The sequence below is a fragment of the Macaca mulatta genome, chromosome 5 (assembly GCF_049350105.2).
Source record: "Macaca mulatta isolate MMU2019108-1 chromosome 5, T2T-MMU8v2.0, whole genome shotgun sequence".
Taxonomy (NCBI): domain Eukaryota; kingdom Metazoa; phylum Chordata; class Mammalia; order Primates; family Cercopithecidae; genus Macaca; species Macaca mulatta.
In genome coordinates, this window is record NC_133410.1 from 152,407,400 (window position 1) to 152,551,578 (window position 144,179).

Below are 144,179 nucleotides of genomic sequence, written 5' to 3' on the forward strand. Positions count from 1 at the left end.
CTGGAAAACACTGAAAGAATGGAAATAATTTCGAGTTCAAAACAGATTCCTCCATAACGCTGACAATGTGTATTTCCCCTGGGCACACACGTACTCAGCAGGAAATTCAATTGTGGCTTCCTCTGGGGCCCGAACCAGGGCATCTGTGGGGTCTCTTAGGTATATCTGAGAGTTATCTTGGTCCATGTGTAGTTTTTCTATTACTTTTTTTCTAACGCATGTGAAGGGGACTTATCTCTTTGACCTGAAGAAGCAGCCCAATAACTATTTGTTGAATTTGAGTTTAAAAGATTTTTGACTCTGGGAGTTGGGCAAATTGCAAGGTGAGGGAGGGTGATTTTCTGTTGGTGGATATGCACTCAGACAGGAATCAGACAGAACTGGAAGAGATCTTAACAGAAATTGAGTCCAAATTTCTCATTTTACAGAGCGAGAAGTGAGGTCAAGAGTTATAAGGTAGTTTAGAAAAATATTTTCTCTGATTGGGAAAATGAAAGTCTAGCAAAGAAGCAAAACCTGGGCTAACAGTAGACAAGGGCTTCTTGGCCTATATATGCAGACTATGTTACAGTCAAGAGCCTTGTCATCCCCATTCAACATTTGGAAAACGTGCATCTGGGAATGGTTTCTATCATACACTATGTTGGCTTGAGAATAAGTTAATGTCTGAAACACAAATTTTAAAAAAAGACTTGCACAAGAAATACCTAAAAAGTAATGATGGGGCACAAAGATGTGGTTTCAAAATAATTTGGGAACTTTGGTTTATGTGGTATTAGCCATATCTATATATATTGTCAATTTAACATTAGTTAAGAACTAACTGGGCAGTTTGTGAACTACGCAAATCTTCAACTCTTCTTTCTTCTCCTTTCTACTACTTACATTTTCATCACTTTACTGTTTATTATCCTTTTTTTTTTTTTTTTTTTGCAAAAGAGTGCAAAGGAATAAAGAGTTGAAAAATATTCCTACCAAGTAGTTCTGATAAAGAGTTGTGAAGAAAAATTGAAGAATTCACTAAAAGAACTTTATATATGGAGAGACAGTTGAAAAGTGTTTCATATGCGGCATCAATCAGTAAAGAGAGGTTAATCTTTTGATTTTAACTTTTGATTTAATTGATCACAGTGGATTTCTTGCTTGCCTCAGAAACAAAGTAAAACAAAATAGAAAAAGAACATGAATACGGTCTAATTCTTCATGGGCTCAATGTTTTCTATGTATATATATTTCTATTTCCATGCAGTCACATAAATTACATTTCCACATATCACCAGAATATAACACCAATGATGGTACAATATCACTGATATCCCAGAATTGCTAAGATCTATAAACAGTAGAGTTTCATTCTATTGTTAGGAGACATATCTTGACTCTTTTTTTTCCCTCTTAAAGTCTTTCAATCAAAGGAACTACAAGCACTCTGCTTACAGTCAGTGATGGTATCCTTGATGAAAACAGTAGTTTTATTTGGTTCTCCAAGCACTGCACCGATAGGCATCTGAAGAACTAACTCAAACTTCTCTGGGCCTTCCAAGGTGGGCTGTCCCAGGTCATCAAGGATGGTCACGCGGAATGTCTGCATGCGCACGCCTGGAGCAAAGTCCAGATTTCGGCTGATGCCAACATAATCTGTTCCAGCTAGTGGAAGAGGAAAAGGCACTAGTGAGACAGCAGAATTTGTCATAAGTTTTCCTTCAGAGAAAAATGATCATCATCAACTCTGCGGCATTCTCCTTTGTACCCAGCACTCTCAGGATCATATATTTTGGGTTTGATCCCCAGTAGCGGGAACTTCCATATTCTGCCAAATGCCTTGTAGGCCCTTGTGCCATGCCCACCTGCCATCCTCACCAGGGCTTTACACGTCTAGACCAGGCACATCACCTTCCAACTACTTCCACCAAGATTCTGCCAATTGATGGAAGGATCTCTGAAGGTAGCTTCAATTTGAAATGAAAGGATGTGCCTTTTTAATTTTTAATCTTGAAGATAAATATGATACATTTTATTTTCATTAGGTTTCACTCATTCGCTTTTGCCAGACATCTGTTTTAATCTCACAACATTCTGCTCAATGTTATGAAGCCGTGAAGTTCTGCCATTCTCTGCGTTGTTATTAATCATTTTTTCAAGCTGGTCCACCTCACCATACAGCTTCTTTGAGACTTATTTGGAAAGCCATTAAATGTAATGATTGTAACATATGATAATCAATGGAATTAAATAGAAACCCCTGAGTGATATAAATATAAAAATAAATAGAGGAACAGAATATTTATATTGTCTCAAGGTACTCCTCCATAAAATATTAATTGCAAAGGAAAAAAGGGAATATAATGAGGAACCCTGGCAGATACTACCTTCCCCAAGTGACCAAAGTTAACACCACCATAATGGGACAAATGGAAACTGTGTGCCATTTGACAGAATACAATGAAAGGATAGTATCATCTTTGTGATATTCCTGCTGAAAATGCATTACCTGAATCTAATGATGAAAAACCATCAGACAAACCCAAATTTGGAAGACATTCTATATAGTATAATAACTGGGTTATAATCTTCAAAAACATCAAGGTGTTGAGAGGACTGTTGTAGACTGAAGAAAACAAAAGCAGACATGACAGTTAAATATAATGCGTGATTTAGAACTGGATTCTTTTGCTGTAAAGAATGATTTGAGGACAACTGTTGAAATTTGAATGAGGTCTGAGTAGATTATGGAAGTGTATCAAGTTAATTTCTCAGTTTATGCTTGTTTTGTGGTTATACAAGAGAACGTCTTTGAAGGAATTACATTGTAAGTTTTTGGAGACATGGTTCCAAACTTACTCTCAATAGTTGATGAAAAAGAAAAGTATCTCATTCTACTTGTTACTCTTCTGTAAGTTTGAGATTACTCCAAAAATTTTTCTAAAAGGCACCAAATAGTGACATTAAGAAAACAAAACAGAGCCGGGCCCGGTGGATCATTCCTGTAATCCCAGCACTTTGGGAGGCCGAGGCGAGCAGATCACTTGAGGTCAGGAGTTCCAGACCAGCCTGGCCAAAATGGTGAAACCCATTTCTACTAAAAGTACAAAAATTAGCAGGGCATGGTGGTGAGTGCCTGTAGTTACAGCTACTTAGGAGGCTGAGGCTCAAGAATCAATTGAACCTGGGAAGCAGAGGTTTCAGTAAACTGAGATCACGTCACTGTACTCCAGCCTGGGTGACAGAGCGAGAGCCTGTCTCAGAAACAAAAACAAAAGCAAGGTTATAGTGAAAATTACTAAGGCAGGAGAGTAATGGATAAGGTTTTGTAACTCATGGACTTTGACTCAAATCTTGGTTTATTGCTTACTTATACTAATTCTTTAACTTCTTTGAGTCTCAGTTTCTTTTCTTCAACTGCAAAATGGGGATAATGATAGCTACCTTATAAGGTTTATTGTGAAGATTATAGATAGTAGAGCAAGGATGCTAACACAATATCTGGCAAATAGTAGGCATTAAGAACACAGAAGTTATAATTATTAATGTAACAAGGTATATCTTATACATTTATACATAAGATTAATATAGTTAACTAACCTGAGCAGATATCAAATATTTTCTAGGTTCAATAGATTATCAAGTATAAACCTTACTTCTACAACTGTACTTGTTAAACCCATGAATCACCACCCCAAGCATGAACATTACTTCTATTAGTTCATCCCTACCAGAGAGCTAGCAGAGGCATCATTACTTTTATGCAAAGAGGTTTATCTAAAGGAATCTAAATTTCTCTTTCAAACCACAAGCAAAGAAGTCCACCTAACCAAATTGGTTTCTTCACTCTTGTTTTCATGGATACACACAGAGTGATAAATGACCCTGTCTGAAAACTTAAAAAAGAATGAAAGAAAGGGGAGAGGAGTGGCAAGATGGCTAACTAGAAGCAGCTAGTGTGTGCCGCTCTCATGGAGAGGACAGAGAGTGGTGAATAAACACACAAGCTCTGCAGCTGGATTATCCAGGTGGACAGGTTGAGACTCATCAAGGAAGCAACATGACCCACAGAGAACAGAGAAGAGTGAGACAGGACAGCTGCCACCTAGGACTGGGGCGAAGCCAGGGGAGGATCCCCACCGTGGGTAAATGGTGAGTGAGAGCTTCCTGGGACCCACAGTTCTTCCATGAGCTTTTGCAACCCTGGGCTCTGGAAATCCCCCATGACCACCCCCACCACTGGCGCCTGCAGACAGACACAGGGAACCATGCGCAGACTGGGCAGAGCTAAGGCTCAGACATGCATGGAGTCCCAGGGCCCCTGGGAACCCTAAGCTCCTGCTGCCTCACATGCCCCCAGGATAGGGGCTGAATCCACAGAGCTGAAGAGCAGATGGACTATACACCTTGCCTCCACTGAACTCACTAAACAAAGCCCACTGGCTTGGGACCCCAGTGTGGCCACTTGAGCTTACAGGCTGGTAGCAGCCCTGTATTTCCTTGGGATGGAGATCCCAGTGGTAGCAGGCAGGCCTGTTGGTTTTGCCGGTTTGCAGCTCTGGCCCCTGCAGTCTTCAGGCTCTGGAGAGAGCAAAAAGATTGAGAACTAATGTAACCCCCAGCACAGCACAGCTGCCTTATGGAGAAATAGACTGTTTTCCCCATGAGTCCTGCCTCTGCTACCTCTTACTGGGCAGGGCCTCCCGACCTGGGACGCCGGCCACCCCAGCCCCACCTAGGCTCTTGGCTGGTAGCAGCTCTGCACTTCCTTGGGACAGAGCTCCCAGAAGTAGCAGTGCCACCATTTTTGCTGCTCCACAACCCCCACTCCTGCTGAGCTCAGGCTTGGGAGGGAGCAAAGAGATTCAGGACTAACTCAGGCCTCCAGCCCAATGCAGCAGCCTTACAGAAAAGTGCCCAGGCTGTTCTCCATGTGAGTCCCTGCCACTGTTACTCCTCACTGGGCAGGGCCTCTCGACCTGGGAATCCAGCACAGCCACCTTGTCCCCACCTGAACACTTTAATCATTGGTGGCTCTGCATTTCTCTGGGGAGGAAATCCCAAAGACAATGCAAAACCTCTCTGCCATTGCAGCTGTAGTCGTACTGCCCTTACTGCCCTCAGGCTGGGGAAGGAACAAAGGGCTGGTCAAGTTACCAGCACCTCCAGCATGCCACAAACACCATACGGAGAGGAGCTCAGTTTCTCTTTCCTGGGAGCCTCTACTGTTCACCAGGCAGGGCCCTCAGCTCAGGACTGGCTGAGCGGCTGCCCTGCCCCTGGCTGAGCATTCCCACTGGTAGTGGCTCTGTGTCTTCCTGGGCTGGAGCTCCCAGTGGCAACTCACAGCCCCTCTGCCTCTGCCACTGCCACTGCAGTGGTTCTGCCAGTGCTGCCCTCAGACTGGGGAAGGAACAAAGAGTCTGAGGGCTTTACTCCCACCTCTACCTTTCCAGTTGCCATATGGAGAGGAGCCAAGTCTGTTTTCCCTGTGAGCCGCCGACCTTCTGCTCTTCACTAAACAGGTCTCCTGGCTCAAGCCCACAGCACAGCTGCACTACCTCCTGACTGAACATTTCCATTGGCAGTGGCTCTGCATTTCTCTGGGGTGGAGCTCCCAGAGGCAACTGAAAGTTCTTCTGTTACTGCCACTGTAGTGGTACTGCCCTTGCTGCCCCCAGACAGACAAGAAAAGGAACAAAGATTCTGAGTGCTTTACTCACACCTCCAGCTCTTAACTGCCCTAAGGAGAAGAGGCCAGTCTGTCCTCCCTGTGAGCCTCCTGCATCCCCTGCTCATCACCAGGCAGGCCCTCCCCAGTCCCCCAAGCTTGGGCTCAGAATGCAGTCACTCTGATTGTAGTAGCTCTGTGTTTCTCTGGGGTGGAGCTCCAAGAGACAAGTGGAAAACCCTCCGCCATTACCACGGCTAAAGGTCCCTGTCCTCATCGCCCCCAAGCAGGAGAGGACATGTAAAACCTGAGCTTGCCTCAGGGCTGTGGTATATAGCTTAGGAATGCAAAGTCAGGATCTGCAGCCAGCACTCAAGTAAGAGAGGAGCCCACACTGTTAGAGTGCTGAGAGGGAACATGGCTGCAAATGCACAAAGGAGCCATTTGGCTGACAGCCTGCCTACCAGCCATTACACTTACACACCATCTTCTAGATCACAGCCCAAATTTCAAAACCAACAATACTGTGCATATAACACCCTGTGAAACCAAGGACAAGAATTCAGCTACAAATGAAGACCCTGAACAAAGCCTTGGCCCTCTGAAAACATCCAGAAACAAAGTCAACTGATTATACTAAAATTACATCACAGTTAAAGGAATATAAGCTCACACAGATGAGAAAGAACCAGCATAATAACTCTGGCAACTCAAAAAGCCATAGGGTCTTCCTTCCTCCAAATGACTGCACTAGTTCCCTGGCAATGGTTCTTAACCAGGCTGAAATGACTGAAATGACAGATATAGAATTCAGAATATGGTTAGGAATAACGATAATTGACATTCAGGTGAAAATCAAAACCAATCCAAGGAATCTAGGGATAACAATAAAATGATGTAATAACTGAAAGATGAAATGAAGAAAGAACCAACAAATTTGATAAAGCTGAAAATACACTACAAGAATTTCATAATACAATTGAAAATATTTATTATTTTTAAATTAATTAATTTAATTTTTTTTTTTTTTTTTTTTTGAGACAGGGTCGAACTCTGTTACCCAGACTGGAATGTATGGCTCACCACAGCCTCAACTTCCTGGGCTCAGGGGCTCAGGTGATCTTCCCACTTCAGCCTTCCAAGTAGCTTGGACTACAGGTGCATGCCGCCATGCCTGGCTAATTTTTTTGTATTTTTTGAAGAGATGGGGTTTTGCCATGTTGCCCAGGTTGGTCTTGAACTCCTGGGCTCAAGCAATCCCCCTGCCTAGGCCTCCAAAAGTGCTAGGATTAGAGATGAGAGCTACTGTGCTGGGCCAATTGCAAGTATTATCAACAGAATTGACCAAGCTGAGGAAGGAACCTCATAGCAAAAAGGTTCTCTGAATGAACACAATCAAAAAGAGAAAATAATAAAAAAGAATGTGCAAAACTTCTTAGAAATATGGGATTATGTAAAGAGACAAAATCTATGACTCATTGGCATCCCTAAAAGAGAGGAAGAGAAACCAAACAACTTGGAAAATATATTTGAAGATATTGTCCATGCAAATTTCCCCAACTTAACTAGAGAGGCCAATATTCAAATTCAGGAAATGCAGAGAACCCTGCAAGATACTGTATAAGACAACTATCCCCAAGACACATAGTCATCAGATTTTCCAAGGTTGACATGAAAGACAAAAATATTAAAGGCAGCTAAAGAGAAGAGAAAGGCAGCAAAGAGAACCTCATCAGGCTAATGGCAGACCTTTCAGCAGAAACTCTACAGGCCAGAAGAGATTGGGGGCCTATATTCAGCATTATTAAAAAAAAAAGAAACTCAGCCAAGAATTTTATATCCAGCTTCATCAAAAAAGGAGAAATAAGATCTTTACAGACAAGAAAATATTAAGGGAATTCATTACCATCAGACCTGCCTTACAGGAGGTTTTAAAGGAGCACTAAATATGGAAACATAAGACCGTTATGGCCACCACAAAAACATACTTAAGTACGTAGACCATTGATACTATAAAGCAACTACACAACTGAGTCTGCATAATAAACCAGCTAACAACAAGACGACAGCATTAAATCCTCACATATCAATATTAACCTTGAATGTAAACAGGCTAAATGACCCAATTAAAAGACCATAGAGTTGCAAGTTAGATAAAGAAGAAAGATCCAACCATATGCTGTCTTCAAAAGACCCATCTCACATGCAATGACAGTCATAGGTTCAAAATAAAAGGATGGAGAAAAATCTACCAAACAAATGGAAAACAAAAAAAGCAGGGGTTGCTATTCTAATTTCAGACAAAACAGACTTTAAGCCAACAGTGATTAAAAAAAAAAAAGACAAAGACAGGCATTATATAATGGTAAAGGGTTTAATTCAACAAGAAGACTTAACTATCCTGAATAATATTTATGTGCCCAACAGAGGAGTATCCTGATTCATAAAACAAGTCCTTAAAGATCTATGAAGAGACTATAACCATACAATAATATTGGAACCATACAATAATAGAGGGAGACTTCAACACCCTATTGACAGCATTAGACAGACCATCAAGGCAGAAAAGTAACAAAGGTATTTGGGACCTGAATTTGACACTTGACCAAATGGACCTAATAGACATTTATGGAACTCTGCACCCGGAACTAACAGAATATACATTCTTCTCTTCTGCACATAGCACATACTCTAAAATCGACTACACCATTGGCCATAAAAATTATTAGCAAATTCAAAAAATTCAGAAGTATACCAACCACATTCTCAGACTATATAACAATAAAAATAGAAACCAATACCATGAACATCACTCAAAACCATACAATTACATGGAAATTAAACAGCCTGCTACTGAATGACTTCTTGGTAAACAATGTAATTAAGGCAGAAATCAAGAAATTTTTTGAAACCAATGAGAACAAAGATACAACATACCAGAACTTCTGGGACACAGCTAAAGCAGTAGTAAGAGGAAAGTTTATAGTGCTAAATGCTCACATCAAAAAGTTAGAAAGATGTAAAAGTAACAACCTAACACCACACCAAAAGGTCACAACTGGAAATGAGAAAATGTGGGCATCAATGTACATAGAAGTGTCCTTTTCTTTTCCTGTTGGGTCCTGTTCTTTTTCTGATAAAGCACCTGACAGGTACTCTACAGGAAATGGTATCTAGAATTGTGCCATGCTGTCAGCTAGGCCTTGGTCATCCATGTCAGGAAATGCAAAGGTGAGCAGGGCATGAACACATGCTGTTTGAAGCTAAGGCAAATGCCTGAGTCTGAAGTGGAAACCTCCTACCCTTCAAAGGTCTAATATGTGATGGGATTCTTCCAGGAGCTTGGACTTGCTTGGCCATTATGGGGGTAATTTCATCTGAAATATTATTTATGAGCAGCTTAAGTATCTATAAATATTCTGAACTTTGGAAAAATTAATTTGAGCCCATGACAAGCAAGTGGGTAATAAATGAATCATAAAGGCTGCTGTTTGAATAACGTATTTATTTCATAACTAGCAGAAGTCATTACATATACAAACCACCTACGTGCTGAAACCAGAGAAACTTTCATTCAGAGTCCATCAACAAAGACTAAGCGTGCTTACACTTAACAGACTAGATCCCACCATAAACATGTATCCTGATAATGATATGTTCTTTGTGTGGCCCTCTCACCTTCTGCTGACTCCTGCTCTGACTTTCTGGAGCGCACGATGATGGATGATGGTTGGGAAAGATCAGTGCCTCTTCTCCAAACACAAACCTCCACATAGCCAGCACTTTCATTGACGTGATATTCAGCATCCCCAAAGTGCAGGACAGGTTCTAGAGAGGCAAAAAAAGATAAACTAAGAACGCTTCAGCTTGCCTGGTGTACTGTCTCCTTTGGCCCTGTGTGAGCCTGGGCATTTGTCATAATTGTCAGACATGACGGATCCCATAGGTCTTGTTTTTTTATATAGCTCAGGGAGAACAAAAACAAAAACACACAAAAAAACCACATCAGAGTCACATGCCATGACTTTGACTCCAGGAAATGCCATGAGATGAAGTCAGTTGGGATGCTATTCATTTTTCTAAGAACTTTCCATTACATAGAAGAGATTTTCCTACTAGGGAAAATTGGCCAATCAGCTGTAACTCTGGCAAGTGTGCTATTGTTTGGGAAAAGATGGTGGAGAAGTTAGAGAGGCTTTTTTGGCAGGGAGAAAATTGCTCTTCTTGTGGAAGGACAGTTGAGCCAGAATTTTGAGTTTGATCACGATGGCTATGGCTTTTCTTAGGGCATTTGCTGATTACAGGGACAGATGGAAATCCTGGGGCAGTGAATGAGGGGGAGGAGAGATCCTGTTAGCTGAGATGCCAGAAGCACTTCCCCAAGAGGCCAAGAAGTGGCTTCATAGAAAAAGAAGGCTGAAGCAGACCAACCAGCACAGACACCAGGCTTCAGCGGTGGGTAGAAGGGAATTGTACATCTTGTAAAAGGAGGAAGAGGTTGACAATGCGAATGTTGCTTTGGCCAAGCAAATACACCTATCCATACCCCGTTTGCTCTGTTCTAAAAAGTAGCTATGAACTTAGGTGATTATTTAAAGCATATACAAGACTTAGCTGTAACAGTACCTACTATATGTACTGTCATGAAAAAGGTTTTGAGATGAATGCTTTTGTTGGTTGTGACATCTGGAGGCAAAAAATGTAAATATTAGGAAGCAGATTCATCATGGAGGGACGACCCCTTGAGCTTGTCGAATGGAAAATTAGTTATGGAGATGACACCTTTGCAAACATATTGCAATGCATCAGGAGCATATCTGAATTTAAATTCAAATTTTGGAGGCTAGAAATCAGATTTAGTAAATATTTGCTTCAAGGTGTATTTTAGTAGATCTCTTAACTGCTGAGGGAGTAGTAGTAGTAAAACTGCTGAAAGTTTTCCCATGGCATACAAGACCTCTCCCAATCTGATTTGAGTCCATTTTTTCTGGAATCATCTGGTGCCGTACCCCACTCTGTGGCTTGTGTCCTGGTTATGCCAAAGAGCTCCCAATACACTGAACACAGCATGCATTTATGAGCCTCCATCTTTGTTGGTGATGTTCTCTGAGCTGGAATGTGCCAATTTGGCAAATGCCTACTCATTTTTTTAAGGCTTTGATAAAGAGTTGCCTTCTCTGGGAAGCCATATTTATTTCCTCAAGAAATAATCATTCTTCACTCTGTGCTTCCCTAACATTTCAAATAGTTCTATAACTGTAGTAATGGAACACACTTGCAATTTGCTCACCTCAGGCATACAGCAGGCAGATGGCCTGCACTCAGAAAAGGGTGGTGGAGTCATTCTTTCTTTTCTTTTTAATGAACATGTAGTAATTGTACATATTTATGGGGTACATAGTGGTGTTTTGATATATTTATGGCATAGTGATCAGGTCAGGGTAATGTGCATATCCCCTTCTTTCTTCTCTTACCAATAACTTTCTCCTCATTATTGCTAACGGGTGTTTCTGATGCCTCCACGGTTGGGACAGGACAGAAGGCGGAGAGGCAGGAGTAGCAGAAAAGTTATTTCTTGAACACTTTCATGGATGTCAGTACTCTTTGGTCTCAGAAGATGGAAGAAAAGCTGATTCTGTTTATCATGGACACTTTTGCAGGTTCTTTGGCGATCTCTCACTCCCACAGTTGGGTATCTCTTATCTGCAGTTCTCTTGATCAGGATGAAACAGCTATATTCTGGCTGGTGACTTAATCATTCCTCAACCTATTTAGCATTTGGCAGTACCTCTGTTCAGCCTCTAGATGGCACCTTTGGACGCGACCTAAGACAAGTTCATTCCGGCTCACTCTTGTATGCATGGCTAACATATGGTCCATGCCAACCTTCCTGCATCCTCTGCCTTGATAAACTCTAGGAATACTGCTTAACCCCAATGCAGTCCCTCTCTTTTGTTCATCCACCAAAGCAGCCAACCAGTTTATCTCCCACATTGAGATTTTCCAGGCAGAGCCAGATCCCAGTTCACTGGGTTCTCCACATTGCAGGTGGCACGCATACCTCCCAAATGGTCTCCTTCGAGCCCCCTCTCTTGATTTAGCATCTCTTTAAAGTGCAAAAATGTTAAATACATTCTAACATGCTGTCCTGTGTTTTTATCAGAGCCTTATGAACTGTTCTCAAGGTCAGGGACCATATTCTATATGCCCTTGTATTTTTAGTGATGCAGTGGCTAGCATATTGACAAAGTCTCAAAAATTCGTCAAATGGACAGTTTTAACTCTCTTCTGATATATTTTGAACTTATTAAAAAGTTTTTTGAAAAAAAAGTCTGGACAAAGTTACCTGCATTTTTAGCAGAGGAATTATATTGTGTGGCATTGGGGAAGGGCAAGAAGTGAGAAAAGTAAAAAAACATTTGCATCAGTTATACTGTTGTTCAGAGAAAAAAATGTCAGAACTCAAGCCTCTGAATACACTAAGATATAAGACATAAGAGGAGGATAGTGACACTTGGAAAAAATGTCATGAAATTATTTCTAGATGCTCTAGGTATTGAGTATCAGGAGATCTGTCAGAATAGAGAAAATAGCTCCTCCATGTAGCACAGAAGAGTTTCCAAGTACTCTTTACCTTAGCTCTGTCTGAGAAACTGAGATGCTAGCAGTGATTCTAAAGGATGGGCAATTAGGAGAGTATGATGCTTTGACCACACCATATTTATGTTAAATGGATTCCACAGCCATAGATGAGTTTTAATCTCCTTTAAGAGAGAATGTCCTTTACATGAGAATAGGAAAAATAAATACGATGTCAGAAATTAAGCTCTCAGAGAGATAAGATTATCATTTAAAATGAGTTCAGTGTTCATATTCAGAGACATTTAATGCCAAGTTTTGCAGGTGAGGTAACAGAAACAATGTTGGTAAACTGAGAAACCATACAGAACAGAATGGATACCAACAGATGGAAGATAGAAAAATATTTTTCCAGTTGCCTCAGGATAGAAAACAGGTTCTAGAAACAGACTGGTAGGCTTAATCTTTAGAAAAATTCTAGAACTGCTTATTTAAACAGGTTTTGAATTCTGAGAAAAGAAATATAATGCCCATTGGTTAGTATTGGTTCTTAATATCAGATTTGGCAAAGTCAATTCAATGTTTTTTCAAAAAAATATTTTTTAGTTCAGTTCAATAAACATCTATTGAGCATCCCCTATGTGCTGTAAGCATGGTGCTAGTTACTGGGAATGTAAAGAGATATACAGTCTTGTTTTCGAGATATTTTTGGTATAACAGGGCCTCCACACCAGTTCCTTCTTTAGCAGAAGGGGGCCAGGCACGGTGGCTCATGCCTGTAATCCTAGCACTTTGGGAGGCCGAGGCAGGTGATCACGAGATCAGGAGATCGAGACCATCCTGGCTAACACGGTGAAACCCCGTCTCTACTAAAAATACAAAAAAATTAGCCAGGCGAGGTGGCGGGCGCCTGTAGTCCCAGCTACTCGGAAGGCTGAGGCAGAAGAATGGCGTGAACCCGGGAGGCGGAGCTTGCAGTGAGCTGAGATCGCACCACTGCTCCAGCCTGGGCAACAGAGCGACACTCCGTCTCAAAAAAAAAAAAAAAAAAAAAAAAAAGAAAAGAAAAAAGAAAAAAGAAACTGCCTTTGAGGCTCAGGAGTCCTGGAGAAAATAAGGTGCTATGTCTTTAAAAACTAATGAGAATTGACCAATGAGAGAGGTGGGAAAAATAGGTAGAGTGGCTAGTAAGAACAAAGACACATAAGCATGAAAAACATCTAGCATTTAGGAAGGGATGCAAGAACTCGTTTATTGGTAGTGTGTAAGGTGAGAACAGAGGAATGGTTGGAATGAATTTAGAGAGAAAGAGAATCATTTTAGGTAGATGGCACTTGACATTTTAGATTGGATAGAATGTGGAAACCAATTTTAGGCAGTGAAAAGGTGTTTGGGTTTTTGTTTTCTGTATATCTGTCCAGTGTCAGTGTGGGCCATGAATTTAGGAGGAATTAGTGTAACCCATTAGAAAGGTATTGCAATTATTCATGTGAGACATGATGATGATACTACTAGTAGGCAGTAGTATTAGTGATGGAGTGGAAGAGGTGAATGTAAGAAGTGCCCCGAACAGCACACAGTGACTAATGCAGCGGCTTCTAGGATGCCCTGCAAATTTCTAGTGTTTGTGGGTGGGAGTGGGAGGCACTAGCTCAGCTGGGAATAAAGCAGGTGGAACAGTGTTGACTGAGGGTAAGAGAAAGAAAGATGATGAGTTTGATTATAGGTGTGTTGAATTTGAGTGGCCTGTGGTGCATTTAAGTAGATATTTCGGAAAAACCCTTTCATGCATGAATCTAGAGTTCAAAAATCAAGCCTCACAGTGGCTCATGCCTGTAATTCCGGCACTTTGGGAGGCTGAGGAGGGGGGATCACTTGAGACCAGGAGTTCGAGACCAGCCTGGGAAACATAGCGAGATCCCATCTCTACAAAAGAATAAATAATTAGCTGGGTGTGGTGCACATGCCTGTAGTCCCAGCTTTGTGGGAGGCTGAGGTGGGAGGATCACTTGAGCCCAGGAGATTGAGGCTGCAGTGAGCCATGATTGTACCATTGCACAGCAGTCTGAGCAAAAGAGCGAGACTCTGTTTCAAAAAATAAAAAATCAAGCTAGGGCCGGAGATAAGATTTGGAAGTCTTAAGCATACAGATTGGGGTTAATCCTATATTAGATGGTATGATCGTCTACTATGGCTGAATAAAAAGAGGATCATAGCGGAGAGCATCAACCCTTGGGGAGAAAGACCGAGTGACAGGAGCCCCAAAAAGAGACCAAAAACAAACAGATGGAAAAATAAGCAAACAAGCAAAAACAAACAAGCAAAAAATAGTTGGCAAGATGCAGAGAGAGGAATTTGAAACAGGAAAATTAAGAGAGTAAAGAATTTTGAGAAGAACGAGTGGTCACAATGTCAAACGCAGCAAGCATATCCAGAAAGATACATGTAAGCCAACAGTGGATGTCAATGGCAAAATCCCAAAACACATCATATGAAACTTTCAGCTGCATAAAGGAAATTAACTAGAGTGCCCATATGAAAGAAGATAGAAAATCTACTCAGGAAGACCTGCTTAGATAAGCACAGTTTTTATGCCAGTATCTTATAATTTTGACTACTGTTGCTTTGTAAATATTTTGAAATCAGGAAATGTGATGCTTCCAGTTCTGCTCTTCTTTCTCAGAACTGTTTTGGCTTTTAAAATCAATAAATAAATTCAGTACAGATGGAAAATACAAATCAACATACAAAAATCACTAGCATTTCTTTACACTAATAACAAACTCTCTGAAAAGAAAATTAGGAAAACAACCCCATTTACATTCAAATACTATCAGAATAAAACACTTAGGCATAAACTTAACTAAGGCAGGGAAAGACTTGTACACTGCACTGAAAACTACAAAACATTGATAAAATAATTAAGAAGACATACATATGGAAAGACATCCTGTGTTCATTAAAATATCCATTCTACTGAAGGCCATCTATAGATTCAAATACCATAAACTGAGTAACTTATAAACAACAGAAATTTATCACAGCTCTGGAGACTTGGAAGTCTAAGATCAAAGCATTGGCAGATTCAGCATCTGGTAATGGTCCACCTTCTAATTCATAGATGTTGCCTTCTTGCTATACACTTACACGACAAAAGAGGTGAGGAGTCTCTTTTAGGTCTCTTACATAAGGGAACTAGTACTGTTCGTGAGGGCTCTGCCCTCATAATCTAATCACCTTCCAGAGTCCACACCTCCTAATGCTATCATCTTGGAGGTTAGAATTTCAGCATATAAATTTGGGGGAGACACAAACATTCCGTACACTGCAGTGGCCCTCAGCATCTAGAGTATGGTGGGTTACATCAGTGGTCTGAGGCAGGTAGACAGAAGCCAGTGACTTGGGAAGGCCTCAGTAAAAATCAGAACATTTATGTGTGGTCACATCCTTTTCTTCCCTGCCCAGGTACAAGCTGTAATACCAGCTTGGAGCTGTTTTCTTTTCCCCTGCCCACTCACTTTGCACTGAGCTGGAGGCTGCAGCTGTGGCATGTGCTAGCTTGCTATTACGAACTCTAGTTTTGTTCTCAGTAGTAGCTTCTGGCCATCTATGGTATGTGAGGTTGTTAGTGCTCAGTGAGAGGTGACACAGAAGCCAGTGTTTTGTGCATGCCCCAGAAAAGTCAAGGCATTAGAGGTATGGTGCTTCTCTTCTCCTCCTTCCTCAAAGAAAAGCTTGGAGCTCCCAATTGTATGGCACTGTGCTTATCTTGCCCTTGATATAGGACTATGGGCTCAGAAGCACCTTATCTGAAGAGAGAAATATAACTTGGGGAACTACTTAAAAATCTAGTGGTTAGTCTTCACATTTTCTGAGTCATGCTGGCATCCAGCATGAGCTGGAGAATAGTCTGTGCCCTGGAGCAGAGGCATCAGAATTTTTAAAGAAGCCCTTAAATCTTTCCAACTGGTTGTAGTGGTCTTATTAAATCTGACAGTGGCTAGCATAAAAAGGAACAAAGTAATGGCATTTGCAGCAACCTGGATGGAATTGGAGACCATTATTCTAAGTGAAGTAACTCAGGAATGGAAAAGTAAACATCATTTTGTTCTCACTTATAAGTGGGAGCTAAGCTATGAGGACTTTAAGGATACAATGGACTTTGGGGACTCAGGAAAAAGGGTGGGAGGTGGGTGAGGGATAAAAGAATACTCATTGGGTACAGTGTACACTGTTTGGGCGATGGGTGCACCAAAATCTCAAAAATCACCTCTAAAGATCTTATTTATGTAACCAAACACCACCTGTTCCCCAAAACCCTATTGATATAATAAAAGAAATGACAAATGCATTAGTTTAGACCTTAACCTTGTGTGCTTTCTATATAAAAAATAAAAAAGTTGTTTTGAACTTTGCAGTTGCCATTTAAACTATAATATGCTGTCAGCATAATGAGTCTAACAGTCAAATAATCCTAGGTCTACTTCTCCCAAGGTTACCTTCAAATATAAAAGTTGCGAAACTTCATAAAAAGATCTGACAATGGTTAGGAGAATATAATCCATTTTCTTTAAGATTCAGCATAAAACCTAAAATAAATGTAACATAACTAACAAATATGAACTGTATCTGATTAAATATCTTGTTTACTAAATACTAAATGCAGAAGAGCTTAAGATATCACAGAGGCTGAAAAGACCACGCACAGCCAACATCTCTGCCTGATAACTACTTTTTATCAGTGCTATCATTTCTATCTCAAGCAGGGGTGGTCACTGGTCACTTCATTCTGGGAATGCTCTTTTCTCCTTTCTGTTTCTAAAGTCTTTTTTTGTTTGTTTGTTTGAGATGTTGGGTAATGGCCTCTAAAATATTTTCTTTCATTAACTTTAAACTAAAAAATAAGGTCCAAAATTAAAATTATGATATTTTAAAAACCTGTAGCAATTGTTTTATTATACAACTAGCCCTAGAAAGCATAATGGTTCTATTTCTTCTGAACAGTTTCCTGGGTTTTTACAGCATAGCAATATATGCCTTTCACATTTTAAAAACTTTTATGTGTTGAAGTTTATCTTGGTCTATAACCATATTTTCAAAAAGTTGAATGTGCTGATATCACCAAAATGACACTTCGTTTATGCACAATTTTTTCCTTACAATGTTTTCTTAAATCTGTCAACATTCTGTTAGATGCCAAGACACTAAACTAGCTGGTAATATTTGTAGGCAAATTTTATGCAAGTTTTCCAAATCCTACTGCCTCAGGACAAAATATATAACCCTCTGTGAAACTGGACGATTCTTTTTGTGGCAGGTTACTAGAGTTTTCAAATCACGTACTAAAAATTGAAAGAAAGTCTTTAGTAGTTGAGCGGAGATAGTATAAAGTGCTTATACATAGGACAGACACATTTTTCAATTTTATCTTGCCCTTGATACAGGTCCAGTGGAAGTTAGGTTCTAAAGCCAGGTGAATAAATGTGAAGTTGCCATTCATTCAGTCAGCAAACATTTATTAGGCGGATACCATGGCCTCCACTCTCATGGAGCTGATGCTTTTATAATGGCTATCTTGGCAGTGTGGGCCAGGGAGTCTGTTGTCCCTGGCCTGGGGTAATGTTAGTCTGTGGTTGCTCCTATACTTTTTCTTTTCTTTGTCTTACTCCATGATAGTTGTCCTTATAAAAGTATTTCTTCAGGTGATCCATTTGACAGGGGATATTCAATCTCTGCTTAAGGAAGCTAACATTTCCTGGAGTCCAGCAAAATAGAATAAAATTCCCCAGCTCCATCTGGAAAAAAAAAAACTTGCCCTTGAACAACTTGGGTACATCTTCAGGTTGCTAGATATTGTGTCATCACTTGGCCTAAATGAAAACATGCTTTCGTTACAAGATGATGTATTTGACTCTCCTCAAAAGGAAGCATTATTGGTATCTAACATGTGCCTAGACTGGTAAACTGTATGTAAAATCCTAAACCTGGGAAATGAACGTGTGCTTTTCCCAGTATTTTCTCAAATAGTCACTGTTGAAGGACACATGTTTTATTTCTGACTGAAATGACAACTAAACTACTGCTGGAGACACACCACACACAGGAATTTGACAGGTGGCTAATGCTTAGAAACTCAAATTAACAGAATTATCATTTTATGTCATTATTCTTTAAAAATTATAATTATGTGGGGAGTGCACTAATAACGCTTGTGGTTGCTTCCTCAAGGCCAAAATAAAATGATACCATTCAAAGGGATCATTAGACTCACGAGTGGCAAAATCTGAATATCTCTAGGGTAGGGACTAAAGCAGAAGTATCTCCCACAAAAGTCATACACTGACAGCTGCCAAATGAGTGCCCCATGGGGGACTTGAAGATGGGAGGAAGTCACACCTCAGAATGTTACAAACCAATACCTGCTCAAAATATCATTAACTCTGACAGGAGATTCTGTCAGAGTTAAATATCATTAACCCTGGAGATTGAGCTGTTTTAGGGCACTCAGTAGACTCAAGCTTGGGCTTAAAGGAATGTGACCAAGTGTAACTTCAGTAGAGTCAGGCTGGGTTAGCATGGTTACATCTGCAGCATGGCCGACTGTTTTGTGCTGTATTTAAAGGAAAATGGCTTTAGCTGAAGTTAGCTCTGCATGAAACCTAGAAAAGAGCAAGCAGCCAAAAGAAGGAAAAATGGGTTACCTGTTTCTAGCCATCTTAAGACGAAAGGTACTCTGACCTTGGATGTTTACTCTTCAGGACCCTCAGCATTTATTTGCCCAGGATGGAGATGGCTGTATTGGCTTGATGGGGTTTCTCAGATCCCATCATCATCAGTTTCCTGCTTATGAAGTGGTTGCCCCGTAGAGCCTCCTTTAAGGAGAGAATCTATTAACCAGGGGACTCTGCTTTTCAGTTTTCTTTGACTTTGGTTTTCACTGTAATTTATAATTTGTCATTTTGGCACATACATCATGTCTCTTGTGGGTCTGCATCCTGTCTCTGTGCCCACAGACAAAATTGAGCTTCTAGACCTCTGACTCTGTCAGGCCATGGACTGCAGTGACGAACCAAGGAACTGCTTCTACATGGCTGGGAGACATCTAGGTAGTTTTAGAAATCTGAAAAGAGTGTTACATCACTTTGCTTTGTAAAGAGATTGTGCAATGTACATCATCTTATGAATATCTAACCTTAAAATGATTTTGATATGTTTTCTCAGATTTCTAGGATAAAAATCAGTGGCAATCAGCTGTTATTGTTTGTCTCATTTCTTTTCTCCCAGTTGTCTCTGACTGTGATGACCTCATATGTGAAATGCCAAATGCAGTCTGCACTTTAGACATAGTTGATCAATTTAATACATTCTGTAGCCTCAGTAGAATGACATATTTCTGAATGAGGAATGCCAGATAAAGGAACAACTTAATGAGAATATGTTGATTCAGAAATAATTTGTATATTATCTATATGAGAAAGAAAAAAAACCTTTTTATCTGAGAAATGTTAGTCCCTTTAAGTTATCCAGCCCAGAGGGGCATTTAAAATGTAACACCTGTCACATCCCACTCCCCCTTGAGCTAAATAATATACTTCTTGAAGTCACTTGCTATGGGGACTCTAAGCAGCCATAAAATGTCATACACCCTATAATTCAACAGTGTATAGCCAACCACCAACCAATGTTATTTCTGTAAACCAATGAGAATTCCTGACAAACAACTTTTTGTAATTGCCTTCTGATACAGTTTGGATATTTTTTCCTTCCAAATCTCTTGCTGAAATGTGATCCTCAGTGTTGGAGGTGAGGCCAGGTGGAAAGTGTTTGGGTCGGGGGTTGGCTCTCTCATGAACATCTTGGTGCCATCCTCAAAGTAATGGGTGAGTTCTTGCTGTATGAGTACCCACATGATCTGATTGTTTAAAGAGCCTGGCACCTCCTCCCCTCTCTCTGTTGCTTCTCTCTTGCCATGTGATCTGCACATGCCAGCGCCCCTTCCCCTTCTGCCAGGAGTGGACCTTCCTAAGGCCTTCACCAGAAGCAGATGTTGGCACCATGTTTCCTACAGTCCACAGAACCGTGGCCCAAATAAACCTTTTTTCTTTATAAATTACCCAGCCTCAGGACTCCTTTATAGCAACACAAATGGACTAAGACACTCCATCTCCTGATTTGCTCCTTTTTCTCTAAAAACTTGAGCCTCTTCTTCACTCTCTGGAACACTCTCCAGGGCAACCTGGACGTTGTCCCGGGCTGCAGTCCTTAACCTTGGCTCGGATAAACTCTATATTAATTTTGCCTCAACTTCTTCCTTTTAGGTGAACATATTCAGGATACTAATAAAATACTTAAAAGTTATCTATTTTTCATTAATTATTAATATCTTAAGTGATAAAAATAAGGGCAGATCTCAAATCTCAGGGGTGCTGAGAACTCAAGAGCACAACCAAAATCACTTAGGAAGCTCCTGAAAGGTAACTGGAAGCCAAAACTTGAGAACTTGCCTCCTTTTAAAATTAAATAATATTAATAATTTTAATTAATAATATTATCAATATTTTAATTTTAATAATTATTAATAAATAATTATTAAATAATTAATCATTAATTAATTAATATGTAATATTAATATATAATATATATGATTAATATATAATGTTAATTAATATATAATATATATGATTACTCTATAATATTAATTAATATATAATATATAATATATAATATTAATAATATTAAATAATATTTAGTGTGACTTCATGAACAAATCACACAGATGACCATGTATGTGGATTCTAGCATTACATTTTAAGCTTTGCAATGTGCTTGATCCTCAATAAATGTTACAGAATCTGAATGCAAGTTCCCACAATCCAGTAATTATAAATAATGATTTGCTCAGATAAGTATATAGCAATTCAGATTGTGAATTCACTGAACTATGAATCTTCCATCATTATTTCTGTGCATATTTTTTTCCTCCATTAAGAAGGCTTAATTCATTCAAGGATAATCTAATTAAAGATCGAATTGGGTAGGATAGAAGGCAGAGATAGACTTCGTAGTCCTGTACTAAGCAAGTGGCAGGTCACTACGAATGTCTCTTGAATGAATTATCTACCTGTTAAGAGTCTACTAAAACCATTTCAAATAACATTGTAAATTAATCATTGGATCATATACTGGATTTTGTGTAATTTTCTTCCTTTCTCTGTTTTTTCCTTCTTTTTTATATTTAATACTGGAAATTTTCTCAAGTTCTCTTCTGAACATTGGAGGTTTTAAAACTACCAAGTTTTAAGTAAAAATTAAGTAGGAATATGGCAGGGCGCAAGGGTATAATATTTCTTCAAGAAATAGATATTAAGACTTCTACTTGTTTTTACATATCCCTGTATAAATAACTACTCTCACAGTTAAGTACAATGTAGCTCATCTTATTAACTTTATTGTTCACCTGATGGCTTTGTTATTCATACAATGCTGTGGCACTAACAAAATTCAAGTGTTTTGGTTTCATTTTTGGAATTTAATTAGTGTTACTCTATTGTTTCAGTGGCCACTATGATTCGCAGATGTAACTTTACTATTTGAAATATAAACAACAGAGTCAAAGAGAGAGAAAAATGTAGCCAAAGTGGTTTGCCAGGATATGCACTGGATTAATTAAGAAAGTGGTGATTACAAAGAAAGCCATTTACATTCTTTATTCTCTTCCTTCATCTGACTTTCATGTGCAGCCAATAAAGACACTATCATTTCAAATTCCTACCACTTAACTCCAAATACTGAGAGGCAAATAATTTACTACTTTATAAGTGAGCAAAAAGTCTCCTTTTATTATCTTACAATGTTTATTTACTTGCTACTTCATAAACAAAGTGGTAATTTAATGCCATTTCTATTTTTCTGAAAAGTCAAGCATACCCAAATGTGTTCTTGGGTAAGTTACTTATACTGGCTCATGGTTCTTTTTTCCCTTATGGCCATTTTTCATTTCTACACAGACATTTGCTCAGCCTATGAGATGACTGGCAGAATGTGCCAGCCCCTTTTATTTCAGATTTTTGTTCACTTATTAAGTAGCACGTTGTTTGCATCTCTTTCTTCAAAATTTTTACCGATGAACAATTGGATTCTTTGTTCAGTTGTACACACACAGCCAGCAGGTCTCCACATAAAATGAGACAATGCTACAGAGCCCACAGTATTTAAACAGGATCAAGGTACATTACAAAATCCTGTTGTTCACCTGTGTGGAGACAGCCAACATCAAAGGGCTGGCATCTGCTCCAAAGTATCTACTTTTTGACTATGTGCATATGAAAACATGTTCTTCAAGGGTTTGCTTGCTAAATGGTACCTGTGAAATTACTATATTATGGAATATAGTAACTTTTTTTTTTTTTTTTTTTGCAAACACTTGAAAAAAGCTGCAACCCTTTTAAACTAACAATGGGGTCAAACTTTGGTGACTGGTGATTTCCTGTGGGTTTTGAACATGAAGGTAGCTTTTCGTTATCAGAAACACTAGATGGCCACCAGTATCACTGCAGTTAGTAACTTTAAAAGGAAGAAAATATTATTTGTGGAAGATTTGGCCATTTCTTAGGGGTAAATGCATCCTACAACCATATCACTGAAGGATCATAGTAGAGTGCAAAAGAGTTATGGACTCAGAGGCAGAAATCTGGGCTTTAACTGACTGGGCAAATTGGAAAAACCACTTAGTGCATTTAGCCTCAACAATGAGGAGGCTGAACCACATGATCTCTAGGTCCTTTTTTATTTCTAAGATTTCATGCTTCTATGAATCTAGAAGGATTTTTATCTATTTCTTGTCCTTAGCAAGATTTACATACAAACAACTTAGGTAATATTATATTGTATATTCTCTTCTTAGAAGTATTCCAAAAATTATCTCTCCACTGTATATTTTGATAGCTATAACTTTACCAGAAAAATTTTCTTAAGTTTGAACCTGAGTTGCAATGGCTGAAAGTTATTATTAATATCCTTTATTTAGTCTCTAGGAAAACTCCAGAATAGTGTTCCCCCCTCGATTATATAATGGTTGTATTCTTCACTGCTGCATCCTCTGTGCCTAGCAGAGTTCCTGACACATGGTAGGGGCTCAACAAATGCTTTTGGAACTATATACATTAATAAACAAGTAGTTCTTCATAAATGTAAAGCATGAGGATTATTATTAATCCTATTGAATAAAAGAATTGGCCTATGGCATTCCTGCACAGTCTTGAATTGCATTCTTGATATCTCCTCATTTATGACTTTGCTCAAGCTGTTTCCTCCACCTGAAATGCTATTGTCCTTCCTTTCTCTATCCTCAAGTTCCACCTACCCATCCAGACACAGCACAAATGGTACTTTTTTTCTTGAGTTCTTCCAGCTAGAAGAAATCTCTGCTTTTTCTTGATTCCCTTTGTCCTTCATCTGAGCCTTCCTTGCCTTAATCACTTTTTACCTTGCTCTGCAGTTGGTTCACAGTGTTGCTAGAAGAGGAATTGAAGATTTAGGAAAAGGACATGCAGTCAGAAGGGGGAACTCAACGATTAAGAGTTAGGTTGAGCATCCTTGACTTACACTCAAATGTTCAATACTCTTGCAGGATTATGAGTGTAGAAGAGAAGGCTGTATTTGCTTAATGACAAGAAGAGATCATCTTTTCATTTCATTTCCACACCAGTCACTAAATTTTCTAATTATAAACTGGTTTCTTATATAGATGTTTCCTCCAGAAACAATACTGATGGCATTAATTTCCTTTTGTTGCTGTAATAAATTACCACAAATTTAGTGGCTTAAAACAACACAAATTTATTCTACTACAGTTCTGCAAGTCAGAAGTCTAACTAAAATAAAGGGTGTTGACAGGGCTGTGTTCTAACTGGAGGCTTCAGGAGGAAATCCATCTCCTTGCCTTTTCTAGCTTCTACAGGCTGCCTGCATTCCTCAGCTTGTCATCCTTTCCTCCAGCTTCAAAGTGCATCACTCCAACCTCTGGTTTCAGTCATCAGCTTCCCTTTTTCTCTGTGATTCTCTTGCCTCTCTCTTATAAGGACCCTGCTGATTACTCTGGGATCACTTGGGTAACTCAGGAAAATCTCTCCATCTCAACAGCCTTAACTTAATCAGATATGCAAAGTCCCTTTTGCCATGTAAGGTAACACATTCACACTTTTGGTGGTTAGAATGTGGATATCTTTGGGGTCCATTATGCAGCCTATATTAATGACCAAAGAGTTTGGATGTCTGCTCTTTTGACAGCCATTCACTTGTTATTATATAAACACTAATATTTTGGTTAAGGAGCTCTCTCATTCTTTTGTAAGGTGGTCCCCAGAGTCACTTCAGTTCTGAGCATACCAACAAAGTCATATAATGTCACCTCACCTGAATCCCATTAAATTGCTTGTTTAGATCTCATATATGTTGGGTGCTTTATGCCTGTCTCTAGTTTTTGTAGTTTTCAAGTAAGCTCTGGTGTTTGAGCCTATTCTAATTGTTAGGTAAAGAGCTTGCAGAAAACATACTTCTTTTTTTTTTTTTTTTTTTTTTGAGATGGAGTCTTACTCTGTCGCCCAGGCTGGGGTGCAGTGGCTGGATCTCAGCTCACTGCAAGCTCCACCTCCCGGGTTTACGCCATTCTCCTGCCTCAGCCTCCTGAGTAGCTGGGACTACAGGCGCCCGCCACCTTGCCCGGCTAGTTTTTTGTATTTTTTAGTAGAGATGGGGTTTCACCGTGTTAGCCAGGATGGTCTCGATCTCCTGACCTCGTGATCCACCCGTCTCGGCCTCCCAAAGTGCTGGGATTACAGGCTTGAGCCACCGTGCCCGGCCAAAAACATACTTCTTATTGAGGAAGAAGAGATAGAATAATTGAAGGTCAGACAACCTCATCGTGTTTGCTTAAAATTTTCAGGATAGTTTTAAAAGAAATTTCCTTCTAATTATCTGGGTAAAATCATATAATACACTTGCTTATCAAAATGTAACTCAATATGTGCTTGCAAAATGTTAGAGCATGTCCAGCGTATAGACATATCACTTCAGTTATATGTCTTCTGGCACTTAGCTTGGAAAGAATAGCATGAATCAAACAGGGGTAGGCCTTGGAAAAATAAAAGTCAAAATGGATAGCTTAAAACGCGAGACCATTCAAGTTCTTGCTTCACTAATTAACTCCCTTTTTTACTTGTTTAGAGCAAAACTTTGACATATATTTTTCTAAGTTCATGACAAAATTTTAATGGAAAAACTCAGCCTACAGGATGCATCATTTTTGTGTATTGGTGGTGTTTATTAACTAATGCCTTCTTCTTAGAATGACTTAAGAATCATAGAATTATGGAGTGAAAGGGTTCCTAGAGACAACCTAATCAATCCCCTTATTTCATGATTGGGAAACAGAGCCCCAGATAGCTTGACGTAGCCAAGGTTACCCAGAGAGAGTGTGTCTCAGGCTTAGAATCCAAGTCTCCAGGCCCCCAGCACAAGCTTTTCTGACTCTGTTGTTCCACTTTTGATTCTCTTCCTTTTCTCTACCATTTCCTTCATTGTGTACCTTGACCTATTACTAGCTCCAGTAGAGAAGAATAACGGAGACTGTTCTGACGCCAATCTTTCTGGCTAAGAAAAGGTGTGGTAGTGAAGGGAAAAGGGATTTGAAGCTATGTGTTTACAAATTTCAACTTTTCATGTTAATTCTTCATCATCATGGAAAAGCAAGCATTGATTATAAAAAGAAGGATATACTGTGAAGTAGACTATGTAGAAAAATGTTAAATAACTTTCCCTTTCTCCCTTCTCACTCTGCCTGGCTAACACCTTCTTGGTCTGTAGTACTCGGTGTAGGTAAATCTTTCCTAACGGCTTGGTAAGAGATAGTCGCTTTAGCAATATCCTAATCGTAGCCCTGTAATTAAAAAAAAATTCTAATCTTTTAAGCAGGCTTCAGAAACCACATAATGCCATGTCATCATTTTTTTTCTTTCAGAGTGTCCTCATTTCTCAATTTGTTTTCCATATTAATCAACTAGACTTGACCATGTAGGGATTTTTCAGATGTCTCAACCAGACAAATTTACTCAGATTCTACTTCTCTTCTGTTGGCAAATCAGCAGATACTTTTTATAAGATAATGTGAGTAGCGTTTCTCTTTCCAAAACAACTTCTTTCTAATGAAACTGGAAAATCAAGGCTAATTTTCCTATTGGACACTTCTTCCTATCTCTTTGGTTTAACAGAAAATATATACAATTATACATTTCCATAAAGGAATATATTGAAAATTTATTCAAATTATTTTAAGAAAAACAATCTTTGTTTTAATTCCAATGAAGAAACTTTTGAAAAGTACATGATGAAGAAAGCATGGATCTCAGGGCCTATCCTTATCCTTAGCTCTTGATACTTGTAAAGATGTGTTTCAGAACTGAAATTAGTCCTTGAAAATTCTTTTTTCTTTATAATGGAGCAAAACTAGTCTACTGAAAATTTCAGAGATCTGGTCCACAGGGTGAAATATTCCCAAGCAAAGCCATTTAGGAGATTAAACAACAAACAAACAAACAAAAGGCCACTTTCAATCTTGCTCATATTTTCCCTTGTTCTATGGTTGTTATGAAGACATAATTTTAAACAGAACACAATAGTACATGATAAATTTACCGTACCTACCTGGAGAGTATAAACTGTTCAAACTTTACAAATCTGTGTTTATCTCTTGGCACAGCTCTCAGTTTAATGGAAGCTTTGTGATGCATCCATAAAGCAGTCACATTAATTTTGGGTCTGTAATAACAGCCCAGCCTAACCCTTCTTAGATCTGAGCTCAGCAGCTCACAGCCACTCAAATCCTGACAGAAGCATGGTTGAGAGATGAAGCAGTCAAACTAATTTGAGAGTAGTAATAAAACAGTCTGATCCTGGCCCTGTCTTTATTACCATTTTCTGTTAAAAGTGCTCCTTATAGAAAGGGCAGGTGAGACCTAGGAAAATCATACTGGGCTTGATACTTTATGTCGTGTCTGGGAGGGGAGGGTTGGTGTTTAGGAATGAGGTGCCCCTCTCTTCTCTGGCTAAATTTCAGCTGGAATCCCCAGGGACTGGAGCAAACGCCCTGCTAGGTAACCATAAAAAGAGGTCCAGATGCTGACACACTGGGCTCCATCTTATCCTTGTGCTGCTTAACAACTCATGCACTTGCTGTGAGGGATGATCCTTGTGCTGCTAAGATGAAGGTCCTCTTGGGGTAGTCCTGGTTGGGTAATTAGACACTTGACTTAGGTCCTCTCCCTGGCTTCCTTCTAAGTCTTAGGTCACCTCCTTGGGCTGTGCTTTTTCTTTTGTCAAGTTAAGTCATACCCAAATATTTAATCTTCCTGCATGGCTGTTTTGTCATTGGTGTTGGTGATGTCTATGTATTTGAAGAGCTACTCACAGTTTTTGGAGATAAAAGAACATCGAATATTCTTTTAAAAGATAATTTAAGCTACATTGGCCTTTCAACTGTTGGGGGAAAGTGTGAGAAGGCAGCCACTGCCAAAGGTTGGGAAGCAAGAAATGGACTTACCATCATAACGATCAGCCAGAATAGTGACCTTAGTGGTGGGGAATCTGGCTCCCAGCTGTCCTCCCACTGGCAGCCTCAGTGAAACACTGAAGGATTCCTCCTCTTCATAAAGGGAGTCATCAATGATCAGGATCCGGCAGGTCTTCTGTGTCTCGTTCTTGTCAAAGTGGAGGATGCTGGTGTGGTCTTCTGGACGTGAGATGTAATCAGAGAATAACACTGTGGAAGAAATCGTACCTGTGGCAGAACCTACAGCAATGTGAGAAGGAACAGGGAAGTTGAGAAGAAATGGAATTCCAAACAAGAAGCCTGTTTGTTTTCTTTAACGCATTTTTAGATAATAGCTATCTGAATGATCCAACACACTTACCTCTTATGCTCACAAATATTAATATTGTAAGAAGAAAGCTTTTGGAATAGACTGTGGTATTTTGACATGATCTAGATTTAGCAATTTTTAAATAGAGTATATTGAATAAGGTTTGTTTATATTAGGGGCTAAACAAACAGGATCACAGGATGCTAGGGCTGGCTTAGCTCAATTGTTTCATATTACAGATGAGAAAACTGAGGTGTAGTGAAATTAGGACTAGAGAATCCACAGCATGAAAATAGTATAGATTTTTTTCCTGCTGTGCTCTACCCACAGCGGCATAGCTGTGAGCAGCATCTATGTAATCTGATCATCACACACCCTAACTAGAGTTCTTTGTATCACACCATAATACAGCCAGAAAATTATATCTTATTTTACAAGGAGTGCAAGATTGATTAGAGGATTTCAGTTTAGAATCAGTGTGTTTTAAATGTTATTTTAATAATTTACTTACATTAAGATTCATCAACGTAAATGCACAGTTTGAAGAGTTTTGACAAATGCATATAATCATGTGACCACCACCACAATCATAAAACGTTTTTATCCATCCACAAAAGTTGACTTGTGTTTCTTGCAATCCATCTCCTTCTCTGTCTCTCAGGCCTTGGAAATCACAAATCTGCTTTGTGTCATTATAGATTTATTTGCCTTTATGAGAAATTTCATACAAATGAAGCATATGTTTTGATTCTTTCATTTAGCACAATGCTTTTGAGATTCATCCATGTACCGTGACATGTTTTCCCTTTTATTGCTGACTACTGTTTCCCACTGTGTGGCTATACCACAGTTTGGTTATCCATTTACTGGTTGATAATTTGGGTTATTTCTAGTTCTTGGCAATTGTGAGTAATGCTTCTATGAATATTCAAGTACGAGTCTTTGAGTGGGTATATATGGGTTGGTGCAAAAGCAATTGCGGTTTTCCCATTACTTTTAATAGCAATAACCACAATTACTTTTGCACAACCCCCCAATTTTTTTTCCTAGAATACTTAGGAGTAGGATTCCTAGGTTTTGATGCATTTTTGCAGTTTTAAAACAGTAACACATAGGCTTAGGGCTAAAAGACTGAAAAGTATTCTTTGTAATTTAAATGATTTAGGCAGACCAGATTTAGGCAGAACAAAGACTACGAAATAGTAACCTATTATACCAGATAGGAAGTTTTTGAAAAGTATAAATATTTCCCACCATACCTCACTTTAATAAGAAGCAATAAGGAGATGATAGTGAGATTCTGGACTGGATGCTCCAGTCTTTTAAGAGTCTTTCTTGCTTATAGCTATGGTACATGCATATATGCATGATGACCCCAATGCCCACTGTCATCTAAACATCAGTACAAGTTGGTGTCCATCACTGCATGTTGCCTGTATAGATCTAAGTTGCTAAAACATGACAGTGGTCTCCAACTGACTTCAGATGCTTTGCTCGAAAGGGCACTGACTCACAAAGTATTTCAGAATGGTTTTTTATTTGAAAGAACAAAAATTTTAGAATTATTCGGAAGTAACAAATGGACTGTTTTGTTATTCTGGAATCATAAAAATTGTTAGAGCCGGCGAGTTGATGAGAATAAAATGTGTTTGCTAGGTCAGAGGGCAGAAACTGATCAAAATGGACAGGCACAAGGGGGACTATCACTTGGTGGGGAGGCTAGCTGAGTTTCAGTGGTAGTCTATGCTTTGAAACCTTATTATTTCATGAGATTCCTTCTCTGGGGAAACCTATGCATGAAAACGTTCTCCACACTCAAGTCAACCAGGATAGGCTGGCTCTTGGGATGTGAGACATAGCGCTATCACTGAATGCCTAAGACAGGCGCTCTCCAGTTAAATGGGGAAAGAGATAAGTGGCTAGCAATATAGAAAGGCTCTCAAGATGAGATGATACACTGTCAGGGAGACTTTCTGTGTTCTCCGGCACACAGACAAAGGGAAAAGGTCTTAAGCTCTTACAACAATCTGATTAAATAGCAAACAACTTTTGGAATGTCTTTTTAAAGAGCCAGATGTTTAAAAAGAACTATACCTTGGAGAACACAGTTCTCAATTTTGCCTAGCCATCAAGTGTGCATTATGCTGGTTGACAGGCAATATGACAAAGAACCTTGTCAGAAACTGCATGTTAACTCCTCGAGAAAAATGTCAAAAGCAGATACTGTACACACTAGACTTGCATGGTAACTAACACTGTCTTCACCGAATACAACTATCTGTATTAAACCTCTTTCTCAATATATACCACCTAACGAATATTCAAATAATGATTTATTTGTAGTTCATGAAACAAAAGCAATTGAGATTTTTTCTTTTTCTGTTAAATTTTTTTTTATATTTGACCAATCCACTGGTCAACATAGATATGACATTTAAGTAGGTTGATTTCTGGGTTAAATGAAAGACTGAAATATAATAATTCTTGAAAATCATTTGGCAATTGAACTTTTCTAAAGCAGAAATCAAGACAATATGTTTTAGCAAGATTTTTAAACAAGAGCTGGTGAAAAAAGTTGTCTAAGTAAATTGTATTTAATAAAAAAATTCAGTTGATCTAAGTGGAACATTCCTTTTAGGATTCTAGAAAATTTACTTTGGGCAACTCTTTCAGCAGTTATATTCAATAGTTAAGAATGTGAATACTGACATTCATTTACGTAAAAAACAAACAATATTTTATCTGTAGCAAGTTAAGAATCCTCAGGACTGGAAAAATTCTGTTCTGAAAACATCAAGTATATTCTGAGATAAAAGATAAGGTCCCTGGCGATGGTCTGTATATATCCCATATTTAACAGTGAAGAGGCTTCAAGGGGTATAAATGTATGATTTCCAGGTTGGTATCAAAGACACTTATTGGGTCTCAAGCCTTGTTTGGGTGGCTTGACCAGTGGTAGTGCATAGCATCTTTGTGAGAAATATTACAGAAGATTCATTTTTTTGCAGGGGTAGATTATGAGGCATGATGGATGACAGTTTTAATGGGTATGGGTTTAGTTCTCCAAAATTAAGGGTTAGAACCAAAGACTCATTTCATGTTAACCTAGGAGTTCCCTCCCTTAGCATGGCGATGTGCTCTCCAAACAAGGCACATGAAAGCTGATTTGCAATAATTGCTGATTTTTGTTGTATTAATATTCCCACCATAGCCAACTTCAACTATCAATGTGAAGTCACTGAGCACAGAGTAGGGAAGAGGTACACAGATTCAGCTTTTAGGAGCAGTTACTGGCTGGATCCAGCATACCACTCTATCCATGATGATGATGGCATCGATTTTCTCTGTCCAGGCCTCCCTCACCTCACTGGCAGCCTGAGAATTTGTGAAGTTACTTTACAAATTAATTATTTATTTACAAAAGAGTATTTATGGCTCAGTCTCTGTGGCTACATATTACACTTGCTTTACAAAAATCATAAATGTTAAAATCAGAGAGAAAGTCCTATTAATGCACTACACTAAAGGGTAATTAAATCATTATATTATGCTGTTTGATTATGAGGTGGCCAGGGCATTTTATCAATGAGAAAATTGAGGCAGAGAATGCCCCATGATAGCCAAGGAGTCAAAGACCCATCTCCTGACAGTCAGCCTGGGGCATTTTTTACTTTCTCACATTGTCTTAGTTATTTGATGACTTGATTATAAATTCTTTTAAACACACGATTTTCTTTTAATATGTACATTTTAATAGGACAGCAAGACAAGCAATCACCCTCTTTAAAGTGCAGCAGCTAACAGCTGGTTGGAGCAGGAGGCTTTTGGAGCCCCAGGCACAAGTAACTTCATGCCCCAGGAGTGCTGATGATTCAAGGGAGATGGGAGAACCAGAGGAGAGAGGAGGAGGGTAGCAAAGGCTTGACTGGAGCATCCTGGGAGCATCTATCTAGAGGGGACTTTGGGACTTTTGTTTCCAGCAGACTGGCCAGTCAGGTACTCTGGGATGCCTGTACATTAAAAAACAACTAGAAAAAATAATGATTCTGGCTTTTCTGTTCTCATAGGAAGTAGGGAATATCGTCGAGTGTAAAAAAAAAACAAAACCCACAAACAAAACAAAATTGAAATTAAAAATACCTAAAACGAACCGTAAAAACCCTCCCCCAACCTGAAATCCCATAACCCCACAGAAGGGATTCTCATTCAGAAGGTGGTATCCCCCCAAGAGCAAGTGCACTATCACCATTGCAGGTGGAGACAGGGCTTAGGCACAGGGCACCTCACAGAGCTGACCCGGAAGCTATGGTTACGCCTGAGGATACAGGGCTGCAGGAGTGTGTCTGGAGCAGTAGTACCCTCTGAATCCTGGAAAGCGAAGCAAACTTTTCTTGGAGGAAAACATTTTCAAGCGAAGCCCTCAGATCTTTCACAGATTCAGATCAAATACATGTAAGATTTTAGATGCATAGAAAAAAAAATCTCTACAAAGACGACTTTTAGATGAAAAACAAACTTCTTAACAATGGAAGCCAGAATATGCTGGAATAATAACTTTAAAATGCTGGGAGAGAATTACTGCCAACCTAGAATTTCGAGACTGGAGTTGAAATAAAGACAGGTTCTGATAAACAGAAAATGGTGAGAGTTTACCCCCAGAAAACCTGCAGTAAGGGAACTTTTAAACCATGTGATTTGTACTTCAGGAACAGAAAATGATAATCCCCGCAAACTGTCTGAGATGCAAAGTATAACCTCTATAACCTATGAACACACCTACAACTAAATAAATCAACACAGAGAATCTTTTTTAAAAGGAAAGAAAGAAGAAAGTCTTTCACCTGGACATGCTTGGAACCCTTTAAGAATTAGCCGCTTTTGGCCGGGCATGGTGGCTCACGCCTGTAATCCCAGAACTCTGGGAGGCTGAGGCGGACGGATCATGAGATCAGGAGATCGAGACCATCCTGGCTAACACGGTCAAACCCCGTCTTTACTAAAAAAAAAAAAAAAAAAAAAAAATAGCCGGGCGTGGTGGCGGGCGCCTGTAGCCCCAGTTACATGGGAGGCTGAGGCCGGAGAACGGTATGAACCCAGGAGGCGGAGCTTGCAGTGAACTGAGATTGCACCACTGCACTCCAGCCGGGGCAACAGAACGCGACTCCGTCTCAAAAAAAAAAAAAAAAAAAAAAGAATTATCTGCTTTCTACCTCCATCTTAGGAGATGACCCAGAGAAAAAGTCCAATCAGAGAAGTGGGGCGGGGTCCATGGCTTGTGGTTTACTACGCAGTTCTTTTTTAACTGGGTAGAGTAGTTGAAAACCTCAACATATTTGACTTGGGCCTGACCAAAAACCACAGGATGATTCAATGCTGTTCCTACTCATTTGGTTTTCGGTTCTGTGGTTTGCTCTTCATTGGCTGTTCCTTCCAAGAAGGCAATTTTTTAACAAGAGAGTGACTAATGAGAAGAAAAAGATGAATGAGATTTTTCTTAAGAATGAAACAGGGCCAAGAAATGTCTAATTTGCAAGTCTTTACTTAAAGAATCTTTGTGCTTAAAACATTTCATTATAGAGCAATAGTTTTGAGTTGGGCTGATTTTACCTGCTGGGGACACTTGGCAATGTCTGGTGACATTTTTGGGGGTCACAGATGGAAGTGGGGGATGCATCTAGATGCTAGATACTTGCGTCTAGTATATAGAGAGCAGGGATGCTGCTTAACATTTTACAAAGCACAGGACAGCCCCCACAATAAATACTTATTCAGAACATTAATGGTGCCAAGGTTGAGAAGAGGAACAAGAATAAATTCTCCTCTGCCCTGGAAGACAGAGGATTTGGCAGTAAACAGATTATTTTAAGATATTTAAAACCACTACAAGGACAAACCTTTGTAATGCATCTTCAAGATCTTCATGTTTGTTGCATTTGGCTATATATCCAGAGACAGCCTTATTGCCTGTTCTTTAACTAAGATTTCCTCTTGAAAGCACCAGATATAGCCAGCTCCATATAATGTTAGCAACTCTTGTGTTTAAGCTAGTTTTCCTCTGTTTGGGAAGGAAAAAGTGAAGAGGAGAAAAAACAAGCTAGGTGAGGTACTCCTTGAGGCCTTTCTCCTTAGCTAGCTGATCACTGAAAGGATGTGCCAAATTCTTTCTTCCACTGGTGCACTGGGGCTCTAGTTTGGGTTTTGCAATAATGGGCAAGTGCGTGGGAGCTAGGGGGTGTGGTTGAGGCTGGACAGACTAGCTATTATAGAAAGTGTACTCATGCTTTGCTCTGGGCTTCAAGCTGGGCTTCTTCTTGTATTAGTGGCATATTCTCTGTCTACAACCAAAGTGTCCAGCAGACAATGGTGCTAAGGTCTCTTAGATGTGAATGAAAGAGATGAGATGGTGAACAGCCCAGTTGGATAGATCATATGTCATTGCTAAGCTGGAAGAATTCACTGAGGGTCTGTCTGTTCTTCCCTCGGGAAGAGCTATGCTGCAGAAGGACCATCCAAATGAATAGGGAGGCTCAGAGTGTCTGGCAGGGAGTCAGCTATGATGAGGCGGTGCCGCTTCCCCACGTGGGAGGGCTACACCTAACTTTAGCTTCTCATAGGATTCCCTTATGTAATCCAACTTCCCACATGATTTCCAGATGTGAAAGCTGGCATGCCTGGAAAACTCCCTGCATGGCTGGTGCACAACTCAGACTGCTTGACACCTGAGCCTTGACCCCCAGATCCCCACATAAGAAGGTATTTTCATGTTTGTGGTTAAAAAAAAGAAAGGAAAAAGAAAAAATAGGATATTACAGGGTCGGGGCCCTTCCTGGAACACTAAGCCACTGTATGCATGGTAGCATCTTGACTCTTGCATACCTCTTGCTGGAACTGAAACTGAGGGCTAAGCTGATTAAGTTTGCCAAATTTAACCTGCCTTGCTTGCTTTTAACAGCTTACTTATCGCTTATCTTAAAACTCCCTTTAGCAGCCAAGTAGGGTGGCACACACCTGTAGTCCCAGCACCTTAGGAAGCCAAATCAGGAGAATCGCTTGAGGCCAGGAGTTTGAGACCAGCCTGGGCAACATAGCGAGAACTTCGTCTCTACAAAAAAATTTAAAAATTAGCCATGCATATTGGTTGGTGCCTGTAGTCCCAGCTACTCCAGAGGCTGAGGTGGAAGGATGGCTTGAGCCTAGGAGTTTGATCCTGCAGTGAGCTGTGATGGAGTCACTGCACTCCAGCCTGGGTGATAGAGTGAGACCCTGTCTCAAAATCCTCCCTCCACCTACCAAGAAACCAACAACAAAAAGCTCCCACTTGCAAATCACTTAGCCAAACAATACATAACTAAACTCCCACTAGCATCCTTATAGATAACATCTCTGACTGGGGCACTAGAGTAATGTTGCTTAAATTGTTTTTCAGGAACTAGGGGGCAGCTCTTGTCCATTTCAAGCTGTTGAGACCACTGACCCTTTAACTGGGCCTGCTCCAGTGCCCAAAGAGTGATCTTCTTATGTCAGAGGGTCAAAAGCTGTAACCTCAGATTATGCTAACACTGCCATTTTGTGCATACGTGTCCTATGAAGAACCATGTAGCTTGATTAGTTTTGCACAGAAGCCCCAATTGCCTCACTTTTCCTACTTGCCAATCACCTTTCCCCATGCTTTAGAAGACCCTGCTTTCTATTCCATAAGTACTCCCAAACCCTCTTTTCAAAGAGATGAATTTGATTCGTTCTCTTGTATCTTTGTATGGTGGCCTTGTGAAGGAAATTGTTTTCTCTTTTGCAAAACTTGTCACCACAGTGATTGGCTTGCTATGCACAAGCAGAATGAACCTGGCCAGTAACAGAATTACAAACATGAATGTTGTAAATCTTCTTATACTCATATCGTGTGCCATTGTGGTATTTGTCCTCACCTACTCACCATGTATAGGATGAAAGTTCAATTCGGTTACTTAAACTCTCTGGAAGTCATGTTAAGGTAAATGTTTAACAATTACTTATTTTCACAAATAAAATGAACATGAGCTACATACACAGTGCAATGGAAAGCAGACTCATGCTTTGTATGTTACTAATAATTCACAAATACTAAACATGGCTACAGGTAAGTGAAGGAGGCAACTAGTTTTACGCTGTGTTTTGCTGGGGATCTCAAGGTCCTACCATTAAAGTTTCCATCTACCAAGGTACTGCCTGCCCCTGCTAAATGATTAGCGCCCCATCAGTGTTTACAAACAGTGTTGTGGGGGTATTACTTAAAAAACAAAAAAACAAAAAACAAAAAACAAAAACATTGTTTGGGAGAGGAAGAAAAGCTGGAGGAATAAATTCTCTCTTACTGACATATCAACAAGTAGGAGCATTGATTTTGAGAGACTGAATATACAGAGGGACAATGGCCATACCATACATAAAAAGAGAACTCCGACCCACAGCTGCAGCAATGAGTCCAGGAAGCCAAGCCACCACCTCTGTAGCAATCAGCAATCAAATGGTCAAGACTTACTCAATAACTGCCAGTTTCCCTGATTTCTGCTCCCACTTCTAATTTAAGACCAAGCAGAGAGAGCCAAATATGCCCTCCTAACCAATCATATAGGATGCCTGCTTCTACTGGGCCAGTCTCCAGATTCCCAGGCCAACAGCTTCCAATCAGGGCATACCTGATACCTTTCCTTTTTCCACTATAAAGCTTTCTCATGCTTCTGCCTGCTGGCGAGTCTCTGCCACATGCAAGTGATGGTGGCTGACATACTACAGCAAGCTCTAAATAAATAGCCTTTTCTTGTTGTCATTTGAGTGGTCTTCATTTATTTCCGCAATTTTAGTTTTCTACATAGTTACTAATGAGATGTTAGAGAATATGATCCTGAGGGGATGAGACATGAGACAGCTAAATCTGGCTGTATAGAGGTGGTCAAAAAGAATGGAACCTTGTTTTGGTTGCAAAGATGCCTGAATTCATGGTTGGGGGTTATCTGTGGTTGTGAGATAGGGAGAGAGGAGGAGAAGAGAAACTGAGTAGTATATACAGACTATTTTATAATATTGCCCAGAGGCAATACTATTACAAATAAGAATCTTTAATTTATAATTTTTTGACCAGCATATATAAACTCTTTTGACACAAGATGTCTCATCTGACTTTCACAAATGTCTCATTTGACTAGCCCCTTTGTGGGTTAGTTAAAATAGTTATTTTAATCCCAATTTTGAATAAAGTGTTATCCCTGGTTGAGGAGACCGGCTAAGAACAGTAGGGCACCTGCACAGAGTCAGCAAAGGGGGTTCGCAGCAGGGCGTGCATGATGAGGGGCCCACACATCCAGCATCTTAACTCTGCTTTGCTCACCCCCTGTGCTACTCCCAGCATTACCACAGTCCTGTTCTCATCATCTTATTCCTGCAAACAGGACCCCACAGAGCCTCATACCTTGACGTGTGGAGCAAATGACGATTAGTTCCTGGCTTGCATCTCCAGATCGTCTTACTGGAATCAAAAGTTCCCCAACGTCCTCTTCTATTTTGTATTCTGCCTCTGGAATATAAACTGTTGATTCTAGAAAAGACAGCAGAAGACTTTTCACCAAGATTTAGATTTGATCGGTGATATTTGAACACACCTGAGCAGAAATGTACAAAGTCTTTGACCCTTATATTTTCCAACAAGATTAACTGCATTAAATGTAGTGAGAATGGGAAACATTATTTATTATTGAGTGGAGCTGGAGAGGCAGTGGAATTGGGTTTAGGAGACCTCTTTTGAAAGGTTAAAAAGGATAGCCAGCATTAAAAAGGAAAACAAAAATCCTGCAGCAATTTCATGTCTTTTTTTTCTTCTGAGATCAAAGTTTAAGTCTTCTCAGTGGAGATCACATATTTCTGTCCTTGCTTTACTTTTACTGTTTATTTTAAAATATTTTAACAATGAAGTAATCTAATTCATTAATGAAGAAAACTGTTTTCATGCTTCATTCAACAAACTGCTTATTTAATATTTATTAAGCAGACACTGTGCTGGTCATTTAATAGGCTGAGAAAAATAAACTACAGGTCCTTCCCTCAATTTTAAAGATCATATTACTGCTGAAATTTACTGAGTTGTGTATATGTGCACACACGTTTGTGTGTGTGTATGTGTGTGTGTGCATACACCTAGACATCATCGAAACATTCACTGAAATATCCATATGAATATAGGTCATGTCTTGTTGATGGGATTATGTGTATTATTTTGGTGGGGAGAGATTTTAGATGTTTTCTAAGGCTTTTTATTAAGCATGCATTGTGTAATTAAAATATAGGTGTTTGTTTACAAATAAAATTTTAGAGGAGGTTGTTCCAACTCATAGTGTGAAGTGGATAACTGCAGTAACTATCTATGAAACCACATTTTATTTCCTCAGTTCTTTTCCTTATGTTATATATACACCTAGATTCTTCCTTTTAGTGATGCAAGCTAAAAGGGAAAAGATTGTAGGCAATCATATATGCATACGTATTTTTTTGAGACAGGATCTTGTTCTGTCACCCAGGCTGGAGGAGTGCAATTTCGTGATCTCAGCTCACTGAAACCTTTGCCTCCTGAGTTCAAGCAATTCTCATGCCTCAGCCTCTTGAGTAGCTGGGATTACAGGCATGCGCTACCAGGTCTGGCTAAATTTTGTATTTTTAATTGAGACGGGGTTTCACCACGTTGGCCAGGCTGGTCTCGAACTCCTGGACTCAAGTGATCTGCCTGTCTCAGCCTCCCAAAGTGCTGAGATTACAGGAATGAGCCACTGCACCCAGCTGGCAATCACCATTTTTTTTTTCATTTTGGAACTATTACTAAATGATAATTCAGAATTCAATGTTAAATTATCTAGCTATTATATATTAATTTTTTTCTTTTTTACTTTTCTGCCTACATTAGCTTCAACAGATACAAGTATCAACCTCCAGGAAGACACTGGCCCTGAGGCACAGGGAGAAAAGACCAGTGATAATTTTCTTTCCTCCATTTTACCTATATGGTAGTCTACTATCTTGACATCTTTCAATTCAAAACGTTGGCATCATGGAAGAAGCTAAAAGTAAATTAAAGTTATCAATGTCGTATGAAAAAAATTGATACAATAGGACTAAGTTATTCAGTCATGCCCTCTGTTTTTTCCAATCTGGAAAGCCTGTTTCTATCTGCTCTTCTAATCAAAATCCCATTTATTTTTCAAGATTCAGCTCAAACCCTGCCTCTTTCATAAGCCTTAATTACTTGGGACCATGATGACCTATATTCTTCTCCTTGAACTCTTAGTGTTTCTCCCATGTGTCTTACATTTACTTCATAACTGATTCATGTATCGAAGTGTTGTTCTCAACAAAACTGGTCTGATACCTTGTTCATTAGGTGGTGGGGGCAATGTTTTCTACTTCTTTTGTACCTGCCAAAGTGCAGAGCATATGAACACTACTTCTCAAATTATGTTTTAAGAAAACTGGAACTTAGAGATTTTAAAAGACATTCCTTGGAGATGATGAAAAAAAAAAATCCACAGTTCAAACTAACAAAACTAAACTAAACTAAATCGGTTTCCTTATAGGAGAGTTTCTCAGAATCTTAAATATGCTAACATGAATTATGATGCCTCAAAAGAGGGATGAAGTTTGAAATAGTTCCTAGACTTGTTTGACCATGGAAAGCTTTCCATCCCCTGTAGATGTCTATTACACTAACGTTCTCTTATGTAGTTCAGAGCATGTTAATGCAGGGATTCTTCACTGCGTCTTGTGGAACTTAAGGCCTGCTCCCTGGTTGTAAGCTACGCACTTCCAGGTGCTACATGACCTCTTTTAACTACTGTGTGTAATCAATGTACTTAATTAAAATTCAAAGATGAACACTAATCCCCACCCCCCTTTAGGGAATATTCTTCTACTTCCAAAAAAGGGGCAGCAAGCAGTATAATTACTGCTTAGATTTTTTTTTCCTTTTAATTTATCTGGGGAGATATTTGCTGAAAGAATGAATCCATAAAATGAACCAATGAATTCAAGGACATTATGTACAATAATAACAGAACTTCAGGGAACACATGTTGAAACAAATGAGTTGGCTCCAGGAGCCACATCTAGGACAATGGATATCTAAGTTCTCATTTAATCTGGCTGTGAAAAGATGGTGGCCCTGGAATGAACCCTGAGGATTAGCCATCTGGGAGCAGAGCTGCTTGGTACCTATGGTGTGTAGAAAGCCTGCAGTAAGATCTTGTATATATATTACAGGAATGCTGGTACAGATCCTCCTCATTTTAATCCTCCTGTATTCTCTTTCAAAAATCCTGAGAGCAAACGAAAAATTATTGTCTATAAAGTAACTTACTTCACTTTAAATCCTAAATGGATATGAACACATCTAGTGGCTTACAGAGCCTGAGGGAAGTGTGAATGCTGGAAATGGAGCCAAGAACCTGTACTGGTTAATAAAGCAAATCAATCAGTATCACATACCATCTCCAGGGTCCACAATTTCAACCGTTGCCATTTCAGGAAACTCCAGTACAGCCATGAGAGGTTCCGACAGAATGATCTGGAAGGTCTCTGAAGTCTCATATTCATTGTCAGGTATGATTCTCACCCTCCATGTGGCTGTAGTCTGTCCAGGATTGAATTGGACCTGTTTATTGGTCTTCCATTTGAAATCTTTGTCTCTTTTTGCAGTTTCATCTTTGGTACCAATGCCTGAATAAAAATAAAAAAACCTATAAATATAAAGTCAAGTGACTGAAGGCATAGTCTCCTTTCAAAGTGGTTTCTATTGTTAACAAAAGTAGATAACATAGAAATTGTTTCTTTTAATGCTCCCAAAAGACACCTGTAAATGATCTTTCTTGGCTAAGAGAGTATAAGTAAGCAGAATTGAATAGAATTGAGAAGAAAACATGGAAAGGGGATTGACAGAAAGAACAGAGAACAGTCTTATTTAACTTATTTATTCTAGCACATGCTTATGGAGATCCTCTGATGTGCCAAACTCTACCAGATGCTGGGGATTCAGAGATGAATAAAAAATTGTCCCAGCCCCCAGAAAGTTCATAGTCTCAAGAGAAAGATAGTAGAATATGAGCTCTATGGAGGTAGAGATCTTTGACCTTGTGTTCACTGATGAATTCCTGGGAATTAGGACAGTACATGGCATGTAGTAGGTATTCAATAAAAAATTTTTGAGTGAACATTTTGTATCTGATAATTTCAATTTCTGCAGTCTTTGGAAGAATGACCCCAAAGGTTGTTTTCTCTTGCTGATTCTTACTCATGGTGTCTTGTTTCCTCATATGTTTAGTGATTTTTTGATTGTAAGAGAATGCTTAGGAATTTTTCAGGCAATTAGTGCAATGTTGGTGAAAATGGAGAGAGGTGAGAGATTTGAGCTCTGTTAGGAAATAGTAATTAGTAACTTACTGAAGATACTAAACAACAACAACAACAACAAAAAAATAGTGTTAAAATATCCAATGTGAGATACAATGATGAAAGATGCTATCCCATCAAGACTAAACAGACCTTCTTCTTAACCCAAAGTGTTCAAGCAGCATTCTAATATTGTTTGGTCTTGATTTTAACACACCAAGAAAACAATACCCCTGCCTCACCACTGTAGGTCTCAATATAAGGGTTAGTTACATTCTGCAGTTGTGTGGATGTGTGAAATCAAATACGGTAACTTGACACCAGCTCTGGTGAAAACTTGATATAAAATAAGATTAATAGCCCCCTCATGCAATTCCTTGGCCTCATTCTCAAATAATCTGAAACCTTGTAAAAGATACATGAAGCTATAGAGCCTGAAAATAATTTCAAAGGTAGGATAGCTCGTGTTGCCTTTGCAAATCTGCTGAAGAAAGCCTGCATTAATATCAATTTTGTGACCGAGAGTGAATGTTCAGTATTTAGGAAGAGCCTCCTTTGGCCACATGTTGGAAGTGGAGAACATAAAGAAGAGTGAATGGTATCCTCAGCCAAAGCTTAGATAGAGCTAAGTGGCGCTGCTATAGGAATGAAGCAGGCACATGGCGTTTACTTAATGTTTGGTGAACATTGTCTCTGTGTGAAGTGCTGAGGATGTCACACAGAATTAGGCACAGCCACCACTACCCTCAAGAGGTTTTCAATTTTGGAAGAGGCAAACAGATAAACAGGTGATTTTAATTGTGTTTGATGAGTGCCACGGAATGGTATTTATCACTTATTGAGCATTGGCGGTATGCCAAGAACCGTGCTAGATTGATTTATAATCATTATTACAAATTCCCCTTAAACACATCGTGAGGTGGATAATTTACTTACACGTAAGGAAACTGAACTCTTTTGAAAGTCACAAAAAAGAGTAAGTGACAGAGCAGGAGGTCAAACTCTACCATTTTGTTTTTTTCTTCTGGATCTTGTGGTTCGACTATTAGCCTGGGGTGGAGTAAGCGGGGGCATCAGGAGGACTTTCTGGATTGTCTGAGTGAGATGCTTTAGAGGTTCCTGTCTGTGATGTTGAGTAGTATTGTGCTTTTAAAGAGTATTTACCAAACAAAAGGCCTGGCTGTAGTTTACTTAACAACAAATATTGGTGACTACCATATGCCCCATGCTGTTCTTGAGGTTGGACATAACCCAAGATGTAGTTCCTGACCTTATAAAGCTGAAATCTACTTGGGAAGACAAATAGACACATGATCCATGCCAATTATGGTAAGTGCTATGAAGAACCATACAGCAGTGCATGGAGATAGAGTATGGCAGGGGTGCTGCTTTGGACAGGGTGGCCAGAAGGATTTCCAAAGGGTTCAGTTAGGGCAAACATTGAAATGGTTCTGAGCAGATGAACTTTTTTTTCTTGGGTCAGGATATAAAAATGCTTCTTGACATTTTAACCCAAACTCACAAGAAGGCCTTGAGATAAAGAATTGTGGAAGTAGGGCCTGACAAGAGGAGGGAGGCATATTTCAGCTGACATTCCTGGCAGCGAGTTCTACCATGTGTTGATGTAGTAACCTGGAATGTAGGCCGAGGCTGAGGGCCACCCAGAAATCAGGGTGCTCTTTGGCTGACCCCTTCTCCTAGGAGAACAGTCCTATTTTAGGAGCTCTGGGCCTGGAGCGGAGACTAGGGAAAGTCTGCCTTTTCTTGATTGCTTGTTTTCTCCCCAGCTCATTTCTTCCCTGGCTTCTCTCCAACAGTTTTGATATACTGCCTGAGCTCTGGGGTCCTGCATGTCAGAGAAACTCAATGCTTATTTATAAAATGAAGACAATATACTCCTATCTGTCTTCTTAATAGATTATGTAAATAAAGGCAAAATGATCTCTGAAAGTTCTGGCAGCTAAAGATGTTATGAAAATGCAATGCCTTATTAGAACAACTACTGTTAATTATTAATGATGATAATGAGATATATTATGCACGCACTATGTATGTGTTTACTCCAAGAAGACATATTTCTGTACTAGGTCCTTGTAGAACATAAAGAAATTCGACATAGTACATGTCCTCAAGGAATTTATAACCTACTAGCAAGGTTAAAACAATTATACATAATCAAAAGAAATATATAGAACTAAACACAGTAATGGATCATGTACTCATAAATAATTTTTCAAAAGAAATAGCTAGAACTAAGGCTAAAAATATATGCTTAAAACAACTTTGAAGGAAATTGAGTGACTTGAAGATTGTGGGATGGCTATGAACTGTCTTAATTTTCCTGGGGACTGGTGAGTTATAAAAGAGAGAAAGATGTAACTTGCTAGAAAGAGAAAAACAGGGAAAGGATGATAAAAATTGATATATATCTAAGCCCCATAACTCACATGGAGCAAAAACCAATGCATAATTTCACAGACACTTTTTTAGAGATTTCTCCAAACCAGTTATTTATTCTCTTTCAGTATACTTTCTTATAATTAGGTTTAGTCCTAGATTTCATGTTTCCATGACGTTTTACCAACAACCAATCCAAAGTTACTTACTGATAAATGATGTTTCTCCAAGGTATCCTCTGCGTGTAAGTGTCACTTCTAAGAATGTGGAGTCTTCATCCACAATATAGTACTCTTTCTCCAAACAAATCCAAGCCCAGTTTAGATGGAAAGGTTGATTTGTTAGTTTATTTCCTCCTGTAATTGATAGGGGCAAAGGAAAAGTCAGCTGGAGTATTTGATGGCAAAAGTCAATGATCAAGGTGTGCATTTTGCTTCTGAAATCAGGGGTTTCAAAACATACTCTTGTTTTATTTTATTTTATTTTTTTGGTGGAGAGAGGAAATGTTCTTTGCTTTGCTAGAGGATGTCATGAGCGTCATCTTAACCCCTATTCCCCCTGCTTAATCTAGAGGGAGCCAGATGCCTCCTGTTCCCAAAGGGTCTTGTGCATCAGGGTTCCAAAGAGCCAGAGCTTGGTAGTTTTAAATTCAGGTCATACTCAACACCTCTATCCTTTTCTCCCTGCCTGTCTTGTTCACTTCCACTCTCTCTGCCTCCTCAATTTTTTCTCTGCCCTTAACTTACTCGTTTGTATTATTTGAGCATCCATTTGATCTCATATTAGTCTGGAAGTTCCTTGAAGATAATACCGACATTATATTTACTTATTTTATCACTTTCAGGACATAGTATGATGCATTGAACCTATACACTCTAACGTTTAAAAACTACCCATGAAGAGGACAATAGACAAGGGATATAAGAGCTCTATCTTATTTCCTCTTGTCCACACCAAGTCACTGGCCTCTTTCTGAAAGATCAACCCAGCCCCTTATTGTGGCTGTGTAAGGTTTGTGTATTGGTAGCAAGAGAAGGTCTCCCTCATCTGTGGAGTGGTTGCTGCAAATAATCACCTCTGAAAAGATGTTGAAGTAGAAATCTTTATGACTGAGTTTCAACTGATGGGCCAGTATGATAGATATCAGATACCAAAGTGACTGTGTATGAACTTTATCAAATAGAGCTTTACTAACCAGTGCCACAGTTACTGGACCCCTTAATCAGATCAAGCATATCAAAATGGGGCAGCGTGTGGAAAAGAAAAAGAATTTGTGAAGAGAATACTTTAGAAAAAGCTGATGCTCTGGTGGAAATCCCTATTATGACCAAAAAGGATATGGGTATGAGATGGGGCTACAGCCTTGACCTTCAGCCTACAGGGCTTCAGGGAACCTCCTGGAGGGCTTGACATCTCCTTCTACAGTTGGAGTCTATGTGACTTACTCATTTCCAAAAAAGATTGGCAGGGTAAAGGAGTGAGTGGAGAACGCTGCATTGGGAAGCAATAGAGTAGCTGTGAAGAGCAGGACAAAGAAAGCAGGTGTATGGACTAGAGGTGGGTCATCCGCCCAATAGGGCCAGTTAAGGAGGCAACAGGATTTCCGCAGAAAGGAAGCTGGGAGCCAACCACCAGATTCCCATGGGTTGCACAGGTGGTAAGAGACAAGGAGGCTCCAAAGATAGGAATCTTCAAGGAACCCATGAAAACACTAAGTAAAGGGGTCCCCCTTTAAAGGGCTGCTACCCAGGGACCTCCAAGAGCAGATGGCAGTGATACTCTCTATACTAGACTGTGCTCTGCCTACCTTATCTCCTCTCTCTCTAGAGTCAACCTGGGAAGAGCAAGGCCTTGGTAGTAAGGGAGGGGAACCATGAGCATGGAAAGAGGGAAGCTGGCCTCAGCCCTCCTTCGCACTGCAGGTTCTGATCTATAGTTGCAAAGAAGGATCAGTAGAAAACAAGCACTGAGATTTAATCCTACTTGGGCTTACAGGAACTCACTGATGTGTAACTGCAAGATAAATGTGTATGTTGATTTTCATGTTTACTCTCTGTAGTTTTCTCTCTCTTTAAAAAATAACATTATTGATACTATTGTGGATATTCTGATAAATACAGAAAAATGTAAGACAAATAAGACAAATAAACGTGCCCCAAATCCTACTGCTATTTTTTAAAAAACCATATTGTTTACAGTTAGAAAACACTTTAACTATTTATGTATGTAGTCCTTTAGATTTTGAAATCCTGTGTCTTGGTAATAGTTTATATTTACTTTTTTTGTGTCTTTTTCAAAGTTCTTTTATATACTGTCACATGTTTTATTCTACAAACCCATTACAGAGTATGGCAAATATTAGTCTCAATTTATAACTGGACAAACAGTTTCAGGAGGATGAGGCAATTTGACCAGGTCCCCACAGGTGAGTGGTGAGGCCAGTTTTGCAGTCTGCTACTCCAGTGCTCTGTCTTTCACTCTGAGCTGCCATTCCTATGGGTTAGGGATCAATGCAATGCAAACACTTCAAAAGCAAAGTAGGAAAAATCGATTGCAGATCAGACCCTCTGAATAAAAACATGCACAGTGAGAAGGGTTTAACAATTAGAGACAGAAACGTTTCCAGATTCCAAACAGCTAATTTGTAGTCTTGTGATGAAGAGCACAGGCTCCTGAGTCACATGGACCCAGGTTCTAAGCCTGCTACTTATGAGCCATTTGATCATGAGCAAATTATGGGTCTTCAGTTTCTTCATCAGTAAATGTGATAATAGCATTATGTGCTCGATCGGATTGTTGTGAGAATCAAAGAAAATAATGCTACCAAATGCCTGGCACAAACGAGGTGCTCAATAAATGTGGGTTCTAATCATCATGGTTTTAAAACAGCAGAGGATTGATTTACGCCAGGCTATATTGCTTCTTTTGACTTTGCTTTCACTGCTGACTGGTTAATACATCTTTTAACAAGTGGCTAGTTTCATTGGAACAGCCTGTGTTAGAACTTGAAACTCTTCTTTTATTATAACATTTTTCTTTTTAAAGCACTTTCCTGTCACATTTCATATTCCTTTGCAATCTGCCTATATTTTGCCTGCCCCCATACCAAACAACACTATTGTTACATTTTGTTGAAATTTTAGTATGCCTTGGGCAAGTTAAGAAAATATGAAAGCATCATCCTCTTCAAGCATGAGCTCCTTAGTCACTGTAACCTGATATCACTGGCTAATCAATGCTTTCTGTGACCACATGCTTGCTGTTAGGCACCATATCAATTCACTTCCTAGAGAAATGAGAAATATAAACATGGTCTGGGATAAATAAGAAATATTCTGTGTTTCAAAACATTTTAGGGGAACCTACTTTAAACCAAGTATGTTAGGAGAAAGAGGCTGGTAGGAATTGTTTCTAGTTCTAGATGGATCCAAGAAGGTGAAGACCATCTACAGATGTTTTAAAGCTCTATTTATTATTATTCCTTAATAACATTAACCTTAGAAATAGAGAAATTAATAGCTAAGGAACAACTCAATGGGGTTTTGACCTAAAGATACCAGTGGCTAAAATGTAGTAAGTACATGTATTGGCCAGAAAAAAGACTGTCTATCAGAAGTCAAAATAATTAATGGTGATGCTAGAGCAGAAGAGAGTTTTCATTAAAGTATTTTCTCTTTCCCCTTCTCTATAAAGCAACACAAATCAGAGATAAATGGCTCCCTGATGTATTGGTCATATCCTATAAATTGATCCCAAATACTAACTTCTTGCTCTCTGCTAAAAATGTTATTTTATTCCAATTAAATGCAAATTTGTGCCAAAGACAATACTATTTGATTCTGGGGCTGGCTTAGTTCCTAATGCTTAAATCTTGAAGGAGCTACCATTGCAATTGCCGGTTTACTACAGAAATAAACATCTGGAAAAGCTGTGTTATTGTAATGCTGTATTTATTTATTTAGACAGAGTCTTGCTCTGTCACCCAGGCTGGAGTGCAGTAACGCCGTCTCAGCTCACTGCAACCTCCACCTCCCAGGTTCAAGTGATTCTTCTGCCTCAGCCTCCTGAGTAACTGAGATTACGGGCAAACATTACCACGCCTGGCTAATTCTAAATAGTAGAGATAATATTTATACATTTTTATTTCCCTAGTGTGGGCATTGACCTTCAGGAGTCTCTAATCCAACTAGAAAATAAGACGTGTATATGAAACTGTTAAATTACAACACAAGGGCAATATGATTGTGGATAGAAATGAATGGAGCAAAATAAGTAGAAAGGAAGACTTCCTGGGATGACTGGGCTAGGAGAGATGGGTAGAATTCTTTCTGCAGAGAAAGAGGGGCCATTTTAATATGGAGGGAGAAGAAGGTAGACTTAGGGGAAGCAGAATGAAGGAAACTTACACGGGGCATGGTACGTTCTTGAAAATTTGTAACAGTATTCTTTAGTAAAATGTACTGTTTCTAAGGCATGACAAGACCACTTCAGAATAGATTCAGGAAGATTTCTGATTGTCAAAATACATACATACATTTACCACAAAAAGAGTAATTCTGGTAACCTAAAAACATTTCAGGCATCCTTTCAGTTTGTTTGGCTTGATAATTAATAAAAAATGTGTTAATGCACTCCAGAATTCTCTTGTAGGTCTAAGTTATAGTCTAGGTTTCTGAAGGAGGATTGATGAAAAGTTATAATTAATTAATTAAATCATCCATTCAGTTATTCCACCAATATTTATTGAATACCTGTTATATGCTATTGACTCTTGTAAGTGTTGAGGATAGAACAGTGAAATCAAAAAAATCCTTGTTCTTGTGTAGCTTACTTTCCAGTGGGCCAATAAGCAAATAATGTATAATATAGTTGATGGTGAAAGTGCTATGCAAAAATCAGGATAGCTGGATAAAGCATAACTGGGAGAATCAGAAGGTGATATTTTATATAGAGTGGTTAGAAAAGGCTTTTCTAAAGGGGTAGTATTTGATTAGAGAATGGGAGAAAGAATATTTCAGTCAGAGGGAAAACAAACACAACAATAAATATTTCCATATTTTAAAACTAATCAATATTCTGTCATGACCAAAGGCTACTTGGTCTCCATTCCCTTCTGGTGCCCTTTTTATTCCTATGAATCAGTACCTATTAATCAGTACTTAAGAAGGTGGACTGGCTTTTTCTGGCCAGCAGTATTCATTAGGTCACATGATTTTGTTTTGTAACTATTCTGCAGCTTTTGAACTCCCTGTCCATAATTGGAGGATTTAGGATTTGATGAGTCCCATCTCCTATAGCAGGGGTGTCCAATCTTTTGGCTTCCCTGGGCCACATTGGAAGAAGAAGAATTATCTTAGGTCACACATAAAATACACTACACTAATGATAGTTGATGAGCTAAAAAAGTGACAAAAAAACTCATGTTTTGAGAAAGTTTACGAATTTGTGTTGGACCACATTCAAATCCATCCTGGACTGCATGTAGCCCATAGGCCATGGGTTGGACAAGCCTGATCTACTGGAAAGAATTAGAAAATATCATTATGCAGCCTCTCTAACAGCTAGGGCATAAGCTTGTCACTTAGGCTCTGCCAATGTAGCTTGAGACTTTGATTTAAAAGTGTACAATATGAGGAGGCTGCAGGTCAACTGCATAGAGCCCATATTGGTGAGGGTTGCAGTGGAGGCACTTGGTTTTCATGGACATTGGGAGCAGAGATCTAGTGTCCAGGGACAACTGTACCTAGTGGCAATGGTCATCCACAGAGTGCTGTTGGCATTCTTTCTTGCTGCATGTCCTGTCATTCTGTCTCTCTGGCCTCCTAGAGATACTACTAAACCTTATTACTATGCCATAATAAGTTTCTTTATTGAAATAGCAACGGTATTTAATAGGACTTAAATAGCAATTGTAGGTTTGCAACTAGGAAAATTCTCTTGTAGATCTAAGTTATATTCTAGGTTTCTGAAGGATGATTGATGAAATATTATAATTGACTAAGCCATCCATTCAATTATTGCATAAATATTTATTGATCATCTGGCATATGCTGTTCCCTCTTCTAAGTGTTGAGGACAGAACAATGAAAACAACAAAATCCCACAGCAATGAACTTATTTTTGTCTTAGTTGGGTTTGTAAAGGAATAAGAAGACATTGAATAGTGAAGGTGAAAATGATTAGCATAATGCCTGGCATGCACTAGGCACTCAAGACACTGGGCCCATTAAGGTTATACTGATATCAATGCAATGCATACATTTTAATGGACACACAGGAGAAAATAAGTACAAATTGCTGTTTTGGAATGCATAAATCAATTATTCACAGAGAACTGTTTATTTGCTCATTTACACAATATGCAATTACTTTGAAGTCAAACCATACATCAGGCACAGTGCTAAGGGTTTTAGATAAAAAGACATGTCAGGTAGGAGCTCTTCAGAGAGGATGTTGACAGGCTTCATGAAATAATAAGAGCTTAAGTATTAAACAGTGACAGTGGAAAGGGAAAAGATGGGTTAAAGAAAAATGAAGTAAGAACCATCAGGCTGTAGGAGATGACCAGCTCTGAGAGTTACGGGGACTGTAAAAAATGACTCATAGAGCCCAAACAGGGCAGCTGGAGGAGTTGTGTAGGTACAGTAGTATGGCAGTATAGATATAGCAATAGCCGATTTAGAGAAGCCAGGAAGGAAGATAGCTTGGGAGTTTGGTTTTAATTTGGCTTTGATGTGATGGTAAGAAGTCCAAGTGCAAAAAGCTCATCAGATATTTGGATATATGGGACAAAGTTTTGGGGACAGCCAAAGGCAAGACATGTAAATTCAGGAGTAGTTATTATGCAGGAAGTTTCTGTGAGAGAGGCTGAAAGTCGGGTTTCTGAAAGTTTAACAATAGAGAGCTAAATATATATTGTACAATCTTTGTATTTTGTTAGGCATTACTCTCAAAGGATCTAGGCAATTGTGGAGTTGCATAAGAAGATTTATAGCTAGTGGGACCCCAGCTGCGTATCTGTCATAAGATACCCCGGGGACTCTGAATTAGCTGATTCAGCCACCACCCTTTTCCACCCTCTCTCAGACCTGCTACTGGGGTCTTGATGGACAGCTGGCCACCCCTGGACTTTGATACTCCAAGCCAGAAGCAAGCTGGAGGAAAGGGCTGTGTCTTCATGACACATCCTGCCTCCTCATGTGTGGCTCTGACTGAGAGTCCCCTTCTGGCTGTGCATAATCACTTGCTGGAGAAAGGGTGTGAGGGGAAGGAAATGAAATATTAGAAAGGGAGAAGGTGGCCTGGGCCAGGGAAACCCTGCTAAGACGGAGACTCCTCGTGTGAGGGTCAGTTACAGGCTCCCTGAATTCTGAAGTCAGGGAATTGTGAGGGGGTATGGAGTGGGGGATGTCACTGTGGTCCTTCCAAATGGAGGCCAGAGAGATCATTGCCTAGACCTTAGCTATGCCCCCACAGGCTTCAGTTGGGAGCACTCATCGTCCTCCCTCAGACCCAGCAGCAGGCCGTCAGCCAGATGATGCATTAACAATTGTATTCTGTGTATGAGAGGTGGTTTAATGTGTAATAAATAAGAGTGCAGATTCTGGAGTGTATGAAAACCCAATTTATGTAAGTCAGGGACTTTGTGTAGCTGACACTATGCAAAAATCATGAGGGAGATGCTGTAGAAAAAGAGAACCAAGAACTAAACTTTGAGGACAGTTGCATTTGGAAACCAGTGAAGAAAAAGAAATCAGTTACAGAATAGAAAATAAGAAATATTTGAATTAGTTTTATCACAATGTGGAAGTCTGGTATAAAATGATCACCTAGAAGTAAAAAAGAACAGCTTGAAGCGTAAGTATAATTTTCACATCAAAGCATGACACTTTGTTATTTGCTAAATTAAGCTGTTGTAGCTATGTATCTAGTTATACTCTAGTGCGTGATTTTCCATCTCAGTACTACTGACATTATGGGCTGGATAATTCCCTTGTGACGGCAGCCCTGTGCATTGCAGAATGCTCAGCAACATCCCTGGCCTTTACCTCCTAGATACCAACAGCATTCCCTCCCTGCTCCTCCTCATCCTCAATTGTGACAATCAAAACTATCTTTAGACATTGCCAAATGTCCCCTGGGGGGGAAATCACCATTGATTCAGAACTACTGGTGTAGGTGAAATGAAATAATTTTACTAAATCTGATACAAATCTTCATATATCTCACACACCTGTGTTTTACAAGAATGATAAAACATTTTAGATTTGAATTTGGCATAGAAAATCAAACACTCTCTGTTGAATTCAGAAGGTAGTCTTAGCATTGCCTAAATTAATCCAAGGAAAATCATAATATAAAACTATTTTCCATGTGAGAATATTAGAGTTTACAAGTCATGAAGAAGAGCCATTTAGTGGGGTTTGATTTACCATCATACTTTTTTCAGACAGTATTTTAAAGTGGAAGCATCAGGTTGCCAAGTTCAGTTGGCGAGACCTGACAATCTGTTCACTCACATAGTAGCTCTCTGGCCTTAGGCAACTTCTCATCTGCTCCCTCATCTGTAAAGTGGGAGTAAAAGAGGTGCAAAGAAGTACTGTGTGTGAGAGACCTCAGAGGCAGGGGAGTGCAGGACAAATATCATCTTTATAACTTAAGCTTTTATTATTAAATTCCTTTCTTCACATCAAAAAACAGTAGAAAAAATTGTTGTTGTTGTTGTTTTTTTTTTTAAAAACTACATAGAATAAAATTGATGCCCTAATGTTCTAAAAAAAATAAAGAAAGGAAAACATATAACCTCATACTGGGAAATGAGAGTAAAGAGGGACCAACATGCACCAAATGCCCATTATGAGGCAAACATTAGACTGGACACTGGGCAGCCTGACCAAAAAAAAAAAAAAAAAAAAAAAAAAAAAGATGGAGAGATGGTCAAGCTGAAGGAGACAGGAGTCAATAGACAGGCTCTGATAGGACCAGCCAGGATGAGAAAATGATTTGAGTGTACAGTAAAGTGAAGAAAAATAGAAATTTGAGGAATAGAAATGGCTTAGAAAGTGACTATTAAAGTAATACTAGAGCAAAACACCCAACTGCAGATTTTATAACTTACCAAAATGTGAAGAGTATAATGACATTTATGTTTTCACAATTATTTCCCATTGGGTTAAAAAATATGGGAAAAAGACATCAAGTATTTTACCTAAATACTATATTTAGGAAGACTTAATTTTGATATAACTTAATTACTAATTCTGATTTCTAATATAATCTCCTCTTTTAAAAATGCAATAATTTAAAAAATAAACACAAAAATAAAAACAAAATAAAAAATATGATATACCACTAAAGAAATTTTGAAAATCCATTTAATAAATGCTGACTCTCAAATAGGTAAAGTCATTTACCAAATGATAAAGTGGCAGTCATTGTCAAATGTTAAATGTTTATAACTTGAAGTTGGAAAAAATTTTAGTTGACTAGGATATTCTATCTTAGGTGCTTAAAAAATTAAAAGAAAAATTAACATTATATATACTTATGTTTTCTAATACTTCATAGATTTTTGAATAGCTTCATTGTCATAAGCATTTAGCTTCTACAGCTCACATGTAATATCATTTTAAAGTGTATTTGAATTCCATAAGAACCCACTCATCATGCATTTGGAAACAATACCTTTACTTAGCAATTGTCACATAGTGTCAGTTAGTATCATTGTCATTTGGAAAATGCTTTACAGTGAGAAATGTGTTACTCTGACTTGTGACTTCACATGCACAGGTCCAGTTACATGTCTATAGATAATAAATAAAATGGTCTTTTTTTTTTCCAGTAGAGCTATACATTTAAGGAAAAGAAAGTAACCTGGAATAGAAGAATTGGCAAATTAGGTAACAGAAAAAGCCAAATTGTATATCAGCTAGGTCTCCATTTTCTTCCTCTGGCTATCTCCCATGTTCCTGGAGCTGTTGGTAGCAATTTAAAAAATGTGTGTTTTTGGTTGAAATTTGCTCTATGCCCTTCCCAAATAAGGGTATTATTCCACTTGATTGTCTACTTCCATTTCTCAGGCTTTTGCTTAATTCAATTCTATTTATTCAACTGTTTCCCAGGTCTCCCTGATTGTGCCCTCTTAGTGCTTCAGGGTGCCACCACCCACATCCTGGAGCTTAGAGGGATAGGTGGCCCTCTTTTTGGAGTCTCCAACATTACAGGCTCATATCCATTCTCTTGTTGAGGAACAATAGACTATTTCGTGAAACCATACAAAATAGCCCATAGGTTTTTCAGAAAAGAGGGAAAAACCAAAAGAACAGCAAAGAGATGAGATTTCTGTGGTCCTTTTCCTAGTTGTATTCTCCTAAGCTGCAGAGATGCTACTCACAGACAATGCTCTTAAATCCACCCCTGCAATCTTTGGACATGTAGGACAGGTGGTAGAGGGAGAGGTGTTTGTGCTCACGTGGTTGGTGGGTGGGGAGAGCAGAAGGTGGCAGGTGTCAAGGCTGCTAGCTCTAATTCTGTTCACTGAGAGGTGTTTGGTGTATTCTTTTTGGAGATGTCCCCAAACTGTCTTGATAATATATTTGGCTCTCCGTTTTGGAGAATAAAAACCCAACATGTAGTGCTATGTATAACAATACAAGTTTTTCGTGCCCTTTTTCTCCTTCTTAAAATAGTGCTCTTCAATATAAGAACAGTAGAAACAGTGTGAAATAATAAAGACCCCAATCTTTTCTTAGATTCTTTTGCACGCCTCAATAGGGACACCACATTCTGCTTTTGACACAAAATAGAACTACTCAAAGAAGTCTCAAAGCAAGACATTAGTTTTTAAAAACAGTTGTATTAGCAGAAGCTTTCAATTAGTAGCAAAGTAGAAATACGCTGCATGCCCACATGGGCCATCTCTTTTTGGGAGTTGAGGCTCCACATGGCTTAACTGGAAGGCAGAAGACATTGTACCTTCTTCTCAGGAGGATACAGGATTTAAGGAGGAGGTTGAAACAAACTCTTTCTTCCAGAAATGTAATATGATATAGTTAGTATAACAACTTATTTAGAGATCAAAAAATCATGCTAATTTTCGGATACAATTTTGAGTCCAGAGCAAGTGACTGTGTACTTTCATGTACTGAACTAGAGGGTCCTCTTCTCCTTTTGAATCTCACTCTGTTTTCTTGTCCTTCCCTATTCGTGGTAAAGACTATGTTTGATCCCTATGCTCTAGGGCCAGGGACACCAGGGTTTGCTGTGTCCTTAGCAATCTAGCAATTAAACATACTGTCCAGAACATAGTCTTGATTTATCTTTATTGAGAAGACACAGATACAGCGTATTGCGACTCTGCTTGTAGACTAAATAGGGCTCTGAGGCAGTGAAAGGAAATGTGGCCATCAGCATCACAGAGAGCTCATGACTGCCCAGGTGAGTGCCACACCCAAGTACGTCATCTGTCCTTGGTATCACTTATTTCATAGTTGATCTTGTGATTGTTGTGTGAAATAATTTACGTTTGCTTTCAAAATATTAATTTGGTGGTATCTTAAATTTTTTCTTCCAGTGATTCTTACCTTTTGTGCTATATAAGGATCCTTCTGTGCCATTACAAGGATCAAATATGAAGATAGATGTGGAAGTTTTAGAAAACAGAATTTTCCTAAACCTAAGTTTGCAGAGTTCTCGGTAAGAAGAGAACAGTTCTTCACCCGCAGAAATCATAGAAAGAGATAGCATTTGGGAGGGAATCAGTAATGAGTCCTTCTATTAGATTGATCCAGAGGAAATTGTTATTTTCTTCAGGTCAAAAATGGGTGAATGTTCAGCAATTTCAAATAGTTCAACTTGACATATGAGTGGTGCAAGGTGTCGTGGGAACAAAATTGGACTGAGTGAGGAGATCTGGGCTGGAGTCTTGGCAACACCACTAACTAAAGGTGTGGTCCTGGATGAATCGCTTACTTCTCAGGGCGACCTTTCCCCACCTCTCAGATGAGGGAGTGAAATTAGAACCTTTCTGAGTTCCTTTTCAGGTTTAACATTCTGTGACTCTTTCTGTACCCCTCAGCATGTGGCACCATTACAGAAATCCAGAAAACAGATTAACTTATTATGTCCCATTTTGGACAAACAATAATATTACTCAGCAAAAGTTGTTGTAACTTGATATATTAAGTGAGCTTTAAGCTTCCTGGAGGTCTAAGCAGTGTGAGGAGGGTGAACTCCCCAGAAGGCATACAAATGGTCTGGGTACAGAAGTGCACTGGCAAATTTAGAGGTGTAATCTTAACATTGACTGCATATTATCACCAAGTCTTTTCATATCCATTATCTCATGTGCAAATCCAATCCTTACAACAACTTTCAAGAGTGGGAACAGTCATACTCGACATTTGACAAATGGAGTACCTGCAGTTCAGTAACTGTGCCTTTCCTGAGGTCACAATGCTAGTAAAAAAATGTAAAAATAGGCAAAACTCTCTACAGCCTGGATCCTTTCTACCTTTCCATTGTCTCCTACCTCTCTTACTGACTTTGGAGCACACAGGCCAGCGATACCAAGTTCTCATGCTGTTTCACAGCTCTGAAAACTCTTATTCATCCTTGAAGGCCCCGTTTGAATGTTGCTCCTCAATGAAGCTTCCCTGGGTAATGGTTTATCTCAGCTACCCTTGCACATACTTCCTTTTTGCAGTTCTCAGGCTTCTGTAGTTAATTGTCTACATATCGGTCTCTTTCCAGATTTGGAGCTGATTGCTCCAAATTACTCCAAGTGTCTTTTCACTTTGGAGTTCCTAGTACACAAGCACAGTTCTTGGCAATTGACAGGGGCTTAATCAATATCTGTTGAATGACAATGCTTTCTGGAGAAAAAAATGACCTAAATGTAGACTTAAAGAAGAATAGAATGAGCACTGCTAATAATTTAACCTATGTATAGTTTGTAAATGTATTACTTTTATTATCTTGTTACATAACTATGTAGATAATGGGTTAAAAATTTCTGGTAACCAGCCTGACCAACATGGAGAAACCCTGTCTCTACTAAAAATACAAAATTAGCTGGGCATGGTGGCACATGCCTGTAATCCCAGCTACTTGGGAGTCTGAGGCAGGAGAATCACTTGAACCCAGGAGGTGGAGGTTGTGGTGAGCCGAGATTGTGCCATTGCACTCCAGCCTGGGCAACAAGAGTAAAACTTGGTCTCAAAAAAAAAAAAAAATTCTGGTAATATAGTATAAAACCATTTTTTTTCTAGTTAGCAAGAGCCAGTACCTTTACTCAGGCTTTTAGATTCTTAGCTTAGAGTTTCTACAAAATACTGTATGTACAGCCAGGCTGTGAACCAATCTTTAAGTATAAGGGTCTTATTCTAGAACAATCTTTAAAAAAAATGATAAAAATGATTTACATGTCCATAGTATATATTATTTAACTTTTTATTCTAAATCTAGCATTCTCATGTTCTATAAATTGATCATGTCACATTGGTCATATAGAGTTGTATTTGATTGGCATTGAAATTAGATAGTATAATAAATAAAAACAAATATTTCCTGAAAGCCATAATGCACTGCACATCTTAGAAACACCTGGTCCCAATCAAACCAAGCCCCTTTACTTCCTTATACACACAGGAGACAGCCCAAGTGTGTTTTTGCTAATGTCAGTAAAATAGGAAGTGTAAAAGCCAGAAATACTTATTTTTCTAAGAACACAAAGATAAATGTTACATCCCTACACGGCTTATGTACACAGTGTACTCAAAGGAGAAATAAGATGATTCCAAGAGCAATTTGATTCATAGATGTGAGGAAAAGGGAAGCCACCTGAAGGTCTACATGAAAAAAAGGAGATAAAAAAGAAGCCTTGTAGAGGCATAAAAATGAAGTTCTACTGATCACAGACTAAGTTTTAGAACCAAATGTATTCACTAACAATTGTGAGTTTGGCTGAACCTTGGATCTATCTAACAAATCCTTAAGTGAATGGGGGATGGATGACCTCTGGTTGAGACTTCTTTTTGAGGTTTGATAAAACAATAATCAGGGAGGAAAGGTTGGAAGTTAAGTAAACCACAGCACAGCTCTGTAATCATAATCTCCATCGTTAGTCTACACATTGCAAAAATAGCCAAACCAGAGATGTAACAGATGTCATTAGCCAAGTTCTTGGCCAACACTTATCAGGCTAAGAATACAAGCTGAGCTTTTCTTTTCAGGGGAAGCATTCCATTTGCCAGAAATTCCTTCCTGCCAGACCACAAATCAACAATTGTCAGATAAATAAAAAGCTTCCACTTAACTTACAAACTCTTGGGTAAAATATTCCTTTTTCTAGAAATAAAAATGCCCCTTACACAGCATAAGCCATAAATGATCCCAAAGTGTTCCACTAAAGCAATAAACTGTCAAATTCATAAATCTTATATACCCTTAAGGAAAACAGAACTGAGTCTGTTAGGCATCATTTTGAATTATGCTACAGAGAGAGGCAAACATTTTAAAGATGGCAGAATAGTCATAGATGGCAGACTAAACTTGGATACTACCTTCAGTCATGTTAAACAGAAATTCAGTTCAAAAACCATTTATAATACCTAGAAAGAAGCTTACCCCAAAAGGTGTAAGACCTCTACACTGAAAACTATAAAACATTGTTGAAGAAATTGAAGAAGACACAAACAAATGGAAATATATCCTGTGTTTCTGGATTGTAAGTATTAGTATTGTTAAAATGGCCATACTACCCAAAGCAATTTACAGATTTAATACAATCCCTGTCAAAATGCCAATGACATTCTTCACAGAAGAGATAACAATAATATAATTTATATAGTGAGTAGCCGAATAATCCTGAGCTTAAATAACAAATTTGGAGGCACCGCACTACCTGATCTCAAAATACACTACAAAGCTATAGTAACCAAAACAGCATAGTACTGGCATAAAAACAGACACATAGACCAATTAAACAGAATAGAGATCCAAGAAATAAATTCGTGCACCTGCAGCCAACTTATTTTTAGCAAAGGTAACAAGAACACACATCGAGGAAAAGGGCCTCTTCCATAAATGGTGCTGGGAAAATTGGATAGCCAAATGCAGAAGAATGAGGCTAGACCTCTATTTCTTATCATGTACAAAAGCAACTCAAAATGGATTAAAGAATTAAGTGTAAAACTCAAAACTATGCAACTACTGGGAGAAAACATAGGGGATAAACTTCGTAATATTGGGCTGGGAAAGGATTTTTTAAAATGAGGCCTTAAAAGTACAGGCAATGAAAGCAAAAATAGACAAACGGAATGATACCAAACTAACATGCTTTTGCACAGCAAAGGAAACAATCTACACAATGGTAGGAAGTGTTTGCAAACTACACATCTGACAAGGAGTTAATATATAGAATATATAAGGAATCTAACAGCAAAAAAACACAAACAAGCAAACAAACAAAATAATCCAGAAAACAATGGGCAAAAGACCGTAATAAACATTTCTCAAAAGAAGATACACAAATGGCCAACAGGTATATGAAAAAGTGTTTAACATCACTAATTATCAGGGAAATGCAAATCAAAATCACAATGGGATAACACGTCACTCCAGTTAGGATGGCTATTATCAAAAAGACAAAAGTCAACAAGTGTTGGTGAGGATACAGAGAAAAGGGAACACTTACACACTGCTGGTAGGAATATAAAGTAGTACAGCAATGATGGGAAACAGTATTTTGGAAGTTCCTCAGAAAATTAACAATAGAACTACCAAAGAATCCAGTAATCCCACTGCTGGGTATATATCCAAAGGAAATAAAATCAATATGCTGAAGAGGTATCTGCACTCCAGTGTTTATTGCAACACTATTTACAATAGCCAAGATATTGGATCAGTGTAAGTGTCCAACAACAGGTGAACGGATAAAGAAAATGTGGTATAGGAACACAATGTTTATATTATATAATATATAAAGTATATAAATATAAACACAATCATAGAAAAGAGGAAAAATGTTGTCATTTACAACAATATGAATGAATCTGGAGTACATCATGTTAAATGAAATAAGCCAGACACAGAAATGCAAATACTGCACAGTCTCATTCATGGGATTTTTTTTTAAAAAAGTTCATGTCGTAGAAACAGAGAGCAGAACAGTGGTTACCAGAGATTGGGGAAGACAGTTGGGACGGGAGGATGAGGAGAGGCTGGTCAACAGGTAGAAAGTTACAATAAGGTAGGATAAATAAGTTCTGGTATTCTGTTGCACAGTAGGGTGACTATGGTAAATGGTAAGGTATTGCATGCTACCAAATAACTAGAAGAGAGGCTTTTGAATGTTCTCACCACAAAGAAATGAGAAACTCATGAGGTGATGGATATGCTAATCACCTTGATTCGATCAGTATTTAACCCATACATTATGGAATTATCAAATTGTACCCTATAAATATGTACAAGTACAGCATATCAATTACAAATTATTTAAAATATATTTTATTAAAATGAAAATAGTTTTGGGGACTTCGGATTGTATATACTGTTTTATGAATTATGCTGCTGCATAATTTAACATAGGATACTGTTAAATGATGATCAGGAGCATCCAAACACAGACAGAAATTGACAAGAGAACAATCCAGGCACTTGGTCTCTGTAACTTTCTGTTAATCTTATTCCCCTCCTGCTCTGCATGTGTGTGTGTGTGTGTGTGTGTGTGCATTTGCACTCGTATTTCTTTTCCCAAGGCCCCTTTCTCTTTATTTTATCTTGCCCTTCTCCGTATATCTGCATCATCATCTTCTTTTTTTTTTTCTGAGACGGAGTCTCGCTCTGTTGCCCAGGCTGCAGTGCAGTGGCGTGATCTCCCCTCACTGCAAGCTCCGCCCCCCAGGTTCACGCCATTCTCCTGCCTCAGCCTCCCGAGTAGCTGGGACTACAGGTGCCGCCCAGGCGCGGCTAATTTTTTTGTATTTTTAGTAGAGATGGGGTTTCACCGTGTTAGCCAGGTTGGTCTCAATCTCCTGACATCGTCATCCACCCGCCTCGGCCTCCCAAAGTGATAATCTTATTTCTACTTCTTTGTCTTTATGCATACGTGAGCTCTTTCCAGTTTCCAGAAGGTCATTTAGTTTTTGTATATACTATCTTTAAAAAATCTAAAATATAGAGAATGAGTACCTAATAATCAGCATCCACAAAGAGATATCTCAATGTATCTGTTTCCTTTACCATGTCTCTAGAGTCAAACCTTGTAGATCCCTGGAAATTTGTGATAAAATCTCAAGGTAATGCTTCACTTCCACATCTTTAATTGAACACAGACACAAAAATGGGCATGATCTCTGAGGTTGTTTCCAGTCTTTAGATCTATAACTTTGAGTATAGTAATAATTATAATAATAGTTTCTATAATTTTACCTTTTTGAAAAATAAAAAAAGGCAAGTTCAACCTACAAAGCATGTAACTTTTTACTTAGAGTTTATAAGGAAAATAAATATTTTCTCACTAAGAACATATAAGCTTTACAGTACAAGCTATACAACAAAAATATGACTGCCCTGGCAAGCCAAGGTCCTCTGCCCAGCCATAGAGGTTCCATAGTTATATTAGAGTAGGTGGCCTTTTGGTTTCCCAAGGAAAGTCCAGGCAGAAGTTATAGGTTGAGGATTAAAATGCACTATTTCTCCTCAAATCTATCCTTTCCAAAATTGTTACTATCATAATTTTTGATTCTGGCCTTCTTTCTATGTATTAATAACGGGTGATAAATCAAACTGGGGATAAGCATCACTAATGAAAAGATAACTATTTCTTAAGTGAAGACATATGAATCTTCTTTACTCATGCAGCTTGTACATGTGAGAGTCCAGCGGGTTTGTGGCCCACCTTAACAGAAGAGGAACTGTGTCCTCTGTGAGGATGGTGAGATAATCAGTGAAAGCCTAGGGGCTTTGCTAGTGCAGGGCGAAGACATTCATGGTCTGTAGAACTGTTTCGTAGCTCTTGCAAACTCTCTACTTGTGCCTGAGAAAAAGAGGCACCAATTTACTCTGATTGAATTTTCATTCAGGGTATCTCTACTTGCTTCAAGAATGGTGGCAACTTTTTGATGGAATAGTCACTGGGATAGTTAATTTCATGTGTCAATGCAGCTAGGCTATGGTGCTCAGTCTAGATGTTGCTGTGACGGTATTTGGATATGCGATTAACATTTATAATTAGTTAACTTTAAGTAAAGTAGATTATCCTCCATAATGTTGGTGGGCCTCATTCAATCAGTAACTTTAAGTAAAGTAGATTATCCTCCATAATGTTGGTGGGCCTCATTCAATCAGTTAAGAGCCTTATGAGCAAAGACTAAGGTTTCCCCAGTAAGCAATCATACCTCATGACTGAAACATAGAAACCTTGCCTTACTTTCCTTCCTGCTGGCTTGTCCTGCAGATTTCAGACTCAAGACTGTAACATCAACTCTTAACTGAATTTCTAGCCTTTCCTATAGATTTTGTATCTGCTAGCCCCCACAACTGTGTCAGCCAGTAAATATCTATGTTTTATCTGTCTATCTATCAATGTATCTACTTATCTATCAATATATTGGTTCTTTTTCTGATTCTCTGGAGAATCCCAGCTAATATAGCTACTATGATATTCACCCCTTGCCGTTTTCTCTTCCTCTGTGAAAGTGCTAGATACAGGCATCTTATGAAATCTCGTATCTTAATTGCTTTTAATTTTTATTTACATGTTTGGACCCTGTCTTCATGTTTTGTTTGTTTGTTTTAATTCAGTAAGGAGCATTTTGTATGTAGCCTTTGCAACAAAAACGCTTTGTAGGGGGAGATTTGCCCCTTCCTCAGTGAGAGAGATGAAGTATTTTAATGTTAGCTAATTTGCCTAAAGCACTTTCATGAAGATTTAAACTCAGATCCTTCACTGCAGAATACAGAATAATAACAAAAAAAGAAATCCTCTACATTTATAAAAGTTGCCCAACATTTAAAATTGTTGGAAAATATGAGGAAGAATAAGACATACAACATGAAAGCTTAAGAATGTTTTACATAAAATACACCAAACATTCATTCAAAGATCCTTCAGAGGAAAACCTGAGTTGCAAAATTGATGCATTAGCAAACATACTTAAGGTATTAGGACATGCTGTATTTTCATGTACTAAGGATTAGTTGGTTTTCTTTTTTTTACAGACAGAGTCTGATATGATTTCGTTCTGTGTCCCCATCCAATCTCATCTTGGATTGTAATAACCCCACGTGTCAAGGGCAGGACAAGGGGGAGATAATTGAATCATGGGGGCAATTTCTGCCATGCTGGTCTTGTGATAATGAATGAGTTCTCACAAGATCTGATGGTTTTACAAGGGGCTTCCCCTTTCTCTCAGCACTCACTTCTCCTTCATGCCACCAAGTGAAGAAGGACATGTTTGCTTCCCCTTCCACCATAATTGTAAATTTCTTGAGGCCTCCCCAGCCCTGCAGAACTGTGAATCAATTAAACCTCTATCAGTTATAAATTATCCAGTCTCAGGCAGTTCTTCGTAGAAGCATGAGAACAGACTAATACAGTAAATTTGATACTACAGAGAGTGGGATGCTTCTACAAAGATACCCAAAAATGCAGAAGTGACTTTGGAACTGGGCAACTGGCAGAGGTTGGAAGTTTGTAGGGCTCAGGAGAATATAGGAAAATGTTGAAAAGTTTAGAACTTCCTAGAGACTTGGAGGGCTCAGAAGAAGACAGGAAAGTGTGGGAAAGTTTTGAACTTACTAGAGACTTGTTGAATGGCTTTGACTAAAATGTTGATAGTGATACGGACAACTAAGTCCAGGTTGAAGTGGTCTCAGATGGAGATGAGGAACTTGTTGGGAATTGAAATAAAGGTGATTCTTGTTATGCTTTAGCAAAGAGACTGGTGGCACTTTGCCCCTGCCCTAGAGATCTGTGGAACTTTGAACTTCGGAGATATGATTTAGGGTATCTGGCAGAAGAAGTTTCTATGTGGCAAAGCATTCAAGAGGAAACAGACTAGAAAACTTTGGAAAATTTGCAGTCTGACAATGTGATAGAAAAGAAAAATCCATTTTTCTGGGGAGAAATTCAAGCCTGCTGCATAAATTTGTATAAGTAATGAGGAGCCAAATGTTAATCACCAAGACAATGGGGAAACATGTCTCCAGGTCATATCAGAGAACTTCGTGGCAGCCCCTCCCATCACAGGTCCAGAGGCCTAGGGGCCAAAAATTGTTTTGTGGGATGGGCCCAGGGCCTTGCTGCTTTGTGCAGTCTTGGGACTTGGTGCCCCGTGTACTAGCTGCTTGAACTCCAACTATGGCTAAAAGGAGCCAATGTACAGCTCAGGCCATTGCTTCAGAGGGTGCAAGCCCTAAGCCTTGGTGGCTTACATATAGTGTTGGGCTTGTGGGTGCACTGAAGTCAAGAATTGATGTTTGGGAACCTCTGCCTAGATTTCAGAGGATGTATGGAAGTGCCTGGATGTCCAGGCAGAAGTTTGCTGCACATGTGGAGCCCTATGGAGAACCCCTTTTAGGGCAATGCAGAAGGGAAATGTGGGGTTGGAGCCCCCACACAGAGTACCCACTGGGACACTGCCTGGTGAAGTGGTGAGAAGAGGGCCACCATCCTCCAGTCCCCAGAATGGTAGATCCACCAACAGCTTACACCGTGTGCCTGGAAAAGCTGTAGATACTCAATGCCAACCCATGAAAGCAGCTGGAAAGGGGGCTGTACCCTGCAAAGCCACAGGGCGGAGCTGTCAAAGGCCATGGGAGCCCACCTCTTGAATCAGCATGACCTGGATGTGAGATATAGAGTTAAAGGAGATCATTTCGGAGCTTTAAGATTTGACTGCCCTGCTGGATTTTGGAATTGCATGGGGCCTGTAGCCCCTTTGTTTTGTCCAATTTCCCTCATTTGGAACAGGTGTATTTACCTAATGCCTGTACTCCCATTGTATCTAGGAAGTAACTAATTTGCTTTTGATTTTACAGGCTCTTAGGCAGAACGGATTTGCCTTGTCTCAGATGAGACTTTGGACTTGGACTTTTGGGTTAATTCTGGAATGAGTTAAAACTTTAGGGAACTGTTGGAAAGGCATGATTTTGTTTTGAAATGTGAGGACATGGCATTTGGGAGGGGCCAGGGGTAGAGTGAAATGATTTGGCTCTGTGTACCTACACCTTGAATTGTAATAATCCCCATGTGTCCAGGGCAGGACCAGGTGGAGATAAGTGAATCATGGGGGCAGTTTCTGCCATGCTGTTTTCATGATGGTGAGTTAGTTCTCATGAGATCTGATGGCTTTACAAGGGACTTTACCCTTTGCTCGGCAGTCACTTCTCCTTCCTGCCACTAAGTGAAGAAGGATGTGTTTGCTTCCCTTTATGCTATGATTTGTTTTCTGAGGCCTCCCCAGCCCTGTGGAACTGTAAGTCAATTAAACTTCTATTTTTTGTAAATTACCCAGTCGTGGGCAGTTCTTCATAGCAGTGTGAGAATGGACTAATACAGAGTCCTGTTCACCTGCGCAGGCTGGAGTGCAATGGTGTGACCATAGCTCAATGCAGCCTCAAACTCCTGGGCTCAAGCTGTCTTCTGCCTCAGCTTCCTGAAGATCTGAGACTACATGTGTGCACCACCACACCCAGCTAATTAAAACATTAAAAAAATAGAGATGGGGTCTTGCTATGTTGCCTAGGCTGGTCTCAAACTCCTGACCTCACGTGATCCTCCTGTCTTGGCTTCCAAAAGCACTGGGATTGCAGGTATAAACTACCAAACCTGGCCAGCTTTTTTTCTTTAACTGAAATTCCATGGCTTGAAAAACTTAATTTTATAAAATAAAGCCAATTTAATTTTAATAAGGATAGTAGAACAGAGGATATCATTTACCAAAAATGTTTATATGAATAAGATTCCATATCTGTTAAATTTCACTATAAAGTTTTAACTGGATTCTATTGCAGTCATAGATTCTGCCTTACCCGTATGGAAATCCTGAAAGCATCATCAACTCTTCATCATCACTAAGTTCTCCTTTGTCACACATGCTCCACACCTTATGTTCTTCTCACCTTGTGCATCAGACAACATTTGGATCAGTGCTTCGGCTTTCTGGAAACCTCTGCATTCCTCCTGATTCCATTACAGACTGCACAGACTCTTGTTTGTTTTTCCTTTGTGAAAATTAAATATGCTCATACCAACCCAGGGAAAGAAAAATGTTAACCTGGGAGTGTTAATAAGATCCTTCACAAGGTTGAAATTTCTCTTTAGGCATTAGTAATACCTATTGACTACATTTTTGATGATAGGTAGACCTTCCTGGAAGAGTTGAAGATATTCATGGCTTTCAGTGGGACTTTCTTCCTTGGCTTGGACTACTTGCCTTAGAAAGCTGTATACAACTTTTTTTCTCACCTTGTCTGTCATTGCAAATGAAACTATATTTGCATTACAGGCTTTGCAAATGAGACTCTATGTACTTGCTACAATGGTACTAGATAACAGAATTGCAGATTATTTATGAAAAATTAAGGTCTGTTTACACACTGGTTAACACCTTCTGTTTCCTCTGAATGAATGTTTCAGGACCAGTTGAGAACCCTTTGCATTAAATTTAAGAACAAATCAATTGGTTGTTCAAATGGAATAAACCAGTCTGTGACATCTACTCTCACAGTTTGGGTTTGGCAAAACAGGAGTTTAGCTGGGGAGCATTCTATAAATATTAGTTATGCTGTTTCTATCTTTGTTCCCATTCATTGCTTTTGTCATGTCAATTGTTAACAAAATCATAAATGCTATGCACAGTCAGCATTCCACCAGTTCATACATCTGATGATTCTATAGCAAAAGAAGTCTGAAACAACACTGAAAAGACACTAATAGTGTGTGAAATCCTCTCTTCAAACCAAGGTAGTAGTGTAGAACTAAACATCTGATAATTTGCCTATCTTATTGTACGCATGTTGTTTTGCCTGAATAGATGAAAACCAATAGAAGGCACTGTAAAAGCAGTTTTCATTCACAAAGCTCTTGTTCAGGAGATATAAAAACTGGATGCTATATTTGCCCTTCCCCACAGCTGGTTCTAACCAGCCATACCTTATAAATGACAATGAACTTTCAGCCAAAGATGATCAATGACTGTGGTATCTAAAACACTCACCAGGCCCAGTTGAAGAGTCTTCTGTGAATGGTGAACATGGAACTGGCACTTATTTACTTATTTATTTATCATAGAGAATTTGCTCTGTCACCCAGGCTGGAGTGCAGTGGCACGCTGATAGCTTACTGCAGCCTTGGACTCCTGGGTCCAAGCTGTCTGCCCACCTCAGCTTCCTGAGTAACTGGAACTGTAGACACATGCCAACATGACCAGCCAATTTTTAAAAGTTTCTGTAGAAACTCTCCACCCCAAATCAACAGAATATACATTCTTCTCAGCACCACATTGTACTTATTCCAAAACTGACCACATAGTTGGAAGTAAAGCACTCCTCAGCAAATGTAAAAGAACAGAAATTATAACAAACTGTCTCTCAGACCACAGTGCAATCAAACTAGAACTCAGGACTAAGAAACTCAATCAAAACCGCTCAACTACATGGAAACTGAACAATCTGCTCCTGAATGATTACCGGGTACATAACGAAATGAAGGCAGAAATAAAGATGTTCTTTGAAATCAATGAGAACAAAGAAATGAGACACCAGAATCTCTGGGACATATTTAAAGCAGTGTGTTGAGGGAAATTTATAGCACTAAATGCCCACAAGAGAAAGCAGGAAAGATCTAAAACTGACACCCTAACATCACAATTAAAAAAACTAGAGAAGCAAGAGCAAACACATTCAAAAGCTAGCAGAAGGCAAGAAATAACTAAGATCAGAGCAGAACTGAAGGTGATAGAGACACAAAAAAAGCCTTTCAAAAAATCAATGAATCCAGGAGCTCGTTTTTTGAAAAGATCAACAAAATTGGTAGACTTCTAGCAAGACTAATGAAGAAGAAAATAGAGAAGAATCAAATAGATGTAATAAAAAATGATAAAGGGGATGTCACCACTGACCCCACAGAAATACAAACTACCATCAGAGAATACTATAAACACCTCTATGCAAATAAACTACAAAACCTAGAAGAAATGGATAAATTCCTGGACACATACACTCTCCCAAGACGAAACCAGGAAGAAGTTGAATCCCTGAATAGACCAATAGCAGGATCTGAAATTGAGGCAATAATTAATAGCCTACCAACCAAAAAAAGTCCACCGGATGGATTCACAGCCGAATTCTACTAGAGGTACAAGGAGGAGCTGGTACCATTCCTTTTGAAGCTATTCCAATCAATAGAAAAAGAGGGAGTCCCCCCTAACTCATTTTATGAGGTCAACATCATTCTGATACTAAAGCCTGGCAGAGACACAACAAAAAAAGAGAATTTTAGACCAATATCCCTGATGAACATCGATGCAAAAATCCTCAATAAAGTACTGGCAAACCGAATCCAGCAGCACATCAAAAGGCTTATCCACCATGATCAAGTGGGCTTCATCTCTGGGATGCAAGGCTGGTTCAGCATATGCAAATCAATAAATGTAATCCAGCATATAAACAGAACCAAAGACAAAAACCACATGATTATCTCAATAGATGCAGAAAAGGCCTTTGACAAAATTCAACAGTCCTTCATGCTAAAAACTCTCAATAAATTCGGTATTGATGGAACGTATCTCAAAATAATAAGAGCTATTTATGATAAATCCACAGCCAATATCATACTGAATGGGCAAAAACTGGAAGCATTCCCCTTGGAAACTGGTACAAGACAGGGATGCCCTCTCTCACCACTCCTATTCAACATAGTGTTGGAAGTTCTGGCCAGGGCAATCAGGCCAGAGAAAGAAATAAAGGGTATTCAGTTAGGAAAAGAAGAAGTCAAATTGTCCCTGTTTGCAGATGACATGATTGTATATTTAGAAAACCCCATTGTCTCAGCCCAAAATCTCCTTAAGCTGATAAGCAACTTCAGCAAAGTCTCAGGATACAAAATCAATGTGCAAAAATCGCAAGCATTCTTATACACCAGTAACAGACAAACAGAGAGCCAAATCAGGAATGAACTTCCATTCACAATTGCTTCAAAGAGAATAAAATACCTAGGAATCCAACTTACAAGGGATGTAAAGGACCTCTTCAAGGAGAGCTACAAAGCACTGCTCAGTGAAATAAAAGAGGACGCAAAGAAATGGAAGAACATACCATGCTGATGGATAGGAAGAATCAATAATGTGAAAATGACCATACTGCCCAAGGTAATTTATAGATTCAATGCCATCCCCATTAAGCTACCAATGACTTTCTTAACAGAATTGGAAAAAACTGCTTTAAAGTTCATTTGGAACCAAAAAAGAGCCCGCGTCTCCAAGACAATCCTAAGCCAAAAGAACAAAGCTGGAGGCATCATGCTACCTGACTTCAAACTATATTACAAGGCTACAGTAATCAAAACAGCATGGTGCTGGTACCAAAACAGAGATATACACCAATGGAACAGAACAGAGCCCTCAGAAATAATACCACACATCTACAACCATCTGATCTTTGACGAACCTGACAAAAACAAGAAATGGGGAAAGGATTCCCTATTTAATAAATGGTGCTGGGAAAACTGGCTAGCCATAAGTAGAAAGCTGAAACTGGATCCCTTCTTTATACCATATACAAAAATTAATTCAAGATGGATTAGAGACTTAAATGTTAGACCTAAAACCATAAAAACCCTAGAAGAAAACCTAAGCAATACCATTCAGGACATAGGCATGGACAAGGACTTTATGTCTGAAACACCAAAAACAATGGCAACAAAAGCCAAAATTGACAAATGGGATCTAATTAAACTAAAGAGCTTCTGCACAGCAAAAGAAACTACCTTCAGAGTGAACAGGCAACCTACAGCATGGGAGAAAATTTCTGCAATCTGCTCATCTGACAAAGGGCTAATATCCAGAACCTACAAAGAACTCAAACAAATTTACAAGAAAAAAACAAACAATCCCATCAAACGGTGGGCAAAGGATATGAACAGACAATTCTCAAAAGAAGACATTTATGCAGCCAACAGACACATGAAAAAATGCTCATCACCACTAACCATCAGAGAACTGCAAATCAAAACCACAATGAGATACCACCTCACACCAGTTAGAATGGCAATCATTAAAAAGTCAGGAAACAACAGGTGCTGGAGAAGATGTGGAGTAACAGGAACACTTTTACACTGTTGGTGGGACTGTAAAGTAGTTCAACCATTGTGGAAGACATTGTGGCGATTCCTCAAGGATCTAGAACTAGAAATACCATTTGACCCAGCCATCCTATTACTGGGTATATACCCAAAGGATTACAAATCATGCTGCTATAAAGACACATGCACATGTATGTTTATTGCAGCACTATTCACAATAGCAAAGACTTGGAATCAACCCAAATGTCCATCAGTGACAGACTGGATTAAGAAAATGTGACACATATACACCATGGAATACTATGCAGCCATAAAAAAGGATGACCTCATGTCCTTTGTAGGGACATGGATGCAGCTGGAAACCATCATTCTGAGCAAACTATCACAAGAACAGAAAACCAAACACCGCATGTTCTCACTCATAGGTGAGAACTGAACAATGAGAACGCTTGGACACAGGAAGGGGAACATCACACACTGGGGCCTGTTGTGGGGTGGGGGAAGGGGGGAGGGATAGCATTAGGAGATATACCTAATGTAAATGATGAGTTAATGGGTGCAGCACACCAACATGGCACATGTATACATATGTAACAAACCTGCACATTGTGCACATGTACCCTAGAACATAAAGGATAAAAAAAAAAGTTGAACCAATTCCACAAATCATAAATACTATTTAAAAAAAAAAAAAGTTTCTGTAGAAACGACAGCTTTCCATGTTGCCCAGGCTGATCTTGAACCGCTGGCCTTAAGCTATCCTCCTTCCTTGGCCTCTCAAAGTGCTAGGATTGCAGGTATGAGCCACCACAGCCAATATGGGATTTGTTTTAATCATTTATATCAATACTGTGGATTCATCCCACTCTCTCCAGTGTACAGGCGTCAGTCCTTACTTAGCATAATCACAATAGACTTTTCTTTTCTCGAGATATAGTCCCTGACTTCTCATCTTCAGTGAACTACTCTGAATTTTTTCAATGATGCGATTATCTTCCTGGCAAGTGAACAAACTCAGTGCTCATTTATTTGATCACTGTAGTGGTCTAGGTATTCCTTTTAATAATATTCATATGTTTCTATTTTACTTACTATTTAAATATGGGATAGTAATTCTATTTGGTTTTAGTCAGACAAGTAATATATCTACAGAGTGCTAACCAGGACTTAAGAAACAATGGGATTCCTGAGTGGTTTTAAAAACACATATCTCCCTGCTTTTTTAAATGGTTGCTCATTTCACCAGAAATGTCACGGAATCTATAAACAAATAGTTAATGCTGGTCTATCAGATGATTTCTCTAACTACCATTTGCTAAATCTCGTCAGCATTTGGCTTGTTGTACAATAATCAAGCAAGATAGAGGCTTCTGATTTCCTATGAATTCAATAGGAACTCAGGATGGGTGGAAAGAGATTACAAAAGACTGAAATCCCAATTCTTAAATATTGAAAGGTTTCAGATAAGATGATTCAGAGTTTCACTGGTGAGCACTCCAGGGCCCTTGATGGGGACATGGAAATGCACACACAGAACAAAATGCTGGCATCTGGAGGGCCTTAGAATTCATTTGCACTATCTGCTCCTTCCTCAACAGATGGTAACTTTGCTCTAATTTCAGTGGGTGCAGATTAGTAAAGCGGTCAGCTGAAATGCTATAAGTTGGTTTCTTTTATTAATAAGTTAATCTGACCCTCAAAACGAGTTGGCCTACACACTCCCATATTAGTTGAAATTGTGCAAATCCAATGTGGACATCAGGAAATCCTAATCCTTTAACCTGTGAGAAAATAATAAAGCCCACCCTTAAGTCATTTCTACTTCTTAATAGATGGAAAGGGAGAGGGAAGTAAAGATGACATAAGGTCACTTTCATATAAAATAATCAGTTATGTGCTGGATGGAATAGTGTGCTTTAATTCAGCATTACTATTATTTCTTTTCAATGGACTCATTCTTGGAGCTGCATTTTTTGTAATATCTGAAGAACCAATAGTTCAAAAGATTCTTCTGTATGTTGCATTTCTGCACAAGTCCCTAGCTGTGAATAACATCTTACCATTTTGTGCTTAATGTTACATGCTGCCAGTTTCCTCCCTGTTCATTTGGTTTTCCTGGTGTGTCCTAAAGATATAACTTTAAAAGTAACTCAACTATTCACTCAAATGGTCTTTTTCCTTTCTTTCTTTTTTTTTTTTTTTGAGATGGAGTCTCGCTCTGTCGCCCAGGCTGGAGTGCAGTGGCCAGATCTCAGCTCACTGCAAGCTCCGCCTCCCGGGTTTATGCCATTCTCCTGCCTCAGCCTCCCGAGTAGTTGGGACTACAGGCGCCCGCCAACTCACCTGGCTAGTTTTTTATATTTTTTAGTAGAGACGGGGTTTCACCGTGTTAGCCAGGATGGTCTCGATCTCCTGACCTCGTGATCCACCCGTCTCGGCCTCCCAAAGTGCTGGGATTACAGGCTTGAGCCACCGCGCCCGGCCATTCCTTTCTTAAAAAAAGAATAATACATAAAGAGTTTAAAAATTCTTAACTAGCAATAGAAATGAAAGTGGCAAATGAAATGGAATATAGAAAAAAATCCCATTCAGTCCTTTTGGGTCTTGTGAGTCGGGTAAATTGAGGGGAAGACTGCATGCTTTCCTGCCTTTCCTCCTTCTGTTTTTTCAGACAGGGTCTGGCTCTGTTGCCCAGGCTGGAGTACAATGCGATCTCAGCTCACTGCCACCTTCGCCTCCTAGGCTTAAACCATCCTCCTGCCTCAGCCTCCTGAGTAGCTGGGATTACAGTTGCACGCCTCCATGCCCAGCTAATTTTTGTATTTTTATAGAGATGGGGTTTTGCCATGTTGGCCAGGCTAGTCTTGAACTCCTGAGGTCAAGTGATCTGCCTGCCTCAGCCTTCCTAAGTGCTAGGATATGGGCCTTTTCTGCCTTCTCTTAATGGCAACATGCAGAACTTGGACAAAAAAGCTGTACAAGTTTTTGATACCAGAATGCAGCAAATAATAGGGCTTGACTCTATTTTTTTATGTTTTGGGCAAACTCTAAAAGGCATAAAGGAGCAACACAAACACAAATGGCTCTGATATAATTATTAGAGAGTGGTTCCTATTTTGTATTGCCATGTAAAAATTGCCATGACTTTAGCAGCTGAAAAAACATATATCTCACAGCTTCAGTGAGTCAGAAGTCCAGGCCCAGTTTAGCTAGAGCCCCTGCTGGGGGACTCAAAAGACTGAAGTCAAGGTGTTAACCACACTGCATTCTCATCTAGAGTCTCAGATAGGAAAGAATCTACTTCCAAGTTCATTTAGATTTTTGGCAGAATTCACTTACTTGTGGTCATTCAACAGTGTCTTACTGGTTTTGACTGGAGGCTGCCCTTAGCTTTTAGAGGCTTCCTGCAGTTCCGTGTCATGTGGATCTTTTAACAGGTAGTTCATATCGTGGTTGATTCCTTCTTTAAGGTCAATGGAGACTCTCTCTAGTGTGTGCCAGCCAGCCAGAGATGCACATACACACATACACACAGGTATGTACATGTGTAAATCTAAACATAGAAGTGGTATCCATCACCTTTGACATATTCTATTGATTAGAAGCAAGTCACAGGTCCCACCTACACTCAAGGACGAGAGGTTATACAAGAAGTATACACGGGACTTATCTTAACATTTTGCCAACCATTGTTTCCAACTTGGCTGCACATTAGAATTGCCGGACAAGTTACTCAAAACACTGATGTCCAGTATTTACTCCAGACAAATTAAATTAGAGCGTTTAGATGGTTGGGCCCAGATTTGTATTTTTAAAAAACTTCCCAGGTAATGTAATTATAAAACAAATACTTCCACAAGGACCATGTGTGCCTATTCAGTAATTCTGGAATTAGGGAACTCTTCTTTTGATTACCAGTATAAAACATGAGAAAAAAATTTTAAAATTAAGCTCTTTTTAGTAGGAGGTTCATAAAGTGAGAATTCTTAAACAAGCAAAACAATATTAGGCAGTTGAACTAATACCTTTAGGAGGACTACTGGTCTAAATCCAGTACAACAAACCAAGGGATCTTTGTATTTTTTTTTAATTAAAAAAAATTTTTATTTTTGAGACTGAGTCTCACTCTGTCACCTAGGCTGGAATGCAGTGGTGCGAACTGAGCTCACTGCAACTTGTGCCTGCTGGGTTCAAGTGATTCTCCTGCCTCAGCCTACTGAATAGCTGGGATTACCGGTTTGTGCCACCATGACCGGCTAATTTTTGTATTTTTAGTGGAGACAGCGTTTCACCAAGTTGATCAGGCTGATCTTGAACTCCTGGCCTCAAGTTATCTGCCTGCCTTGGCCTCCCAAAGTGCTGGCATTACAGGTATGAACCAGCATGCCAGGCCCAAAGTAAAAAATCTTTTTGTCTAAAATTTAACATTAATAACTTGGAGTGTAATAAAAGAAGTTTTTGAAATGAGTGAGACGTATCTGCTAGGAAAGAATTTTCATGTAAAGTGCACTTAGGAAACAAGACTCAGTAAAAAAAGATTCACTAAATGCTCTGGAGAAAATGATTGTTGGTAAGAATAAAAAGAAGCACTAAACCAGAATGAATCCAACTCCTTCCCATCTTCTTGCTGCACTTGTTTTCCACTAAATGTGTTTTATATATTTTGCTACGTTTTGCAAGTTTTTCCTAAGCAACTCTGACTAAAGCAATGATATCTACTAATCTGGAGGGGCCCCATTTTTTTTTTTTTGACATTTGGAATTCTTGGCTAAGGAAAGGGAAGACTCATCTTTCCTGAACTTGTCATGCGATGACTCTTAAACTGTATTTGCAAACTTGTGTTCATTCTATTATGTGATGCTACTTTGTGGTGAACTGTAAAGTAAGAGCATGTTAGACCCAGTAAGGAAACAAATTAGAGTTGAAGACAGTGAGCAAATGAAGGAATCAGAGTAAGCATGGAGGAGCACATGGCTGGCAGGAACAGTCGAAGTGGAGCTGTTTCCTCCATTCTCCATTTCCACACCAGGATGCCCAGGCAGGTAAGTGAGGACAGAGGCGTGGGGGTCAGGGAGGGGTGCAAGGCAGCAGAAAGGATCTGTGTTTTGCATAGAAATCTGTCAGAAATCTCTTCCAGATATCTTCATTATACTGTGCACCAGTATTCTCCTCCTTAGGACTTTTTTTCCCTGACAAATAAATTCAGGAGAGAGAAAAATTGAAGCTGTAAAGGCAAGAATCAATTTAAAGCATGAAAGGTGAAATTATGTAGAAAAATATCACCCTTTTATGCCTAGTTAATCACAGAAAATGTGTCTGCCAGCCTGAAGCCATTTTATCAGAAAGTAGCCCAGGTGAAACAGGGAAATAACATTGCCAGGCTCAACTTGGCTACACACGACAAAATGAGAGAAGAAAAACATTGCAGGTGAACAAAACTGTATTCAGTGGTTAACAAAATTAGAATGTTTTACACCTAGAGAGTACCCTGTCATGAATCTCTTCTCAGTACTCTAAAGTTAACATTGGAGATGATTTCTAATGGATAGTTTTGGTCAATTTACAATTCAACTTGTGAAACAAAAGGCAGTATCTTTTAATGTAGCATCTCTTAACTGCCAGCTCCATATGGCTCCTTGAGGAAATACCATGTAAATTATTTTGAATTCGTATCAAAAACCATGTGAAAAAAATAAATTCATTTCATCAGTGCTTCTCAAACCTTACAGCCAATACCCTAAGGGCAAATCGGAGTGAACCTGTCCCTACAAGGGGCAAGGACCAGGGGCCCGGGGCATAGCTAGAGGCTATGAGCTTTGAAGTCACAGCGATAGCTTAAAAATTCACTGTGAATTTTGTATTCAGTTTCATCGGTGTTTGTATTAATATGAAAGTAAAACTCCTCAGAGGATATGTAATAAATTTATCAAATTTTCCACATTCCCTAGCTCATAGGCATAACCCCCGTATTAAATGACCGATATTACTTACAACAAGTGTTATTGAAGTTGTGAAGTCTCTTAAGAAAACAGATATCAGGCATAGGTTATTGAATTTGTCTAATGCATTGCAGTAAAAATTTCTTACCCCACAGTAATTATAAATTTGGAAACAAGTAATTCATGCATAATTAGATAAACACCAAAGCCTAAATATGTTTTCAAAAGAAATCCAATTGCTTTCCTATCAGTTGCCCCTCATTACTCCTCTTTCTACTGAAATAAAGAGTTCCCCAGGCAGTGATGACAGCAGATATCAGGTCCTGAGTTCTAAAAACCGAGGGAAAATCTTTCATTTCTAGGTGTATACTCAAGAGAAATACCTCCATGCAAAATTTATATGCACACAGAAACTTGTTTGTATGAACGTTCAGATAGCACTAGTCGCAACAGCCCCAAAATGGAAACATCCAAATGTCTATCAATTGATGAATGGGTAAATAAAAAGCACTACCACATACACATACAATAGAATATTATTTGGCCATAAAAAGTAATGAAGTACTGATAAATGCTACAACATAAACCTTGAAAACATTATGCTAAGTGACAGAAACCGGACAAAAGACTACATATGGCGAGATTCTATTTATGTGAAAGGACCAAATAGACAAATCTTTACAGAGAGAAAGTAGATGAGTGGTTGCTAAGGCCCAGAGTAGGGAGATGGGTGGGGGAAATGGAAGTGACTGTATGAACTTTATTTTTGGGGAGAATAAACTGTTCTACAATTAGATTGTGGTGATGGTTGCATAATCCTGTGAATATACTAAAAACCATTCAATTGCACACTTTAAATGGGTAAATTGGATAAGATGTGAGTTTTTCTTCAATAAAACTGGTACAAATATGACATTAAGTATGTATTTTCATGTAAATGAATAGATTTTATTTTAAAAAAACGCAAACAAAAAAAGGAAAAACTAAGGGGGAAGGCAAAGCCCAGGAGTGTCTGATTGTTTACATTCAACAACATAGAACATAAAATAATGAAGGAAATTGTTTAGGGTTTTACATACTTTCTGCTCTTTGCATCAATGGCATGAGAAAAAAATCCCAAGCATTGTTTATGCATTCACATTCACAAAATGAAATTTAATAGGAAATGCTAGAATTATTTCGTATCTTTCCTGACCATTGCAGCAAATAAATCACATTTTACCATTTCCTAGTCATACTCAATTAAACTGTTTCTGTAACACATTCATATTTATCAAGTAACCTATTAATCACATATGTACTTGTTTGTATAATAATAGTTTCTCAGAAAGCCTAAGCTTTCTTTTCTCCATAAAGTAGGTTAATGGTGACTGAAAATTTTTCTTAAAATGCTTTCCATAAGAATAATCCACCTAGACCTACTGAGATCATGCTGAATATTCAATGGAACAGTCAATAGCATTTTTAGAATTTTAGGACTGGAAGGGCCTTTGGAGATGAGCTGTTCAACCTCTTCATTTTGCAAGTCAGGACCTTAGATCCCAGAGCCAGCAAGCAGAAGAGCTGGGACTGACCCTTAAGTCTCCTGATTCCTAGGCCTGTATTTATTTACTTACCTAAATGATAATTCATGATAGTAATGATGATATTGCAGAAGGTTTTAAACAGTTACTGGAACAGTGATCTGAATTATAGCACTTTTCAGTTGTACAGTGGTTAACAGTTTATAAAAGACTTCCACATACATAATTTTATTAGTGCTCCATCACACCATATGAGCCAGGCAGGAATTAGCATCTCTATTTTAGAATTAGCTAACTTTTAGAGATGCTAATTTTAGGTTAAAAAAGGTTCTAGGATTTGCCCAAAGCCATAGGGATAGTAAGTGTTAGATATGGAATGAGAACTTCATACCCAACACTTCCCAAGCTAAACTCATTATTCTCTGCCACCATGTCACTCAGGACCCATGCCAGAAATCTGGGTGCTCCTCCTGACTTCCTCTCTTTACCTCCTCAAGTTCAATAACTGTCATTTCCAACTCCTACACATTTATTTAATAAAAAATCAATCCACTTCTCTCCACTCTTGTTGCCACCACCTAAGTTTCTACTAACATCAATCTCACCTTATTTTACTGCCATCTCCTCCTTTCTAGTTTTGTCTCTACCTGCACAATCTAGTCTTCGTAGTGCAAACAAAGTTATGTGTGCAAAGCACATTGTGAGTACTGTGGTCTGAACATTTGTGTCCCCCTCAAATTCAGATGTTAAAATTCTAACCCCAAAGGTGATTGTATTAGGAGACATGGCCTTTGGGAGGGGACTTGGTCATGAAGGCTCTGCCCTTACAAATGGGATTAGTCCTCTTATAAAAGAGGCCAGAAAGAGACTCCACCCCTTCTACAGCATGAGGACACAGTAAGAATTTGCCATCTGTGAACCATGAAACAGGCCTTCACCAGATACCAAATCTGTTGGCACCATGATCTTGGGCTTCCCAGTCTCCAGAATGGTGAGAAATACATTCCTGCTGTTTAAAAGTCATCTAATTTGTGGTGTTTTGTTACAGCAGCCTGAATGGACTGAGAGAGTGAGCATGTCACCCACCACCTTGTCTAAACCTTTGCTGTTTCCTCAGTGTCCTCACAGTGAAGTCTATCGACATCAGTTAGAACAAGCTTTGAATGTGGCCCAACAAAAATTTGTAAAGTTTCTTAAAACATTATGAGAATTTCTTTTAAACTCATCAGCTATCATTATCATTAATATATTTTATGTGTGGCCCAAGACAATTCTTCCTCTTCTGAAGTGGCCCAGAAAAGCCAAAAGATTGTCACCCCTGATTTAGAATATCCTTCATGGTCTGGAGCGTGCTCATTACTTCAACTCTGGCCGCAGCCTCTGCAGTCAGGTTTACAAAGTCACAGTGAATTCAGGCAGTGCCCCAAATCTCCTTTGCTCTTGCTCTTTCTCCCTTTATACATCTCCTTCACTTGGCTAACTCCTACTCATTCAGGTCTCAGGTTATATGGGAAGCTTTCCTTGAGTCCTCAAAGACGAATAAGGTGCCTTACTTACTTATTCTCATAGTAACTGAAGCTTACTCTTACCATAGTATTTACTCTGCCTTGTTAACTTATCTCCCATTAGACTGTAAGTTCCTGAGAGCAAGGATTGTGTCTTTTTCTGTGTCATATCCCAGTTGCCTAGCATATAAGAGGTACTTAATAAGTATTTGTTAATTATAAAATAATGCTACAGTAAATTCAGAATAGTATTAGGCCATTTCTGAAATTCAGCCCAAGTTCAAGGTAGGTGTTCACATATTGAGGACAATCCTATTCTGAATCCTAAACACTTAAGTTGGGCAAGAGGTTAAACTATTTTCTTATTATAAAACACAAGATTTAAGTGAAATTCTTTATAAAAGACACAGTAATGCTAACCATAATGAATTTTGAGATGTTTAAATTGAATACAGTTCTATGCAAGAGATGCAAATTGTTTCCCCTCTACCTTTTCAGAACTCCAGTAGAAGTTGATTGATTAAATCAACCATGTTTCAAGAACTATCTGGATTTCAAAGTGTACTCATCTAACTAGCCCTTACGTTCTAGGATATCAAAGGCCTGATTTATCATAATTACCCACTGAATTGCATATTATGTTTTCTCAACATGTTTATTGTTAAAGATATTTCTTACATTATCAATCCAGCACATTTTGTTCTGAAAGCATTTTTCATTTTAGTCATTAGTCTAGCTTATTTGTACTAACCTTCTAAGATCATGCAAAATCACTATTTTTATAATGATTGCTCTTCTTAGTTTCATTCTTTAAATACCTGCCAGGGTTTTACAAATTTAAATTATTTTGTCTTAGATAAAACAGAAGATAGGTGCAGAAGTTCTTGAACATTTTTGTGCCATGGAGTATGTTGGCAGTCTGGGAAAGCCTACGATCCCCTTCATAGAACAATATTTCCACATGCATAAAAGAAAATGCATAGGATATGCAAAAAAATTATATTACAACACAATTATTAGAATATTAAAAAAACTCTGCAACTGCTATGGAAAACAGTTTGGCAATTTCTAAAAAAGCTAAACATACAATTGCTTAATGATATCCAGAAATTCTACACTTAGGTATATATCCAAGGGAACTGAAATCAAGGACTCAAAGATACTTGTATGCCAGTGTTCACTGCAGCATTTTTCACAATAGCCAAAAGGTAGCAATAACCCAAATGTCCATCAACAGATGAGTGGATAGAAAAATATGATATGTACATACAATGGAATATTATTCAACATAAAATGAAGTGATGATGCATGTTAAAACATGGATGAACCTTGAAGACAATATGCTAAGTGAAATAAGTGAGACACAAAAGGAAAAATATTGTATAATTCCACTTATATGAAATATCTAGAAAGGTAAATTCATAGAGACATAAAGTGGATTAGAGGTTACCAGAGGCTGGAGAAAGGGGGAAGATTACTGTTCAATAGATAAAGGGTTCCTGTTTGGAGTGATGGAAGGTTTTGAAAACAGTAATGACAGTTGCACAACATTGTAAATGTAATTGATGACACCGAATTGCATACCTAAGAATGGTTAAAATTACAAAATTTATGTTATATATATTTTACCACAATGTAAAAAAATGTATAATATACTAAAAACCATTGAATTATAGACTTTAAATGGGCAAATTGCGTGGTATATGAATTATATCTCAATAAAACTGTTAAAAAATTCGAATAAAATTATTACCAAAATTTAAAGTAATAATGACTCTGAAGAATATTTTGACATCTCTGCAATACCTGTAATTTGATATTAAAGTATCTGTAATTTGATATTTCTAATAGTTGCAAAGTCACAAGTAATGCTAGTAGCATTTTTGTTACCAGCATATATTTATAATTGGAGGAATACTATATTTTATGTGGAAGTTTCTAAAATTAACAGAAAATTTAAATTCCATTTCACCACTATATTCTATATACAGATCTCTTAGATTAAGATCTATAGATTTATTCTACTGAAAATAAACTACTTAAGGAAAAAATTGATTTGTCTTTTCTCTCTTTAATCTATCTGTATAAATAATTTTGTCAACTGAGAATCTAATGCTGGGCAGTGTTTATTAAATTAACATTGCATAGTAATTCAAACTACTTTAAAAAAAGGAACTGGGAAATCGATTACAAATCTTCCCTCAAATAATCATTTAACTCCAACATTATATCAGTGGCTTGAAAAGACTAGAAAGTCATTGTCTCAAGAAACTCATTTTCTTTTCTCCCAGTTCCTTGCCAACTGGCACATATTCCGCTTTGTTTTAATCAGAGGAAGTAGAGACCACATGCCATTTTCAATCCATCATAACTTTTTCAGTTGAGTAACTCAGTTGGCTCTCCTAAGCAAGAATGCTTCCAGCTGTAACCCTGCCAGAACTACAAAATGTCTGCCCCGAGTAGGGTTTAGTGCCTTCCCCGATAAGTACAGAGGATGTCTAGCTGCTTGAAACTCACTGTGTGAATGAGATATTTTACCTAGCTAGTCTCAAAGGAAATTCAATTTTCCTCTCTTTAGTAGGATTTTCTTAAAGAGTTTTCTGATGTTCTTAGCTTTTTTTGAGTAAACATCATAACAAGTCATTCTGTTTCAGAGAATTTATACTTATAAAAATAACAAATTCCACACCTTCTTCAGTGCATTTATTAGATATGACGATAGATATAGTAAAAGTTGCTTATTATAACTTATGAAACTACTTTAAAAATAAATTGTTATCTTATGAAAACACTCTTTAGTAAATAGATGAAAGTGTTTTATATTTTCTAAACACTATTTTGCAGAATGAAAGATAAGGCACTAAGTAATGTAAATAAAGTCCCAGGTGGAGTATTACTACAGGGCTGGAAAATAACTCAAGAACCAGAGAACACAATGAACACGATGAGTATCCAGAGCTCATTCTTCAAGCTGGGCCAGAGAAATAAAAAGCAAATGAAGAGAAGATGGAAGTAGAGGTAGAAAGAAGAAAAAAGTAAAAACAAAGAACTGGAACCTCAATGGCATCACTAACAATGATCTGGAGGCCCTAAACCTTCCTCTGTTTTTGCCACACTGCATAACAATACATTCCTATATTCACTTTCTTAAACAACTGTCAAAAAATAAAAGCAAAAGCAGAACATTCTGTTTGCATGTCTATATCTAATAACACACCTAACTAATAAAACACTGTGATCCTTGATTACTTGATTGGCACATCCTCGCCCTTAATGTTGGCTTGTTTGGCTTCAGTTCATGAAAGGGCTGAAATTATATTGCCACTGACTTTCCAGTTTGGTGCTATTGCTAGGGCATGGGCCTCTGAAAACCTGACAAGGTTAGATACCAGGTGTGCCTTCCATGTTTTACTATATGGTCTCCTTCTAATGAGGCCAGGGTTTGATATCTACTCCGTGCTTCATACATATATTTTGTTTCTCTGCCAATTTTTCATAAACATAGGCTAAAAGAAAGTGTGCAAGTGGGCATAAGCATAGTCATTCCTACTTTTTTGTAAATTACGTTAGAAAAACCTGAATCATTCTCATACATGGATACAGCCCAGTATATCTGTGCCTTGATAGGAAATTGTAAGCAAACGGCTCAGAAGCTCAACTTAGTTGAAGCTCAATTAGAATGCAATCTATAGGTAGTTTTTCTATTAAAAAATACCATCTTCAGTTCAGCAGACACTGAAGAATGCCTGTCTTCTGTGACTCCAGACAATGAAGAGTATACAGTGAAGTCATTTACATATTGAAACTGATTTTTGGTTTCTAAAAGTGGCAGTGGTTTCATTCAGTTGTTTGTGCTACTTGCTTATTCAGAGGCAAAAACTCGGAGGAGTGGCTTTATTTTCTCTAAAATAAAAATGAATCTAAGACTGAGAGGCCCATGAACCAGCAAAAATAATCACATTAGGAACTAGGGTGCTTTATGAATTCTCTACACAGATCATAACTCTATTCTTAGCTGTGCTTTTAATTCATAATTAATGGATTAATAATTAATTTCTTTAGAGACAGGGTCTAGCTCTGTCACTTAGGCTGGAGTGCAATGGCTTGGTCATAGCTGACTACAGCCTTGAAATCTTGGGCTCACTTGATCCTTTCGCCTTAGGTCCCTGAGTAGCTTGGACTACAGGCGTGAACCACCATGCCTGGCTATTTTTTAAAACAAGTTTCTTTTTTTGGTGGAGACAGGGTCATCCTTTGTTGCCCAGGCTGGTCTCGAACTCTTGGCCTCAAGTGATTCTCCCACTTCGGCCTACTTAGGGATTATAGGCTTGAGTCACTATGCCCGGTCCCTAACTCTTCATTCAATTTTATATGAAGTTTTACATACCACAAATAAATGTATTCAACTGCTTTTTTAGTTCAGAAAAAAAAAAAAAAAAACAACCCAAGTCACCTAAGGACTTGTCTGTGTGCATGTATTGTATACAAACGTCAGCTTCCAGATGTTTGCCTATAGTTTTTGCTTTAAATTAAATATCTTTTGCATTCTACAGAAACATGTTTATATATATATATATATATATATATATTTTTTTTTTTTTTTAAATTTCATCTTTTATTTTCGACATAGGGGGTACATGTGTAACTTTGTTACGTGGGTATATTGCAGCCAGATAGTGAGCATAGTACCCAATAGGAAGTTTTTCAACCCACACTCTGCTCCCTTCCTCCCCTCTCAAGTAGTCCACTCTGTCTATTGTTACAAGAACTATGTAATTTTTAAAGTAAGAGTAGACGAACACATTTAAAGATAATTTTGATATTGACTTAATTTCAAAGGGATTAGAATTTTGTGATTTTCCTGTCCTTCCCTGTGACTGCCTAGAATGTAACCATTCACTCAATCTCATCAAAATTTAGTTTCTTCATCTAAAAAATAGAGGATGATATCTATCTCCTGATGGTATTGTGGAGATTCACTGAGAAATTAGGTACATCTAGTACAATACCTGGGATGAGATATGTGTTCAGTAAATGCTGAACTTGAATTTGAGAATGAAGAATTAGAAATATCCTGAAAAATGAAGTATTTTACTTTACTACCAATAGGAAAGATACATGCTAACTAGCCATTCCAAATGAGTAAAAATATTTTTCTCTTTTGAAGAGTTGTATATACATGCCTCATATATTAATATACACACATGTACTTGTTTATTTATAATTATCTACTTACTAGGCACATGTGTGTGTACATGGAATTTAAGACTTTATCCTGAGGTTGAAGTTATATTTTAAATTTATCTGTGAATTGATTATTTAATAACCTGTTTACATAAAGCAAGACAAAAACAGCTTTGACTTTTCAAGCAATAAACTCTTTTTTCAAGCAAAATGATGTTTTTAAAATTGATGTATGTGGTAATCAGGATATTTAGCAACTGGAAAATGAAAGGCAAGAAATACACAATAATGCAATCTAAAAGACACAATCTGTGAATATAGTAGGTATTGATTTGCTAGTTGAGAATGTTTCAAAAAATCATTCATAATATTCTTTTTCTTTCCAAAATAGTTTTTGATTAGCCAGGTTTTCTGAAGTGTGATTATTTTCTTATATCAGAACTTTCTTAGGTTTTTACATGATCACACCTCCTAAAAAGCCTAGGAGTACTACGGGAGACTGGGGCTTATTTCATCCCTTTGTCTTCAACTGTAAAAGACAACTGCCACCAAAATGGCCATTTTAGAGGCCTACTCTCAGGGGCACATTCTCTTTCTCAGGGATGTTACTTGCTGAGCAAAAGAATTCAGTGATATTTCTCCTATTTGCTTTTGAAAGAAGAGAAATATGGCTCTGTTCCGCCTGGCTCACTGGCAGTCAGAGTTTAAGGTTATCTCCCTTCTTCCCCGAACATTGCTGTTATCCTGTTCTTTTTTCAAGGTGCCCAGATTTCATACTGTTCAAGCACACATGCTCTACAAACAATTTGTGCAGTTAATGCAATCATCACAGGGTCCTGAGGTGACATACATCCTCCTGAGCTTATGAAGATGATGGTATTAAGAGATTAAAGTAAAGACAGGCATAGGAAATCCACAAGGGTATTGATTGGGGAAGTGATAAGTGTCCATGAAATCTTCACAATTTATGTTCAGAGATTGCAGTAAAGACAGGCGTAAGAAATTATAAAAGTATTAATTTGGGGAACTAATAAATGTCCATGAAATCTTCACAATTATGTTCTTCTGCCATGACTTCAGCTGGTCCCTCCGTTTGGGGTCCCTGACTTCCTGCAACATACACCAACTTTCTATTTTTATACATGGAATTGCATGATTAAAAAAATAAATTATAGTGAAAAAATAAGCCTGTGTTTCATTTTTATGGAGAGAAGCATGAACACAAATGTTTTCATGCAAATACTAAAAGATAAAGAGACCAAAGATATTTTTCTTTGAAGCTATTTGTTCTGGTTCAGAAACTCCACAATATATTCATTTATTATTTTCAAAAAGTCTCCCTCCAAATCATCCACAATGATAATCAATATTACTTCAAAAATCACAATTAAATATTGAGCCTCTACAAATCACAAAATGAACTTGAAATTCAATAATTTTTTCATTATTTTGACTGTTTCTTCTTTTATTCAACCAATATGATTTGATCACTTATTATATGTCAGGGAGGCATTTCAATTCCAACATAGATTATGATTAGGAGTATATGATTTGATTGACTATGTCTAACCAGATTATCTCCCTCTCCTCTTTAACTCATATACACAGCCTGAGATATAATTCTAAACAGCATTCTCTTACAAAAAGATAAATATTTATGCTATAGATAAATAAAATATAAATGAGTTCATCTATCATACTTCCAGTTTTTAAAAAATTAATGGGAGATGTAGTTACAGCTACAGCTATGTGTACTAGTTAGACACACACTTATACATATTTGTTTATATAAAAGCAATTTTTTCTCTCTGGAATAGGACTACAGATGGGGGCAGGAAAGAAAACTTTTGTTTTTTAGACTCTTCTGCACTAAAATTCTCATTTTATTCGTGTATATATTATTTTTATTTTTTAAGAGTATGGTGAAAACCACAGAGATGTTTCAGAATAAAATACAGAACTGAGATAATCATCTGGAAATCATCCCACTTTTGACTCAATATCTAAAAAACTTTCACCTCAAAACCCCATTTAATTGTCTATGTGGAAACTAGGTGTGAAGAATTCTAACTGTTAAAAATTAAAATTGATACATCAGAAATGCAGCTACTTTGTAAAAGTATGGGCAAGTCTACATCACACAAAATGAATGTGTGGGCAGGATCTAAAATTAGAAGATTTAAAGCCATTGGTTCCTACATTCTGAATGAGATTTTATAGTCAAGCACTGGGGATGGATGTAGAATATTTGATAAAATGCTGAGACGACACCCAGCTCTGTTATGTGACATACAGTGGGCAAGGTTCCCCTCTCTCTCACTATGCATCACTATGCATTGTCACTGCATAGTGATGTTTGGCATTCCACTGGCTAGCGAGCTAGAAATGTGTACTCAGAGCAGCAGTATATCTTCAGGCAGTTCAGTGTAAGTGTAGACTTGATTCTAAATTGCAGACTTAATCCTTACAAGTTCAGCATAAATGACCTCAAAACCCCAAAGGTAAAGAATCCACCATAGTTCAACCCCTCTAAAGCCAAAGAAGCAAGAATGCTGACAACTCAGTTTACTATTCAAGGAGTTTCTTGGAACATCTACCAGCAAGAGATTTTGTTTGTTTGGTTGTTTCTTTGCTCATACTATTTTTACTTCTAAGGATTAAAAGCTAATCTTGGAATAAACTGCTGTCATACTTTAGACCTCAACCACATGTCTGTCTTGGCATCTTTGTATGAAAAAGTCTATGTTTGAAGCAACTATGGAATTTAGGAAAATGCTAGAATGTTTTAGACATTCAAATATTCAGGTTAAATCAATATTTCTGGTGCTAAGAAAAAGTATGCAAGCATGTACCACAGTCAGCCGAGATTAAAAGTTCAAAACAACATTGAAAATGAAAGAGAAAAATGCCTTTTATTAGATAACAACTTAATTAAACTTCAATATAGTCATAAAACGAAATATACACTGTTTAAAAAGAATAAGGCAGCTTAGGTAAATCCATTTGTGCTAGTTTATTATATATATGATGAACTATATTTCGAGTAATATATTAAGAACATATTTTAAGTAGATGCGAGTAAGGTTTAGACACAAACATAAAAAATCTCTTTTGCATGTATAAAAAGGATGCACATATATATATTCTGCTTTGTGAATAATTTTCTTTCTGTAAGAAAACGTAAGAAATAATTTCTCTTTTGGAAAAGGAATTAGGTGTCAATGCACAGTTTAATTGTTGTTATTCTTTAATCATGTATACACATTTATTTTATTTTCTAAAAATGTTGATAGCAGTCTTCTGGTCTCCACCAGAAATTATAGGTCATTTAAAATTTCTTAGACTATTTAAAAAATACCACCAAATTCAGGTATTTATGTGCAGGATTTTAGACTTAACACTTTCACTTGGAAGTACAATTAACAATGCTAAAAACAAGTTTACCAGTGTGCCCATTAATTTTCAAAATATTGTTCCTTACCATTGTCTCATTCATTGAATTCTCTTCTAAGACTGACTCAATCTTGGATGGTGTGAAAAAGTATTGCCTTTTAGAAAAGAGCAATTTGTAGCAAAAATTGCCTACAGCAACGGTTGAACTCCAGGCCTGGCCTTCATAGTAAAAATAGAAAATATGGCTGAGCTGACTCCCTGGATAACTTATTAGATGATCAAAAGTAAATAGAAAATATTTTTTCATCTTTATATAATCAGCGGTTTCAGCATAAAAGAAAAACAGAATAAAATTAAATCATACAAAGGGAAGATTATCTGGCATATCTCATGTGGGAGAGTGGATGATGTCACTTTGCTCAGCACAGGATCTGCACATCCAGCCCTCTGCAGCAATTTCCTATATTTCACAGCTCTGAGCCAGTTCTTCCACAGATTGGCTTTATGGAACCTGGAAATGCTGTTGGTGAGCCTTGTCTGCTCCATTGCCTCTCATTGCCTCTGGAACTATCTTGCTTAGAGCTAGTCCAGGGCGAACAATTCATTTTTGTTCACCATGTATGCAGGAATAAAAGAACCAAACAAGAAGGACTCATGAGGAAACAAGTTAGCAACAAGTCCAATTGCTGATTCCTTCCTGCCTGAGATAAATCGTCCTGATTCCCTTTTGTTTGGATTTTTGAACCCATTACATTATTATAATGGGGACATTTTTGAGGTATGTATAAGCCAGAATAATGTGGTTAGTCATATTAATCAATATTATTGAACCAAGCTGGTTGTGATGTATTCAAGTATTCTTTTTTTCTTAAATGGAAATTGCCTTCTTCTAATAATATTGCCTTCTTCTAATAATAATAAAATGGTCATTGTAAAGCATTTACACAAGAAAATGTAAAGAAAAGCAAAGGGAAATATTAATAAAAACAATTTATAATCCATCATTGCCATTATAAACCAATCTTAACATCTTGCTGTATATATTTTAGACAGCTATATATATATATGGAATAGGGAATAATGCACATATATGGAATATATAGCATATCTATCTCTATATATCACAATGTAATCTCCTTTACATCGTTACACACTGTTTTCCACTTGTTTTTCTTCATTTAGCAGTACATTATGAACCTTTTCCAATATGAACAAATATAGGTTTATTATTATATCATCTTCTAAGGCCCATAGACTTGTTTTACAGACTTACCATACTTATGCCTTCCTCTATATTATAAGGAGCTATAGAAATATGTTGGGCATTTTGTCTCATCACTACATTTACATTGCTTCCCGAATTCTTTATCTGCTAATTTTTACCTTGTCCATATTTTGTAACTGTCTTTGCCTTTAACACTTATGCTTTTCTTACCACTGTTTTTGTTTAAAATATAATTAGAGTCGTTTGAAGAATAAGAGCAAACAGACTTCAAGCATTTTTGAGTCAGGTGTGAAAATTCTGGGCCATGGATCTCATAATTTGACTACCCAGAGACATTTCTAACTTGCTTTTGAATTATCATATGTATTCTAGAGAGTTCAATGTTCTAAGTAAGTGTGATATTACTTTAACTGCATGGGCAGATTCATTGAACTCTTGGTTGGTTCTATCCCTGTCACTGTCCTGATAAATATTTTAAAAATCTCTTATTACTTTATTTTCATAACTTGCTTGAAAAGGACAGCCCACTTAAACAGAAAATTGGAATTCATATGGACCGTGAGGCTAGTCAAATTCCATCTGGTCAAATTTAAAATCAAAATGCACAATATTAATCACATGAGTTTTAAACACCAAATTATTTGAGAGAAAATTGAACAATCTGTTTCTAGTCTTAATAGGATAGTTAAATATCTATAGTACATCACAAAATTATAATAGTCTTACTTGCATATAGCTAGCTATTCAGTATGGCTTGTTAGAAGGTGTTGACTTGGTTCCTCTAAATTGTTCTTTGTATAGATGACTTTTATTCCTTAAGCCCATTTTGTCATCTTAAAATGGCAAATGAAATAATTTTGTGGTAAGGAGCAAATGAAATAACTCCTATAAAACGCTTTATTGATATATTAAGTACTATATAAGTTTAGAATAATATTATTATATGGTAAGTGGAAGAGACCCATTTAGTGTTATATATAGTGGAGATGTGAAAAATTTCAATACAAATCTATGATTCTATGAGTATAATGATAGGGAAGGAAAATTAATAAACTTGACAGTATGCTTAATTGGCACAGTTCAGAGCTTTAGAAATCTGAACTGTTCCCCTATTCTGCCAGTGGCTTTCATAGTAATCTTGAATATAATGAAATTTATCATTAATATTAAAAAGTAGACTGATCTCTCATGGTGAAATAGCCCTAGTCTGGATTACTCAAAAACTGCAGAAATGGATGAAACACATAAATCCACCACATTGTCAAAAATTTCCATTTAAATTGCCAGTTAAACTCTATACACCAGTATGGTTATGTCCATAACTATGTGGGAGGAAAGAAGAGAAGAGACGAAAACTCATATTTATTGGGAAATTGATATATGCTAGGCATCATGTTACATTTTTGGTATATGTTAGTTAAAAGAAAAAGGCAAAATTGATAGAGACAACAAGATATGGATAGGTAAGATATTCACTCTGCATTAGCTCAGTAAGTAGCATCAAAGACTGAAACACTGGACTGAGTTACTTCCTCTCCTTCTTTTGTCTACTTGTTGGACATCTAATAAATATAAAATCAGTTTATAAGTAGGCAGAGAAAAAGAGGTGAGAAACCAAGGGTTTCAGGCAATATCCCAATAAAATAATTCACCAAAATAGTCTAAAAGTTGACCTCCTATAAAGAGGAATAAGTTAATAAACTCCTTTTCAGCTAGAAGAAGAAAAATACAAAATTTGGTATCATGGTGAGGCAAGAGAATAGGGTCTGGAGGCAGGGGATCTAAGCCTGTTTCACGCCAACTTCCTAGAACTAAATTAAGAGGAAAATCCTAATTTTCCAGGCCTAAGTAACAAAAGGACCAGAGGCTACTGCCTTTGACCTTTTCTGCCCATCAGATGGGAGATTGGCTATCTGCAACAAATCATGAGTGAGGTTGAGTCTTGGTTTGCAACTTTGTAACTTCACTCCAGCCTCTGAATGGCTACTGTCTGCAACCAATCAGACTGACAGTGGGCTACCACTTCCGTTACATGAGGTGAGCATGAAGTGGCCAAAGAGAAACTTCTAGCAGGTATTGGGACCCAAGAAGATTCTGTATCCAGCCCTCAAGCCACTGCTTGGGTCTGCTCCCACACTGTGGAGTGTTCTTTTGTTTTCAGTAAATCCCTGCTTTTGTTCTTTTGTTGCTTCATTCCTTTGCTTTGCTGGGGGTTTTGTCCAATTCTTTGTTCAAAATGCAAAGAGCCTGGACAACTTGCAGTAACTACCCTTTACCATTAACACTAGCTGATAATTGTAAAGATGGTATTTACTGAGTGCTTATTATGTGTCAGACAGTCTTCTAAGTGCCTTATGTGTGTTGATTCCTTTAATACTTGTGGTAGAGAACAATGGTTCAATGTTTCCCAAAAGACATCCACATCTTCATTCCTGGAATCTATGAATATATTGCATGGCCAAAGGGAATTTTCAGATGTGATTAAAAGAAGGCTCTTGAGACAGGGAGATTATGCTGGATTATCTGGGTAGGCCCAATGTATCACAAGGGTCCTTACTAGTGAAAGAGGGAGGCAGGAGAGTATCAGAGTGATGCAGCAGGAGAAAGATTCAGCCACTTCTGGCTTTGAAGATGAAAGAATGTGCAATCGCTAGAAGCTGGAAAAGGCCAGGAAATGGATTCTACCCTAAAGTTGCATAAGAACATGCGGTCTTGAGGTTTTAAAAACTAGGCTGGAGAGAGGCGGGACATCATGGCAGATGGGAGGCAGGATTAGATTGCAGCTCCGGACAGAGCGAGCAGGGGCTCGCATTGTGAATTTTAGCTCCAGATCAACTGCAAGAACAAACTAGCAATCCCAAGAGGACCCACAGACCCTCTGAAGGAAGCAGAATGTTCCTGCAGGACCTGGGAGAGTCCCCCCAAACTGTGAGTGCCCCAACTATGGAAGTGGTAAAGGGAGACCCTCCTCTCCTGAACACACACCCCCATTGGAGAAGCTGAAAGTCTGTTCGCAGAAGTTTCCAACTTTACCTGCAGCTGAGTCAATCTGGAGAGCTGAACAAAATTCAGGGGTAGAGGAAGCCGCAGAAAGGCCCGGGAGCTCGCTGGTTCCCCTAGCAGGCCATTCCTGCCTGGCATCACAGGGATCCAACAGGAGAGGAGCAGGCGGAGAACTACCCAGGGACAACGAAATCGCTAGCTGAACTTTGTAACAATTTCAACGGAGTGAGAAGCCTCCTGGCCAGAACTCAGGGAGGGAGCAAATCCAGTGTGGAGAACTCCACAGGCGGGGAAAGAACCAAGCCCCTTTCTTTCGCAGCTGGGAGGCATATAGCCTGAGGCAGGTTTTCAAGCCCGTGTGGTTCTCTGCCTGGAAATGGTCTGGGGGTTGTTGTGGGGGGCATGGTGAAGGTGAGAACTGCCCTTAAGTTTGCGGGGGAGCTGGCCGAGGCCTGCTGTGACTGCAGGCTTTCCCCCACTTCCCTAACAACCTGTATGACTCAGCAGAGGCAGACATAATCCTCCTAGGTACACAACTCCAGTGACCTGGGAACCTCACTCCTATCCCCCACAGCAGCTGCAGCAAGACTCACCCAAGGAAAGTCTAAGCTCTGACACACCTAACCCCTCCCTCACGTGATGGTTCTTCCCTACCCACCCTGGTAGTGGAAGACAAGGTCATATAATCTTGGGAGTTCTAGGACCCTGCCCACTGACAATTCCTCCCCATACCACCACAGCTGACGCTCTTTGTAAAGTGTGACCTCCTAGCAGGAGGTCAACTGGCACAAAAATAGAGCATTAAACCACCAAAGCTAAGGACCCTCATGGAGTCCACTGCACCTCCCGCCACTTCCACCAGAACAGGAGCTGCTTTCCATGGCTGAGGGACCCATAGATGCTTCACATCACAGGACTCTGTGCAGAAAACCCCAGTACCAGCCCAGAGTCTGGTAGACTTGCTGGGTGGCTAGACCCAGAACAGAGAACACAATCACTGCAGTTTGGCTCACAGAAGCCACATTCATAGTAAAAGGCAGAGAGTACTACATCAAGGGAACACCCCGTGGGACAAAAGAATCTGAACAGCAGCTTTCAGCCCTAGACCTTCCCTCTGACAGAGGCTACCCAAATGGGAAGGAACCAGAAAATCGATCCTGGTAAAATGACAAAACAAGGCTCTTCAGCACCCCCCAAAAATCACACTAGTTCATCAGCAATGGGTCCAAACCAAGAAGAAATCCCTGATTTACCTGAAAAGGAATTTAGGAGGTTAGTTATTAAGCTAATCAGGGAGGGACCAGAGGAAGGTGAAGCCTAATGCAAGGAAATCCAAAAAATGATACAAGAAGTGAAGGGAGAAATATTCAGGGAAATAGATAGCTTAAAGAAAAAACAGTAAAAAATTCATGAAACTTTGTATATACTTTTAGAAATGTGAAATGCTCCGGAAGGTCTCAGCAATAGAATTGAACAAGTAGAAGAAAGAAATTTAGAGTTCAAAGAAAACGTCTTCAAATTAACCCAATCCAACAAAGACAAAGAAAAAAGAATAAGAAAATATCAACAAAGCCTCCAGGAAGTCTGGGATTATGTTAAATGAACAAACCTAAGAATAATCGGTGTTCCTTAGGAAGAAGAGAAGTCTAAAAATTTTAAAAACATTTTTTGGGGGAAAAATCAAGGAAAACTTCCCCAGCCTTGCTAGAGACCTAGCCATCCAAATACAAGAAGCACAAAGAACACCTGGGAAAATTATTGCAAAAAGATCTTCACCTAGGCTCATTGTCATCAGGTTATTCAAAGATGAAGGAAAGAATCTTAAGAGCTGTGAGACAGAAGCACCGTGTAACCTATAAAGAAAAATGTATCAGATTAACAGCACATTTCTCAGCAGAAACCCTACAAGCTAGAAGGGTTAGGGGCCTATCTTCAGTCTCCTTAAACAAAATAATTATTAGCCAAGAATTTTGTATCCAGCAAAAGTAAGCATCATATATGAAGGAAAGATACAGTCTTTTTCAGATGAACAAGTGCTGAGGGAATTCATCATTACCAAGCCACCACTATAGGAACTCTAAAGGACCTCTAAATCTTGAAACAAATCCTGGAAACACATCAAAACAGAACCTCTTTAAAGCATAAATCACACAGGACCCATAAAACAAAAATACAAGTTAAAAAGCAAAAAACAAAAACCAAAGTATGTAGGTAACAAAGTGCATGATGACTGCAATAGTACCTCACATTTCAATACTAACATTGAATGCCAGTGATCTAAATGCTCTGCTTAAAAGATACAGAACCAGCTTCATTCATGTCCAAACTAACACAACAACAGAAAACCAAACACAGCATATTCTCACTCATAAGTGGGAGGTGAATAATGAGAACGCATGGACACAGCTGCGCGGGGCTCATCACACACCACGGCCTGTCGAGGGGTGGGGGCCTGGGGGAGGGATGGCATTAGGAAAAATACCTAATGTAGATGATGGGTTGATGGGTGCAGCAAACCACCATGGCATGTGTATACCTATGTAACAAATCTGCATGTTCTGCACATGTACCCCAGAACTTAAAGTGTATATATATATATATATATATACACACACACACACACCCCCCAGAACTTAAAGTATATATATATGTACACACACATATATATGTACACACACATATATATATACTTTAAGTTCATATATATATGTGTGTGTGTATATATATAAAAGATACAGAACCACAGAATGGATAAGAACTCACTAACCAACTATCTGCTGCATTGAGGAGACTCAGCTAGCACATAAGGACTCACATAAACTTAGAGTAAAGGGGTGGAAATAGGCATTTCATGCAAACAGATACCAAAAGTGAGCTGGGGTAGCTATTCTTATATCAGACAAAACAAATTTTAAAGCAACAGCCGTTGGAAGAGACAAAGAAAGACATTATATAATGGTAAAAGGCCTCATCCAACAGGAAAATATCACAATCTTAAACATATATGCATCTAACACTGGTGCTCCAAAAATTATAAAGCAATTACTAATAGACCTAAGGAATGAGATAGACATCAACACAGTAAGAGTGGAGGACTTAAATACTCCACTGACAGCAATAGACAGGTCATGAAGACAGAAACAAGGGATTTAAACTATACCTTGGAACAAATGGACTTTAACAGATATATACAGAACATTGTATACAACAATAGCAGAATACACATTCTATTCAACAGTACATGAAACTTTCTCCAAGATAGATCATATGATAGGCCATAAAACGAGCCTGAATAAATGTTAGGAAATTGAAATTATATCAAGCACTCTTTCACACCATAGTGGAATAAAACTGGAAATCAACTCCCAAAGGAACCTTCAAAACCATGCAAATACATGGAAATTAACCTGCTCCTGAATGAGCATTGGGTCAAAAACAAAATCAAGATGGAAATTAAAAAATTCTTCAAACCGAACGACAATAATGACACAACCTATGAAAATCTCCGGGATACAGCAAAGGCAGTGCTAAGATAAAAGTTCATAGTCCTAAACACCTACATCAAAAAGACTGAAAGCACAGATAGACAATCTAAGGTCACACCTTATGAAACTAGAGAAACAAGAACAAACCAAACCCAAACTCAGCAAAAGAAAGGAAATAACCAAGATCAGATCAGAACTAAATGAAATTGAAACAAACAAACAAAAAATACAAAAGTTAAATAAAACAAAAAAGCTGGTTCTTTGAAAAGATAAATAAAATTGATAGACCATTGACAAGATTAACCAAGAAAAGTAGAGAGAAAATCCAAATAACCTCACTAAGAAACAAAATCTGCATGTAACAAATCTGCATGTTCTGCACATGTACCCCAGAACTTAAAGTGTGTGTATATATATATACACACACACACCCCAGAACTTAAAGTATATATATATGTACACACACATATATATGTACACACACACATATATATATACTTTAAGTTCATATATATATGTGTGTGTATATATATAAAAGATACAGAACCACAGAATGGAGGTTTTACAAATGACACCAAATGTAAGGAGATATTACAAATGACACCACTGAAATAGAAAAGATCATTCAAGGCTGCTATGAACACCTTTACTCACATAACTAGAAAACCTAGAAGAGATGGATAAATTCCCGGAAAAATACAACCCTCCTAACTTAAATTAGGAAGAATTAGATGCCCTGAGCAGACCAATAGCAAGCAATGAGATTGAAATGGTAATTAAAAAATTACCAACAGCAACAACAAAAAATCCAGGACCAGATGGATTCACAACAGAATTCTACCAGACATTCAAAGAAGAATTGGTACAATTCTTTTGACACTATTCCACAAGATAGAGAAAAACAGAACCCTCCCTAATTCATTCTACAAAGCCAGCATCACCCTAATACTAAAACCAGGAAAGGATATAACCAAAACTGAAAACTACAGACCAATATCCTTGATGAACAATGGATGCTAAAATCCTTAATCAAATACTAGCTAACTGAGTCCAACAATATGTCAAAAAGACAAATAATCCACCATGATCAAGTGGGTTTCATATCAGGGATGCAGGGATGGTTTAACGTCCACAAGTCAATAAATTTGATACACCACATAAACAGAATTAAAACCAAAAATCACATGATCATTTCAATAGATGCAGAAAGAGCATTTGACAAAATCCAGCATCCCTTTATTATTAAAACTCTCTGCAAAATTGGCATGCAAGGGGCATACTTTAATGTAATAAAAGCCATCTATGACAAACCCACAGCCAATATAATACTGAATGGGCAAAAGTTTAAATCATTCCCTTCGAGAACTGGAACAAGACAAGGATGCCCACTCTCACCACTCGTCTTCAACATAGTACTGGAGGTCCTAGCCAGAGCAATCAGACAAGAGAAAGAAATAAAGGGCATCCAAATCGGTAAAGATGAAATCAAACTGACACTGTTTGCTGATAATATGATCATTTACCTTGAAAACCCTAAGGACTCCTCCAGAAAGCTCCTAGAACTGATAAAATAATTCAATAGAGTTTATGGGATACACGATTAATGTACACAAATCAGTAGCTCTTCTATACACCAACAGCTACCAAGCAGAGAATCAAATCAAGAACTCAACCCCTTTTAAAATGCTGCAATAAAATAAAATAAAATAAAATAAAATACTTAGGAATATACCTAACCAAGGAATCAAAAGACCTCTAGAAGGAAAAGTACAAAACACTACTGAAAGAAATCACAGACAACACAAACAAATGGAAATACATCTCATGCTCATGGATTGGTAGTATAAATATTGTGAAAATGACCATACTGCCAAAAGCAATCTACAAATTCAAGGCACTTCCCATCAAAATACCACCATAAGTATTCATAGAATTAGGAAAAAGAACTCTAAAACTCATATAGAACCAAAAAAGAGCCCGTATAGCCAAAGCCACTAAGCAAAAAGAACAAACCTGGAGGCATCACACTACCTGATTTCAGACTGTACTATAAGGCCATAGTCACTAATACAGCATGGTACTGGTACAAGAGTAGGCACACAGACCAATGGAACAGAACAGAGAACCCAGAAATAAAGCCAAATACTTCCAGTTAACTGATCTTTGACAAAGCAAACAAAAAACATACAGTGGGGAAAGGACACCCTTTTCAACAAATGGTGCTGGGATAATTGGCTAGCCAAATGTAGGCAAGTGAAACTGGATCCTCATCTCTCACCTTATACAAAAACCAACTCAAGATGCCTTAAGGACTTAATCCTAAGACCTGAAACTATAAAAATTCTAGAAGATAACATTGGAAAAACCCTTCTAGACGCTGGCCTAGCCAAGGATTTCAAGATCCCAAAAGGAAATGCAATAAAAACAAAGATAAATAGCTGGGACCTAATTAAACAAAAGAGCTTTTGCATGGCAAAAGAAATGGTCAGCAGAGAAAACGCACAACCCACAGAGTGGGAGAAAGTCTTCACAATGTATATATCTGACAAAGGACTAATATCCAGAATTTACAACAAACTCAAACAAATCAGTAAGAAGAAAACAAACAATCCCATCAAAAAGCGGGCTAAGGACATTAATAGACAATTCTCAAAAGAAGATATACAAATGGCCAACAAACATGAACAAATGCCCAACATCACTAATAATTAGGGAAATGTAAATCAAGACCACAATAAGATACCACCTCACTCCTGCAAGAATGGCAATAATCAAAAAATAATAATTAAAAAAAGCAGTAGATTTTGGTGTGGATGTGTTTGTTAATCAGGGAACACTTCTACACTGCCAGTGGGAATGTAAACTAGTACAGCCACTACAGAAAACAGTGTAGAGATTCCTTAAAGAACCAGAAGTAGAACTACCATTTGATCCAGCAATCCCACTACTAGGTATCCACCCAGAGGAAAAGAAGTCATTATTTGAAAAAGATACTTGCACACGCATGTTTATAGCAGCACAATTCACAATTACAAAATCATGGAGCCAACCCAAATGCCCATCAATAAATGAGTGGATAAAGAAACTGTGGTATATATATACAATGGAATACTATGCAGTCATAAAAGGAATGAATTAACAGCATTTGCAGTGACCTTGATGAGATTGGAGACTATTATTCTAAATGAATTAACTCAGTAATGGAAAACCAAATATCATATGTTCTCACTGATATGTGAGAGCTAAGATATGAGGATGCAAAGGCATAAGAATGATACAATGGACTTTGGGGACTTGGGGGTAAGAGTGAAAAGGCGGCAAAAAATACTGTATACTGCTCGGGTGATGGGTACACGAAAATCTCACAAATCACCACCAAAGAACTTACTCATGTAACCAAATACCACCTGTACCCCAAAAAACTTATGGAAAAAAAAAAAAAAAGAAAATGCAGCCTTGTCAAAACCTCGATTCTATTCTATTAAGGACCATTTTGGATTTCTGAACTCCAGAACTGTAAGATGACAGATTTGTGTTGGTTCAAGCCACTAAGTTTGTGGTAATTTGTTATAGTAGCAATAGGAAACTAATAAAATCCTCATAATAATTCTAAGGGGCACATGCCATCATTATCTTCAGCTCATAGGTGAGCAAACTAAAGCACAGGCAGTTTCTCAAATATGTAAGACTACAAGAGTTGAGCTGAGATTTGGACACAGACAGCCTGGGTCCAGAGCCTATTAATTAGAAGCCTTCATGGTATCACTCTTGAGATTTTAGCAAAGTTGGAGCGTGAGGGTCATTTTTGCCAGTATTTCCATTCTTAATACCCCTGAGCTAAGCTGCAGCATACACCTAATGTCAGTTCTGGAGGCAGGGCAGGGTCTTCTTTTAACAGTTTGAATATTGGTATGGAAACAACAACAACGACATCTACTTCAGCCCGACAGTGAAAGATCTATTTCTAGAAGGATATAATACCTTCTGTTAGTGCTATGTGCCATTAGGAAAAAAAATTATTAATAGATCAAATGGAAATGTTCAACATTCCATTTGGGAAATCTTTTTAAAGTGAGGGCATTTTGAAAGAAAAAAGATTAAGTCAGCTACTGTAAAGCAATGGATTCATAATATTTCAAAATAACAGATAGTAAAACGTTTAAAGTGAGTCCTTTATCAGCTGTTCCAGGGATGCCCATCATCAGCAGACATGGATCTTAGCTCCATGCACAGTACGTGGAAGGCAACTGAAAAATTCACTGGTTGGGCATGGCAGCACATGCCTGTAGTACCAGCTACTTGAGAGGTGGATGTGGGAGGACCAACTTGAAGCCTAGAGTTCGAGCCACTGCATTCCAGCCTGGGCAACATAGAGGGATCCTGGTTCTAGAAAAAAATCTTAAAGAAATAATTTTTAAAAATTTCAGTTTGTCCCTGGATCCAAGGGAAAAAAATTCACTGGATAAATGAATGTGCAAATATTTAATTAGTTTATGTATACATGCTTTAAGATCCAGCTATGAACAAATGTATCCTCAAATATTTTGGACTCTGTGTTTGATCATTCTTATTACTTTGATTCTCAAGGCGCTTCTTTGTCAGGTTAAGAAGTGCAGTCTTGTCCCTGTTCTCTAACTTTTGTCTGTGGCTTCAGCTTCCCAAAGCAGGGTGAGTGTAGCATTAGCAGTTAAGAACCCTAGCTTTGGAATTGGCAAGACCTGGATTTGATTCCAGTTTACTTGCCTGTTACTTGTATGACTTCAGGCAAGTTATTTAACCGTGGTGTCTTCATTTTAAAGTGGGCATCATAACATTTACTTTTTATTTTGTAGTGAGGATCAAAAGTCATAATGTTTTTAAGGACAGCCTAGCTCACAGAAAAAAGTTAAAACATGGTAGCTACATAAAATCCACCTTACAGTGTCATCACAGACTGATTTTTGTTTCTAACATTGTTCACAAAGCATAGTGTCAGAGTCAGAGGTACATCTTTTTAGAGTGACGATCGTTTCAAAAACAGAAAGGAAAATATTCAAGATAAAGCATTTGTCTTACATTTATTTATGAGCCTGTTTAAAGGCATACATTCATCTTTTTAGGAACTTATGGTTCTTGAGAACTTGGGAAAGGGAAAGAAGATTTGGTTTTAAACTTTAAGGAAGGAAATGGGGAGGAGAGATCAGTGGTTTCAACTGTAGTTAGTCTCCTCAGAAGGCGAGAAAATACCTAGTTAATGGGCACCTATTTTTAAATTAAATTTTTTAAAAAAAATGAACAAGAATCGGGTGAAAGCACCTACTTTTTATGAAGTGCTTTACATTTATGATCTTAGTCAATCCTCTCAGTAACCCTACCGCTTTATACATGGGGGAATGAATGAAGAGGACAAGGTCACTTACTCAAGGTCACACAGGACAAGTTGGGATTCAAACCCAGTCAGTATACCATACGGCCTCTCATAGAGGACTACTTTACAATAAATTCAATTCTTGACTGATTACACAGGATTTAGGCAGAAAATGCAGGTTACTTACTGGGAATGAGTAATGATTTGTACTGAAAGAGGTTACTGAGTGGCAAGCAACACACAGAGATAATTTCTACTATTATCCTGTCATACTGCAAAATGATTTTTCTGCTGACCACATAATCATTGAATCCCTAGGTGTGTAAAGAAAGTGGCTTCTGTTAACTAGATGCTGCCCATTATTCTACTTTGAAGTTAATAGTACACAGACCAAGCTGCAGCATAAACAGGCGGTTTTAAAGTAAGCTTTCCTCTATGCCGGGAGATGTGTGTGTGTGTGTGTGTGTGTGTGTGTGTGTGTGTGTGTGTGTATATATATATATATATATATATATATATATATTTACCCCATCCAGAAGGATTTCGAATCTAAGGTCAGGGAGCCATAAGATTCAGTTCTGCAAATAAAAATCTCAACAAAATCTGAAGATGTATTTTCTAATTTGTTTCAGAATGATAGAAACCACTAGCTAGATTCACAGAATCTCTTGAAGGTGAGATTCACTTGCCTATATGATGTCACACATGATCCAGATCAGATAAAATACTTCACATTTCACTCATCAAATCCCTCATTGCTTTCTCTTCCTAAAAAGTTATTTATCAAGAATCGTTTGGCACAGGACCATAAGAGAAACAAAAAGAATTAATTTGTTTGTATTATGACATTATTGATTGTGATTACTTGCTTATATGATACCTGTACTTGCCTATATATACCTGTACTTGCCTAGAAATTATTTAATTTTTTTCCTATTTTATGTTGATTTTAGTTAACCACGAGTCCTTTTGAAGGTTTTATTATTGACTTACCATTGTCTTCAACAGAGAAATAGAAGATGTCCTTTGATGCATTGCTGCCCTCATTCAAGACATAGGATATCTTCATCTCATCAATGTCAGCTAAAAAAAAAAAAAGAGCAAACGTCACACACAGTCATATTGGCACAAATGAAAATGAGTATGTTAACAGCTTCAAAGTTTTAATTAGGCATAGAAATACTCCAATTAATAAATTTGAAAATAATGATTAAGTGAACATGAATCTTCTTAAAGCTACAATGTCAAAAATAAAACTTTAGTTTGAAACTTTATCACAATGAGGTACCATCTCACCCCAGTCAGAGTGGTGATTATTAAAAAGCCAAAAAATAACAGATGCTGGGTGAGGTTGCAGAGAAAAGGGAACATTTATACATTGTTGGTGGGAGTGTAAATTAGTTCAGCCATTGTGGAAAGCAGTGTGGTGATTCCTCAGAGAACTAAAAGCAGAACTATCCTTCAACCCAGCAGTCCCATTACTGGGTATACACCCCAAAAATATAAATCATTCAACCATAAAGACAAATGCATGCAAATGTTCATTGCAGCACTACTCACAATAGCAAAGACACTGAATCAACCTAAATGTCCATCAATGATATTTTGGATAAAGAAAATATATTACATATACACCATGGAATACTATGCAGCCATTAAAAACTAGATCATGTGTTTTTGTTGTTGTTGTTGTTGTTTTTTCAAGAACATGGATAGAGCTAGAGGCTATTATCCTTAACAAACTAATTCAGGAACAGGAAACCAAATACTGCATATTCTCACTTATAAGTGGGAGCTAAATGATGAGAACTCATGAATACAATGAAAGGAACAATTGACAGTGGGGTCTTCTTGAGGGTGGAGGGTAGGAGGAAGGAGCAGAGCAGAAAAGATAACTACTGGGTACTGGGCTTAAATACCGGGGTGATGAAATAATCTGTACAACAAACCAGCATGACATGAGTTTAAATATATGTACTTCCAAACCTAAAATAAAAGTTAAGAAACCCTGACTTTGTCACAGTGCTACTATGTGCATATTCTCTGGGTGCTAAAGCCCAGCAAGGAGGGCGTTCTAGTTACGTGTGCTTTACAACATCCTGGCCCTCTATGGAGAGCCAGGTCTATCTGGTTTTGAATCTTCTGCCCAAGTATAGAGCTTGACATATTTGTGGATACTCATGAACTATTTGTCAAAATGAATTTAAACAAGAATAATTGCTGCATCCTAAGAAAAAGGAAAATTAGAATAAAATCATGAGTTTTTCCTATTGCCTATTCTCTTGGGTAATAATTTGTTATGAAGGTCTATAATTATGTTTTTATATTGGTAATTATTAGTATTTTAAAAACAATTTGCTCTCGGAGGTGTTTGTTTGTAGAAATAATTCTTATAGAGTCATATGATTTTATTATTTAAAAAGTTTATAAAGTTAAATATTTGAAAATGTTATCACTGTTGTGATTGCATTCTTTCTTTTTCTGTTATACTTTAAGTTCTGGGATACATGTGCATATCATGCAGATTTGTCACATAGGTATACACATGCCATGGAGAACCACATATGATTTCATTTGCTTTAGAAGAAATTCTGAAAATGTAACCAAACTATTTTTTAAACATGTGTAAGTTTTCCTCTGAGTTTGCATCTAGGTTTACATGTATCATGTGTGGGACATTTCACGCACAGAGCTATCTAAAAAAGTTATGACAACATAAAGAGCATTTAAAAACCAGCAGGTATCACATCACCTGGGAAAGTAGAGGGACCTGCCTCTAGTTCATAATTAGTAGTAACACCAAATATAAAAGAAAAAAATAATCTCAAGCAAACATAGTTCTGTGCTTTTATTAGATGTAGAAATTACATTTGAATAGTATAATAAAAATGAACAATGTAGGAATTTATATCCAAAATCTAGATACCAAACATCTTCAGAAATCTGGACTTACTAATAACTAAGCAAATGATTTCTATATGTCGTTCTTAAAATTCAAAATCAATCTGATATTATCAGAATTAATATAAGGTTATCTTATAATATTTCAGAAGTAGAAGCTGTCCTCCTGTGTTTAGCAGTTTTAAGGTGTAACTACAACTTTATGAAATATGTGTGAGTTCCTGTTAAATAGGCATTCTGATGAAATTGATGAAAAAGGACTTGTTGCTTTGTTTGTTTTTAGAATAATTTCATACTTTACTGTATTTTATTAGAACAAGAATCTTAGTGCAAATGTCTGAGGTCAGGACAATTTTACACAAAGCTGAGAGATCTGATCCAATGAAGGGGAGGGACAGAATAGTCAGGGAAGAATGCATACTAACCTTGTGTAAACACTCGAGTGCTCTGGTTTCCAAGGCCAGTTCTGATAATGAAGCCATGCTCTGGTCCTCTGGTAACTTTATACTTCAGAAGCCTGTGGGGACTGTCCTGATCTTCTGCCTTCAGAGACTTACTGGTAATCAAGAAGCCCATATGCCCAGTGTGAAGGTGCTTCAAGGTTAGGGCACCCCTGTTGATAGTAATCTGGGGAAGCCTATTGTCTAATGATCTTATCTGGACCCTCATTACTTGAGGTTTGTGTGTCTCCAGGGCAGTGTCTGGGAGGACATAGAAATCAGTGTGAGTGCCATCTGTCACCGTCAAGGAGAAACTATCTTCAGTGGTCTCACTGCCGTCGTGCTTGTAGCTAATCATGTTCTTGTTCAAGTCTTGCTTGGTGAAAGTGGTCACAGGATGGCTACCATTGTACAAAATCTTGCCATGCATGGGGACCTGGGTGATGGTAAAGAGAATAAGATAATCTGGGGTATCCTTGTCTTCCACTGTCAACTCAAGGGGAGTGATCAGTTGGCTAGCCTCTTTCTGTAGTGTTAGTCTATGGATGGTCAAGATAGGTTTCTTATGATCCACATCAGTGATGAAGATCCTGAAGGTTCTGGACACAGGGTAGAGTTCACTGATCACTTGAAACTCAAAGCTGTCCATCTTTTTCTCATCATTTGAAGTATGGACATAGGATATTTTGTTGCTAGCCAATTGAAGCTGAGTGAAAGAGGCAATGGGTTCCCCAGCATGGTCAGAACTTTCTAGGTGACCCAGGCTTGGAGCCCGTGTAATGTTAAAGTGATGTTCATCAGAGCTGTTGATATCACTGTTGCTAAGCAGACTGTTGGTAAGGGTCACTCTGGCACCTTCTGTTAAGGTGATCCTTTTGCTGATTAACTCAGGGAAGACCTTGTCTAAGTTGCCAATAGTGACATAGAAGTAGTGGTCTGTCAAAGTGTTAGCCCCATCAGTCACATCAAACTTGATAATATCAACAATCCCTTCTTGGCCTGTGTGGATATAGCAGATGAGGCCTCTGTCAATCTCATCCTGGGTAAAGTTCATTCCCAGAGTAAGATTGTTCCTCACTTCTCCTCTGGGTTTTCTCAGCCTCTGTAGAAGCCCTTGTTGAGGCCCAGAATGGAGGACAAAACTGAGGCTCTTATCATCTGAGTCAAGATCTGTGGCCTTGAGGATCTGATTTGTGATAATCTCAGAGTGTCCTTTCTCTACTTTCAGCCCGTTGTTGACAGTCAGCTGAGGAGTTTCATCATCCACTAGGGTCACTACAATGGGTACCTTCCTGTGGGTGGTGTGCTTGCCATCACTTAGCCAGACCTCAAAACTGTCCTCTTTGGTCTCTGAGTCATCATGCTCATACACAATGGTGGAGGCCTCCTGAATCTCCTTGAGGGTGAAGCTGTGGATGGGCTGGCTGCCCGTAGCCAGCTGCTCTATGATTTGTCCATGCCGAGGGAGGACTGTGAGTTGAAAGTGGAGCTCATTCGGTGGCAGGTCAGCATCTGCTCCATTGAGCAGCTGAGTGTCTATGACCAGGCTCATCCCCTCTAGTACCTCAAACTCATGGGCAAAAAGTTTAGGCTGCTCATCATTGGTGGGTAGGATGATTATAGGGAAGAAGACATTTGGGGAGAAGTTGATGCCATCAGAGCAATAAAAGGTGAATTGATCCTCTTGTGGCTCTACTCCCTTGTGAATACTCTGTACATAATTGATATGCCTCATTTGGACATCTCTGAGGGAGAAAGCACTGATGGGGCTGCCAGACTGGGACATTTTTGAACCAGGAGCTGGTGCAATATTTTCCAGGTAGCCAGAGGCTGGCTGACTAGTCACTGTGCAGAGGAGTTCATCTTGAGGAGTGTCCACATCTTCAACATGGAGATGTTGTAAGGTCAAGGAGTTCTTCTCACCTTCATAGACAATGAAGGACTCCCTCACCAAGACCCTGGGGCCCACATTGTCCACAGGCAGCACAGTTACTCGTACCTGTACTCTCTCTATTATGCTATTCCCCACTACCCATTGGTAAGAATCATTGGAGAGGATGAGGCTGAAGGCATCGTGCTGCTTTTGAAAACCAACTTCACCTCCAGTGTGGACATAGGCTACTCTCCCACTGATGAGGTCCTCTTGGGTGAATCGTTCTGTGGGCAAACCATTGACCAGAATAGTGCCCAATTTGGGGCTGTCCTTTACAATGAAAGACAGCATCAAGTGATGTACGTCCTTCCTTTTGCCATGGGTGACACCCATGGTAATTTCAGTGCCTTTATTCTCTAGTACATCTATAGAAACATCCAATAATGAACTACTTGTGATAGAGATCCTAGGACTTTCGTTAGCCACACTGGGATGCACGGAAATTGGGATGGTGATGGGTATATGGTGCACCCCATCACTTACTTCCAGATGGAAAGTGTCACTGGTAGTTGTCTGGTCTTTACCATGCTGGTAAGAGACACTCCCATTAATAATATCAGCTTGCGTGAAAGATTCCCCTGGGACCATACATTTTTTAAAGTACTGCAAGCGTCCATGTTGGGGACCGCGGACTAATATGAAGACAGTTTGGTCAATGTCTGTGTCTGGGTCTGTAACATGCAGCTCATTACTGCTGAGGTTAAAGCTGCCTCCCTCTAAGACAGTAAAGCCTCTGTTGGTGACTTCTGGGGGCTGGTTGTCCACAGGTTGCAGGAATAATGTAAATGTGCCTGGCACGCTATTGCCTGCAGCATCTTCCACCTGGTAGGTAAACTGCACAACCCGTGGTGCAATACCTAACTTCTGTGGAGGCTGGTAGGCAACTTCACGCTGATTTACCTGGGCTTGGGTGAAGTGCATGATGAGTGTGTCTGGTGAATCAGTGAGCACAATTTCTCCAGCCCGGACTTGGTGGTTTCGATCTGTGTCAGTCGGGAGTGTCAGTAGGGTGTACCATAGGTTCTGGTCATCAGAGTCCTGGTCAATGTATCGGAGGAAGTTCTTCTGGAAGTGAGTGAGTTGGTATTCTTGTACAGTCATTTCTAGTGTAGTTCCTGGATACAGCTGTGGACTCAGTATATCCGCTGGCTGGACCTTGATGGTGAAAATGTGCTGGTTGGAGAGATTGGGTGGGTCATGGTCATCCTGCACATGGAAAGCCAGCTGGACCATTACAGTTTGAGAGCTGTGTGGTCCAAGATGGCGGTAGAAGAGTCTCCCTTCCATTATGTCTCTCTGTAGCCACTCAGTCACCACTTTCTCATAAAGCCCTTCCTTTTCCATGTAGTGCCAGTCCCCACCTTCGGTGGAGAGAGGCAGTTCAGCCTGCCGCAGCAACATGTCCCCCAGGTAGTGGCCTGAGTGGGAGGAACCAGGGGCCAGCTCCCACTGTGGCTCTTCCTTATTTCCTTCTAAGAGCTGGTTCTCTAGCACAAAGCGGATGGTTGAGTCCTCAGAGTCAATATCAGTAGCGCTCAGTACAAAGGGAGAGATCTGGACCACCTGCCCTTCTGTCAGTGAGAGTCCTGTGTTAGTATTGACCATTGGTGGTTCATCATCCACAGGTAGGATGGTGACGGGAAAGAGAAATTCCACTTGGTGGTGTCCGTCCTCCATCCGGAAGATGATGTTGTCACTGTAGGTGTTGCTGCCATCATGCTGATACACCACTCGCCTTGCTGCCAGGTCCGCAGGTGTGAAATACTTGCACCCAGCAGGTGCCCCAAACACCACCAGCTGCCCATGTCTCAAGCCCCTGACTGCAGCCATTTTCACCTCTTCCAGGTTATCTTTATCACTGATAGGAACGCTGTGGGTGCTGGACAAGGGCCTTGACTGACCTTCAAAAAGCACAAGTCCCCTGTTATGGCTAGCCACTGGGACCAGAGTATTCATGGATTTCACTGTCACCATGAAGGTAAAGGGGTCTGAGGCGGCGCCGTCTCCGTCCACCACCTCCAGTTCCAGCTGAAAGAGGCGCTCTCCATGGGAGTTCTCTGTAGGGGGCTGATAGGCAATCTTCAGCTCCCGCAGCTCCTGCTGGGTAAAGAAGGAGACTGGAAGGCCTAGAGGGTCGTCGGTGCTGACCACGTAGCCCTGCTGCCCTGGATGCCCTGGTGCGGGAGTGGGGGCGTTGAGAATGTTGAACACCAGGTCGCCAGGGTCTGACTCGACGTCCTCCGCGGCTAGTGCGTCAGGTGTCAGGGCTGTCAGCACAAACGGATCCACCTCCATCATCATCGTGGCCATGAAGCTGGGTCTGGGCGGTGTGTTCTTGGCTCCCCCGAGGATCCTCACCAGCAGCTGGAAGTGCTCGCGGACCAGCACACCCGCGGACCCAGCGTCCTGGCCCTCGGGCCCCAGCAGCTCCACCATCATTGGCAAGTAGTCCCGGTTGGGCGAGGAGGCAGCGGTGTGCTGATAGCGCACCCCAGCCCGGAGGAAAGCTTCACAGTCTACGCGCTTGCCCCTGGGGAGAGGGGCCCCCATCGCGTCCACCAAGCGCCCGTACTTGGGCAGGGGGCCGTCCTCGTGAGGAAGTGGGGTGAGCCGGCACCTGCGGGTGGCCGTGGCTCTGGACTTCAGGGAGGCGAAGTCCAGCACTCTCCTGTCGATGGCACGGCTCCAGCCCTGCAGCTTCTCCACTACCAAAGGCCTGTTGCGCGTCACCAGCTCCAGCTGGGAAAAGACCACGTCCACCGCCAGCGTGAAGGGCAGCACCAACGTGTGAGTCGGGGCGTCGTAGCGCAGCTGCAGCAGCACCCGGGCGCGTCCGGGGCTGTGGGAGCCGAAATGAGTGTACAGGACCTGGCGGGGCCCGAAGGCGCAGGGGAAGCGGCGCGGGGAGAGCGCGCCCTTGAGCAGCGGCAGGGCGTCCAGTACCGTGACTTCGCACCGGTCCCCCGGCTGCACTCCAATCACCAGGTCCCGGAGCGGGTCGAGCCAAAGGGAACGACCCAAGGGCACCCGGAGTCCAGGGTTGGCAATCAGCACGCTAGGGCCGTCGGGGCGAGTGCCTTCAAGTGCACCCCAGGCGTGCAGGTAAAGCACCGGGTCGGGCTCGGTCCCAAGCGAGGATGCCTGTCCCTGCAGCGTAGGGCGACTCAAGAGCAGGCAGGCGAGCGCCACAAGGAGCTGGCTGGGCGTCCCAGTCGGGTGCCGAGAAGCCCCCGTCATGGCCATGGATGGCTCCTGGCGTTGGGATTCCCGGAGTGGGGGTGCCCTGTCCAAAGAGGGATCCGCTGAGTCGCAGGTGCAGGCAGTGGAGGCGGTAGCTGCTGTCCAGTCGGCAGCCCACGCGCGGATCCAGCAAGAGCCAGCGGCTGCGCTTCTGCTGCTGCAGGTAACGGCAGCGGGGGAACGGGCTCTGCCCACCTCCTGCTCTGCCCGGGCCCAAGTCTGCCTCTGCTGGTTTCTGGGGCCGCCCAGATACGCGCCCAGCGCGGCTAGACTTAGCGAGGGTGCAGCGCTCTTCCCTCCGCTCCTGGGTGCTTCACCCCGCCTACCTTACACACCTTCGCGCCCGGAGCCGTGGTCGCCGCGCTGCTGCCCACGCTGCCAGACTCCGACCAGCTCGTTTGGATACTCTCTTTCCCGGGTGCCACAAAGGGATTGTCCCCCCTCAGGGTTGGGAGAGAGACGGTGACTGTACTCGGGTCAGTCCTGCGTCTGTGAGACTGCGCTCCTGCTGTCCATTCATCCAGGGAATGGTGTTTCTGAAAAGGGGGAGAGACACCATTCCTCTTCCTTACCGCAGACAGGAGTGTATTTTCTAGCCAAAAACTGAGTCTCACTTCGGACATAAAAGAAACTGGTGGGAGCTATTTTGCAAATAGGATTTTCTAGCTGGCTGTCTGGATCTTGTAATTCGGTGCTTCCAAACAACCCTGACATTTTTCTTCTGCTCAGGTTTTGAAAAAGAAAATCAGCACCCAAACTTGAATAGCTTGTAATCTTTTTTTTTTTTTTTTTTTTTGTCATTGGGTCTCACATAACACAATCAGGTGTGCGGCTCGGCTTCTTTCCGTTTTCTTAGAATGTGATTTCCATATCTGATCAACAGTGATTTGCCTGTTAGTTTATTAGACATGCTGTTTTCTAATTACTTTCTTCGTAGACAGTAGCCAGAGGGGAGGATGTCAAGGGAAACAGTAGCAGAGAAAATATTTAACACAGGTACTTGGATCAATTTCTGTGGCTCAATCTATTTGACACCCGGAATCAGGCTCTTCGTGGCTCTCAGATGAAGATGACCATGAATGTAGTGTTAGGTACTTAACAAAATCCTATTAACTTTTTAAGTTTTAAAATAACCAATTTAGTTACAGTGCAGAGTAATCTTTTTCTATAAATAAAGTAGTAATAATAGTAACTTGCTTCCTTATAAAATTAATGTGAATGTGAGAGACCTTTTGATGGCAGTAAAAATAGATGCCTAAAACTATATTGATAGAAATGGCTTCAAGGGGGACTAGAACTCTTTAAATGTCATCCCCAAGTTATTCTTTTAGTTTTTTACAGTGTTACAAATGCCTGTTTTATTCACTGCAGCAACAGCATCAGCTGATTTCCAGGGCAAGAATAATCTGCTAGTGACTTGAAAGATTTAATTTTCTCTCTAAACATTTAAAGTAATCATCCAGTGAAATGCTATGTGTCTATACAATTCACTTTAGTTGAATGTTAGTGTGCCCCATTAGCACACAGATTTGTTCATATAACAGAATTTTGAGATAATAAGTTTGAATCAATATGTGTTTAGCCTAATTATACCATATTCAGTGTATCTGGGAAAATATTATTTTAAAATATATTTTTAATTGAAACACCAGTAAAATTTCATTGTAAAAATGAGTCATTATATTATATTTTATAAAGCTGCTGCCTTGTCCAAAGGATGGGTTTTCATGGTAGAACTTTTATTAGTTTGCATATATTAAAGTTACCTAATGAATATTCCTATAAGAGTGCAGCTTTGGTTCTTTTTCAAGCACACTCACTCACTTTGGGACAAGTACCTTTTTTTCCGTGCTATTTTCACTGGAAGTAGAGATGGATGTGGACAGCTGAGATAACAGAAAGCTAAACTACTATATTTATATTTTTGTCCTCTGACCCTCCCTCTTAAGCATATATTCCCTTCTCCTCTTCTTCACCATTAAATGTCTTGAAAGGGTTTTTTATTTCGTTACTGTCTCCATTTCTTCACCTCTCACTCATTGTCTCTTTAGGGCACTCCCAGTCTGGTTTCCACCTTAGACACACCAACAAAACTTTCGCTAAGGTCATTAGTAACTTCCACCCCGCAAACTCCTATAGCTATCTCTCATGTTGTTAATGTTGCCACACCTTTCTGATTTCTCTTCTACCTCCCGGTTTAAGTCCCATTTCTTCAGGAAGCACTTTTCATATGCTCTTCAAACCATGTTGCAAAATCTCTGTAATTATTTATTCATGTACAGGTCGATTAGCGTCTGTCTTCCCTGTTTGGCTTTAAGCTGTAGGAGAGCAGGGAGTATGTAATGTTCACCATTGATACTTAGTGCTTATGCCAAGTACTGGCACATAGCAGGTATGTAATAAGTGTTTGTTGATTGATTGAATGAATGAATGAATGAATGAATAGAAAAATGAAAGAGAATCAGAAGTAGTGATCGACATACTATGCAGTCTAGGTGTCAGGCAGGAGAAACCAGTGCAAGTGTAGGATGACTTCTTTTTTTTTTTTTTAATTTATTTATTATTATTATACTTTAAGTTGTAGGGTACATGTGCATAACGTGCAGGTTTGTTACATATGTATACTTGTGCCATGTTGGTGTGCTGCACCCATCAACTCATCATTTACATCAGGTATAACTCCCAATGCAATCCCTCCCCGCTCCCCATGATAGGCCCCTGTGTGTGATGTTCCCCTTCCTGAGTCCAAGTGATCTTACTGTTCAGTTCCCACCTATGAGTGAGAACATGCGGTGTTTGGTTTTCTGTTCTTGTGATAGTTTGCTAAGAATGATGGTTTCCAGCTGCATCCATGTCCCTACAAAGGACGCAAACTCATCCTTTTTGATGGCTGCATAGTATTCCATGGTGTATATGTGCCACATTTTCTTAATCCAATCTGTCACTGATGGACATTTGGGTTGATTCCAAGTCTTTGCTATTGTGAATAGTGCTGCAATAAACATACGTGTGCATGTGTCTTTATAGCAGCATAATTTATAATCCTTTGGGTATATACCCAGTAATGGGATGGCTGGGTCATATGGTACATCTAGTTCTAGATCCTTGAGGAATCGCCATACTGTTTTCCACAATGGTTGAACTAGTTTACAATCCAACCAACAGTGTAAAAGTGTTCCTATTTCTCCACATCCTCTCCAGCACCTGTTGTTTCCTGACTTTTTAATGTTCGCCATTCTAACTGGTGTGAGATGGTATCTCATTGTGGTTTTGATTTGCATTTCTCTGATGGCCAGTGATGATGAGCATTTTTTCATGTGTCTGTTGGCTGTATGAATGTCTTCTTTTGAGAAATGTCTGTTCATATCCTTTGCCCACTTTTTGATGGGGTTGTTTGTTTTTTTCTTGTAAATTTCTTTGAGTTCTTTGTAGGTTCTGGATATTAGTCCTTTGTCAGATGAGTAGATTGCAAAAATTTTCTGCCATTCTGTAGGTTGCCTGTTCACTCTGATGGTAGTTTCTTTTGCTGTGCAGAAGCTCTTTAATTTAATGAGATCCCATTTGTCAATTTTGGCTTTTGCTGCCGTTGCTTTTGGTGTTTTAGACATGAAGTCTTTGCCCATGCCTATGTCCTGAATGATACTACCTAGGTTTTCCTCTAGGATTTTTATGGTATTAGGTCTAACATTTAAGTCTCTAATCCATCTTGAATTAATTTTCGTATAAGGAGTAAGGAAAGGATCCAGTTTCAGCTTTCTACTTATGGCTAGCCAATTTTCCCAGCACCATTTATTAAATAGGGAATCCTTTCCCCATTTCTTGTTTCTCTCAGGTTTGTCAAAGATCAGATGGCTGTAGATGTGTGGTATTATTTCTGAGGACTCTGTTCTGTTCCATTGGTCTATATCTCTGTTTTGGTACCAGTACCATGCTGTTTTGGTTACTGTAGCCTTGTAGTATAGTTTGAAGTCAGGTAGCGTGATGCCTCCAGCTTTGTTCTTTTGACTTAGGATTGTCTTGGAGATGTGGGCTCTTTTTTGGTTCCATATGAACTTTAAAGCAGTTTTTTCCAATTCTGTGAAGAAACTCATTGGTAGCTTGATGGGGATGGCATTGAATCTATAAATTACCTTGGGCAGTATGGCCATTTTCACGATATTGATTCTTCCTATCCATGAGCATGGTATGTTCTTCCATTTGTTTGTGTCCTCTTTTATTTCACTGAGCAGTGGTTTGTAGTTCTCCTTGAAGAGGTCCTTTACATCCCTTGTAAGTTGGATTCCTAGGTATTTGATTCTCTTTGAAGCAATTGTGAATGGAAGTTCATTCCTGATTTGGCTCTCTGTTTGTCTGTTACTGGTGTATAAGAATGCTTGTGATTTTTGCACATTAATTTTGTATCCTGAGACTTTGCTGAAGTTGCTTATCAGCTTAAGGAGATTTTGGGCTGAGACAATGGGGTTTTCTAAATATACAATCATGTCATCTGCAAACAGGGACAGTTTGACTTCTTCTTTTCCTAACTGAATACCCTTGATTTCTTTCTCTTGCCTAATTGCCCTAGCCAGAACTTCCAACACTATGTTGAATAGGAGTGGTGAGAGAGGGCATCCCTGTCTTGTGCCAGTTTTCAAAGGGAATTTTTCCAGTTTTTGCCCATTCAGTATGATATTGGCTGTGGGTTTGTCATAAATAGCTCTTATTATTTTGAGGTACGTTCCATCAATACCGAATTTATTGAGCGTTTTTAGCATGAAGGGCTGTTGAATTTTGTCAAAAGCCTTTTCTGCATCTATTGAGATAATCATGTGGTTCTTGTCTTTGGTTCTGTTTATATGCTGGATTATGTTTATTGATTTGCGAATGTTGAACCAGCCTTGCATCCCAGGGATGAAGCCCACTTGATCATGGTGGATAAGCTTTTTGATGTGTTGCTGAATCCGGTTTGCCAGTATTTTATTGAGGATTTTTGCATCGATGTTCATCAGGGATATTGGTCTAAAATTCTCTTTTTTTGTTGTGTCTCTGCCAGGCTTTGGTATCAGGATGATGTTGGCCTCATGAAACGAGTCAGGGAGGATTCCCTCTTTTTCTATTGATTGGAATAGTTTCAGAAGGAATGGTACCAACTCCTCCTTGTACCTCTGGTAGAATTCAGCTGTGAATCCATCTGGTCCTGGACTTTTTTTGGTTGGTAGGCTATTAATTATTGCCTCAATTTCAGAGCCTGCTATTGGTCTATTCAGGGATTCAACTTCTTCCTGGTTTAGTCTTGGAAGAGTGTAAGTGTCCAGGAAATTATCCATTTATTCTAGATTTTCCAGTTTATTTGCGTAGAGGTGTTTATAGTATTCTCTGATGGTAGTTTGTATTTCTGTGGGGTAGGTGGTGATATCCCCTTTATCATTTTTAATTGCGTCGATTTGATTCTTCTCTCTTTTCTTCTTTATTAGTCTTGCTAGTGGTCTGTCAATTTTGTTGATCTTTTCAAAAAACCAACTCCTGGATTCATTGATTTTTTGGAGAGTTTTTTGTGTCTCTATCTCCTTCAGTTCTGCTCTGATCTTAGTTATTTCTAGCCTTCTGCTAGCTTTCGAATGTGTTTGCTCTTGCTTCTCTAGTTCTTTTAATTGTGATGTTAGAGTGTCAATTTTAGATCTTTCCTGCTTTCTCTTGTGGGCATTTAGTGCTATAAATTTCCCTCTACACACTGCTTTAAATGTGTCCCAGAGATTCTGGTATGTTGTATCTTTGTTCTCATTGGTTTCAAAGAACATCTTTATTTCTGCCTTCATTTCATTATGTACTCAGTAGTCATTCAGGAGCAGGTTGTTCAGTTTCCATGTAGTTGAGCGGTTTTGATTGAGTTTCTTAGTCCTGAGTTCTAGTTTGATTGCACTGTGGTCTGAGAGACAGTTTGTTATAATTTCTGTTCTTGTACATTTGCTGAGGAGTGCTTTACTTCCAATTACGTGGTCGATTTTGGAGTAAGTACGATGTGGTGCTGAGAAGAATGTATATTCTGTTGATTTGGGGTGGAGAGTTCTATAGATGTCTATTAGGTCTGCTTGCTGCAGAGATGAGTTCAATTCCTGGATATCCTTGTTAACTTTCTGTCTCGTTGATCTGTCTAATGTTGACAGTGGAGTGTTGAAGTCTCCCATTATTATTGTATGGGAGTCTAAGTCTCTTTGTAAGTCTCTAAGGACTTGCTTTATGAATCTGGGTGCTCCTGTATTGGGTGCATATATATTTAGGATAGTTAGCTCTTCCTGTTGAATTGATCCCTTTACCATTATGTAATGGCCTTCTTTGTCTCTTTTGATCTTTGATGGTTTAAAGTCTGTTATATCAGAGACTAGTATTGCAACCCCTGCTTTTTTTTGTTCTCCATTTGCTTGGTAAATCTTCCTCCATCCCTTTATTTTGAGCCTATGTATGTCTCTGCGTGTGAGATGGGTCTCCTGAATACAGCAGACTGATGGGTCTTGACTCTATCCAGTTTGCCAGTGTGTCTTTTAATTGGAGCATTTAGTCCATTTACATTTAAGGTTAATATTGTTATGTGTGAACTTGATCCTGCCATTATGATATTAACTGGTTATTTTGCTCGTTAGTTGATGCAGTTTCTTCCTAGCCTCGATGGTCTTTACATTTTGGCATGTTTTTGCAATGGCTGGTACCGGTTGTTCCTTTCCATGTTTAGTGCTTCCTTCAGGGTCTCTTGTAAGGCAGGCCTAGTGGTGACAAAATCTCTAAGCATTTGCTTATCTGTAAAGGATTTTATTTCTCCTTCGCTTATGAAACTTAGTTTGGCTGGATATGAAATTCTGGGTTGAAAATTCTTTTCTTTAAGAATGTTGAATATTGGCCCCCACTCTCTTCTGGCTTGGAGAGTTTCTGCCGAGAGATCTGCTGTTAGTCTGATGGGCTTCCCTTTGTGGGTAACCCGACCTTTCTCTCTGGCTGCCCTTAAGATTTTTTCCTTCATTTCAACTTTGGTGAATCTGGCAATTATGTGTCTTGGAGTTGCTCTTCTCGAGGAGTATCTTTGTGGCGTTCTCTGTATTTCCTGGATTTGAATGTTGGCCTGCCCTACTAGGTTGGGGAAGTTCTCCTGGATGATATCCTGAAGAGTGTTTTCCAACTTGGTTCCATTTTCCCCCTCACTTTCAGGCACCCCAATCAGACGTAGATTTGGTCTTTTTACATAATCCCATACTTCTTGCAGGCTTTGTTCATTTCTTTTTCTTCTTTTTTCTTTTGGTTTCTCTTCTCGCTTCATTTCATTCATTTGATCCTCAATCGCAGATACTCTTTCTTCCAGTTGATCGAGTCGGTTACTGAAGCTTGTGCATTTGTCACGTATTTCTCGTGTCATGGTTTTCATCTCTTTCATTTCGTTTATGACCTTCTCTGCATTAATTACTCTAGCCATCAATTCTTCCACTTTTTTTTCAAGATTTTTAGTTTCTTTGCTCTGGGTACGTAATTCCTCCTTTAGCTCTGAGAAATTTGATGGACTGAAGCCTTCTTCTCTCATCTCGTCAAAGTCATTCTCCGTCCAGCTTTGATCCATTGCTGGCGATGAGCTGCGCTCCTTTGCCGGGGGAGATGCGCTCTTATTTTTTGAATTTCCAGCTTTTCTGCCCTGCTTTTTCCCCATCTTTGTGGTTTTATCTGCCTCTGGTCTTTGATGATGGTGATGTACTGATGGGGTTTTGGTGTAGGTGTCCTTCCTGTTTGATAGTTTTCCTTCTAACAGTCAGGACCCTCAGCTGTAGGTCTGTTGGAGATTGCTTGAGGTCCACTCCAGACCCTGTTTGCCTGGGTATCAGCAGCAGAGGCAGCAGAAGATAGAATATTTCTGAACAGCGAGTGTACCTGTCTGATTCTTGCTTTGGAAGCTTCCTCTCAGAGGTGTACTCCACCCTGTGAGGTGTGGGGTGTCAGACTGCCCCTAGTGGGGGATGTCTCCCAGTTAGGCTACTCAGGGGTCAGGGACCCACTTGAGCAGGGAGTCTGTCCCTTCTCAGATCTCAACCTCCGTGTTGGGAGATCCACTGCTCTCTTCAAAGCTGTCAGACAGAGTCGTTTGCGTCTGCAGAGGTTTCGGCTGTGTTTGTTATTGCCCTGTCCCCAGAGGTGGAGTCTACAGAGACAGGCAGGTTTCCTTGAGCTGCTGTGAGCTCCACCCAGTTCAAGCTTCCCAGCAGCTTTGTTTACCTACTTAAGCCTCAGCAATGGCAGGCGCCCCTCCCCCAGCCTCGCTGCTGCCTTGCCGGTAGATCACAGACTGCTGTGCTAGCAATGAGGGAGGCTCCGTGGGTGTGGGACCCTCCCGGCCAGGTGTGGGATATGATCTCCTGGTGTGCCTGTTTGCTTAAAGCGCAGTATTGGGGTGGGAGTTACCCGATTTTCCAGGTGTTGTGTGTCTCAGTTCCCCTGGCTAGGAAAAGGGATTCCCTTCCCCCTTGCGCTTCCCAGGTGAGGCAATGCCTCACCCTGCTTCAGCTCTGGCTGGTGGGGCTGCAGCAGCTGACCAGCACCGATCGTCCGGCACTCCCCAGTGAGATGAACCCAGTACCTCAGTTGAAAATGCAGAAATCACCGGTCTTCTGTGTTGCTCGCGCTGGGAGTTGGAGACTGGAGCTGTTCCTATTCGGCCATCTTGCTCCGACCCAGGATGACTTCTTTCTTCTTTCCTCAGAATATGCCAGTTCATTAGAGGTCAGTGGAAGCTCTGTTTAGAAAATTCAAATTTGATTTCTAGCCAAATATTTATATTACCAAAATTTTCTTTTCACAGGGCAATTTCACTATCCATATTGTACTTCAGTCTCTCATTAATCCAAATTTATTCTTTAAACCTGAGCTGCATCAAGTCTGTCATTATGTGGGAAGGAAAGTGGGAACTACAAACTGTATGCTATGCCCAAGGTTTTCTTTTTTCTCTTTTCTTTTTTCTTTTTTTATTTTTGAGACAGAGTCTCGCTCTGTCGCCCAGGCTGGAGTGCAGTGGTGCTATTTCGACTCACTGCAAGCTCCACCTCCTGGTTTCTCGCCATTCTCCTGCCTCAGCCTCCTGAGTAGCTGGGACTACCCCACCACCACCACGCCTGGCTAATTTTTTGTATTTTTTAGTAGAGATGGGGTTTCAACGTGTTAGCCAGGATGGTCTCGATCTCCTGACCTCCTGATCTGTCCACCTCGGCCTCCCAAAGTGCTGGGATTACAGGCGTGAGCCACCGCACCCGGCCCCAAGGTTTTCATAAGCCCTACATTATGTGATCATTGTGAAAAACCTCTGCAAGCTGATTATGTGTTGTATTTCTAATTTATATGTAATAATAGATCCCACTTCATACAGCTATCATAAGAATTAAACAGATTACTACACATAAAAGGCTTTGAATAGTGCCTGGCACACAGTAAGCACTCAATAAATGTAAGTAATTATTATAAATATAGATAAGAAATTGAGACTTACAGGAGTTAGGTAGAAAAATTTTACCTTGTGAATTAATTCCACTATAACTAAAAGTATGTCCTATTGGGAGGGACTTCTTACATATCCCTGTCACTTCAGGGCAACTTTCCATCATGCTGCACTTCATAAATAACTGGCTCTGCCCTGAGGTACTTAGAATAAATGGCATTAAATAGGTCATAGAAGGGAGACTATGTGTCCAAATATCCTGAGTGTGCTGTGGCAGAGAGTCCATTTTTAGAAAAGTCACATCCAGCTTTCAGAAGTTACTGGGAACAGGTAGGAAAAGTTCTCACCTCATGAACCAGGAGGTGCTAGAATAGCAGCCCCATTCCCTCAAACTAATGGAGCTGAGATCAGCTATCTAACCTGATCTTTGTGGAAGTTATTTTTTCTCTAGCAGCTGGAGAAACAAAAGATCTTAAACCCCACATGTCACACCATGAATGCCTTGAATCAGGTTGCTTGCAAATGTTTAGCATTGATGTACTTCAGTAAAGCCTATCTAGAGGCTTTGGTCTAATTGAATCACCAGAGGGCTCTTAGAATAACATGCTCCAGGGAGACTACAAGTAAAACAAAACAAAACAAAACAAAACAAAACATTAAAATGGCATCCAAACCATTTGTAACCTGTGGGGACTGCATCTTCAAGACAAGTTAACTGAAGTCACACAACCTGTCAGTGGCGGAGCCACCTTTGCCTCCATTACATATAGACTCAGTGGGGCACCTTCATTTTCTGTGAGTCTCTCCCAACCTGAAGAGTGCAGTAGCTGCAGCCCCACCTCACTAACTACATCTCAGGGCCATGTCTTTCTTGCATAAATCTGGGCTAGGTTCTCCCTGCCCTCTGGGATGGGCACTATTATTCTCTGTGCCTCTACACATGATGGGATGTTGGTAAAGGCAGGCTCCATACAACGGAGCAAGGAGAAGATCATCATACCCAATGGAATAATCACTCAGCATTGTGATGCTGCATTCATTAACTTCTAAAACATTCCCAACCAACTACTAGTTATCCTATTTTGCTTGCCTTCAAAAAGGTGGTTGAAAGTCAAAGTACAGGCCGGGTGCGGTGGCTCATGCCTGTAACCCCAGCACTTTGAGAGGCCGAGGTGGGTGGATTACGAGGTCAGGAGATTGAGACCATCCTGGCTAACACAGTGAAACCCCGTCTCCACTGAAAATACAAAAATTAGCCGGGCATGGTGGCAGGCGCCTCTAGTCCCAGCTACTCTGAAGGTAGAGGCAGGCAAATGGCGTGAACCCGGGAGGCGCAGCTGGCAGTGAGCCAAGATCGTGTGCCTCTGTACTTCAGCCTGGGTGACAAAGCGAGATTCTGTCTAAAAAAAAATAAAAAAAATTAAAAAAAAGAAAGTCAAGTACATTGGTAATTGAAAACTGAATGGTGTGAAAAAAGAGGGAAGAGGGAAATGAATGTTTTGCCTGTTCTTCTGAGACATCAACTAGCATCTAGAAGAGAGCAGGTGTCAGTAGCTCTCTCATGCTGGAAAGAGCTATCCTTTAGGCTGTTGGCTACATGATCCCTGACTCTGAAAGTTCCTGTTCAGGCTGTCATTACTCAGAGAAAATGATGCACAGCAAGGCATTCAGAAGAGGGCAGCATGTATGAGGTAGGTGAAGACGGCTCTATCTTGCTCTGGGCCATCACAAAGAGCTGATTCAAACTCTCAATATTGGCTGAAAATAAGACCTTGAAAGAACAAAAGGGGTTATTCAGCACTAAATTAAAACATGATAATTGATCATCTTCCTTTAAATCATACAACATATAAAACAAGTAACTTTTATTTCAAAGAAAAGCACTAGGAACAGGTGTAAAACAAGAATGAAAGCTAAAAGATTGGGTAGTTTTCTAATGTACTTGATATTCTTTGCTCTATTTATAGTACATACAAGTACAATGCCTATTTAAATAGATTTCTTTTTAAGTAGTTTCAAATTTTAGGAGAAAAAGCTCTGATGATGAAGAAAATGATAGTACTTAATTGGCATTGGGTTTTTTTTGAGAACTTTTAGTTGAATCTACTCTCAAAATGACTTAAAGATAACATTACTTTGCACATTATTTGGGGTCTCCATTAATTCAATTTGAATGAGTTAGTGAAAGTCTGGCTTTTAGGCATAGTCCTGTTTATTTGTCTACAGGTTTTGTCTGATGAAGAATTGTGTAATTTTACTAGATTAGCTTTTGTCTTTCTTAAAATACGATCCATTCCATATTATAATCATGACTTTAGCACTGAAGTTGAAAGCTCAGATAAATTCTGAAAATGACTTGTTAGTATATTTGTCAGTTAGATAAAATTACAATTACGTCTCAGTTTTTTTTTTTTTTTTTGCATATCCTCTCAGAGCATTCCATTGTGATGTTTCCCCTTTTGATCAATAGTAAAAGTGCAGAATATGGGTAGGAAATACATGACTATTGAAATATGATTCTACCTTCATTAAATGTTTTCAAAGAGAATTGGTGTCTTCAGCAATATCTTACTATATGATTTTACATCATACAGTATGTTATTATTATACCTACAAAATATGACTAGTAGCTATTGAATGGACGTTCAAATATCATATAAATGTTATCATTTAAACATTAATATATTTTTGGAAGATGTTGGTTAAAGGGTACAATGTTTCAGTTCTGCAGGTTTAATAAATTCTAGAGATCTAATGTATAACATGGTGCCTATAGTTAATAATACTATCCTGTACACTTGAAATTTACTAAGATCTTAAATATTCTCACCACACATACACACACAAAGTTAACTCTGTGAGGTGATAATTTAATTACTTTAATTGTGGCAATTATTTCACAATGTCTTTGTATACCAAAACATCATGTTATGCACTTTAAATGTAAAAAGCATTTATTTGTCAATTATATATCAATAAAGGTGGAAAAAACATTAATATATTTTTATGTTAATTTTTTAGAAAATAATTTCAACTTTTATTATAGATTAAAGGGTACATGAGCAGGTTTGCTACGTGAGTATATTATGTGATGCTGAGGCTTGGGATCCCAATGATCCTGTCACTCAGGCATTGAGCATAGTAAAACAAAGTAAAACAACCACTTTGAAGAATCAACAGGTGGTCTTCAGCCCACATCCTTCTCCCTCTCTCCCCTAATAATAGACACTAGTAGTCCCCAGTGTCTATTATTCCCATCTTTACACTCATGTGTATTCAGTGTTTAGCTTCCACTTGTAAGTGAGACTGTGTGATATTTGATTTTCTGTTACTGCGTTAGTTTGCTTAGGATAATGGCCTCCAGCTGCATACATGTTGCTGCAAAAGACATAATTTCATTCTTTTTTATAGCTGTATAGTATTCCATGGTGTATATGTACCACATTTTCTTTATACAATCCAATGCTGATGGACACCTAGGTTGATTCCAAGTCTTTGCTATTGTGAATAGCACTGCGATGAGTGCAGGTGTCTTTCTGGTAGGGTAAACTATTTTCCTTGGGGTATATACCCAGTAGTGGTATTGCTGGGTTGAATGGTAGTTCTGTTTTAAGTACTTTGAGAAATCTCCAAACTACTTTCCACAGTAGCTGAATAAGTTTGCACTCCCACTGACAGTGTATAAGTGCTCTCTTTCCTCTGCAGTTTTGCCAGAATCTGTTATTTTTTGGGTTTTGAATAATTGCCATTCTGATTGGTGTGAGATGGTATCTCATTGTGGTTTTAATTTGCATTTCTTTGATATCTTTGATGATTAGTTATGTGGAGCATTTTTCATATGTTTCTTGGCTGCATGTACGTCTTCTTTTGAGAAATGTCTGTTCATATCCTTTGCCCATTTTTTCATTGAACTTTGATTTTTTTTTTTTTTTGCTTGTTGATTTAAGTTCCTTATAGATTCTGTATATTAGAACTGTGTCGGCCAGGCATGGTGGCTCACGCCTGTAGTCCATGCACTTTGGGAGGACAAGGTGGGCAGATTACCTGAGGTCAGGAGTTTGAGACCATCCTGGCCAACATGGTGAAACCCCGTCTCTACTAAAAATACAAAAATTAGCTGGGTATGGTGGAACCTGTAATCTCAGCTACTCAGTAGGCTGAGGCAGGAGAATTGCTTGAGCCCAGGAGAAGGAGGTTGCAGTGAGTCAAGATTGTACCACTGAACTCCAGCCTGGCCAACAGAACGAGACAAAAAACAAACAAACAAACAAAAACCAAAACTGTGTCAGATGTGATGCATAGTTTGCAGATATTTTCTCCCATTCTTAAGGCTTTCTGTTAACTCTATTGGTAAGTTCTTTTGCTGTGCAGAAGCTCTTTAATTAGGTTCTACTTGTTAATTTTTTTGGTTGCAATTGTTTTGGGGAAGTTAGACATAAATTCTTTGCCAAAGCCTATGTTGAGAAGGGTATTTCCTAGGTTTTCTTTTAGGATTTTTGCAGATGGAAGTGTTATATTTAAATCTTTTATCCATCTTGAGTTAATTTTTATATGTGGTGAGAAGTAGGGTCCAGTTTCTTCTGCATATGGCTAGCCAGCTATCCCAGCACCATTTATTGAATAGGGAGTCATTTCCTCAATGCTTATTTTTGTTGATTTTGTCATAGATCAGATATTTGTAGGTATGCGAGTTTACTTCTAGGTTTTCTATTCTGTTCAACTGGTCTATGTTTGTTTGTTTGTTCATTTGTTTTAAACCAGTGTCATACTGTTTTGGCTGCTGTAGCCTTAGAGTGTAGTTTGAAGTCAGGCAATGTGATACCTCCAGTTTTGTTATTTTTGTTTAGGATTGCTTTGGTTATTTGGGCTCTTTTTTGGTTCCAAATGAGGTTTAGAATATATTTTTCTAATTCTGTAAAATGTTCTGTGTTAATATTAAATGGTGTGATATTAGTTTTCCAGGACTGCTGTAACAAGGCACTACAGTTTTAGGAGTGGCTTAAACCACAAAAATCTATTGTCTCACGGTTCTGGAGGCTGGAAGTCCAGAATGAAGATATTGAGAGGTGGCTTCTTCTGAGGACTGTTGGGGAAAGAATCTCTTCCAGGTCTTTCTTTTTGACTTTTAGATAGTGGCTCTTTCTATGTCTCTTCACATTGTCTTTCCTCTATCTGTGTTTCTGTCTCTAAATTTCACCTTTTCCTAAGGGCCCCAGTAATACTGGATTAGGGCCCACTTTAGTAACCTCATTTGAACTTGATTATCTCTGTAAAGACCCTGTCTCTAAATAAGGTCTCATTCTCAAGTACTTGGGGTTAGGACTTCAACATATGAATTTTAGGAGATGTAATTTAACCCATAGAGCTCTCACACTACCTCTGTAACTCGTGCCCTCTTCACATGACAAATACATTCACCTTATCCCAACCATTCTGGCATCAACTCTAAGTCCCAAATATCATCTAAATATCATCTTCATCAATTATGGATGAGATATGGAGAATGACTTACGCTGGGGAAAAATCCTCTGCAGCTGTGAACCTGTAAAACCAGACAAGTTGATCTGCTTCCAAAATACAACAGTGGGACAGGCATAGGGTAGAAATGTCCATTCTGAAAGGGTGAAATCAAATCGAAAAATTGGGTTATGGGTCCTAGGCAAGTCTGAAGCCTGGCAGAGCAAATTCCATTAGATTTGAAGGTTTGAGAATCCTCTTTGGCTGGTGCTCTGTCTACTCCGTTCTCCAGGCCCACCTGAGTGGCAACTCTGCCCCTCAGCCCTGCTTGAATATGTGGTAATATTCTTAACTAGTTATAGCTATAAAGAATGTTACTATGATAGGAAAATTTTTGTCAGGCAAGTTTTAGGGAGGGAAAAAAACATCTAATTTGAATTCTACCTGATTAATAAGGGGCTGATTTGTTCAACTTTAGAATCAAGGCAGTGCTTAATGAGAATTCATATTTAGGTGGTAAGGTAGGAAATGAACTTTGGAAACTTTTATATGTGAGAGCAAATTATCACTTTATTGTTAGATTCTTTCCAGAAATAATGATAATAAAAACTATCAATGATATGCCATATAGTCACACCTATTTTCATCATAATTTATTTATATAGACCCAAATTATTAAGCAATATCAAACTGACCTATGGAAAATACTGAGATTATAGCTATATATATTTTCCTCGGATATGATTACAAACTGTAATTTTCTGATTTAAACTGATCCAAGGATGTGGTGGAAAGGGTATCATATAAATGTCGCTTCAGTAATTGACCTATTGTTTTTGAAATGCCATCCAGGGTAACTGCAAGGAGATTTTAACTATTATGTTTAGAATGTTTTAAAAACAGTGCAACAGTCAATTTTAAGTGTCAAGTTGTCTGCACCATGGGGTGCCAAGGTTAAACATTATTCCTGGGTGTGTCTCTGAGTGTGTTTCTGGATGGTATCAGGTTGGCATTTGAATCAGTGGACTCGGTAAAGTAGACCGCCCTCCCCAATGTGCTGGGTATCATCTAATTTGTTAAAGGCTTGAATAGAACAAAAAGTCAGAGGAAGAAGGAATTAACTCCCTCCCCAATGCGCTGGGTATCATCTAATTTGTTAAAGGCTTGAATAGAACAAAAAAGCAGAGGAAGAAGGAATTAACTCCTTTCCCTTCCTGCCTGATTGCTTTAACTGGGACATCAGTCTTTTGCTGCCCTTGGTGCTCTTGGTTGTCAGGCCTTCAGGCTTGGACTGAATTTCAGCATTGGTTTCCCTGGGTCACCAACTTGCATACAGCAGATCGTTGGACTTTTCAGTTGCATAATTGTATGAGCCAATTCCTTATAATAAATCTTCATATATATATATATATATATATATATATATATATATATATATCTATCTATTATTGGCTCTGTTTCTTCAGAGAACTGATTAATACAACTAGTGAATCTATTTATTTACTTTTGACTTTCAAGGGCATTTTAAATACATTCAATAAACTTGCACAAAGTTTATTAAATATTTTCTATTAACAGTTTCAAAGGGCTGGAAGTGGTGGCTCACATCTGTAATCCCAGTGCTTTACAGCACATGTGTAATCCCAGCGCTCAAGCGATTCTTGAGCCTAGGAGTTTGAGACCAGCCTGGGCAACATAGCAAGACTCCTTCTTACAAAAAATAGAAACAAAATTAGCCAGGCATGGTGGTGCATGCCATAGTCCCAGCTACTTGGGAGGCTGAAGTGGGAGGATCGCTTAACCCACGAGGTCAAGGCTGCAGTGAGCCCTGGCTGTACACTCCAGCCTGGACAACAGAGTGAGACTTTATCTCAACAAAAAAGAAAAGTTCCAAAGGAAAGGGACTTAATCATTTGTTAAAAATTAATTTATAAATGGCATATTAAAGGCACTTTTAAAAGAAGATTCTAATAGTAGTAGGATGGTCACATGAGATTAAATTTGCATCTGCATATGTGTATGTATTCTCTGTTCTCAGCAAGGAACAGACTTCTACTTGGTAAAGGCAGACTAACTTAGAATAGTAATCAGGGCTTCTTGGAGTCACAGCAGGTAGTACAACCTTTCATTCTTTTCCCCCTCCCCTAAAAGATAGGTGCGAGCACTTTGGAGTCACTTCCAAAAATTGGCTTAGAAAAGAAATACATTTTTGAGTCATTAAAGCCAAGTTGCATTAAGAATTTGGAGGGTTGGCAAGATTAATGGTTGTAGTAAGACTCTGTATGGAAAATGTGAAGGGGCTCTAAATTCAATTACTTACAAGGTTAGACAAGTGACATATATTAATTAAGCCATAGGGTGTAAGAAAAAAAAGGAAGGGACTACATCTCTGTCTCTACTAGTAATCACGACGTACATACTTTACGGTCAAGCATCGTTTTCATATATGAAAGACATGACATTGTTTCACAAAGTATCTTTTGCCTGCTAAGATATAAGATTTTGGGGGAAGATAGTTCATCTTTTAGGCACTAAAGGAACATTTAGACCACCGTGGTATATAGCGTGGCATGGGCTAGGAAGAAAGGACCTTTGTACATATTCAATTTCATTTAAATAAAGATCATAAGAAGTGAGTCCATAGTAGGGATGATAAAGAAGCCACGCAGGCATCCAGTTATTGCCCCTGGTGGACTGTGATGCAGCAGGGATATTGAAGCCATGAATGGGCTCCATAGGGGGATCACTGTGGATTGATCTGAGTTAGATTTTGTATGCAAAAGGAACATCCACTTATGCCTCATTTTTCTATTTCAGAGGATGTGTGGGGAAAATTAGGATGTTTTAAGGAAATGAAAAGAGAAGGGAAAGGGAAACAGAGATGAAGAAGATATAACAAAAGGGAAATGAAAGCTCACGGGGAGAGAAATGCTGAAGGCACCGGGACCAACCAGCGGGTGTCAGAGTTGAGTGAAATGACACATGGGAGTGCCTGGCATCATGGCCTCCCAGCATCTGCTATTTCTCTGCTCATTGCTCTCATTTGGGGTTAAGAACTGGCTTTGCATTTCTATGTCTTCCTAGGACCCAACACACAGTAGATGTCCCATAAGTGGTTTTCTTTTAAGTGAACCATTCCAAAGTTTATGTCTGGCTGTCACATTTCACATAATAATCTGGTATTTTGAATAAAGATCTCTCTAGGCTTGGCTTTAGTTTCTATGTAATATGTAGAGGAATACAGTTGTGCTTTGAAGATTGTGTCTATTTTTCACTTCACGACTGCTTGAAACACAAGTCTTGTAAACAGATGTAAATATGCAGGATGTGAAGTTTATGAAGCTTTTGGCCCCATCTGTTTCCTGTATTTGAACATGTACACCCTTCATAATCTGGAGATTAAAATTCATGTTTTTAAGTTAAAAAACTTGTGTCTTTGAGTTACAAGAAATAAATTTAAGGTAATCTAAATGCACACTGTGTTTTAAGAAGGCTAGATTGCTTTTGAGTCAGTTGCAAAATGGGAAATTTTAATAACACAAAAGAGCTGTGGTGGGAGTGGGGTGATCACCCCAGTTGCTTTCCTTTTTGGTTATTGTTATTGAATGGGTTTATATTTAGTAATGTAATGTGTTTACTATTCATTTACAGTGATTGTAAAATCAAGTTTTGAATAGATGCTTTAAGCATGTGTGTAAGTTCTGTGAGTTTTGTTATTGCACACATTATCTTGAGAAGTATTTTTATTGGAGTATTTGTTATCCAGACGTTTATAGTGTTCAATACCATTACTTTAACTTGTATACCTTATAACATCAGACACTCTAAATTAAGATGCAGTTGGTAATTCCATAGTTCTTTGAATTTGTGAACTAAGTTTGCAAACTGTGGTCTTTATGAGAAAGAATTCAATATTTTCAAACTTGGAAGAACTAGAGAATGTCCTTTTCAGTACAAAGACCCACGGGAGCATTAATAAAAAATGATGAACAATTGAAAGAATAATTCTAACTAAATAATTTGTTTTTGGAACACAAATTTTTTTTTCTGGTCTTAAAATAGCTAAATCCGTGAGTAGTGCTCATTGGGTAACAGTTTAACCACTACTTTTTGTACTTGTGATACAATCTAAGGCATGCCGGGTATATCTCATGTTTGGCATAATTACAGGTCCTTAATTCTGAGATTTGTAGTGTCGTTGCCAGGGTGATGGCTTATCCCCCTGGTTGTTTAACATGGCCAGACAGCCCTCTTACCTATTGAATCTTTATGGTGCTGCAGTTTCAGGCAAAGCACAATTTAATAGGTGCTGCCTATATATATATATATATACACACACACATTTATGTATAATGCATATATATGCACATATGTGTGTGTACACACATAGATACTATTTAAACTGTGACATAAAAACAACAGACATATTGAGTTGAATTCTGTACATTAACACATTGGAGATGATCAGTGGTATAATTTGTGCTGCCAGCTTAACTCATTTTTGCACAGCTATTGGAAAAATGCTTTTCCTGCCATCTTTGTTTAGTTGAAATTTTCCTGAAATTACAAGGCAAGCTTATAAAAACCAGTTATTTATAATGTGTATCTGTTTGAATCAGACTTTCTATACACTGTGCAATCAAAGGAGAATAAAGAAAGAATCTGGATCCCAAGCTGATGAAATATGGTGAAATGTGTATGCTAAGTAAGTGAAGTTGTTGTAGTTGCTTGCAGTAAGTAAGGCCTGGTGCCTCTGGTTTTGGTGACTCCAAATAGGAGGTACTGGGGGGAATGCTGACCTTGTGGTGTGGAGACCTGGACTCTGCTTATTAGTTACGTTTTCTTAGGCAAGAGCCACAACTCGTGTACATGAGCCTTCTGAATCTCTGCTCTCCTGCCTGCAATATGTACTTAATAATACCTGCCTCTCCTTCATGAGGTGTGAATAAAGCAATGGATGTGAAAGCCCGTTGCAATATGTGAAATCCTCTATAATGTAAACAACAACCACAAACAGAACAGGTTCTTGGCTGCAGATCTGGTGCCCCATTTTCTGCATTCCTTCCCAGAAGTGTTGTTCTACATCCTTCCCATAGCAAACTCACTTTTGTCCTCTGGGACTGTCCTCTGTCCCCTGGCTTGACCTGGCTGTTGGGAATTTCTTTGTTACTTTTGGTGCTCTTTCCCAGACCCCTACCCCCTTCACCTGCAGGTAACATCTGTGGTGGGTTTTTAATGTTGAGCTGTGGATTTTTGGCATGAGATGTGTTATTTTCCTGAAATGAGGGGTCTGGTAAAGGGCTGTGAATTAGATGTTGCCCTTGCTATGTGCCTTATTTGCCCCGTTATAGAAAACAAAACATCCAGTTTCTACATTAGTGTTTCAATGGTAAATGCAAGGAGAATTTGTCTCTGGGTCACCAATGTCTGGAACTGAAATTTTACCCAACTCCAGAAAGTCTGCTGGCAATAGCCCATTCTTTCTGATTATTAAATGCAGAAACACTTCTTTTTTAAGCACTTCAAAAATTTCTGTTTTCAGTGGAGCTAAAGGATTTTAGTTCATCCAAATGTAATGTCACTGATAACAATAGAGAAGACAATGTTGTCTTTGCCTCAGTTTCTATGTTTGAAAAAATAAAAATGAGTTAATATTTTCACTATATATTGAGAGACTTGTATTTACTGTTTAAAAAGAATAAAACTCAAGTTTTCTAGAACCTCAAGCAAGTAGGAGAAATTATATTTTGAGTGTTTGCTGGAGAAGAAATTTTATCATAATTATCTCCTCAGTGTGCTATTGCAAAAAAAAAAATTAAATCTTTGGGAATGGATAGAAAGACCATATTTGATCTTTCTGCCACAGAATATGGGACTATGGAATAAAATTAAGATATCTGTAGTTGGGAGTAGATCCTTCGTATGGTATTTGATCATTTGTGTTACGTTTGTAATATGATCTCTGATGGATCTGTGAAACACTGAAGTTGATTTATTAATAAGAGTAGAATAGTTTCCCTAGGGTTACACCAGTTAATTTGGCAAAACGTTGTCACAAGCCAAATGTGCTAGAGAAAATATCTGCCTTTCAGTATTGTGTGCACTTTTGTTTGTGTATTAGTTCAATTTGGCTACTGGAGGAAAGGGGGTTTATGGTCTCTATTTTTTAAAGCATTTTTCCTTGTTTTTAATACCCTTTACTCTGCCAAAAACATGCAATTTTATTTTTCTGCTCAACAATGTTCGACTTCCTAGTATTATTCACTTTGGAAATACCACAAAGATACTATCAGTTCTGTCTTTTACGACTTCAGGAGATTGAGTTTCTTTTTCTCTTCTAAAACACTTTGCAACACTAATAATGATTTCATTAATTATTTGGAGATCTTTCATGATCTATTTTCTGCAGAAGTGTAAGCTTTATGACAGCAGGAAGCTGGTGTGCATTGTGTACACAGGGCTTCTGGTGGATTGTACAGTATCTGGAACATGGAGAGTGGCCAATAGAATTTTATTCATTGACTGAAATGGGGGATAAAACTCTGGCTTCAACACTTTACTGAGATAACTAATACCTAAATCTCACTTTGTGTGAAGAATTGGCAAGGATGCTTAAATAAGTTTATTCATCATGAGATAAAAATGATTGGGGTAATAGAATATTCATATTGATGTGTATATTGTTACAAGATGAACCTATTAAGCACACAGCAAATCAGACAGAACAATAGTCAATATTTTAGGAATCCTGTTACTTCATGGCCTAAGCTTTTGGAAATCCACATACGGTAATTAAAATGCAGTCTTAAGTAGAATTTGAACCTCCAAAGTCTCAAAGTCATAGAAAAAGGTAATTTGTGGAAATAAAGATAATTTATCTAACTGATTTAATCTGATCAAAAACCTTTGTTTTTTTAATAGCTATGTAACCCATTGTCTTCTGTCTATACAGCAAAATCTTAATATTAAAATTGAGTTTAGTATAAGGCAATTTTGCTTTGACCTCCTCCCAAGAGTTTAAGGTATTCTGATTATGAGAAATGACTACAGAAGACTTGGTGTGGCACCTACGTAATTTGTAGAATTAATGGCTCATTTTAAAATTAAAATTTTGTGGGGAGGGGAGAGAAAGTACTAAATTTTGGAGCAGATATATTTATTATGCTTCATTTCCATTTGAAGCAAGATTTCAGAGAATTGACTCTCATAGGGTATGGAAAGTCTTTATTTCCTCTGAATATTAGTGGAGTGATTCCTTTGCAGGTGGTTCACTCTCCAAGTACCACACAACCTGTACACAGACTATGAAATAGTCACTTAGTCTCCCTACGACACTCTGGGATCATTCCCTCCTGGAGGTTTTTACTTTGAGATTTTTCCATTGTTCCTGTGTATTGAACAATCACACCTGAATCTAAACCTTTCTTTCTTTTAAAAATATCTCTCACTTACTTTTTATCATGAAAACTTTCAAGCATGCAGAAATGTAGAGAGAACAGTATAATGAACACTGATATCTGCAACACTTGGATATCACAATTATTAATGTTTTGCCATATTTGCTGAAGTATTCCGAGGAAACAATATAACATCACCTCACTCTATGTTCAAATATCCCAGCCTGCATTTCCTGTAATAAAGACTCCTTCTTTCACAATCACACCACCACCACCACCACCACCGCACCAGAAACTCCCCGAACAAACAAAAAACAATACAGAAAACCAACCACCCTATAATGCCACTGAATGCAGTCTTTATTTATATTTTTCCAATTTTTTCAAAATGTCTTTTTTAACTGTTTTGTTCAGAATCCAATCAAGAACTACTCATTGTGTTTGATTGTTATGCCTTTTAAGTCTCTTATAAACTCTGGTCTAGGATCTGAATTTTAGGTAAGGGGACTTGAGAAGGTTGAACTGGGACCTTTGGTAAGTCTGCTAAGCTCAAGTCTCCTGAACCCAAGTAGGATCTCGATAAGGAAGTGATGGGACTCTGAGACCTGGGATAGGAGCATCAGGGTAGATGTAGGGGAGAACAGATTCCCCCAAATCCTCTGGGCCTGCAGAAGCCACCTGCATCTTTTGCTAGAGGATAGCAACCAAGTCTCAACTGAGATAGCTGTCTCATAAGATAATATTTGTCCTTCTCAAGATTCATCCTCCCACCTATCCTCCTGACTTCCAGACCAGTAACTAGGGTCGAGTATCAGCATGGCTCTCTAGGAAAGTGACTGCCATGCCAAGGGAGAAAGAAATGACCCACAGAGGAACTGTGACCTGACTGAAATATACTGAAAAACACTGAAGAACATGCCTGAAAATAGATCTTCAGGATGCTGGCCTGGGGCATGGAGACATAATGTAAGGCTGAACAGGGATCAATTTATTAATGCAGGCCACTCTCCAATAATTTGGGATGTAATGCTCTGGCAAGGGCATCTAGAGACATTCATATACTGCTAGGTTGGTTTCTAAACTCAGAAGAAATGACAGCCCTTGTCAGATGAAGTGGAGCTGCCATAATTCCCTTGGCTAAGAATTGATAGAGGAAAAAAAGGCTTATAGAAATAGAAATATTTGACTGAATCTTTTCTATAAGACCTGAGAATCTATCAGATGACTACATTCTTCAGAATGGTCCAGAAGACACTCTCTTCACTAAGATGTGAAGAAATTTGCTGGTAACATTTAGATTCCTGGCATCATTTGTCTATTCTGAGACAACTCAGAAATAGTTGTCTTCTGTAGGCTATGGCTGTTAGTAGGATTTTCTGTTATGGAATTTGAATTTTTAGTGTACCAAAAATGATGAGATTTCAGAGAAGAAGAGGCCAAATGATAGCACTGAATCATTGGAGGCAAAATGGAACTAAGTGTTGGACAGCTTGAGTCAGAATGGCAGCCCAGGAGCTCTGACCTGTAGAAATACATGTTAATGGCTAATAGAGCATGAAACTCTAGGGGCATTTGAAAAAGGTATTATTTACTATATAGAATCAAAGATCACAGAATGGGTGAATGTAAGCAAAATGTCAGCCACACTAGTGGGTTTTAATAAATGAGCCAGTTATCAGACACAAAGTTCATGGAATGAGTGACTGCATCCCCTGGAAAGAAGGATGCTGCAACATCACAGCAAATATGTATGACAGCAATTCCCCCAGTATTTCCCCAAAGGGATCTGTGGTTTTTTTTCCAGCAAGAGTGCACCAGCTGGGCACTAGATGTTCTGAGGGTTGCTGGATGAGGGTCTGAGCTGACACTGATACCAAGGGACCCCAAGACACTAATATGACTCCCTTTAAGAATAGAGGAATGTAGAGTTCAGCTGATCAATTGGACATGGGTTGGACATGTTTGGCAGCTGGAAGAACTCTAATTTTGATTCATTGACTCATAAAATAAAAGTTATCATTATAGTAAAAGACTGAGTGATAGCTCCCAAACTGACTTCCCTTTGCCCCACAGCCTTGAAACTGCCAAGACAGGAAAACAGTCCACCAAATAGTGGAGGTATGAATCACTTCACCATCGTTCACAGTGTCCCCTTTGGAGGAATTTTTGCTTTCTGTTTCAATAGCTTTAGGTTGTATGGATGGAGAGATTTGGTTCCCAGAGAGGAGAGCCAATAAGAATCCTACCAAGCCTAAAGCTCCAGTTATTATTTAGTCATTTTGGTCACTTCATGCTGGCAATTTATTTCATTAATCTTGAGAGGTGTAACTGCTGTTACAATAATTGCTTGGCATTTTGCAATTTGTGGGATCCACAGGGGCATCTGTTGGTACTCTTATATTTAAATTTAGTTGTGAGTGGCCAATTAGGCAACCACTACCTGAGAAGACTATGATAACCATCAATCCCACAAAGACGAAGGCCAAAGTCACCCCATCAGATGAACAACTGATGACAGGAGAAGTCTACCCAATGATGAGGAAATGTAGGGTTGGTGGTACTTACTCCATTTTTTGTGCTGCTATAACAAAATACCTGAGACTGAGTAATTTATAAAGAACAGAGATTTATTTCTTACAGTTTTGGAGGCTGGGAAGTTCAAGGTCCAAGAGTCCATATGTGGTGAGGGACTTCATGCTGCATTATCCCATGGTGGAAGGTGTGAGGGCAAACAAGTGAGTCAGAGTGCCAGAGAGAGACAGAGAGAGAGAGAGAGAGAATGGAAGGGAGATGAACTCGTTCTTTTACCAGGAACCTACTCTCATGATAACTAACCCACTCCCGAGATAATGAGGGCAGACCCCTCAGGACCTCATCGTATTTTAAAAGTTACACCTCTCCACACTGTTGCATTGGGAATTATGTTTCCAACACATGAACTTTGAGGGGCCCATTCAAAGCAGGTAGTATAATGAATTTTTGCCTCAAAGCCAATCATAGCAGTGTGGACTATAGTTTGTTCTAGTAATCTTTCTCTTCTAATTTTTCTCACTAGAAATTATGTCTTTTTGTGAACCATGCAATTGGGTAAACTGAAATAGAGTGCATTTGAGAAGTTCATGGAGTGGACCATAGCAAATAAAGTCCATTCTCTGTTCAAATGCTTTTGATAGCTGTTTTACCATTTCTGTGCATATTTCAGGTTTAGCATTCTCCTCTCCTGCTCCCCAGAAGACTGACTTGAGCTGTGTAGTCCACTTTATTTTATATCCTTCAGACAGCCAGAAATGCCTGGAAATGTGTCACTCACCAACCCCTCACTGGCAGTCATTAATGAATGACTGATGGGTATAGGAGTATGAAGTCTCAGCTCTCTTACCTGAGAGCTCTGAGACACAAGTCACTTTCTAGAGAAAAGTTTCCTGACCTTGACACTATTGACATTTTGGACTTGATAGTTTCCTGTTGTGAGGGGCTATACATTGTAGCATGGTTAGTAGCATTTCTAACCTCTACCCCCTAGGTGCTGATAGCACCCTCACAATTGTGACAATCAAACAATATCTCCAGACATTGCCCAATGTTCCCTGGGGGTCAAAATCACCCCTGTTGAGAAACACTTCTCTAGAATTTTCTGACAGATCAGGCTGAAGCAGCTTTCCGCAGGACTTTGCCTGAATTTATACCTTTTGTTGGCTTTTTCACTTTTCTTTCTTCCAACTCTTCTGCTGGCTTTCTCTGGAAACATGTCCTTAATGAATCACCTGCACAAGAATCCTCATTTTAGGGACTACTTCCAAAGCACTCAACCCGAAACAGCATTTATTCTTAAATGGTCCAGATTTAACTATATAAATGAAATGACAAAACCATAAACTGTTTTTTTAAAAAATTATAAAAACGTATAATTGTGACCCTGTTGTAGGCAAGGTTTTCTTAGACAAGATGCGAAAATAATTTTCTGCAAAAGAAGTGACTGATACATTTTAGCAAAGTGATATTAAGAACCTCTGTGAATACAAGAAGCCATTATAGGGCAGGGCACTGTGGCTCCTGCCTGTAGTCCCAGCACTTTGGGAAGCTGAGGCAGGAGAATTGCTTGAGGCCACAAATTCAAGACTAGCCTGATCAACATAGTGAGACCCCGTTTCTACAAAAAAATTAAAAAATTAGCCAGGCATGGTGGTGCATGGTGGTGTGTCCTGTAGTCCCAGCTACTCAGTAAGCTGAGGTGGGAAGATTGCTTGAGCCCAGAAGTTCCAGGCTGCAGTGAGCTATGAGCGTGCCATGCACTCCAGCCTGGGAAACTGAGTGAGACTGTCAAACACACACACACACAAAAAGAAAAAAGAAAGAAAGAAAATAAACCACTATAAAAAGAAGGAGAAAAGACAAGTCACAGAATGTATGAGCATATATACATAACATATATAGCCAACCTATGTTGTATGTTCATAAATATATATTGTTAGAGTATATCAGGAATGTTTATAAATTAACAAGGACAAGACAGATACTCCAATAGAGAAATGGGCAAAGGACTCAAGTAGGCACTTTATGAGAATCTAGCTTCAAATAGGCAATGGTCATACAAAAAGATGTTTAGTATCACTAATAATAAAGACATTGAAAATTCATATGTATTTCGTTACATTAAGTGCCAACCAGATTAACAATGTAAAGAGTCTGACAACTTTTTAAAACCTAAGTGTTGGTGAGGGTGTGAAGCAATACAAATTCTTAGACACTGCAAGTGGGAGTATAAATTGGTAAAATCACTTGGCATAATCTGCTAAAACACACATATTCTGCCACCTTCCAATTTCTTTACTAGTTATGTGTACTCGAGAAATCCATACACAAATGTACCAGAGTACTTAAATGAATATGTTCATTGTAGCATTCTATTAACAACCCAAGCTGGAAATGACCCAATGTCCTCAACAGTACAAATGAATAAGTTAATTACAAAAATGTGCCTATATATTACAAACATAAGGAAAAAACAAAAGAATATCAGTTACAATAGAATACATGTAACATGACTTTATTTATATATATATACAATAGTTTTAAAATAGACAAAACCAAACTATATTGTTTAGGGAAAATATATTGATGGTAAGATACTAAAGAAAATAAAAAAATAATTTCATAAATGTTAGCAGAGGGAAAGAAGAAATATCAAAAGAAGAAAGGAAGAAAAGTTGAAGGGAAGGGGATTTGATCAAAGGTGGGCACATGGGGCTTCTGGTGTTGGACACTTTCTATTTTTTGACATGGTCGTTCATTTTATAATTATTTTAAAAATCTTAACTTTCATGTGCATTTTTCTTACCATAAAAGGATTTAAAAGAAATCTAATATTTTACTCTTTGTCCACAGTTTTTTACATGACCGACTTTTTCATCTCCTTTCCCCTGTGTCTGATTCCAACTTCACCTCAGTCCTTTGATTCCTTTATCATTTTTTTTCAAAGCCACCAACCTTGTCCTGACTACTTCCTTCCCCATAGAGACCCCTGATACATCACATTTGTCATTTATGTTAGCACTTTGAGCTCCTTTGGTCCTTTGCCTTCTTCTGCATTTTCTCAGCAAGCTGCCAAGCAGGGATTGCTCAGTCATGTATTTTCCCACAGGCACTGGACTCTAAGTGATATCGGGGTGAGCACCCATTGAAACAGATTCATAAATGAAATCATTCATGTTATGTAGTCTAAATTAAGCTGTCAATCTCTTTGGAATCAATTTCATGAGTCCAGTTTGCTTTCTCTTCCAGTCTCTCAAGTGACCACGCTATAACTTTATCACCTCAAGTTCCTTGTCAGGTTTTTGCTTAGTTTCATACTGTTTTTATAAATATCCCACTGGACATCTTTGACTGAAAATCCCATGAACACCTCAAATTCAACATATCCATGCTGAAGTCATCATCTCCCTCTGCCTTGGAGAATCTGCTCCCTCCATTATGTTCCCTGGAGTACACACTCCCTGGGAATCTCAGCTAGATGCCCAGGACTCTGTAGGAGTCCCTCTTCCTTAATACCACCAATTCTTCATCAAATCTCATAGTCTACATATTCAGTAGACTATATCTTATATTTCTTCTTCTTCTCTTGCTTCTCTGGCACTGCCTTAATCCAATCCACTATGATGTCTCAATTAGATAACTGAAGAACAGTCTGTACAGTCTTCCTCTCTCCAGTCTCAGACTGTCCAGCCCAACCACTGCATGCAAATTACTCATGCAATTATGTGGCTTAATATCCTTTAGGAGCCCCCAACAAATACAGAGCATTTGTGCTGCAGCAGTGAATGAAATGTCTAGATCCGAAGAGATAGATAAAAATCTACAGACTTTCAAAAGAGTTCCTTTATTTTTGTGCCCAATTTGTAGAAGAGATTGCTAGATGATTACTCAACTCATTCTCTTCCCCTGGGCATTTTGGCCATTTTAGCCCACTTCTCTACCATCAGATATGGCCGCATGACTCAGTTCCACCAATAGCTTGTGACTGGAAATGATATGCACTATGCCATGGCTAGGTTACAAGATCCTCTCAAAATAATCTTTCACACTCTCTTCCATTTCTAGATGGTAGGAATATAACTGACTACTGTGGCAACCTTGGAAAACTGCTATTGAAGAAAAGACCACAAAATGGAAAGAAATCTATGCCCCTGACACTGTATGGAGAAAAGCTACCTGACCGGAAATATACAGATTGAACTCTTTTGTGAGCAATAAATAAACTTTTATTGTGTTAAGCATTGAATGTTGGGGTTAGTTTGTTAAATCAATTAAGTGTCACTCTAAGGTATACAGAAAAATATTTCTTTTCTCAAATATTTGTTGGCCAATTTATTTCTTTTGAATTATTTGGTATGTCAGGTAGAATCGGACCACATCTTCCAGCTCTACTGTCTTCACAGGGAAAACAAAAAGAGTTTCATCTACAGTCAAGCTCTTCTGTGGACACAATATTTCACTTTTTTGCTTTGCCATCCAATATAGTTTGTTCTTGTTTGAATGGTTTGGGCAGATGCACTTACTTGTCCACTCTCCTGACCTCGGGAAAGGGAAGAACAGAGTCCAGGGAAAGTCACTTTTTAGTGAAAGAGATGATGCAGAAGTTGAACACAGCACTGCCTCTCATATTTTATGGACTTGAACCTGGTTACATGGAAGGAGAAGCAGGAAAGGTTGCTAAACGGTAGACCTGTGACTATCTCCAATTACTAAAAGGAAGAAAGTGAAAATGGGTACTGGAGGACAAGGGGTAACTCTTAGGACTACAAAAGTAACTATATGCACACTTATTCTCACTCTCTCTCTGCATAGGATACATTCACACTCTCTCCCAGGAGACAATCCAGTGTCTCATTAAGTTTCTGCATCCAGTTTAGAGTCCAGGAACTCTAAGTGATGAGCCGTCCTTTCTATCAGCTTGCAATGTGCTTCTTTGTACTCTAGTGATCTAAAAGGTAATACATAAGTCATTTATAACCAAATTCCCATATCATCATCTATTACTGTGTAACAAATTAGTAAGCAGAGAGCTGAGACTGGAGACTCATTGGGAAATGAGCCCTCCTCCCTTGTCTTCATCCCCACATTTAGTGTCAACAACTTCTATTTGATGCAATCCTCTAAATCTCTCTTCATTCTTTAAATTTATCCACTTACTAGGTTGGTGCAAAAGCAATCACAGCTTTTGCCATTTCTTTAATGTAAAAAGCAAACTTTTTTTTTTTTGATAAAAAGTAAACTGCAATTGTTTTTGCAGCAACCTAGTATTTCCATTCCTGAGCTCTCTGGGACCTGGATCCAGTGCAGATCTCCAGACTCATCTCTGTCCACTCTCAGGGACCCTAGGCCATTAGCCATCTTGAACTTAGTCGCTTACTTAAGGAGGTCTTGCTTTTCTTGCCTTTGGGCCTTTCCACACCTTGTGTCCTCCATATGAAGTAATTCTTCTCCCTCTCCTTTCCTAGCAAACTCTTACTCATGCTTTACATTTTAGCTTAAATATAAATTCTCTGGGAATTTGGCCCGTATCTTGGATTAGATGTGGTCTCCACTGCTCTATGCTCCCACAATGCCCAGTATTAATTCCTTAGAGATGTTATAAGAAAGTACGACAAATTGGGTGGCTTAAAACAACCAAACTTTTTGTTTGGTCACAATACTCATTCCCTGTATTGTAATTATTCAACGTTCACCTTCCCTGATAGACCATGCTTTCTTTTTTCATTGTCTCACAGTTCTTAAGACTAGAAGTGCGAAATCAAGGTGTCAGCATGACCACGCTCCCTGAGACGCTGGGTAGAATCCTTCCTTGCCTCTTCATAGCTTCTGGTGGTGCCTGCCAACTCTTGGTTCCTTGACTTGCAGCTGCCATCACTCCAGTCTTTGCATCTGTCAGCACATGGCATTCTCTGTGTGTCTCTGTCTTCATGTGGCATTTTCCTCTTACAAGATCATCAGTCTTACTAGATTAGGGCCCATGCTAATGACCTTATCTAAACTTTATTATATCTGCAAACACACTATTTTCAAATAAGCTTACATTCACAGTTGCCTAGGGTTAGGACTTCAATATATCTTTCTGAGGGATACAATTAACCCAGAATCTTCTCCCCTAATTTCCTTTTCACAATACTCATTCCCTGTATTGTGATTATTCAACGTTCACCTTCCCTGACAGACCATGCTTTCTTTTTTCATTGGATCCCCATTGTTTATGTGAATGGAGCACTTGTTGAAAGACCAGCTATGAGCTGGGAGAAAAAGTAGTGAGCTAAAGACTGGAGAAGCAGGCCAACCGAGAAATCAATGCTGTAAAGTTCTAAGCCTAAATAAACAGCAGGCTAGAATAGCAGAATTACAGCTAGGGTTAGGCATAGAGTGGGTAGAGAAGTGGGGGAGGTAAAGAAGGGTCAACTCAAGAACACATTTTATAAGAACAGAATTTCAGTTTGTTCCCTCTCTTCTGCATGAAGTTTGCCAGTCTTCTGGGAAGGAGGCAGAGCTATAAAGTTTTGAACTTTTCTCCAGAGTTGCTGAAATGCTTTCTCACATCCTCACTCTTCTCTTAGTCTAAGGGATGTGATTATGTTCCCACAAGGTGGGTTCCTCAAAAGAAATTTTATGATCCACAGGAAAGAAAACAGGACACAGAGAGCATACAAAATATTTATGGATATATTGCTACATTTTTAAAGGTTTTCTTTATTCCCTTTTCCTGAATAGACAATTTTGTGTATATGATTCAATGGCTGACTATCCATTCCCTTGAGTCTCTGCTTCCCAGCCCACATACAGTGTAGCCCTCAGTTCACTACCACTTTATGCAAATCACGATCAAGGTTTCACAGTACATGATATGAAAACCTTTCAACTTGGTAATTTAAAAAACTTTTATGAAGGTATTGATAAAAGTTGATGTTAGTGGCTAAAATCAGTGAAAATAGTCTGCGTGCTTAGTTTATGCGTATTTCCTTTTACTTTTGTATTAGGGATGTGTTAGTTCCTTCTCATGCTACTGAAAAAGACATTTCCAAGACGGGGTAATTTATAAAGAAAAATAGGTTTTATGGACTCATGGTTTCACATGGCTGGGGAAACCTGACAATCATAACAGAAGGTGAAAAGCATATCTTGTTTGGTGGCAAATAAGAGAGAAAATGAGAGCCAAGCAAGAAGTGAAACCCTTATCAAACCATCAGATCTCATAAGACTCATTCACTACCACGAGAACAGTATGGAGGAAACTGCCTCCAGGATTCAATTATCTCCCTCTGGGTCCCTCCCACAACATGTGGGAATTATGGGTGCTACACTTCAAGATGAGATTTGGGTGGGGACACAACCAAACCATATCAAGGGGTAATAAGAGTCTTGGTGAAAGTCCAGCTTTTTATTAGTTGTAACAGATTCTTTTTGGTTACTTATTTTCAATAAGGATATTTTTAAGTCTAGTTGTGGAATATATGGGAGATAGAAGGTGTGATTTGAAGAAAAACTTCGAGATCTACTGGTTTACTTAATTAAGATCTACTGGTCTAACATTCTGTGAGATAATTCTAATACATGCTTGCATACATACATTTATATTTAAATTATTTGTCATTTATTTTAAAGTTCTATAAAAATGATTTTAGAGAGTGGTTCTCAAGCAGGGGTGATGTTTGCTCTAAGGAGACATTTTACAGCTTTTAGAGACATTTTTGGTTGTCATATGGGGTTTGGGGGATAGTGCTACAGACACCTAGTGGGTAAAGGCCAGGGATGTTGCTAAATATCCTGCAATGCACAGTACATTTCCTGCGACAAATAATTACCCAGTTCAAGACGTCAGTAGTGCTGAGGTTGGGAAACCCTGGTTTAGAGAAGAAACACTTAGCTGATGGGAAAAAAAATTGATTTATTTTTCTCAATTTCTCCTTTTTTTCCCTTTTAATTCTGTCCTATTCCATAATCTCACTACAAAGTCTTAAGTACTAATTCATGACATGGAAAAGTAAAAAGAAAGAGAAGATGAGTTCTCTTCTTAATGCTAAATAATTTTCTAGTAGGAAATTAAGTAGTAATACACACTTCTCAAAGTAGCTAAGCCAACTATTAGAGAGCCCTGGTATCCTAATTGAATCAATGTGATGGGGACAACACCTGTTTACTACTAGGAATGAGAAATATTCTATCTGTAAGCTATTGTTGAAAATGAGGCTATCATCTTCACTGGCTATCACTGGCTGCTATCATTTAAGAAAGACAGAGGGAGTTTAGAGAAGAAACACTTAGCTGATGGAAAAAAAAAATTGATTTTTTCTTAGGGGTCTGATGAGCCCCCCTAAACATAAAAATGAAGAAAAATCTTGAGTCTTTTCAAGAAAAATTTCAGATACCTAACTAGCCTTCAATAATAAACAGTTTAATACAAGAAGGTAGTAATAATTTAAAGCCATGGCCACCCAAACCAGTTAGAGCCACAAGATGTTTAGTTCCCCATAAAAACTAAAGATAACATATTGATCTATGTCCCTGAGTTGTTTTTAAGAAACCTGGACCCCTACCAGATGAAAAATGCTGATTGCTATCACATAAACCTTTGATAAGAAAAGCTGAGGACTGAACTCTAATTAGCATTCTGTATTCTAAATCTCTTCTGGAGGATCCTAGAAAGAGTCATGCCCACAGGTCAGACTTTAACGTTCATTTCTGCTGACTCCAAGCTGTCAGACAGTCTTTCTTGCTTTACCAATTGCAAATCAAAAAATCTCTGAATCCACCTATGATCTGTAAGCCCCTGCTTTAAGATTTCTTACCTGTTGGGGCCAAGCCAATGTATAGCCTCTATATATTGACTTATAACTTTGCCTGTAATCTCTGCCTCCTGCCTTTAAAAATCCTTTGATGTGAGCTCTCAGGAGTTTGGGTTTTAAGCATTAGCTTCCCAATTCTCCTTGCTTGGCACCCTACAATAAACACTTCACTTTGCTCTTGCTGCAAATTCTGATGTCAGTGTTTGGTTTTGCTGCACTGGGCAGGTAGACTCAAGTTCAGTTCGATAACAAAACAAATCTAACTCTAATATTTATTCAGAAACAAAAAGAATCTACCAATGGAGAGAAGTCCCGTTCCCTGCTCTTCTCCACCTCCACCAACAATCCAGAAGTAAAGGACCTTCTGAGATACAGTCATGGGTTTGGATTCCTAAGAACCAGGGTATAATTATGGTAATGTGATGCTTCTGGCATTTATAGAACAGAAGTATATGGCAGCATTTACACCTGACATTTAAAACTATATAAATCTGAGAATAGATACTAGGTTGATTGTTTTAGAGTTTTCTAATTGTTGCCTATATTTAGATTTCTAATAAAGGCAGTATAATTAATACCTCTGTCATAATGACAAGTTCTGTTATGCAAAAAATAAATTGAGAATAAGACTAATAGTGATATTCAAAGAATGCATTATTATAAATGTTTAAGGATGATTGTTCTTAACTTCCACATGGCTTACTCTCGCACTTTATTCACCCCTCATCTTGTCAGAAAGGCCTTTCAGGTCCGCTTGCTCTAAAATAGAAGTTCTTGGGCCCACTGCATCACTTTCTGCTTTCCTCACTTAATTTTATTACAGAACACTTATAATCTCCTGAAAAAGTTTGTATTTATTCACTTAGTTTATCTGTTGTCTTTCTCTGCCATTTCATCCTCTCTATGATGTAAACTACATGATAACAGAAATTTTGATTTTTAAAGCTGTATTCAGCAAGCACCTGTATGGTACCTACTATTTGCCAGGTACAATTCTAAGGACTTGTAGGACTCTGAAAAGTTTAACTTATTTAAGCTTCATACAACTCTTAGAAGTAGGTTATGCTGATATTCTCATTTTCCAGATGAGGAAACCAAGGAACAGAAAACTTAAGTAATTTGCCTCAAGTTACCCAGCTAGATAGTGGCAGAGTCAGGATTAGAATCAGACCTTCTCATTTCAGTGTCT

At 38.9% G+C, this 144,179-nt stretch overlaps 1 protein-coding gene across 1 annotated transcript; it reads right to left on the bottom strand.

The window, feature by feature from the left end:
* Positions 1–1,097: 1,097 nt before the first annotated feature.
* On the bottom strand, positions 1,098–110,093 carry FREM3 (FRAS1 related extracellular matrix 3). The gene is made up of 8 exons (XM_001092507.5): positions 104,183–110,093; positions 101,850–101,939; positions 44,154–44,300; positions 40,648–40,878; positions 37,592–37,717; positions 27,828–28,076; positions 9,332–9,481; positions 1,098–1,647 (listed from the first exon to the last, which is right to left on the bottom strand). Exons 1-8 carry the CDS (start codon positions 109,371–109,373, stop codon positions 1,406–1,408), a joined length of 6,426 nt encoding a protein of 2,141 aa, XP_001092507.5. The 5' UTR covers positions 109,374–110,093; the 3' UTR covers positions 1,098–1,405.
* Between the last annotated feature and the right edge of the window lie 34,086 nt (positions 110,094–144,179).

Excerpts from the sequence above, each read along its gene's own strand:
- FREM3 (XM_001092507.5), bottom strand. The coding sequence starts at position 109,373 with ATGGCCATGACGGGGGCTTCTCGGCACCCGACTGGGACGCCCAGCCAG. Across the intron at positions 101,940-104,182 it reads CACTCGAGTGTTTACACAAG|CTGACATTGATGAGATGAAG; the intron begins GTTAGTATGCAT and ends TTTTTTTTTTAG. Across the intron at positions 37,718-40,647 it reads AATTGTGGACCCTGGAGATG|AATCAACAGTTTATATTCCA; the intron begins GTATGTGATACT and ends TGTCTTTTCTAG.